Source organism: Bos grunniens, chromosome 3, assembly GCF_055505025.1.
Source record: "Bos grunniens cultivar Pamir isolate PY7600 chromosome 3, Bosgru_T2T1.0, whole genome shotgun sequence".
Taxonomy (NCBI): domain Eukaryota; kingdom Metazoa; phylum Chordata; class Mammalia; order Artiodactyla; family Bovidae; genus Bos; species Bos grunniens.
The window spans coordinates 109,192,513-109,336,691 of record NC_141167.1 but is presented as its reverse complement, the minus strand read 5'-3'; the positions used below and the strand labels follow the sequence as shown (position 1 = coordinate 109,336,691).

At 40.5% G+C, this 144,179-nt stretch overlaps 4 protein-coding genes and 1 pseudogene across 10 annotated transcripts; 4 read left to right on the top strand and 1 right to left on the bottom strand.

The window, feature by feature from the left end:
* The first annotated feature begins 17,070 nt into the window (after window positions 1-17,070).
* Window positions 17,071-17,517, top strand: LOC147376744 (small ribosomal subunit protein uS8 pseudogene; annotated as a pseudogene).
* Window positions 17,518-32,782: 15,265 nt separating this feature from the next.
* LOC147376743 (cytochrome c oxidase subunit 7C, mitochondrial) lies at window positions 32,783-33,192 on the bottom strand. Its single transcript, XM_086393494.1, has one exon. It carries the CDS (start codon window positions 33,100-33,102, stop codon window positions 32,911-32,913), a length of 192 nt encoding a protein of 63 aa, XP_086249620.1. The 5' UTR covers window positions 33,103-33,192; the 3' UTR covers window positions 32,783-32,910.
* Window positions 33,193-34,403: 1,211 nt separating this feature from the next.
* On the top strand, window positions 34,404-52,351 carry LOC147376742 (CD5 antigen-like). Of its 3 annotated transcripts, none has more exons than XM_086393489.1 (7): window positions 34,404-34,549; window positions 38,823-38,849; window positions 40,904-41,227; window positions 46,635-46,958; window positions 48,208-48,519; window positions 49,651-49,971; window positions 51,352-52,351. In XM_086393489.1, exons 1-7 carry the CDS (start codon window positions 34,522-34,524, stop codon window positions 51,369-51,371), a joined length of 1,356 nt encoding a protein of 451 aa, XP_086249615.1. In that variant the 5' UTR covers window positions 34,404-34,521; the 3' UTR covers window positions 51,372-52,351. The 3 variants fall into 3 exon arrangements, with proteins under 3 accessions (XP_086249615.1, XP_086249614.1, XP_086249616.1); XM_086393488.1 differs by having other exon boundaries at window positions 48,202-48,519; XM_086393490.1 differs by lacking the exon at window positions 38,823-38,849 and having other exon boundaries at window positions 48,202-48,519.
* Window positions 52,352-56,845: 4,494 nt separating this feature from the next.
* On the top strand, window positions 56,846-89,983 carry LOC147376741 (CD5 antigen-like). 3 transcript variants are annotated; one of them, XM_086393491.1, is made up of 6 exons: window positions 56,846-56,979; window positions 64,059-64,085; window positions 68,947-69,270; window positions 74,761-75,084; window positions 82,828-83,151; window positions 88,986-89,983. In XM_086393491.1, exons 1-6 carry the CDS (start codon window positions 56,952-56,954, stop codon window positions 89,003-89,005), a joined length of 1,047 nt encoding a protein of 348 aa, XP_086249617.1. In that variant the 5' UTR covers window positions 56,846-56,951; the 3' UTR covers window positions 89,006-89,983. The 3 variants fall into 3 exon arrangements, with proteins under 3 accessions (XP_086249617.1, XP_086249618.1, XP_086249619.1); XM_086393492.1 differs by lacking the exon at window positions 64,059-64,085; XM_086393493.1 differs by lacking the exon at window positions 68,947-69,270.
* An 8,437-nt stretch (window positions 89,984-98,420) lies between these two features.
* On the top strand, window positions 98,421-131,593 carry FCRL1 (Fc receptor like 1). Of its 3 annotated transcripts, none has more exons than XR_015161214.1 (11): window positions 98,421-98,535; window positions 119,239-119,259; window positions 121,905-122,174; window positions 124,327-124,595; window positions 124,756-125,034; window positions 125,374-125,490; window positions 126,984-127,011; window positions 128,283-128,365; window positions 128,573-128,644; window positions 129,403-129,434; window positions 130,390-131,029. XR_015161214.1 is itself a non-coding variant. In XM_086393485.1 (11 exons), the coding sequence occupies exons 1-11, from the start codon at window positions 98,505-98,507 to the stop codon at window positions 130,459-130,461; spliced, it is 1,293 nt and encodes a 430-aa protein (XP_086249611.1). In that variant the 5' UTR covers window positions 98,421-98,504; the 3' UTR covers window positions 130,462-131,593. The 3 variants fall into 3 exon arrangements, 2 of the variants coding, with proteins under 2 accessions (XP_086249611.1, XP_086249613.1); XM_086393485.1 differs by having other exon boundaries at window positions 124,327-124,614; window positions 130,390-131,593; XM_086393487.1 differs by lacking the exon at window positions 119,239-119,259 and having other exon boundaries at window positions 98,427-98,535; window positions 124,327-124,614; window positions 130,390-131,593.
* Window positions 131,594-144,179: the final 12,586 nt, after the last annotated feature.

Sequence of the window (144,179 nt, the reverse complement as noted above, 5' to 3'; positions counted from 1 at the left end):
TAGTAGGTGTAATGGTCATCTGAGTATACAAAAATTTATGACCTTATTCCTATGATGCTTAGAGTGTAAGGCAGGAAGACAGATATTGAAAATTGTGATAAAGTGATTAAAGAAACATTATAGGGTGTTAGGAACAAATCCGATAGTGTAAACATTTGTGCTGGGCTTACAGTTTTCAGGGTTCTTGATTGCAAGTGACAAAAATCCAACTCAAGTTGGCTAAGATAAAAAGAGAGAAAATGTAAGAAAGGGTGTAATGGCTGTTTTAGCTTGAGTTTTCTAGAAAATGGAACTGGAGGAAAGGATTAAATTGTTGACACTATCTGGGCAGTGAGAACCGAAGTGGACAAGGGCTTGGAAGAAGGGCATGAGAGCAGTGGAGATCTGAGACCTGGCAGTGGTCTAGTTCTAGTGAGATTCTGTGTCTGATTGGAGCAAATGATATCCCCTAAATGTATTAAGGAGGTTCATCCATCTCTCTACAACTGACTCAGATTCATTCCTTTTTATGGCTGAGTGGTATTCCATTGTATGTATGTACTACATCTTCTTTATCCATTCATCTGTCAATGGACATTTAGGCTGCTTCCGTGTCTTGGCTATTGTAAATAGTGCTACAGTGAACACTGGGGGTACATGTGTCTTTTTGAATTGTAGTTTTCTCAGGGTATATATACCCAGTAGTGGAATTGCTGGGTCATATGGTAGTTCTGAGGTTTAAGAGAGAGGGGATATATGTATGTAATTATGACTGATTCACATTGTTGTATGGCAGAAACCAACACAACATTGTAAAGCAATTATCCTCAAATTTTAAAAAAATGGTTGAGAAGTATTGCTAGTTGATCCTGATATTTTACTTAATATTCGATATTGTGGTTTCCAATATTATAGCTCACTGACCGCCACCTTGTTATTCTTTAGGCTGCTTTTTGGGAACTGGAAACTGTCAAGTCTTATCAAAACAAACCTATAAATGATTCTTCTGGACTCCTGTTGAGAAGAACAAGGCCATGGCATATTCCTTCTATTATATGTTGAATCTTGTTTGCTTACATCTCACAGCATGGGAGCACTTTATTTTTATTCAAATTCTGGGCCTGGATCCTGTATAGGCAGCTCCTATTATTATTTCGATTGTGAATCAGGTAGAGTGTTTATGACACCCTCTGTTACCTCCCTTCACAGTGCATGGCTTCAAACATCTTTATACATTTTGATGTTTGCTTTCCTCTTGGGGGCATATTTCTGAAATGGAATTACTGAATCAGAAAGAATTTGAATGGATCTTTTCACATATTGTAAAATGACTTTCCTGAAAAACTACAATTTTCCAATGCCACTCATAATATACTCATTTCCAAACAATCTACTATCACTGCAAAGTATCTTTATGTTGATTTCTGTTCATTTAACTGTATTGTGCCTGGAAAGATATTGAAATATAAATATCATGCCTTTCCTCTGGTTCCTATTTCTATGGAGAATTCATTGCTTACTTTGCTCAGTGTCCAGGCCTGATCAAGGTAACAGGAACTGGGAGAAGCTGAGAAGGGAGTGATTGATTTCCAGAGAAAGAAAACAGTAGGAAAAAAAAAAATTCTGAGCAAAAGAGAGCAGAAGGCTAAAGATAGGAGAAGAGGAGATGAAAGAGGAGAGCTAGGGAAAACAGAGTGTTGAAAGAGATTTTTGAAAAGTTTTGGAAGGAATAGCTGTTACGCTGAGTGCAATTTTGAGGAAGAAAGATACAGAAAAAAGATATGGAAGAAAAGTTCGCTTTGTGTTGTGCAGTGAAATTTCTTTTTAAATGCAGTTGGAAAAGAGATAACCTTCACCATGACACCCACACTCTTTGGCTTATGGCACAAATAAGTAGAAATATATCCCTATCAAGTTATAATGGTCTCCAGAATACACCCTCAAATCTAAAAGGATACTGTAGAGAAAATTGTAGTACCTTGATAATACTTATTGAGGAAGTAAAGCAGTCTAGATCTGGGTATATTAGAAGGCTCACCAGAATCTCAGTGTTCAGTGAGTTCTTTCATATGAAGTCTTTATGACCCATGGACTATTGCCTGCTAGGCTCCTTTGTCCATGAAGTTCTCCAGGCAAGAACACTGGAGTGGTAACTATTCCCTTCTCCAGGGGATCTTCCTGACCCAGGGATCAAACTGGGCTCTCCTTCTGTATAGATGGCAGATTCTTTACCATCTGAGCTACCAGGGAAGCCCTCATATGAAGTCTAAGCAACTTACATTACAGGTCAGACTTTTTTTTTAACCCAACTTTCTTCTAAACACAATTTTCTAATAAATTAACGTCTTTCCTAGAAGGAGAAGGGTTTTGGTAGCCCTTTGCCCTTCTCCGCCATGTAAGACAAAGCCTTCTGGGGACTGAATGGCTGTTGTGGGCACCATTAAGCAAATATTCAGTTCAGTTCAGTTGCTCAGTCATGTCCAACTAATTGTGACCCCATGAATCACAGCACGCCAGGCCTCCCTGTCCATCACCAACTCCCAGAGCTTGCTCAGACTCACGTCCATCGAGTCAGTGATGCCATCCAGCCATCTCATCTTCTGTCGTCCCCTTCTCCTCCTGCCCCCAATCCCTCCCAGCATCAGAGTAGAAACACGATTAAAGGATGTGTGCTACCATAAACAAGAGAAACTCATGGTGGAGGAATACATTATGTAGTGGTAAAAGCAAGACCCTGAAGTTTACAGGCTGACCAGTCTGCAATCTGCAATACTGCACACTGAGTGAGATTTCTGCAAGGCCCAATAGATGCTTGCAATGCCTCCCATGAGTGGCACAAACTTGGCAACAAATCCAGGGCGGCCCAGGATTTGGGAAGCTAAAGGTACATTGTTGTTGTTATTTGGTTGCTAAGTTGTGTCCAACTCTTTGCGACCCCATGGACTGAGGCACCAGGCTTCCCTGCCCTTCACTATCTCCTGGAGTTTGCTCAGACTCATGTCTGTTGAGTCAGTGATGCTATCCAAACATCTTATTCTCTGTTACTCCCTTCTCTTGCCCTCAATCTTTCCCAGCATCAGGATCTTTCCAAAAGACACTGATGCTTTTCCATTTCCTACTTACTGTTCGTGGGGTCCTCAAGGCAAGCATACTGGAGCGGTTTGCCATTCCCTCCTCCTGTGGACCACGTTTTGTCAGAACTCTCCACTGTGACCTGTCTGTCTCGGGTGGCCCTGCACTACATGACTTATAGCTTCATCGAGTTACTCTAAGCCCCTTCGCCACTGTAGGCTGTGATCCATGAAGAGGAAAGGTGCTTACCGGAGCACTGATCTAAGTTTTGGAGAACAGTGACACCTGGTGGCACTCATGAAGAAAAACAAGCACAACATTTCCTCACCAAGAGGCACAATGCTGTCGGACATTCCCGGTAACGTATTTTCTTCAAGACTGTTACAAATCTCCAAAATATAAAATTTTCTAAGATGGATTTTGACAGACAAATCTGGGCTGAGCCAGACAGAACCACCCCTAAAGACGGTTAGAGAAGAAGAAGGAGAAGCTATGAGAGCACAGTAAGAGCAGCATAATATTAAAGATGAGGATGAACTGTGAAATTGAAGGGACTGTTAAGAGACTCAGTGAGATTTTTAAAACCTCTTTAAAAAGATCACATTAATTCTCCAGAGTAGAAAATTTGTGGGGGCAAAAACTAAAATGTTGAGTTTTCAGCATTTCCCTCATCCTTGCCTTTTGTGAAAAATTCCTTGTTTGCACTGCTCTGTTGAGCTGGTCAATATAATCCAAGGAGGACTTACCTGCTAGTATAGTGGACAGGAATCTGCCTGCCAATGCAGGGAACATGGGTTCGATTCCTGGTCCAGGAAGATTTCGCATGCCACAGAGCAACTAATCCGTGTGCCACAACTGCTGGGGCCTGAGCGCCGCAACTACGGAGCCCGTGTGCTGCAACCACTGAAGCCCATGTGCCCAGAGCCCTTCTGCAGCAAGAGAAGCTGCCGGCTGAGAAGCCCATGCACCACGATGAAAAGTAGCCCCTGCATAGCAACAAAGACTCAGCGCAGCCAAAAAAATAAATAAATAATTTAAGAGAATAATCCAAGGACAGTGTTAATGTGAATTTTGGAATTTATTGAAAGTGGTTTGAGGACTCATAAAATACTTTGTATATATTTACAATTAGATATTTTTAATGCATTGAGTAACAGCAACAATAAAAGCCCGTACAACAGAAGAAAAATAACAGAAAGAAAAAAGTTACTTTATAATGTAACTTTATATTAATGAAAATTTAGCAAGTATTTTTAAGGGGATTTTTTATAGCTTAGTTAATTAAATTTCCTAGAAATTTTCAACCACATTTATAAATTTAATGTACTATTTTCTATTCTTTCCTAGTAAGTTGTCAGTCTAACAAAGCTTCTCATATAAGTAAGTAATCACAAATCAAATAAATGGCTCTTAAAAGTACAGTGATTATAATGTTCTCCTCAATGATGTTTACAAACAGTAAAATTCTCTTATAACTTTCAACTTAAAGCATCAATTCTATGAGACAAATTTTCCCTTAATCATCTAGTGGCTTGGCTTATTTAATTGGTCTTCCAGAAGGTCTGACCAAGGAATTAGATGGTTGTGCTATGGTTTCTCTTAATCCAGAGCATTATCAAGCTGGGCTGGTCGGATCCCACGCTGCCACTTATCATGCTTGCCCTATGTTTACCCGAAGAAACTTTCTATTAGAGGTTTGGTGCTCTGACACACTTAGTTATGATACTTGTTTCTCTAACAGTTCCCTGGTTCCCCTGCATCGAGTCCATCTGGCAAGTTGGTTGCTGGATGTATTCCACTAGGTATTCTTATAAATTCAGACATAAGGTTTATGCTCTTGCTGAATTTGGCTGTTCTATGGATTCTGTTCTTTATGATATAAAACAGAAAAATGACAGCTTATATAGATTATTAAATGAGAAAAATTAGAACAACAATGAAAAAACACACGAGTCATCACTTTCAGATTATCAGATTAAACCCATAGAATATTAAAAAAAAGGTGCTGTCTTCAAGAAAATATGCCAGTTATTTGTAGTATTTGAAGCTGTTTCCTAAGATTATAATGAAAATATTTTCTTAAGTAGAAAATGTTTAGAGAATTAGGTGCTAAACACATATTAAAACTCAAATAAATACTGATTTTTTTTCTCATTACCCCCAATTCAAAATCATTTACTTATTACACATTAAAAAAATTGAAACCTCATAGCTAAGTTATTAGGCATTCAATATCCATATTATCTTTTCACATATTATAAATATTTAAAACACAAAATATTTAAAGATCATTTTTCAACATAGTAGAGAAATATTAATAATATGTTTTTGAACTTTACCACGTCAATTCTTAGTTCTTTTTTTACTGGAATAAAGCCCTTTAAAGAAACAATTTAACATTTTGATATAATTTACAGTGACTAAATATTAGGGATTTGATTAATTGCCATCACAGAAACCTAAGTGATGATGGTTTAAAAATGTTAGAAATTTGTTTTTCTTTCATCTAAAAGCAAAAATTGAGTCTTTTCAAAGAGGTTCACAAAATTTAATTGAATCATGCAGAGTCCCTACCACTTCGAGTTCTACGCTTCACTCATGATATTATCTTCCTCCTGTTGAATTTGACATTAAATTTTTTCCAGTGTTTTGGGTTCCTTCTGGCTTTCTTTTCTGTTATGCTTAGCACATAGATTCCACCCTAACAGTTGTCTCAAGGTTGTAGCAACAATGTTCCCATTTGAAGTGGGCAGAAAGAAGAACAGAAAGCCTTCCCTGTTGAGTCAGCCTCATCCTCTCTGAGTTTTCCCAGAAGCACCACCCAACAACTTCTGCCTGCATACCATTGCCCAAAATGCAGTCATATGACTACCTTTATCTGCAAAGGGAGTGGATGCAGAATCTGGATGATCGCATGGTCACATTATTGCCTCCTGTTGTTACTCAATAAGGAGAGAGTGACTGGTGAGCATCCTGCAGTCTCTGCCACACCCTGTCAATCACCTTGGCTTTATGGTGCAGGTGAACTGATATTGCATATGGAACAAAGATTTTGTTTGAGGTGTGGGGTCTTGAGCTGCAGACCTCTAGGTTAAGTTTTCTCAAAACCATGAAAAATAAGTCAAACCTTGTTTTGCACATTCCATGCCAATAAATATTTCAAATCTATGCCTATAAATGGGATAGTCTTGTAGTTCACTGTCCTTGAATTTATCCCGACAAAATTTCAAGTCTAATTTGAGCTTATGCTCACCCCTCAGCCTCTGGTTCCCCATCAGATCTCTTTGCCATTAGATTTGATTCAACTAATTTCATTCCAAGTTCTCTTCATAGTTTTAACTGGCAGGAATATAATTTTAATTGATATTTTCATAGCACAAGATTATAATCAGCATATTTTACATGTCAGCTTCTGAACCTAAAGCCATAGTTACTAGGGTCTTTCTAAGGAAAAGAGGAGACTTGAAAACACACAAAGGTAAGATATAGAAAAAAGCTCAAGAAGGTAGGATGAGGGGCAAGAGAAGTAAGGAGACTGGAAAAGGCGGTTGGGAAAGAGATCAGGAAACTGGAGATCTAGGAAAAATAAAAAAATTTTGGGGTAGTCAGATGATGTGATTAATGCACTTGGTGGAGAGACATCTCTAAAGGGGAACTTTGGAAAGTTTTACTGTGTGCTGTTATGTTGCAATATCCATCATGCCTTATCACTCCCCATTCTTGCCACCTCCTTAAGAGACTGTCTATAAAGGTCTGTATTATTGTTAATATTTTGGAGAGTTAAATTTCTGTATTTTTTGAAAGTGCCTAATTGCCAAAATGGATTTTGAGAGATATTAGGGACCCAGTTTATTGGGGTTCACTAGTGTCCTGACTTGTAGTACCCAACATCTGTTCTAGGAGTTTAGTGAGGACACAATTGTGGGGTAGATTCCATAAATCTCCAGATAAGTTGTGGGAAATCTAATACTCATGGCTGATTCATGGCCAGAGATATAGGCATTAGTAATATGATAGAAATTCTCTATTTTACCAAAACATGGAAGTGGGTTAAGGATGACTGGGTGGACATCAAGAAACAAAAAGTCCCTGTCAACAAACATTTATTGAACATGTATTTTATTTGAGATGTTATTCTATACACAGAACAAGAATGAACAAGATAGAGAGAGTTTCTTCTCCTAAAGAGCCTGAGGCAGAACACCAAGTCTCCTGCCAGGGCTGTACTTAAGACAAGGAAGTAAGGACATGGGACGTTTCTCTCAGACTTAGAGAAGTATGGATGCCTTAAGAGATGCCAACAAGGAGAGGGATGATCTTGCCTGTAGGCCAGATGCATGACCAGATGTCTGCTCGGATAGAAAGGAACTTCTGAGGACCAGATATCCAACATACGCCTTTCTGCAGTGTGTCCCCCACACAGCTGATCCTGAAATTACTCTCAGAGATAAGTGGAAAGGGGAAATATTGGATTGAGTGAGAAAATTCTGATACATCTGAAATTAATCTGAGTTGGCAAAATGAAGACTATTTATTTGGCTGGTAATAGGCAGAATGGAGATTAGGGATAGAAATGAAATTATTAAAAAATATGAGAAAACTACCATTGTTGTACATTTTAGTTTGTGGCTTATTCTAATTTTATTCCATACATCCAGTTACAATCTAACTGAACAGATTAGAAATCACTTTGGTGTTAGTATGTTTTAAGGTAATTAAGATTAGCATTTGGATTGTCATCAAAATATATTCTAAAAGATATTAATGACCAGGATCATTAGAAAGTTTTCCACATGATTTTGAATTAAGTAAGTCTAGTATTAAAATAAATTCACTTTTATGTTGCTGACAATTTAAGGATTACTGAAGTAAGAACGGAGTTTCAGTTATTCAGTGAGATTTGCGTAAGCTCTAGTAATACAGTGAGGATTACATTTGGGGGAGTTTTAGAGATAGAGTTATAACCAAGTGTAGTGTGCTGCTGCTAAGTCGCTTCAGTCGTGTCCAGCTCTGTGCGACCCCACAGATGGCAGCCCACCAGGCTTCCCTGTCCCTGGGATTCTTCAGGCAAGAACACTGGAGTGGGTTGCCATTTCCTTCTCCAATGCATGAAAGTGAAAAGTGAAAGTGAAGTCGCTCAGTCATGTCCGACTCTAGCGACCCCATGGTCTGCAGTCTACCAGGCTCCTCCATCCATGGGATTTTCCAGGCAAGAGTACTGGAGTGGGGTGCCATTGCCTTCTCCGAGAGTTATAACCAAGTGTAGTGTAGGAAGTGTCAATTATATCCTTGCTTTAGGACTGATATCTTGAGATTTGAGTATATATGAGATGGTTGGATAGCATCACTGACTCGATGAACGTGAGTTTGAGTAAGCTCCAGGAGTTGGTGATGGACAGGGAAGCCTGGTGTGCTGCAGTCCATGGGGTTGCAAAGAGTCGTACACAACTGAGCGACTGAACTGAACTGAATATATATGAAACACTTGCCTCCAATTTAAGGGTAGGAATGATGAGTGAGTGCCAGGTTTGAGCTCCATCAGGGTTTGAATCAAGAGAAAAAGAGTCTAGGACTTCCCTGGTAGCACAGTGGATAAGAATTCGCCTGCCAATGCAGGTGATAAGAGTTCAGTTCCTGGCCCAGGAAGATTCCACATGCCTTGGAGCAGCTAAATCCATGTGCCAAACTACTCAGGCCTGCACACTCTAGGGCCTGTAAGCCACAACTAATGAGCCGCTATGCCAGAACTACTGAAGTCCACAGACCTAGAGCCTGTGCTCCGCAATAAGAGAAGCCACCACAGTGAGAAGCCCATGCACTGTAACTAGAGAGTAGCCCCTGCTTGCTGCAACTAGAGAAAGACTGCATGCAGCAACAAAGACCCAGCACAGCCAAAAATAAGAAAATAAAATAAATACAAAATAAATATAGCAGTGTGTATATGAAAAAAAGTAAAAAAGTGCAGATGCAGATGTTTACTTTGTTGTCTTCTTGAGGATGTTAAAAGGCAGGATGTCACATAATTAAATACCCAATAAGTTGGAATCAAGTCAAGAGAGCAACTCAAGTTGCCTACTATGGGTTCAGGCTTAGAAGATCAGGAAATGGACTGATAAAAAATGGAAAAAGAAACAAGACATGGGATAAAGGACCTCAATAAGAAAGAGTTGAAGGAGAGGAAAGAGTTTCAGGAACTGGAAACTGTGTCAGAGGTTTGGGTGGTGGCATTTAATATTTTAGAGAAGAAGTAGTTCTGAGGAATGACAAGGTTCAAGGCATAAGACTGGAAGAGAGAAAAGGGGGAATTTCAGAAGATGAGTTTAGGGAACTGAGATGAGGTTATCAGTAAGAGGCTTATCCAGATGGGGAGAGGATGAGATTCAGGGGGTGGGGAAGCCAAAGCTGGGCAGAGATAGACAGTTGTCTGGAGAATATTGATATCTGACACATATCAGAGGCAGTAAGGTACTCTTTGGAGGAACTCCAATGAGGGATGAGCTTCAGTGTTTGTTTGGCATCAAAGTGGAGCTTCCTGCACTTGCCTCAGCCTCTTTGAGTAGATCCCAAAGTTCCAGTCTACAAGGGCTCTCCCTGGCCCACACTTGGGATGAGATGATGTTATTTCCCCCTATTAACTATTTTTACTTACGTTATTTTATTGCTCTTCTGCCAGTAACCTAAAGGGGATGGGAGTCTTACAGTCTCCATAGAACCCTTCCTTTCACCAGAATTTCTATGGACTGTTACTAAGCTGTGGGCTTCATAAAAGTAGAGAACCATCTGGATTGCTCACCATTACATTCTCAGCGTTTGGTGTGCAACTGGTTATTGTATCAGTAGTTAAATGAATATTTAAACATAAAGTATACAAACGATTGTATTGGTTGCCAAAACCCATCACTGAGCCTTTAGACTCAACAAAATTCCATCTTTTGACTCTACTCCTTGTTCACATTGTCTTGTGTGGGCTGAGGGATAGTGGCTGTAGGATTTCCAAGAGGGGTAACTAGCAGGAAATACATGCTCTGTCAATCTGGGCTTTGCATACATAGTCAAAGGGAGATCTAAAGAGCTAATAGGATAGAGTTGGACGCATTCAGATAGACCATTCAGGAGAATCATAGGCATAGTTATGGAATACAGGGATACCTCATTTCATAGTGCTTCCTTTTACTGCACTTTGTAGATACCACACTTATTACAAATTGCAGGTCTGTGGAAACCCTGAGTGGAGCAAGACTATTCATGCCGTTTTTCCAACAGCATTTGCTCACTTCATGTCTCTGTGTCACATTTTGGTAATTCTCATAATATTTCAAGATTTTCAACTGTTAGTATATTTGTTATGATCTGTGATCAGTGATTTTTGATGTTACTGTTAAAGTTGTTTTAGGGTTCCCATATAAGGCTGTGAATATTCAATGAATGTTGTGTGTGTTCTGACTGCTCCATCGAATAATGTTGCCCCCTATCTCTTTTCCTCTTTTGGGGCCTCCTTATTCCTTGAGACGCACAACATTGAAATTAGGTCAATTAATAATCTTACAATGCTGTCAAGTGAAAGGAAGAGTCTTATATCTCTGAGTTTAATCTTAATCTTTAGTCTTATAGCTCTCAGAAATGAGGAAGGTATGTCTAAAGCCAAGGAAAGCATGTCTAAAATGAAGAAAGGCTGAAAACTAGGCCTTTTTGCAGAAGTTAGCAGGGTTGTGAATGCAGAAGAAAGCTTCTTAAGGAAAACAGTGTTACTCCAGTGAATACACAAATGATAAGAAAGTGAAACATATTCTCCACATTACTGCTGATATGGAGAGAGTTTCAGTGGTCTGGCAGAATGTTGAACCAGCTACAATATTCCCTTAAGCCAAAGCCTAACCCAGAGCAAGGCCCTAACTGTATTCAATTCTCTAAGGCTAAGAGAGGTGAGAAAGCTGCAGACACAGTCTGAAAGCTGGCAGAAGTTGGTTCATTAGGTTTAAGGAAAGAAGCCATCTCAATAACATAATGTATAAGGTGAAGTAGCAAATGCTATGATAGCAACTGCAGCAAGTTATCCAGAAGATCTAGCTAAAATAATTAATGACGGTAGCTACATCAAATAACAGATTATTTTTTAATGTTAAAAGAATGACCATATTTTAAAAATTGAAGTTTAATTGATTTACAGTGTTGCAGGGAAAAAAGTTTTTGTTGTTTATCTGTTTCACGTATAGTAGTGTGTATCTGTTAATCCCCAAATCCTAATTTATCCCTTCCCCTGCCCCACTATTCCCTTTGGTAACCATAGTTTGTTTTCTGTGAGCCTATGTCTGTTTTGTAAATAAGTTTATTTGTATCATTTTTTTAGGTTCCAAACATCATAATATATGATATCAATCATATATTTGTCTTTTTCTGTCCAACTTACTTCACTTAGTATGATAATCTCTAGATCCATCCATGTTGCTGCAAATAGCATTATTTCATTCTTTTTTTTGGTTGAGAAATATTCCATTTTATATATATATATATACACATACATATATATATATATACACATATACATACACACACACACAGAGAAAGACAGAGATAGAGAGAGAAAAGACATATATACCATATCTTGTTTATCTTTTCATCTGCTGGTGGACATTTAGGTTGCTTCCATGTTTTAGCCTTTGTAAATAGTGCTGCTATGAACTTTGGGGTGCAGGTTTCTTTTTGAATTAGTTTTATCCAGATACATGCCCAGAGTGGGATTGCTGGATCATATAGTCTTGAGGTTAGTTGCGTCCAACTCTTTGTGACTCCCTGGACTGTTACCCGGTAGGCTTCTCTGTTTATGGGATTTCCCAGGTAAGAATAGTGGGGTGAGTTGCCATTTCCTTCTCCAGGGGATATTCCTGACTCAGGGATCGAACCCAAATCTCCTGCTTGGTAGGCAGAAGATTCTTTACCACTGAGCCACCAGGGAAGCTCCTTCTCCCTCCTTTTTAAGCACAGTTAGTGGATCATATGGTAACTTTATTTTTAGTCAAACAACAGATTTTTGATGTAGATGAAACAGCCTTATATTAAAAGAAGGTGCCATCAAGGAATTTCATAACTAGAGAGGAGAAGTCAGTGCCTGGCTTCAGAACGTCAAAGAACAGGCTGACTCTCTTGTTAGAGGCTAATGTAACAGGAGATTTTAAGTTGAAACCAATGCTCATTTACCATTCCAAAATCCTAGGGCCTTTAAGAGAATTGTGATGAATCTATTCTTCCTATGTTCAGTAAATAAAACAACAAAACCTGAATGACAGCATATCTGTTTACAACATGGTTTACTGACTGTTTTAAGTCCACTGTTGAGACTTATTGTTCAGGAAAAAAAAGAGTTATTTCCAAACATTATTGCATATTGGCAATACACCTGGTCAATCAAGAGCTCTCATGGAAATGTACATTAAGATTAACATTGTTTTCATGCCTGCTAATGCAACATCCATTCTGCATCCCATGGATTTAGGAGTAGTTTTTACTTTCAAGTCTTATTCTTTAAGAAATACATTTTGGAAGGCTATAACTGCCGTAGATAGTTATTTCTGTTATGGGTCTTGGCAAAGTAAATTGAAAACATTCTGGAAAGAATTCATTCTAGATACTATTAAACATTCATGATTCAAAGGAGGAGGTCACAGTATCAACACTAGTAGGAGTCTGGAGGAAGCTGATTCCAACTTTCATGGATGACTTAGAGGAATACAAGACTTCTGCAGAGGAAGTAATGGTAGATATGAAAGAGCAAGGGAACTAGAATTGGAAGTGGAGCCTGAAGATATGACTGAACTGCCATAATGTCATGATAAAAGTTGAGGTGGCTGCTTATTGGTGAACAAAGAAAGTGGTGTCTTCAGATGATATCTACTCCTGATTCTGTGAAGATTATTGGAATGACAACACAGGATTTAGAATATTACACAAACTTAACTGATAAAGCAGTAATAGTATCTCCAATTTTGAAAGAAGTGCTATTGTGAGTAAAATGCTATCGAACAGCATTGTGTGCTACAGAGAAGCCCTTTGTGAAGTCAGTCAATTGGGAGAACTTTACTGTTGTCTTATTTTAAGAAATTTCCACAACCACTGCAACCTTCAGCAATCACCATCCTGATCAGTCGGCACCATCATCGAAGGAAGATCCTCCACCAGCAAAAAGATTATGACTTGCTGAAGTCACAAATTAGGTATTTTAAATTAATGTCTGTACATTTGAAAGACATAATGCTGTTGTGCACTTAATAAAATAAATTGTAGTGTAAATATAACTTATATACACTAGAAAGCTAAAAATTCCTGTGACTTTGCTTTATTGCAATGTCCGTTTATAGCAGTGTCTAGAGCCAAACCAACAGTATCTCCGAGGTATGCCTGTAGATCATTTGGTCAGGAAGACTCCTTCCAGTCACTTTTTGCTGAGACAAGGATTTTCAATGTGCACCTGTGTTATACAGGATTGCCTTTAGAGCTGGGAGGTACTGAAGCCACAAGATAAGTCACTGGGGTGTGCTTCCTGGACGAGAGAAGGTGAAGACTGACATTTTGAGATGATTGTCAGAATGACTGGGGCTCTGTCAGGCTGCCTTTCTATAGTAATTGATCTACAAATTAGGATCCTGGTGGGATTGGCTGTGTACGTCTGTGCTGCTGTGCTATGCTTAGTTGCTCAGTTGTGTCCTATCCTTTGTGACCCCAGGCTCCTCTGTCCATGGGATTCTCCAGGCAAGAATACTGGAGTGGGTTGCCATGCCTTCCTGCAGGGTATCTTCCCAACCTGTAGGGTCGAACCCACGTCTCCTGCATTGCAGGCAGATTCTTTACCATTTGAGCCACCAAGGAAACCCAAGAATACTGGAGTGGGTAGCCTATCCCTTCTCCCTTCTTCCTGATCCAGGAATTGAACTGGAGTCTCCTGCATTGTAGGCAGACTCTTTGCCAGCTGAGCTATCAGGGAAGCCCATGTACATCTGTAAACACCTGTAAATATAATAACATGATTGATTCCTTCTGTTGCTCTCGTTTGTTTACCTGCCTCCCTTCGCCATAGTGACCAGGATGAAGAGGAGCTCAGAATAAGAAATAGATTCAGGACTTGGGGATTCAGGGAACTTTAGCACAGTCTTCAGGTATTTAAAAAACTATTTTGTGGTACTCCTGAGGGGATAACAAGACTTATATATGGACACTTCCTGAAAGCATTTATTTTTAACTCATCATGAGAAAAATCTGAAGACAAAGTAAGTTGTTTCAGAGGACTTATAACTGCAGGTGTTTTTTCATGTGGTATCTTAATCAATTCCATTACTTATGGTTAGATGATTATTATTAATTATTTTCTTGTCACCAAGTCTCAAAATTGCAAAAACATTCTAAAGATGGTCAGGAAAAAGATCCTAAGGCTTTCTTAAAATATCAGCGTTGTCTCTGTCAGGCTGAGAGCCCTTGTGCATGCTAAGGGACAGGCAGGACACCTGGGCTGTGGCCTCCCTCAGGAGTCTTAATGCACAAAGTCTTAATGGCCTCTCACTCCCCAGGTACCTGAAGTGAGAAATCCAAGAGAGAGGAGAATGGGTGATGGCAGCCAAAAGAGTAGAGTGCACAGGGAGGAAACCCAGTAAACTTGACTCTCCTGTGTGCATCCTTCCTGGCTGTCCCTGTCCTGCTGGTAAAGACTGGCCCTGGCTGTCCTTATGGCCTTGGTGTGCTGTCTGCCCAGGGTACTTAAACCTGCTTTTCTGGGCTTTCCTGGAATTGTACTTACAAAAGGGAATCACAGTGCAGAGGCCAAGAAGGTGTGCTCTGGAGGCCAGTGGACTTTGTTACAATTCCAACTCAGTCACTTACTTAAAAGCCATATGACCTTGATTAAGATATTTTTGCCTTTTGGAAATAGTTGTTTTTCCTTCTTTCACTCAAGTATAGTTGCTGTACCATATAAGTTACAGGTGTACAATACAGTGCTTCACAATTTTTAAAGGTTATACTCCATTTATAGTTATTAGACAACATTTACTATATTCCCCATGTTGTACAATATATTCTTGTAGCTTATTTTATACCTAAGGGTTTGTACCTCTTAATCCCCAGCTCCTATATTGTTCCTCTGCCCTCCCCTGTCCCCACTGGTAATCAATAATTTGTTCTATGTAATTGAGTCTGCTTCTTTTTTTGTTATGTTCACTGTCTGACTAGTTTCACTTAGCACAGTGCCCTCCAAATCTATTCATGTTGCTGCAAATGGCCACATGTTGTTCCTTTTCATGACTGAGTGATGTTCCATTGTACAGATATACCACATCTTTTTCAGCCATTCATTTGTTGATTACACAGTTGTTTCCATGTCTTGGTAATTGTAAATAATGCTGCTATGAATATTGGGGTGTGCGTATTTTTTCGAATTAGTGTTTTTGATTTTTTTTGTTTTTGGTATATACCCAGGAGTGGAATTGCTGAATCATATGATAATTCTATTTTTAGTTTTTTGAGGAAACTCCATACTGTTTTCCACCGTGGTTGCACCAGTTTGCATTCTCACCAACAGTGTTTGAGGGTTCTCTTTTCTTCATATCCTTGCTAACATTTGTTATTTGTGTTCTTTTTGATGATAGTCGTTCTGATAGGTGTGAGGTGATATTTCATTGTGTTTTTGATTTATATTTCCCTCATGATTAGTGATATTGATTGTCTTTTAATATACTTGTTGGTTTTTTGCATGTCTTTGAAGAAATGTCTATTCAAGTCTTTAGCCTATATTTTGATTGGGTTATTAGGCTTTGTTTTTTACTACTAAATTGTAGGACATTCTTATATATTTTGGAGATAACCCCTTATCAAATATATGGTTTGCAAATTTTCTCTGTCATTCCAGAGGTTGCTTTTAAATTTGGTTGATTGTTTTCTTTGCTGTACTGAAGTTTTCCAGTTTGAGGTAGTTCCATTTATTTATTTTTTGATTTTGTTGCTTGTGCTTTTGGTGTCATACCATGAAATCATTACCAAGACAAATGTCATGAAGATTTTCCCCTGTGTTTTCCTTTAGGGGTTTTACAGTTTTGGGTGTTTAAATCTTTTAACTCATTTTGAATTTATAAGCATCCAATTCATCTCTCTCTTTTTCTTGCTTTCTTTTTTTTTTTAATGTAGATATTCAATTTTCCCAAAATCATTTATTGAAAGGACTCTCCTTTCCCTATTGTGTATTCTTGGCATCCTCATTGAAATCAGTTGACTGTATATGTGAGAACTTGCTTCTGGACTCTCTATGCTGTTCCATTGATCTACATGTCTGTCTTCATGGAAATACTATGCTGTTATACTTACTATAGCTTTGTAATATATTTTTCAATTAGGATGTGTGATGCCTCCAGTTTTATTCTTCTTTCTCAAAATTGCTTTGGCTATTTGTGTTTTTTTGTGTTCCCACATGAAATTCAGAATTGTTTTTTTCCTAATTCTATTTCTGAAAAATGCCATTGGAATTTTGCTAGTAATTGCATTGAATCTGTAGATCACCTTGAGTAGTAAGGACATTTTAACTCTATCGTCTTTCAGTTCATGAACATGATGAGATATCTTTCCATTTGTTTACGTCTTGTTTCACCAATACTTTTTGGCTTTCTGTAGACAAGTTTTTCATCTTTTAAAAGTTTAATTCCATGTTTTTTATTTCTTTTGTTGCTATTTTAAGTTGGATTGTTTTCCTAATTGCATTTTCAGATAGTTTATTCTTAGAGTACAGAAATGCAACTGATTTTTGTATGTTGACTTTGTATACTACAACCGTGCTGAATTGGTGTATTAGTTTTAACATGCATATTGATCACTGATATATCTTCAGTGTCCACAGCAGTACTTGTGGGCATTTAGTAGATAATAAATAAACATTTGCGGAATTAATTTATTATTTCAGATATAAATTATAAGTCTATCTGTAAAATGAATTTTCCTAAGAGAAATTGTTGGGGTAAATATATATCTTAAAATGAATATTAGCTCTTTCTGCCATCTTTCCATGACACCAGAATGGTGTGCATGAATGTCCTGGCTAATGCTCTCAAGAGTATCAGCAATGCCAAAAAGAGAGGCAAACACCAGGTCCTTTATTAGGTCATGCTCCAAAGTCATCAATCAGCTTTCTAACTGTGATGATGAAGCATGGTTACATTGGCAAATTTGAAATCATTGATGATCACAGGGCTGGGAAAACTGTTGTGAACCTCACAAGCAGGCTAAATAAGTGTGGAGTGATCAGTTCCAGATATGATGTGCAACTCAAAGATCTAGAAAAATGGCAGAATAACCTGCTTGCATCCTGTCAGTTTGGTTTCATTGTACTGACAACCTTAGCTGGCATCATGGACCATGAAGAAGCAAGACAAAAACACACAGGAGGGAAAATCCTTGGATTCTTTTTCTAGGGATGTAATACATGCAAATAAAATGCCTCAGAGGGCAAAATAAAAGGAATACTAGAATATCATCAATGGAGCTGTTACAATGTATGGAAATACGCTTTCCTCCCACAGCCTTAGCAAAAGATTATTATCTTTGCAAATCTGATAGTATTTCAGTGTATTTTAATTCACATTTTCCCTAATATGAGTAAAGCTGAGTGCCATAGATGTTTTTATTTTTTAAATTGTCTCTCAATATTTGTTGCTCCCCCTACCCTGTTTAGACCCGATTTTATTCTTTCCAGGTCTCCACAAAATTTTCCAATCTGATTAATTGAGCAATCCTTCTTTCCCCCATTAATATTACCTTGTTACCATGTACTAAATTCTCATGTATTTGATTATTTATCTTGTAATTAGTGACGTTTATAAATCAACAGAGTTCAGTTTTAGTGATGAGCACCTACAAAAACTTCTTTAGATTGAAGTCTTATTAGAAAAGAATAAGATGAACAGATTTTGAATGTTTAGTTTGATGTATTTTGACAACTGTATTTACTTAATTATTATCTCCCCTCCAACATAGAACATATCCATCACCCCAAGAAGTCCCCATAAATCACTTTCTGATCAGTGTGCAATGCCTACCTTAAACCAATCTCTTTCTGATTTACCACTTCTAATTACTTTTGCCTGATACTGGATATCATACAAACAGAATCATACAATCATACAAAACAGAATCCTCTTTTGTTCTTTTTTTTTTTTTAATTGACACAATATTTTTGAGAATAAATGAATAAATTTTGCCTATATTACTACATTGTGTGTTTTAATTGCTTAGTATTTTACCACTATATGAACATATCATAATTTATTTCTTCATCCTATTGACAAACATTTGGGTTGTTTCTAGTTTTTGGCTATTATGAATAGGTCATTAAAAACATTCTTGTACAAGTCTTTTTGAGGACATATATTTTTATGGAATATAGGAGAAATATCTAGGAATGTAAATTCTGGATCACCAGGTAGATGTGTTTTTAAATTTAGAAACTGCTGAACAGTCCTTTGAAGTAATTACACCAGTTTATACTATCACTAGCAATGTGTGCGAGTCTCAATTGCTTCACATTCTTACCACCATTTAATGTTATCAGTTTTTAAAAACTATGAGCATTCTGATAAGCATTTCATTATGCACTTTACTGTGGTCTGAGTTTACTAGATGATTAACGAATAGTCTTAAGCATATTTCATGTCTATATTGATCATTTGTATATTTTCTTTTGTCAAAGCATGCTTAAAGATTTTGCTCAGTTTTTATTGGATTGCTCATTTTAATTTTTTTGTAAAAATTCTTCATAAGTCTAGGTACATTTTCCCCCTATTCTGCCCTCTCTAGTTTTTCTTAATTGTGTCTTTTTGCAAGCAAAAAATTAACTCTGACAAGGTCTTATTTATAAGATTTTTAAATAAGCAGAGCATTTTGTGTCCTAAGAAGTCTCTTAGCAGATCTTAGATCATGAAGATATTTTCCTGAGTTTTCTTTCAGAAGTTGGACAGACTGTATTTTCTGTTTAGAAGTGTGGCATATCTCATTTTTATTTCTTTATGGAGAATAGACATCTTAACAGTGTTAAGCCTACACTTCTACTTTCTAATTCTATTTCTTAGTCTTCAATTTCTCTTAGCAATACTCTGTAGCTTTCGGTATACAGGTATTGTATGTATGATGTATGTATTTCATTAGATCATTTACTAGGTACTTAATGTATTTTGATGTTATTGTAAACGGTGTTGTTAAAAAATTTTTCTTTTTCCTTTTTGTTGTGCTGAGCCACTTGTGGGATCTTAGTTCCATGACCAGGCATTGAACCTGGACCCACAGTGGTGAAAGTGCTGAGTTCTAACCACTGGACCTAACCACTCTGTGAAATTTTATTTTCTGTTTTTTGGTTCCCAGTATATTGAAGAGCAGCTGACTTTGTATTTTGACCTTGAATCCCCAGTATTGCTAAATTGTTAGTTCTAATAGGTTATATAGGTTTATTATGGACACAATCATATTGTTAAAAAGTAACAAGAGTTTTACTGATTTATTCTTTAAAATGTGCATGCCTTTTATCATTTTTGTCATATTGCACAAAGGCTAGGACAATGGTACAATGTAGAATATAAGTGGTGAGGGTAGACTGTTAGAACAGCCTTCTTTACTTCTTCAAAGTTATTGTTTATTGGCTTAAGGAACTTTTCTTTCATTTCTAGTTTACTGAGATTTTTGTATGATTTGAATCAGATATTCAGATTAAATGGAGCTATTGAGAGGGTTCCACTCTCTTGGTCTTAGTCTTTTAGAATCTGTGGGAATAAAGAGTACTTGAATTATGTTCCCTGAACCCCATATGGGTCATTCATGTGAGAGATTTGACTGGAGGAGAGAAGTGAACAGATCTTGGCAGAGAGAAGTTTCAAAAGCTTTGCTGTTTGTATTAGTTATCTTTTTTTTTTTTTTTTTTAAATGAGAAAACTAAGGTCCAAAGAGATCCTCTAACTTGTTCAAGATCATACATGTTAGCATAATAGCTGTTAATACTTGATATGGCTTTAGAAGAAGCAGTGTAAAGGCAAGATTTTAATGCACAGAGAAAAGTCAAAAGTGGGCATTTGTGGTCGCTACCTGACAAATCTACACAAAAGTGCACCCTGACCCAGAACTTTCCCTCCATGTTAGGATCATTACTTTGGGCCAGTTCCTGCAAATCTGGGGAAGACCCACCTCAGTTATGTGCTGTAACAGGGTGTGTGGAACAGGTACCACAATGTGCTAGAAGAAATCAGGATCCAGTGTTCTACTGGCAGCTCTGCCATTGCTGCACTGTGTGACCCCTGCCACTGGTATTTCACGTCTATGGCTTTCAGTTTCCATTTGAATAGAAGGGGCTTGAATTAAACCAGGAAGGAGACCTTAATGGATGGTTTATTTATAGGCTCAAAGCCACCATATGGCCCCCCTCAAAGAAGTAAAACAATAATGTATAAGCCATGGGAAGAGCTCTCTGACTCAAAAATCTCTTCTATTCTTCCCTTCTTTCTTTGCCTACTTCAAAAATATCAACAGTGCTTTCTTACCTACAAGGCTAAACTTGGTCATTTTTGTACAGAAGGATAAAACCCCCGGACCTCTTGGTTTCTAATATTGGAGCTCTTCTTCCAGCTCCAATATTCAGATGATCTTCTCTTTGGTCCTTAGGTTTGAAATTCTTTCATCTAATTAAGGTCTGTTAGTCACTACACCAAGTTTGCTTATCAATGGGTAATAAAATGACCTATATGAGTTAATTCATATAGAACTCCTAGAAAAGTGTCTGGCATTTGTTAAGGGCTCTGCAACTGTTGCAGGAAGGGGGACCCCTTCCAGGACCCAAGAGTGGGCTCTTGTCTAACACTTGGAAATGAGATGTCCAATGAGACACATGAGCTGACAAAGCAAAAGACTTTGCTGGGAAGGGATGTCCAATGGGATCATATGATTAACTGCATAATAGAGGGTATAAAAAAGCAACTGCTGGGCCTTGAAGTCCAATGAATGATTTGCTCCAATTGGTGTATTTGGTTTTCAATAATAGGGATATGGCCCAAAAGGCTGAATGCAGAGAAATATGCAAAAGACCCAAATGATTGCAATGCCTTTGTCCCTCAAAGACCACCAATTAGGAGGCTGCCCTCTGGTCCTGGCAGACCACAAGGCCCATGGGTACCCGTACAAGGCCAGTGTATCTTGTATGGACAAAAGGGGCACTGGAGGAAGGATTGTGATTGATGTGTCCTTTGCAAACAGCCAGGGCATTGGCAGAGGGAATGCCCCAGATGCCAGGGAGCAATGGGGGCCCCTCAGCCATCTATAGTTTTGCAATCAAAAGAAGACTAATGGTGCCTGAGGCTTAAAGTGGCTCTGCCTAGAAATATTATCTACAAAACTAATGTCTAGCTTCAAGCCATCATTGATGTGGCTGGCCATTTGATAGAATTTCTTATAGACACTGGTGCAGCCTTCTCAGTCTTAACCCAAAGGATTGGAAACCTTAGCAATCATAAGGAATATGTAATAGGGTTGTCAGAAAGAAACGGGCAGTTTTCTGGAGCCCATTTTGTGCAATTCTAATGGTCAGTTTTTACATTTGCTTCTGTTTGTGCCTCATTGTCCCATCCCTTTAATGGGAAGAGATTTATTAACTAAGTTAGAGGCCACTGTTTCTCGAGGGGCAAAGGAACCACCCTCCTTTCCAAATAGTTCTTAAAGAAAGCAGAAAGGGACAGATTGAATTTGAAGTTGAGATATACCTTAGTATACCCTGGAATATGTAATATCAAGGTTCCAGGCCTGGTCAAAGGTATCCAGCCAACGGTTACTAAACAAGATTCTTTAAAAAAAAAAAAAAGCTGTAGTTCACGATGGGGAACATCAGTCTCAGATTCCCAGGTCTAAATTGAAAAAAATTGCTGAGCTGACCAAGAAGCAATGAAAGCAGCTCAAATACCAACAGATAAAATACAGGCAGTTTTAATAGCCCCAGACTTGATAGAGGAAATGCCACAGCCTTGCTATACCAAGGAGATTGGGGTAAAAATAGGAGGTTAATAAGTCAAGAGAGAAGCCATAGGATTATTTGGTATGCTATGTTAAACATAATCATTTGTAATTCTGATTATTGTAACCAATCTTTATTGATTACATTAGCCATGTCTTTTAAGTCTTTTGTCATTTATAGATATTTTTGTACCCTGGTGCTAGTTCAAATAGTGCTTTATCATCAAGAAGATTCATAAGAAGGCTAAGGAAACAGTTACAACAGTTTCACATCAAGATGATGGCTCTGTGGGGATTCCAGCCCATATGGATTAAAACAAGGAACTGCCCTGCCCTTGGGACCCCTGGATCAGGTATTAGAGATTTTTACTCCCTGACAGGCAGGGTTAATGCCCCTACTCAGCCTTGAAGCAATTACAGAAAATGAACCATCCTCCTGCTTCTCATAAGAATGTGGGAGTAAAATCTCTCAGGTGGGGATTGAAACAGGAGGTAAGGGGGCAGGGTACAACTTTTCAAAGAATGACATAGCCCAGGGATACAACATAAATGGATTAGAATCAAATGGGTCCAAGATGGCAGACAAATCAATTTAGACTAGACCTTGATCCTCAATCAGCAAGCTAAATGACACATGCAGAGGTGCCATGACAGTTCCAAGGCACAATCAAAAGACAAAAAGTGGGCAGTGGCCCAACTTCTGGAGATCTCCACCCCTTCCTCAAAATAGTTGGAATAATTCTCCCACTCATTAGCCTATGAAATTACCCAGCCCATAAAAGCTAACCACACCACATTTTGGGGCTGCCAGAGTTGCCTCTGAGATGGCCTAAATTCTGTATTTGGAGTGTGTTTCTCTCTAAAAAATCCACTTAGTAGCTATCACTTTGTCTCTCACTGAATTCTTCCTTCAATGAGACATTAAGAACCTGAACTTCATTAGGTCCTCAAACTGGGTACTGTGGATTTTGGCTGGGTTTGAGTCCCAACCATGCGGATTAGAGTCCCAAGCAGGGTTTTAGCTAGTTTTGAGTCCCAGACACATGGGTTAGAGTCCCAAACTGGGTTTTGGCTGGGTTTGAATTTCAGCCATGTGGGCTCAAGTCCCAGTTGAAGGTAAACAGTTTCACAGCTGTAGGTTATTTCCATTAATGTTTCTTTCACAGTGGCAGAAATTTATGGAGAGTTGTCCAAGTGTTACACAAATTTATAGAATTGCTCAAGTGTTGCACAACATCTGGGGAAAAGATCCAAGGGAAAGAAGTCTTGTGGTGTGGGTGGGGACATGGTCAGTTCTTAGAAACAGTCTTCTCGGGGTTCACAGTTGGATCCTGCCCTGGGTGTGGTTCTTATTAATACATTGATATTTTTCACTTTGAGTGAGACTTGAGCCTTAAATGGACTTTGGTAGTTCCAGTTGTTAATATCAGAGCCTCCAAGATTGGATAAAACTTTTCAGATCTGAACCCCCATTGTTTGCTGAATAACCCGAAGGCAGGCAGCAGGGAGGCTTTGTACAGTTTTCCATACAAATGAGGCAAAAACAACTACCCTTTGTTACCAGCTGCAAGCTGCAACAAAAACATCTCCATTATCTCCCTTGGATCTACAAGTCACATCAGGCCCTAAGGGGGTGAAAATGTATTGAATTTCTTTGGGTAGAAATTTCTCCCAAGATTTCCCTATTAGCCAGTTGCTTTGCTTAATTGCAGAAACATGTAAATCTTGTTGCTAATTTCTGTTATCTAATAGAGAAGACAGTGTTCACTGTAGGCTTATTCTCACCAAACCACATTGACTTTCAGATCAAGAACAATTTTTTTCTTATGAATCAGCAAGGGTCAGAACTCAAAATTAAGATGTGATTGGTTATGAAGATAAAAAAGAAAGTTTAAATTCTTTCACATCTGAGTTGTGGCATGAAAGCTTAATCTATCCTTCACATATGTCTGATATTGAAATGTAAAGTACCCAATATCAGACCATTCGTGTTTTCAAAACAAACATTCATTGGCATAAACCAGAGTTTTCGTTGTGAATGGGAGTCACATTATGACCAGCATGCCCTTTGTACCCTGTCCTTTTCTCCCCTGTGACCCGGATAGTGTTTTGGTCACCAGTATTTTGGTCACCTGATGCAAATAGCCAACTCATTGGAAAAGCCCCCAATGCTGGGTAGGATTGAGGGCAGAAGGAGAAGAGGGCATCAGAGGATGAGATGGCTGGATGGCATCACCAATGCAATGGACATGAACTTGGGCAAGCTCCAGGAGATGGTGAGGGACAGCGAGGCCTGGCATGCTGCAGTCCATGGAGTTGCAAAGAGTTGGACATAACTGAGTGACTGAACAGCAACAACCTGGACAGTAGTCATCTCTGCCACAAACTTTTTTCTCCTAATGCCCAATTTTACAGTACTCATCTCTTCTTATTTCCAAAGTGAACCTCTCTTCACAAAGCATTATTGAGTTGTTAAAGTTCAGTTTATTAGGTTTCTTCTTTTTCAGAAATTAATTTTATTATTTTTAGTAACTTACCCTTTATTGAATCTTTTTGCTTTTCACCATTAAAAGAAATCTGTAGGACGTCGTCTAAAATTTCCAATCATTTTTAGGTATCAATAAGTAGTCATCAACTCAAATAAAGAAAAGAAGAAATGAAAGAAAATGATGGGGAATTCCCTGGAAGTCCAGGGAATACAGAGTCTTAGCCATTGTACCACCAGCGAAGTCCCTGTGTCATTTTGTTTCTGAGTTGTATCACATTTATTGATTTGTGTAATGCTGTGCTATCTTGCACCCCAAGAATAACTTCCACTTGATTGTGGTTTATGATCCTCTAATATGCTGTTGAATTCTGTTTGCTAGTATATATTGTTGAGGATTTTTGCATCTATGTTTTTCTGGGTTAAGTGTGTACTTGTGTACTCAGTCATGTCTGGGATATTGGCTGGTAATTTTCTTTACTTTTAGTTTCCTTATCTGTCTTTAGTCCAAGGGTAAAGTGAAGTCACTCAGTTGTGTCAGACTCTTTGTGACCCCATGGACTGTAGCCTACCCGGCTCCTCTGTCCATGGGATTTTCCAGCAAGAGTACTGGAGTGAGTTACCTTTTCCTTCTCTAGGGGATCTTCCATGCTGATATTATAAAATGAATTTGAAAGGGTTCCTTCCTCTTTGATCTTTTGGAAGAGTTTGGGGAGGATTGGTATTAATTCATCCTTAAATGTTTGGAAGCATTTTCCTATAAATCCATCTGGTCCTCAATTTCTCTACTTGTGGAGTTTTGATTACTGAGTCAATCTTTTCCACTGTTGAATTTTTTAAGTTTTCTGTTTCTTCACGATTCAGTCTTTATACCTTGTGTGTTTCAAGAATTTATCCATTTCTTCTGGGTTTCCTAATCCATGCATGCATACTAAGTCTCTTCAGTCGTGTCCAACTCTGTGCAATCCTATGGACTGCAGCCTGCCAGGCTCCTCTGTCCATGGGATTCGCCAGGCAAGAATCCTGCCGTGGGTTCCCAGGCCTTACTCTGGGGGATCTTCCTAACCCAGGGACCGAACCCACTTCTCTCTCGTCTACCTGCACTGGCCGGCAGGTTCTTTACCACTAGCTCCAATCCATTGTCATGCTATTGTTCATAGTAGTTTCTTATGACCCTTAGTATTTCTGTGATATTAATTGTAATGTCTTCTCTTTCATTTGTGTTTTTATTTATTTGAATCCTCTCTTTTCCTAGTCTAGCTAAAGTTTTGTCAAGTTTTGTTAACCTTTTTATAAAGCTAGCTCTTAGTTTCATTGATCTTTTCTATTACCTCGCTAATCTCTATTTCATTGATTTTTTTTTTTCGTGATCTTTGTTATTCACTTCCTTCTACTAACTTTGGGCTTAATTTGTTCTTTTTCCAGTTTTTTAAGTCCTAATATATGTTCTATCCTGGAGAACAATCTATATGCACTTGAGAAGAAAATATTTTTTTTTTCCTCTTTTAGGTTTGGTTTATTTGGTCTAATGTGTAGCTTCATTCAATATTTCCATATTGTTTTTCTTTATTGATGATTATCTGTGGTTGAAAGTGGGGTATTGAAGTTTATTATTATTATTAATTATCATTGGCTGTGCTGTGCTGCATGGGGGATCTTAGTTCAAACCTGTGCCCCCTGCAGTGGAAGTGCAGAATGCTAACCACTGGACTCCTGGGGAATTCCTATTATTGTTTTGCTGTCTAATCCTCCCTTTGTATCTGTTGATATTTACACTATGTATTTAGGTGCTCTGATGTTGGCTGCATAGATATTTACAATTTCTATATACTTAAAAAATTTATTGTTTTATTGAAGCATCGTAATGAGGCAGCATAGTGCAGTGACATCCAGTAACCCCTGGGAAACTTCCCAATCTGGAGCTGGTTCATCAGACAGCTCCTCTTGCTCTCTTCTCATGGGTCATATCAGTTCAGTTCAGTTCAGTTGCTCAGTCGTGTCCGACTCTTTGCAACCCCATGAATCACAGCACATCAGGCCTCCCTGTCCATCACCAACTCCAGAAGTTCACTCAAACTCACATCCATCGAGTCTGTGATGCCATCCAGCCATCTCATCCTCTGTTGTCCACTTCTCCTCCTGCCCCCAATCCCTCCCAGCATCAGGGTCTTTTCCAATGAGTCACATACTGACCTTTTATTCCTACATTACCAGAATAGGGGCTTTTTAAACATGGGAATATCTTTCAGAAGGACTAGGTTTAGGATCAGGGATGTCCAGCCAACTTTGGAGCACAGAAAAACTAATGAAGGCACTAAGAAATGAGCTGGCTTATCTGAGGAATCACTGTATAAGCTACTTGCTTTGCTGTCATTTTTGATTTCCCATTTTAAAAAGGAACATGAAAGTGGATTAAGCAAGATTAAACTAGTTAAATATTTATTCAATAAAAGGCAGAAATGAAAATTGATCATTCTAGCAAAAACAGTATAAATACTCTTTAACAGAAGTACCCGAAAGGGTCAAAGTAACTTGTTTAAGGTCATATGGCTATTAAGTGACTGAGTTGGAATTGTAACAAGGTTAGCTTCCCTCCAAAGCACAAGCATTTAGCCTTCACAGTGTAATGCCTGTTTGTAAGTAGAGCTGTAGGAAAGTCCAGAAAAGCAGGTTTAGGTACCCTGGGCAGACAGCACACCAAGGCCATAAGGGCAGCCAGGGCCAGTCTTCTACCAGCAGGACATGGACAGCCAGGAATCCTCCTGCACACAGGAGAGTCAAGTTTACTGGGTTTCCTCCCTGTGCACTCTGCTCTTTTGGCTGCCATCACCCATTCTCCTCTCTCTTGGATTTCTCACTTCAGGTACCTGGGGAGTGAGAGGCCATTAAGACTTTGTCATGTCCTGAGGGAGGCCACAGCTCAGGTGCCCTGCCTGTCCCTTAGCATGCACAAGGGCTCTCAGCCTGACAGAGGCAATGCTGATATTTTAAGAAAGCCTTAGGATCTTTTTCCTGACCGTTTTTAGAATGTTTTTGCAATTTTGAGACTTGGTGACAAGAAAATAATAATAATCATCTATGCTATGCTAAGTCACTTCAGTCGTGTCTGACTCTGTGCGACCCCATAGACAGCAGCCTACCAGGCTCCCCCATCCCTGGGATTCTCCAGGCAAGAACACTGGAGTGGGCTGCCATTTCCTTCTCCAATGCATGAAAGTGAAAAATGAAAGTGAAGTCGCTCAGTCATGTCTGACTCTTAGCGACCCCATGGATCGCAGCCTAACAGGCTCCTCCGTCCATGGGATTTTCCAAGCAAGAGTACTGGAGTGGGGTGCCATTGCCTTCTCCGAATAATCATCTAACCATAAGTAATGGAATCTATTAAGATACCACATGAAAAAACACCTGCAATTATAGGTCCTCTGAAACAACTTACTTTGTCTTCAGATTTTTCTCATGATGAGTTGAAAATAAATGCTTTTAGGAAGTATCCATATGTAAGTCTTTTTATCTCTTCAGGATACGTAAAATAATTTTCTTCTAAATACCTGAAGACTGTGCTAAAGTTCCCTGAATCCCAAGTCCTGGATCTTCCTTATTCTGAGCTCCTCTTCATCCTGGTCACTATGGGGAAGGGAGGCAGGTAAACAAATGAGAGCAACAGAAGGAATCAATGGTGTCATTATATTTACAGGTGTTTACAGATGAACACAGAAAAGAGCAGCCAATCCTACCAGGATCCTGTTTTCTAGATCCCCGGCCTCCCCCCCCCCCCCAAAATATATGACCTGCCTTACCATAGAAAGGCAGCTTGAAAGAGCCCCAGTCATTCAGACAACCATCTCAGAAGGTCAGTCTTCACCTTTTCTCACCCAGGAAGCAGACCACAGTGGCTCTCACTTGTGGGTTCAGTCCCACCCAGCTCTAAAGGTAATTCTGTGTAAGATCAGATCAGATCAGATCAGTTGCTCAGTCATGTCCGACTCTTTGAGACGCCATGAATCGCAGCACGCCAGGCCTCCCTGTCCATCACCAACTCCCGGAGTTCACTCAGACTCATGTCCATAGAGTCAGTGATGCCATCCAGCCATCTCATCTTCTGTCGTCCCCTTCTCCTCTTGCCCCCAATCCCTCCCAGCATCAGAGTCTTTTTCAATGAGTCAACTCTTTGCATGAGGTGGCCAAAGTACTGGAGTTTCAGCTTTAGCATCATTCCTTCCAAAGAAATCCCAGGGCTGATCTGATCTCCTTTAGAATGGACTGGTTGGATCTCCTTGCAGTCCAAAGGACTCTCAGGAGTCTTCTCCAACACCACAGTTCAAAAGCATCAGTTCTTTGGCACTCAGCCTTCTTCACAGTCCAACTCTCACATCCATACATGATAGGTGCATGTTAAAAACCTTGTCCCAGCACAAGTGCCAGGACTGAGTCTTTCTGGAAAAATAGCCTATCCCATTATTATGGTTGTGGGTGCCTGGTTGACTTAGTAGCCTATTAGCTGTTCAGATTGTCTTTTCATAATACAAACCCCAGATAGACAGAATACTTATTTCCTGCCAGGCTTTTCTCTTAGAGACCCTAAAGCCCCTGTCTCCCAGCCCATGTAAGACAGCGTGGACATGATGGACAAGAGATGATGTTTCTTATGATTCTAAAGGCTCACTGGTCTTCTTTGGTTGCCACTATAATCATTTATTCATTCAGAGTCAACAAGCATTTATTGCATGTCAAACATTGGGAATTCCTGGGCAACAGCTCAGGTGATTTCCTGTTCTCATAGAGACCACTAATAATTGACAGACTCAGTTATATTTCAGAGGGATTTCACCTTGATGCTGCTGCTGCTAAGTCGCTTCAGTAATGTCCGACTCAGCCCACCAGGCTCCCCCGTCCCTGGGATTCTCCAGGCAAGAACACTGGAGTGGGTTGCCATTTCCTTCTCCAGTGCATAAAAGTGAAAAGTGAAAGTGAAGTCACTCAGTCGTGTCTGACTCTTAGCGACCCCATGGACTGCGGCCCACCAGGGTCCTCGGTCCATGGGATTTTCCAGGCAAGAGTACTGGAGTGGGGTGCCATTGCCTTCTCCACACCTTGATGCTAAACCAGCTGAACTTGGAGCTTATCCTTCACTAGAGTACTCAGAGAGAGTCTTCTGTACTCTTATGTTGTTATATACTGATGTTCTCCAGATAATTATCTACTTCCACATAGGCTTACCACTCCCTGCATCCCACTCCATCTCCCTCACCTGGGTAGACCTCACATTGATAATCCATTCTCAATTCGCTAAACTCCTCAGCTTCTGAAACTTCTACTTTCACTCTCTTTCAGTCTCCTGACTTGAAACTTGTCATTGTCCGGAACTATTTCTCCTCTAAAACCATAAATACCACTCTCCAAATCTCTGAAAACTTTCCATGCCTTGAACTTTCTAACATTTTCCTTTCCCCAGCCCTCCTTAGTGAGATCCTCTCTCCTACCACTTATTTTTGTTTTCACTTTTTATCAGCCCATTTCCTGATATCTAAGTCTTGCGGGCCACTTGAGTTGCTTCCTCATTTCAAACTCCCTGACTGTGTCAGACTCCCAACATACTTTTCTTATACAACTCCAACTCTGAATCAGGCAGGCTGATAATCTCTCACGGACCCTCTGATGGCTGCTTGAAAGGACCTTGCAGCAGGGCATATTGATGCTGCTTAACAAATGCAAGCTTTCAGTCCAATACTTGTCTTTACCAGGGCCCCCTTTCCTCTCAGGTGATTACATTAGACCCTTACCAACTTTCAGAAGCTTCCTGTCCAACCAACCTCTCTGGCTCCTGCTAAGCAACTCATCCTCCATTTCACCCCCAAAACACTAGCAGATGTAGTGTCTAGATTCTACCTACTATTGCTGATATTTATCTTTATTTTCACCTCTGTCACATTTTTTCCTTTCAGAAGTCTGAAAATCATCTTAAATGATCATTTACTCCTCAAAGAGCAAAGTCTTCTTGTAGATTTTATAATTAACTCTCTCTCATATCCATCCCCTCCCCTGGACTCCCCTTACCATCCTGTTGGTTTAGACTCTCTTCTGTACTTTCTGGACTGGTGCAGTGGTTTCTTCATGAATCTTCCTGGCTCCAGACATTCCCCATCCCAATTCCTCCTCCACATTGCAGTCAGAATGAATGTTCCAAAATGCATGCTGCTGTGTTGTGCTAAGTCACTTCAGGAGTGTCCAACTCTTTGGGACTCAATGGACTGTAGCCTGCCAGGTTCCTTTGCCCATGGGGTTTTCCAGGTAAGAGTACTGGAGTGGGTTGCCACTCCCTCCTTCAAGGGATCTTCCTAACCCAGGGACTGAACCTACATCTCTTATGTCTCTTGCATTGGCAGGTGAGTTCTTTACCACTAGCACAACCTGGGAAGCCCTCTAAAATGCATATGGTCCTTCATTTTCTGTGTGTGTGTGTAGCATAGTGCTCTTTCTGGCCAAGGCCAAAAAAGCTTCCTTTTTCTTTCCTCATGTTCTTGACTCTGTTAATAAAATACTATAGTCTGGAAAAAACTTTCATCTTTATTTTTCTCTCCTTTTCTTTCGCTTAATTTTCTGTGTGAGTTGGGGAGAAATATATCTCGGTCTTGAAGCTTGAGCTCTCGGGTGGATTTGTCTGCCCTCAGGATATATGAAGTCTTTTCTCCTTCATGTGTGATCAGTAGGGCAGGTGTGACTCCTGAAGGATAAAGATAAATGCATAGGGTCTTGGATCCCAGTTGCAACCTAATGTAGATTCCTCAACAGTAAAGCTAATATTCTGAGCCTTTTCTGAATTCTATGTCTGTTACTGCATCATTTCAGAATCTGCAGAAGGTAGAATGTAAGTAATAAGCATTTACAAAGCTATTTATAACTTTTCATCATCTGGACCCTACTAATACTTTTATATCATCTAGTGTTTTTAAAATTGAACATCAGTGTCTCCTGACATCTGACCACCACACAGTCTGTGATTCAGTCATTCCATAGTAGTTCTTATTGCTTAAACAGGTAATGCTGTTTCATTTGTACAAAAAAGTCTTTTCTCATTCTGATTCTCCATTCTATTTATTCTTTAATTCCTGTTCAACTGTCATCATTTCTGTGAAGTCTATTATTAGCCCCAAGGAAAGGTGATCATTTCTTTAATTGTGTTCCCAAAGTTTCTTATACTTTCCTTTCTTATAGCTGTGTTTACATGCTATTACAATTAGTTCAGTTCAGTTCAGTTCAGTTGCTCAGTTGTGTCTGACCCTCTGGGCCCCGTGGATTGCAGTGCACCAGGTTTCCCTGTCCAACACCCAGAGCTTGCTCAAACTCATGTCCATCGAGTCAGTGAAGACATCCAACCATCTCATCCTCTGTCATCCTCTTCTCCTGCCTTCAGTCTTTCCCAGCATCAGGGTCTTTCCAATAAGTCAGTTCTTCACATCAGGTGGCCAAAGTATTGGAGTTTCAGCTTCAGCATCAGTCCTTCCAATGAATATTCAGGACTGATTTCCTTTAGGATGCACCGGTTTGATCTTGAAGTCCAAGGACTCTCTAGAGTCTTCTCTAGCACCACAGTTTTAAAGCATGAATTCTTTGGGACTCAGCCTTCTTTATGGTCCAACTCTCACATCTGTACATGTCTACTGGAAAAGCCATAGCTTTGACTATAAGAACCTTTGTTGGCAAAGTGATGTCTCTGTTCTTCAATATGCAGTCTAGGTTTGTCACAGCTTTTCTTCCAAGGAGCAGTTCAGTTCAGTTCACCCGCTAAGTCATGTCTGACTCTTTGCAACCCCATGAGCTGCAGCATACCAGGCCTCCCTGTACATCACCAATTCCCGGAGCCCACCCAAACTCATGTCCATTGAGTCGGTGGTGTCATCCAACCATCTCATCCTGTTCTCCTCCTGCCCTCAATCTTTCCCAGCATCAAGGTCTTTTCAAATGAGCCAGTTCTTCGCATCAGGTGGCCAAAATATTGGAGTTTCAGCTTCAACATCAGACCTTCAAATGAACACCCAGGACTGATCTCCTTTAGGATGGACTGGTTGGATCTCCTAACAGTCCAAGGGACTCTCAAGAGTCTTCTCCAACACCACAGTTCAAAAGCAATAATTCTTCAGTGCTCAGCTTTCTTTATAGTCCAACTCTCACATCCATACATGACTACTGGAAAAACCATAGCCTTGACCAGACAGACCTTTGTCGGCAAAGTAATGTCTCTGCTTTTTTTTTTTTTTTGATTTATGCTGTAAGTTTATTTACAAACATATCTAGGATGCTGAATTCAAGGGATTGATCCTTTTAAGAGACTGCACCTCTTAATATGCTCCTCTTCCTATCTGTCTCATGGATTACTTTTTCAGCAGTTGGTGTCTTACTATAAAGAAAGGTGCAGCAAATCCAGACCCAAAGAACAAAGTCATCATAGCTAGTAATCTCCACTTGTTTTCCACTGAAAATGGTATATTCTTCCCTGGACCCTCCTCATAGTGGCTCCGACGAACCACTGAGGTTGTGAACCTCCGGATGCTCTGTCCCAACATAGCGCTGTTGGACGCTCTACAAAAGATCCAGAGACCGGAGGCGGAAGAAATGGCGGCTGCAAACCTACCGCTCCTTGCCTCACGACCTTGCTGTCTCTGCTTTTAAATATGCTGTCTAGGTTGATCATAACCTTCCTTCCAAGGAGCATGCATCTTAATTTCATGGCTTCAGTTACCACCCACAGTGGGTGCCCAAGAAAATAAAGTCTGTCACTGTTTCCCCATCTATTTCTCATGAAGTGATGGGGCCAGATGCTATGATATTAGTTTTTTTAAAGTTGAATTTCAAGCCAGCTTTTTCACTCTCCTTGTTCACCCTCATCAAGAGGCTGTTTAGTTTTTTCTTTTCACTATTATTATTATTGAAGTGTAGTTGATTTAAAATGTTGTGTTAGTTTCAACTGTATAGCAAAGTGATTCATTTATACACACATATATATTTTCAGATTCTTTTCCCTTATAGATTATTACAAATATTGAATATACCTCCCTGTCCTATACTAACTGTTCCTCCTTGACCTGCATACAAGATTCTCAGGAGACAGGTAAGGTGGTCTGGGTCTCGCACTTCAGAATTTTCCAGTTTGTTGTGATCCACGCAAAGGTTTTAGCGTAGTCAATGAAGCAGAAGTAAATGTTTTTCTGGAACTCCCTGTCCATCATATCTTAGACTTAAGAACAACCTGATTTCGTTATGACAAGAACCTGCTTCCATTCAGTTTCCAAAGATGGGCATAATTCAGGACAAGCACAGAAGAGCAGATCCGTGTACTAGGCCCTCTACTTAGCACTGGAGAAGCTGGTTTGAGAGAAATAAATCAAGCCATATTTGCAAAGATTGGCATCTTGACTCTGGATTGCCATCCTGACTCTGGATTATGGTGGCTTCAAGGGCAACTTTGGAATTGTTCTATGATCTTTGGCCTCTATATTTTCCAGTCACTTCCATCTGGAAGGAAAGAATTGAAATTGGCTTATTAACCCCCACAAACCATACATGAGGATCAAGCATTGCTTGATCTTCTAATGTGAAATGGCCCTTATTCTTGGTACTTGCCTTTCCTTATGGGAGTTGTTTTCCTTGTTTACATAATGAGGGGACTAAAGCAGAGCTCCATGGAGCTGGGATTACAGCAGAACCAAAGCGTAGCAGCTTCGGATTTTTGTTTGTTTTCTTCATCTTTCTGCCAATTCCGGCCACCTCCCTTCCTCTGGGGCATGCTGAATTCAGCAAGTCCAGCTCTATCAGTCCTGACCTCTGAGCCCATTGGTTTCTAGTCATCTGATAAAGCCTCTGCTGCAGACAAGACTTGCCTCCTTCCCTTCTCACAGCACACTTTCAACCAAAGCTGCATATTCCTGTTGTGGGGCCTCCTTCCAGCCTTCTATTTCAGTTCACTATCTTCAGCCATCTGGGACATGGCTCTGTTTTTCTTCTTGATCTTTGGTGAGTATTTCTGCTCCTTTGGGTCCAGGCTTCAGAGTACTATGGAACTGCCCATCTGGTACAGATCTAGGTATCTTTCAGGGAAAGGCTCTTCCCTACACTCCTCCTTTCTCTATATCTGGTAATTATTCTAAATCCCCAAAGCCACTTAATCTATGCTGCTGCTACTGCTAAGTCGCTTCAGTCGTGTCCGACTCTGTGCAACCCCAGAGACGGCAGCCCACCAGGCTCCCCCGTCCCTGGGATTCTCCAGGCAAGAACACTGGAGTGGGTTGCCATTGCCTTCTCCAATGCATGAAAGTGAAAAGTAAAAGTGAAGTCTCTCAGTCGTGTCCGACTCCTAGCGACCCCATGGACTGCAGCCCACCAGGCTCCTCCGTCCATGGGATTTGCCAGGCAAGAGTACTGGAGTGGGTTGCCATTGCCTTCTTGGAATCTATACTCAATTTATAATCCATCTTGATTACTAGAAAACTTTATATTTCCCTATATTCACACTATTTATTCAGTAATAGTTTATACTATTGCTTTTTCACACAAATTTTCCTAAATGCACTATTTATAAAAAGACAAATAAATGGACCATGGGTAATAGCAAGAAAAGGAAGAAGAACTGCAGGACAAACACCTTTCATCGATCATATTGATTCCTCTCAAATGTATTTCATGTGTTTCCCTAGTTTTTCCCAGTTTCTTGTTGCTCAGATTAATTTACAGTATTTTGGGATTTTGGAATCAAAGAGATCTGGATTTCAGTTTTTGCTCTTTGATTTCTTAGCTGTCTGAATTTTAAAGTTATCATAGCCCTCAGAAATCTCATTTTCATCTATGAAGTAATGTTATGTTCCTCAGAGGTTTGTTAGGAGCCTTTCCACAAGATAAAAGAGCCTGCTAGGTCCCTTCCCTAATCAGTTACATCCATTTTAATTTTCCTGATGATCCAGTATACCACTGAAACCTACCGGCCTCTCAGTTGGGCATTTGTGTGTTCTATGCACAGTGCTGGTCACAGTCCTAAATGCCCATACACCCCTTATGTTACCTAGCAGATAGTCCCCCACCTCCTGTTGTGAAGTTACTATTGAATCTCTTAGGCTTATCTTCAGTTGCACCTCCTTCATGAAGTCTTTCTGATCTGTGATACTCATGGTGATCAACCCCACTACAGAGTTCTCAAGTCACCTTTGGGCTCTGTCACTTTCACACCTATCAGGCTCCTCACATTCAGTTTCCTTTGCGTATATACATGCTTTCTGTTCTTTATTAGACTTGTAGAGTGCTATGCATGATATAACCTTGAGTTTTAGGCAATTGCAGACAAAGTCTTTTTGAATCATGTTGTTATCAACCAATTATTTTTTTTTCTTTTTTTTGTTTTAATTTTATTTTATTTTTAAACTTTACAATATTGTATTAGTTTTGCCAAATATCGAAATGAATCTGCCACAGGTATACCCACATTCCCCATCCTGAACCCTCCACCCTCCTCCCTCCCCTCCCCTCCCTCTGGGTCGTCCCAGTGCACCAGCCCCAAGCATCCAGTACCGTGCATCGAACCTGGACTGGCGACTCGTTTCATACATGATATTATACATGTTTCAATGCTATTCTCCCAAATCTCCCCACCCTCTCCCTCTCCTACAGAGTCCATAAGACTGATCTGTACATTGGTGTCTCTTTTGCTGTCTTGTACACAGGGTTATTGTTACCATCTTTCTAAATTCCATATATATGTGTTAGTATACTGTATTGGTGTTTTTCTTTCTGGCTTACTTCACTCTGTATAATAGGTTCCAGTTTCATCCATCTCATTAGAACTGATTCAAATGTATTCTTTTTAATGGCTGAGTAATACTCCATTGTGTATATGTACCACAGCTTTCTTATCCATTCATCTGCTGATGGGCATCTAGGTTGCTTCCATGTCCTGGCTATTATAAACAGTGCTGCGATGAACATTGGGGTACATGTGTCTCTTTCCCTTCTGGTTTCCTCAGTGTGTATGCCCAGCAGTGGATCATAAGGCAAAGCAAATATTTGGAAGAAAATATTCCAGGACAAGTCAATGAAATAGATGGATTTGCCTAAAAAGCTCTAGGCTGGAAGTCCAATGATATAACTTCTTCAGAAAGATTCTATAAGATGGGGTGGTGTTGGGGGATGATGAGTTTTGAAGTTCAAAATACTGGGTTTCAGAGACCACTGATAGTCACAGCACTCTCTGTACAGCATTTGCTATTGTTCAGTAGCTAAGTCGTGTCTGTCTCTTTGCAACCCCCTGGACTGCAGCATGTCAGACTTCCCTGTCCTTCACCATCTCTCAAAGTTTGCATTGGGATGGAGCCTAATGAGTAGATGAGTCTGATTACAAAGAGATCTTGTAGGAAGAAACTCTGGTCATTCAAAGATGTGCTGATACTTAAACCTGGAAGTTTGGGAATTAGCATAGAACTGCTTTCTGCATTCTTAACCAGGTTCAGCAAACTACAGCCTGCAAACTAAGAATGGATATTACATTTTTAAACTGTGGGAAAAGTCAAAAGAATAATATTTTGTGGCACATGAGAATGACACAAAATCTAAATTTAATTGTTCATAAATAAAGGTTTATTGGAACACAGCCAGGCTTATTCATTTACATGTATATGGTTGCATTGACAGAGCTGATTGGTTATAACAGAGACTGTATAGCCCATGAAGCCTAAAATATTTGCTATTTGGCCTTTCACACAAAAGTTTGCTCACCATTGTCTAAATGCAGTGTCAGTGAACACAGAAAAATACTGCCATTTTCCTTTATGTGAAAGGTTGCTGCTATGAACTGTGAATGATGCTGGGATTCTTGGCCTCTGGAGGAGAGGCATTCAACCTGGGGCCAGTGATGAGGCTGGGTTGCCAGAGCTTTTTGTGTAATCAAGTTTTATTAAAGTATAAAAGAGATAGAGAAAGCTTCTGACATAGACATCTGAAGGGGAACACTTCCATGAGTAAAATATACTGATGTTTTGAGCCATTATGGGTTCTGAGTCTTTGGTGAACAGACTTGAAGAAACATAAATAAGGTAAATACATTAACATAGCTTAAGAAAAACATTTCCATAAGAAAAATGCATTGGTTAGCTCAAGGTTTGAGAAAAGTTAAGTTCAGGTGGAACCAGGTGTTGTCATGGCAACACAGAATTTTAAAAGAACCCTCCTTTTAATTTTGTATAGAGAAGGAAAACAAACAAACAAACATTTGACATTTGTAGTTTATTTCTTCCACTTGGGGACCACTAGCCTTCCTGCTTGTTACCCTCTCATATGCCTTTCAAGACATCTTTATCCTCCCCAACCATGCATCTGTTGTGGAATCCGGAGTTGCAAAGCATACCTCAGAGGACACTCAAGAGAGTGGAGTACAGTTTATTATGCCAGCAGGTCCAAGGGGAATAGTTCCCAACAAGGACCCTGATGTTTCTGAGAGGCCCAGTTTTATACACCCCCCCACCTGACCCCTGCCACCGCTATGTGACTGGTTACATGTTAGCAACCTCTTTGTTGTATATGATTGAGTTTTACAACAAATAGGTGCTAGGAGAACAAACAATTAAGGTTAAGGGGGGTGGGGGGGCAATGATTATACATCAAGGTGGATATCTCCATGGTTAATCTAACCGGGGCAGTCTGACCTCAACTACAATCTCCGTTTGTCATCCGTAGGGAAGGAAGTCTCCAGCAGACCTGGTTTTCACTAGCAAAGGTTTTCTCACTCTTGGGCAGGGTTCAGTCCCAGTTCACATCCAGTCTTTAAGATGGATGACAGGCTTCCAGATGGAGTCTCTCTTGCTTCTCTCACACTGGCCCCAACACATTTTCCCAGAAACCTCCAACATGTTTTCCTGTTGGACTCAGATACTACATCACCACACTTCTAGTTTAGGTGGTCATCACTGATCAATCTAATAGATTAAAATCGAAAATCAAATCTATCCATGCCTGGGGTAGAGCCAACATCAGATGGAAAGGGAACATGATAAGTCTAATAAGCCATGGTAGAATGGATCTTTTTGGCTCTTAGTTTCCATGTGTTTTTTTAGCCTGGTCATTCTAGGAGAAGAAGAAGAAGGAGAAGGTCTCAACAAGGTCTAACCTTGGAGGCTGTGTATTTACCTCTGTCTCACAAAGTTCAAGAAAACTTTCTAGAGAGTTGTGTTTTTGAACAAAGCTTTGGCAATTGACTACTTGATCTCATTCACTTCTTTCTCTCTTTCTTTCTTTTTTATTTGCTCAGCCTTTAGCACTGGACCTGGACTTCTAGGTAAGAATTTTGGGGTCCTAAGAGGGTGGACTTTCAGCTCTGGAGAGTGGAAATTTTGATTTCCTGTGGCCAGGGAGAGTGGCTGTGGTTCAAAAGAGCCCCAGTAGATTTTCTTTCTGGTTTCCCAACCCACCAGTCTTATATGGGTAGATTTCCACTTCCAAAACTTAGAGAAAACTTGAATGGTTTATACTGCAAAGGGATTCCTTTCCATTTGGCCTGTGTGACCCAAGATGTTAGCCCAGCTCTAGCTCCATTATGTAACAAAGCAGATGGTTTTCTTTCAGGCTCAGAAGATACCTCACCTCCTGGGAAATAAACTTTCTTCTGCCCTTCTATATTCTACTACTTCCTGGTCTCTCTGCCAACTTTAATGTTATCATTGAACTAGAAATGCACCAGCCTGTGTGCACCTCATGGTTTCATCAGCAGAGTGCAGGCTGGATTTCAGTGGCCACTGCCCACCTTTTCAAGGAGACTTTCAGCAGAGCACAAACAGTTCAACTGAGGAGAGAATGGGGAAGCACAAAGAGAATTAGTCTGTGGAAGAGGAAGCCTCTGGTGGTCCAAAAATCAAGGGGACTGGTTAAGGATTACGAGTTTCTTTGACATTGTCTCTTCAACCTATTCTTTCTCTTGATAGTAGAGGCTTTATGAAAGAGGGGCAGCTGCAACTCTGCTATGAATGTGGAGGATCTTACACCCTGCTTGATCAATTTGCTTCCTTAAAGAAATGCTGCTTCTGGGTCCCAGTCCAATACTCCAGATGACCTGGTTTTTCTTCTCTGGCCTCCAGAGTTATGCCTTGCTGCAAGTGCCAGGAGACAGCTGCTCTCTTTATATCCAGGGAGGGAGGACCCACCCTGGGTCTCTCAAGCCCTCAGCTAATAAAGTAGGCTAAAACACTGTCTAGGACACAACTGCCCTGATGAGCTCCTTTGTTCTTCTCTCTAACTTTTAAATCTTCTCAGCCCTTCTTTTCCCTTTAGCTGCACTTCTTTGATGTATATTCTCTTTCTCTCTCTTAAACACATTTCTTCTCTCCTACAATGTGATCTAGTCCTCTACTCCATGGAAAAGGAAAACTTATTTAAAACCAAAATTTGAGGGCTTCCCTGGTGGTCCAGCAGTTAAGATGCCACGCTTCCAATGCAGGGTGTTGGATTTGATCCCTGGTTGAGGAAGTAAGATCCCACATGCCATGTGGCATGGCCAAATAAAAAATAAGCCCAGAATTTTATAACTCAGAATAAAATAAAATAGCCTGTGCATGATCCTGATATCGAATATTTGCTAGAGCAAACAGTAATGCCTATCCTAACTCTAATCGTACTTACAATGATCCAGAAGTTATTTCTAGATAACTTTTCTTGAATTATATACACATGCCTTAAACTTCAGAGTGCAACAATGGTAACTTTTCTTAGTTTTTTATAGTTCAATTTTAATTTTTGTCTCTAACCTCCATTCCTCATGTAATTTCCCTCAAGAAATTATAGAAAAGAGGAGAGAAACAAGAAAAAATTAATAAATCAAATAGAAATTTCTCAATGCAGCTTAAAATCAACCAGGTCAGATGTCTTTCACCCAACTACTTCTTCTGGGGTTGATGCCATGTTCTAGGGAGTTTGTGCAGAGTTGAGACAAAGTAGTAGAAATTTGGGTCCTAAGAAATTGTATTACATTCACAGAGGTGTCTGAGTTGTTCCACGTAGCCCATGTTGTCATATACTGCTCATAGTCTGAAAGACCACAGGCCACAAATACAGAGTCAAAGGTAGGGATATTAAACCTGTTTTTCCAAGTTTCACCAAGGGCCAAAAAAAAAAAAAAAAGTTTAAATAATAATAATAATAAAAGAGTGTAGTAGAACCAGAACTCAGAGATGGTGTCCTGGAGCTCCTGTTCCTTGTCTTCCCTTTTGACCACTACTTTCTCACCCTTCAATTCTCCACATCCTGAAAATGGTAGTAGAATTCCAAGAAGACTGCATACATACCTGAGTACTCCCTGGGCCACTCCTAATCTCCAGCCAATATCTCATTTCTTTGCAGAGTCTCCTCCCAAAGTGCGACTGGTGAGAGGTCCCCATCGCTGTGAAGGGCGGGTGGAAGTGGAACGGAATGGCGAGTGGGGCACTGTGTGTGATGATGGCTGGAACATGAAAGACGTGGAAGTGGTGTGCCGGGAGCTGGGCTGTGGAGCAGCCAAGGGGACACCAAGTGGTAATTTGTATAAGCCACTGGCAGATGAAAAACAAAAAATCTTCATCCAAGACGTCAACTGCAATGGGACGGAGGATGAATTGATTGAATGTGACCGGGTGGAAGACGTTTTTGATTGCTCCCACAGCGAGGATGCAGGGGCAATATGTGAGAGTGAGTATGGCAGGACTCAAAGACTATATGCCAACTGCCCATACCCCGCATGACCAGTCTTTGTCCTCTTTATCTTTATTCTCCACCATGAACTAATGGTTAACTGATTCCTGTCCTTCACTTCCCACTCTTTCTCAACTGTGGACCCTGGAGACAAACATCCTCATCTAGAACTGTTACTTCTCCTTGGTTGAGCAGTGGCACTAGTGATAAAGAACCCACCTGCCAATGCAGAGACTTAGAGACGTGGGTTCAGTCCCTGGGTGGGGAAGATCCCCTGGAGGAGGGCACAGCAACCCATTCCACTATTCTTGCCTGGAGAATCCAATGGACAGAGGAGTTTGGTGGGCTACAGTCCATAGGGTCACACAGCGTTGGACACGACTGAAGCGACTTAGCATGCACACTTGGTTGACCTAATGATTTTCTCTTAGTTTCAATCTTAGTTTTTCTTTGTTTCAAGAAAACAAAGAACCTGAATCTGATTCCAAGAACCTGATATCCAAGACCTGATTCTCTTTTTCACACACACAAACATGCACAGATCTAATAACCACTAAACATTTGTATCTAAAGCTCAGTTGGAATTATGGGGAAGAAATGAGCTCCCAAAATATAATGTAAGTTTTTCAGTTCTCAAGGAGACTATCATCTAGTTAGGTAGACAGGAGATGCTCATAGGAAACCAACACACAACAACTGTGTATATATATATATGTATGAATGAGTGCATGCTCAGTCGCTTCAGTTGTGTCTGACTCTTTGTGACTCTATGGACTGTAGTCTGCCAGTCTCCTCTGTCCATGGGATGCTCCAGGCAAGAATACTGGAGTGGGTTGCCATGCCCTCCTCCAGGAGATATTTTCCACCCAGGGATTGAACCCAGGTGGATTCTGAACTCACTGAGCCACCTGGGAATCCTATATATATATATATACATGTATTCATATACAACAATTATATATATAGTATATATTATATTAATATATATGTATATAATAGACTAGTCCCTTAGCCAAATCACAGTCTAATTGAAAAGGACATAGACACACAGAAAGTTATTAATGCATAGAAAGCAAATATATGAAAGGAATAAAGGAATACAACAACAATTACATATATATATATATAGGCATTAGAAATTTGGGCCTTGAGCAATTGTAGTTCATTCTTATAGGTATCTGAGTCATTCATTGTAGCCCATATTTTCATATACTGTTCATAGTCTGATAAACCACAAGCCACAAGTCCAAATGTTGTCCCTCCAGGTACAACAGTCCTCTCCCTGAAGGCTTGGCAAACTTAGATCTTCTTTATCACTATATCTCTCTGGGCTGAGAGGACTTGATGGGATTGCTTCAAGCCTATTAAATAGAATCCTCTTGAGGACAGCAATGCTAACTATCTTGATCATCACTGTTCTCTGTGTTCATAAAACAGTACTTGGAATGTAGTATCCAGAAGTTTGTTTCCTGATAGGCTTGTCCCTTGTCTCCCTACACAGTCCTCTGTACTTCATGTCTAAGTTTTGATTTCCTCAGAATTTACCTGGACCTGGAGAAGGAAGTGGCAACCCACTCCAGTATTCTTGCCTGGAGAATCCCATGGACAAGAGGGCCTGGCAGACTACAGTCCACGGGGTTGCAATAGTCAGACACGACTTAACGACTAAACCACCACCACCACCACATGCAGGTGACATCACCCTTATGGCAGAAAGCAAAAAGAAACTGGGGAAACTCTTGATGAAAGTGAAAGAGGAGAGTGAAAAAGCTGGCTTAAAACTCAACATTCAGAAAACTAAGACCATGGCATCCGGTCCTATCACTTTATGGCAAATAGACAGGGAAACAATGGAAAGAGTGACAGACTTTATTTTCTTGGGCTCCAAAATCACTACAAATGGTGACTGCAGCCATGAAATTATAAGACGTTTGCTCCTTGGAAGAAAAGCCATGACCAACCTAAACAACATATTAAAAAGCACAGACATTACTTTGCCAACAAAGGTCCAACTAGTCATAGCTATGGTTTTTCCAGTAGTCATGTATGGATGTGAGGGCTGGACCATAAAGAAGGCTGAGCGCCAAAGAATTGATGCTTTTGAACTGTGGTGTTGGAGAAGACTCTTGAGAGTCCCTTGACTGCAAGGAGATCAAACCAGTCAATCTTATAGGAAATCAGTCCTGAAAATTCATTGGAAGGACTAATGCTGAAGCTGAAGCTCCAATACTTTGGCTATCTGATGCAAAGAACTGACTCCTTGGAAAAGACCCTGATGCTGGGAAAAACTGAAAGCAGGAAGAGAAGGGGATGTCAGAGGATGAGATAATTGGATGGCATCACTGACTCGAAGGACATGAGTTTGAACAAGCTCTGGGAATTGGTGATGGACAGGGAAGCCTGGCGTCCTGCAGTCCATGGGGTCACAAAGAATCAGACATGACTAAGCTACTGAAGTTAACTGAACTGAACTGGGAGGTACTCTGGGTAATATAGAGACTTGAATAATATCTGCTTCTTGACATTCAAAGATTCTTAATTTAGCAGGTAACACACACATATGTAAATGACTTAAATACAGCACAAATTGCTGTTTAAAAAATAAACTAAATGCATAAGGAAGTTTAAAAATAAAAAAAAAGAATTTACCTGGAGACTCTGTGAAGCCCATCTCCCACTCCAAACACGTACAGTCTTCTAGACCCAGTTTTAGGGCTCTGAGACTTTGAGGCTCTGACTCTTCCCTTACTCAGCACTCTCTGTATTTCTTCTGAGCCAGGTTCTTGGACATGGAAAATGTCATGAGAAGTAGCAAGGGTGGTTGGGAGTGGATCACTGATACTGAGAGAGAGAGTCAGGTTGTTTAGCCCAAATTATATCTAGACATCTCCATGCTTTCAGTGCAGGGGAAATAGGTTCAATCTGTAGTCAAAGAACCACAATCCCACAGTGGCTAGAATGAAAAGCACATTACAGAAAGTTAATCAGGATGAAAAATCACAGGGTTATGTCCCAGATTAAGGGACAAGATAAAGCCCCAGAAAAACAACTAAAGGAAGTAGAGATAGGCAACCTTCCAGTAAAAGAATTCAGAATAATCATGGTGAAGATAATGATAGTAAAGATCATAGGATCTCAGAAATAGAATGGAGAAGATGGAAAAAATGTTTGCCAAAGACCTGTAAGAACTAAAAAACCAACAGAGATGAACCATACACTAGAAGGAATCAGTAGCAGAATAACTGAGGCAGAAGAACAGATAAGTGACCTGGAGGACTTCATGGTGAAAATCGCTGCCACAGAACAGAATATAGAAAAAAGAATGAAAACAATGAATACCAGACTGAGAGACCTCTGAGACAACAGTAAACACTCTAGCATTTGCATTATAGGGGTCCCAGAAGGAGAAGAGAGAAAGGACCGAAGAAAATATTTGAAAAGTAGATGAAAATTTCCCTAACGTGGAAAAGAAATAGTTAAAAAAGTCCAGGAAGTGCAGAGTCCCAGGCAGGATAAATTCAAGGAGGAACACACTGAGACACACACATAGTAATCAAACTGACAAACGTTAAAGACAAAGATAAAATATTAAAAGCAACAAGGGAAAAATGACAAATAACATATAAGGGAACTCCCACGAGGTTGTAAGCTGATTTCTCAAGAGAAACTCTACAAGCCAGAAGAGAATGGTATGATATATTTAAAGTGAAGAAAGAAAAACCTGCAACTAAGAATACATTACCCAGCAAGACTCCCAATCAGATTTGATGGAGAAATCAAAAGCTTTCCAAACAAGCAAAAGTTAAGTGAATTCAGCACCACCAAACCAGCTTTACAACAAATGCTAAAGAAACTTCTCTAGGCAGGAAACACAAGAGAAGGAAAAGACATACACAAAATAAACCTAAAACAATTAAGAAAATGGTAACAGGATCATACATATGGAAAATTAACTTAAATGTAAATGAATTAAATACACCAACCACAAGACTTAGACTGACGGGGTGGATGAGAACATGTGCATGTATGCACTTACACTTATCATAGCACTCTACTTAACTCCCCAAATTATATGTAATTTTTTTATATTGCTAGGTTAATCATGTTTCTATAATGCCTTGCAATTGTAGTTATCTTTTATTTTTTGTCTGGCTATTGATTGTGAAACTAAAACATCTTTTGTTATTGTCATTGTGTAATTAGTGGCTTTTTAATACCATTGGCCATTTTTCTGGTCAACAGAAAAATATAAGAATTCCATATCACTAAAACTACCTTTTAATAGAAAAACCTGTAGTCACTTTTCAAAATCCAGATGCATATTAGAATTATCTTGGAAATTTTTGAAAAATGCAAATTCTGAGGGACTGCTTTTTATTTCCAAAGCTCCAGTTGCATTTCTAATGAGCCACCATGTTTAAAAACAACTGGATATATGATGACCTTTTACTTTTATCTGGTCTGTTTCAATTTTTCTATTTCATGTTCAGTGCTTCATGTTTTAGTTTCATTTAGTTTACGTTTTCCAGTTTCTCCATCATTTTTTTTTTTTGATGTTCTCTCTCAAGCCTTTATCAAGCATAGTAGAAAAACCTTGGTATACATATATATATATAGTTTGTATAATATATATATTTTAGAAAATATATAATTTTTTGCTTAGCTAAAACACTTATGACTTTTTGCCTTCACTTGTTTGACCTAGTATGAATAGAATGCTAGATTTCTAATTTATATTCACTCAAAACTTTGATATAGTTCCACATATTTTGGCCTCTAGGATCACTTCTGGTAATCTAGAAAGTTTATTATCTTAGATTTTAAAAAAAACTGAATGAGGCTTGAAAGTTCTAATCCAATTCTGAGAATATAAAGGAATACTATGTTGTTAAAACAAACAAACAGGGAGCTAACTTGTGATACAGTATTATTAGCTGAAATACAGATTTTGTTCAAATTTCACACAAAATGCATATATATATGCTATACTTTATTTGGCAGAAAGGTAATTATAAGACAAACTAAAATTTTATGCAACGTATTTATGATCATTATAGCATGGTGCATCTTAATTCCTGTTAGAAAATATACTTTTGAAATAATCATATGAAGCACTAATTTGTACCAAATCCAAAGGTAGGGATATTAAGCCTGTTTTTCCAAGTTTTGCAAAGGGCCAAATGAAAATACAGTTTAAATAATAATAATAATAATACAAGAGTGTAGCAGAACCAGAACTCAGAGATGGAGTCCTGGAGCTCCTCTTCCTTGTCTTCCCTTTTGACCCCCACTTTCTCACCCTTCAGTTTTCCACATCCTGAAAGTGGTAGAAGAATTCCAAAACACTGCATACATACTCTCTGGGCCACTCCTAATCTCCAACCAATATCTCATTTCTTTGCAGAGTCTCCTCCCAAAGTGCGACTGGTGAGAGGTCCCCATCGCTGTGAAGGGCGGGTGGAAGTGGAACGGAATGGCGAGTGGGGCACTGTGTGTGACAATGGCTGGAACATGAAAGACGTGGAAGTGGTGTGCCGGGAGCTGGGCTGTGGAGCAGCCAAGGGGACACCAAGTGGTAATTTGTATAAGCCACTGGCAGATGAAAAACAAAAAATCTTCATCCAAGACGTCAACTGCAATGGGACGGAGGATGAATTGATTGAATGTGACCGGGTGGAAGACGTTTTTGATTGCTCCCACAGCGAGGATGCAGGGGCAATATGTGAGAGTGAGTATGGCAGGACTCAAAGACTATATGCCAACTGCCCATACCCCGCATGACCAGTCTTTGTCCTCTTTATCTTTATTCTCCACCATGAACTAATGGTTAACTGATTCCTGTCCTTTACTTCCCACTCTTTCTCAACTGTGGACCCTGGAGACAAACATATCCTCATCTAGAACTGTTACTCCTCCTTGGTTGAGCAGTGGCACTAGTGATAAAGAACCCACCTGCCAATGCAGAGACTTAGAGACGTGGGTTCAGTCCCTGGGTGGGGAAGATCCCCTGGAGGAGGGCACAGCAACCCACTCCAGTATTCTTGCCTGGAGCATCCAAGGGACAAAGGAGTTTGGTGGGCTACAGTCCATAGGGTCACACAGCGTTGGACATGACTGAAGCGACTTAGCACGCACTTGATTGACCTAATGATTTTGTCTTAGTTTCAATCTTAGTTTTTCTTAGTTTCAATCTATCCAAGAACCTGATTCTCTTCTTCACACACACAAATATGCACAGATCTAATAACCACTAAACATATGTATCTAAAGCTCAGATGGAGTTATGGGGAAGAAATGAGCTCCCAAAATATAATGTAAGTTTATCAGTTCTCAAGGAGTCTATCATCTAGTTAGGTAGACAGGAGATGCTCATAGGAAACCAACACACAAGAATTGTGTATATATACATATGCATGAGTGCATGCTCAGTCACTTCAGTTGTGTCTGACTCTTTGTGACCCTATGGACTGTAGTCTGCCAGTCTCCTCTGTCCATGGGATGCTCCAGGCAAGAATACTGGAGTGGGGTGCCGTGCCCTCCTCCAGGACATCTTTTCCACTCAGGAATTGAACCCAGACAGGTTTCCTGAGTCTCCTGCATTGCAGGTGGATTCTGTACCCACCGAGCCACCTGGGAAGCCAATACATACACACACACACACACATATACAACAATTGTATACATATAATTGCTATATTTCTTTATTCCATTCATATATTTGCTGTCTATGCATTAATAATTTTCTGCGTGTCTATCTACTTTTCCATTAGACTGTGATTTGCCTAAGGGACTAGTCTATGTTTCTCTTTGTTATCCCACAGTTTGTTATTAGACAAACAGTCACCAAATGTTTGTGCCCAATGCTGACGTCTCATTCTTATTTCTGAGAAAGATTCAGAGTTAGGAGCCCCCTTATGTGGGAAGGCTATGTTCTTGCAGGGAGCAGAAACTTAATCTTTCTTTTCCCACAGTTCCAGAGACTGTGAGGCTGGTTGGTGGCCCTGGGCGCTGCAAGGGGCGCTTGGAGGTGAAGCACCAAAAGCAATGGGGCACCGTGTGCAAAGCAGGCTGGCATCTCTCAGCTGCGAAGGTGGTGTGCCGGCAACTGGGGTGTGGGAAGGCCACACTGATCAAAAGATGTTGTGACAAGGATACCCAGGGCCAAGGACTCATCTGGCTGAGCAATGTATCATGCTCCGGACGGGAAGAAGACCTTCAACACTGCCTTTCTGGGCTTGAGGGGTATAATAACTGCACCCATGATGAGGATACATGGGTCGAATGTGAAGGTAATACCTGTAAGTCCAGTGACTAGGTTTATTCATGAATTTGATTAAATAGAGTTCTATTTAATCAGTGTTTATAAAGAACTACTCTGGTAGCTCAGCTGGTAAAGAATCTGACTACAATACAGGAGACCCTGGTTTGATTCCTGGGTCTGGAAGATCCCCTGGAGATGGATAGGCTACCTACTTTAGAATTCTTGGGCTTCCCTGGTGTGTCAGATGGTAAAGAATCTGCCCACAATGTGGAAGACCTGGGTTCAATCCCTGGGTTGGGAAGATCCCCTGGAGGAGGTCAGGGCAACCCAGTCCATTATTCTTGCCTGGAGAATCCTCATGGACAGAGGAGCAGAGTCAAACAGGACTGAGTGACTAAGCTCAGCACTCATGGAGCAAATAACCATGGCAAAGCTATTTAATTGTGCTGCTCATCAATTCTCTTGTTTTTAAAATGTAGCTAATGATACTTGCCTTTGTACATGAAAATGCTTTAAACAGTATTAAGTGCTGCTCCTGCTGCTGCTGCTGCTGCGTCGCTTCAGTCGTGTCTGACTCTGTGCGACCCCATAGACAGCAGCCAACCAGGCTTCCCCTCTCTGGGATTCTCCAGGCAAGAACACTGGAGTGGGTTGCCATTTCCTTCTCCAATGCATGAAAGTGAAAAGTGAAAGTGAAGTCACTCAGTTGTGTCCAACTCTAGCGACCCCATGAACTGCAGCCCACCAGGCTCCTCTGTCCATGGGATTTTCTAAGCAAAAGTACTGGAGTGGGGTGCCATTGCCTTCTCCAGTATTAAGTGCTAGATTAATATAAAATATAATTATATTGAATTGTATATAATAGGGATAGGACACACAATTCCATGTACTTGTTGAACTCTTCAATTAAAAAAAAACTACTAGAAAGTTATTCATAAGTATTAGATTTTTATAAACTAGATGGGAAAGTAAAAGGTCTTATTTAAGAAACAGACCTGGGGCACATGGATTGGAAACTAGAACAAGGGCTATTATCACAGAAATGCAGGCAGGTAGAGAGCTTCAGAAGTGCTGATGGGATTTGAATGAGGATGTAGATGATGTTTTTTTTTTTTTTTTTCCTTCTTTCCATGCCCCACTCCATCCCCTGACCCTGCAGATCCCTTTAAATTGAGGCTGGTAAATGGAGACACCAGCTGCTCTGGAAGACTGGAGGTGCTGCATAAGGGCATATGGGGCTCTGTCTGTGATGACGGCTGGGCGAAAAAGGAGGAGCAGGTGGTGTGCCAGCAACTGGGCTGTGGAAAGCCAATCTTTGTACCTGCCAAAGCACGGAAGAAGTTTGTCCCTGGAGATGGGCGCATCTGGCTAGATGATGTCCATTGCAAAGGGGAAGAGCAGTCCCTGGAGCAGTGTCAGCATAGGTCCTGGGGGTATCATGACTGCAACCACAAGGAAGATGTGGTTGTATTCTGCTTGGGTAAGCTCCGTAGATTGAACCCTTGGGGACTGGCATGGAGGGAGGTGAAGAAGCGGGTGGTGGGGTGTGAACTCTGAGGGTAAGTGTTATTCTACTACTGCTGCGCAGCTGCCCATAATAGTTAGCTACTTTGTGTTACTTCAAGGGATTACTTGAGACTCCTAGTCATGGATAGAATGATAATAATAGTTTAAAAATCCCATACCATTCAGTTATTGCATGTGAGAACAAAAGAGGTTTTGAAAATTATTGAATTGACACCTTTATATTAAATCTGAAGAGAGTAAGAGTCAGAGAAAAGAAGCAACTTTCCAAAATCATAAAAATTGTTTTCAAATGATGGAGCAGAACTAAAATGACCAGTCTTGGCTCAGCCCAGGATTAGTTGACTTAGAGGACCCCAGGTCTCAAACTGTAAGTTAGAACTGTAGGAGATGGTCCCACTTCCTTCTACCTATTGTCACTACCCAGATTTTAAATTGATCTGTGGGAATGGGGCTGGGGGAGGGGGCTCTTTGTGAATATCCATGAGAGTGTCTTTTCAGAGAAGCCAGGATTCCAGCTGTAAATTGTAGACCTCCCTCTACTGTTGGGCTTCCCTTGTGGCTCAGCTAGTAAAGAATCTGCCTGCAATGTGGGAGACCTGAGTTTGATCCCGGGATGGCAAGATCCCCTGGAGAAGGGAAAGGCTACCCACTCCAGTATTCTGGCCTATGGAATTCCATGGACAGTATAGTCCATGGGGTCTCAAAGAGTTGGACATGACTGAGCAACTTTAACTTTCACTTCACAGGAGAGTAAAGGCAGAAAACTTGTCCCCATATGAGTCAGGAAATGCTAAGCATAGCCCTTGGGTGGCTGACTCAAGAGAGTCACAACTCTGAAGCCCAGCTTTGTAATAGTGTGGGATGTGGCACGCAGGGCTGCCTGGTTACCTACTCAGGGAATTGTGTAAGAGCTGAGAGATGATAAAAAATGTGAAGAGCAGCTACTGCCCAGAAAAGGAGGGCTTTAGTCATGGAAGACTAGTGTTTGAATCTTGAGCCTGCCATTATGAGGCTAGTTAATCTTAGCTAGTAAAAAGGAGATACTTGCTCCATTTCTCTCGAAGAGCTTTGTGATTGTGGAGGGTGAGAAGTGCTAATATAAGTGAATATGGTTTGTGACTCACATGGGAGCTGGTTGAATATGTCTAGGGCACTGAACTAGATTCTGACGTGGTTCACATCAGTGTGAGATAGGTATGTGATTAGGATCTGGGAGGGTCTCCCTTTCCTATTCTGGGAACCAGTCTTCTTTCTTGATCTTTTTGAGCTTGAATGAAATAATCCCTTCTTGACTTGTCCCCATCCTTACTGTACATTCTTCTTCTCTTTACAGAAGGGCAGCCTGACATTTGATGTTTGGCCTGACTCCAGCAGGGCCTGAGTGTCCTTTGCTTTCTCCTGGTCTCAAATGGCTTAGTGCAAGTGCTGGGCCTGCAGGCTCAGCTCCCACTCCCTCAGCCCCTAAGCAAGAATCTGAACACTCTGCTCTCAGAGCCAAGCACCCCCATCACCTCCTGGAGATATGAGTTGTTGAATTCTCTCTTGCCAAGGAAGATGACCTCCCAGTCACCTGCTCTTCACTGCTGACCCTCTGGCATTGATTCTGGCCCCTCCTGCTTCTTTTTAACCAGCCTGGGATCCCCAGGTCTGTTCATTTGACCACTACAGGACATTTCTAAGACCAAACCTACATGTCTGTAAAGAACATGAAAGGAAGGAGACAACAAAAGGAACATTTGAAGGGGAATATGGGTAAATAATGAGATGAAACTTGAGGGAAAGCTCTTTGAATGCTTTTTCTCAAGCCTTCAACACTTTTTCTTAACCTTCAACAATTAACATCTCACTATTCTCCTGTGGTCTGATAGAAACAGACACATTCTTTCAAGAGCAGAGCAGTATCCTGTAATCCTAGACCTTTTCATGACACCTGGAAAAGAAATATCACACCCTCTGAATGCCCATAATAAAATACCTTTGTTGACTATCCATATACAACTTGCCAACATGGTGTGCATTTAACAAGAAGAATCCCACAAATGTATTTTAATTTCCCCAGGAAAAATGTATGGACCTGAGACTAGAAGGGAAAGGAAGAGATGCAGAAAGAATTTGGGGGAATCCATCGTTGTGCCTCATGCCAATTGGATGATATCATTTTAATTTTGTCAACTCAGATTTTAGGGTCTGTAAGTCTGATGCAAGACAGAATGATACTAAGGAGAGAATCATGGCTTGGTTCTACAAACTAAAAACTTCAGGCTCTGAGACTGAGTTGAGTACCTGTTATGTGTCTGCATTTATGCTTGCTAATAAAGTAGATGTTAAACAGGCTCAAGAGTTGCCTCTCTGTGTGGTATGCTCTTTCTACCCAAGGGGAAAGCAGGTGCATCAGTTTACAGGGGTGGCCTTACAGGTAGGATTAGCTAGAAGAGAACCTGCTGGCAGATGCAGTCATGTGTGTAATACAGCTCTCTCCTCTGGATGGAGAACTTTCTATTTCCTATCATGGGAAAAATAGAGAAACTTAGCTTCATGAAAGAGAAGATGACCTAACAGACACTTTGGTATCGATCATGTCTACTCAAAGAGATTTTGCCTCTGTTTGATCAGTTATCTCAGGTCTTCCTGATTTTCCTCACAGATTAGTATCATGTTCCCTAAACCATGTAATATCAATTGGGTTGGCCAAAAGTTCATTTGGGTTTTCCCATAACATCTTATGGACAAATCTGAATGAACTTTTTGACCAACCCAGCAGAATCTAGAGACCTGCTAAACTGCCTTGACTGAGTCATTGAAAAGCTCTTTTATCCTAAGTAGAGTAGAACAAGGTTGGAATTTCACAAAAGAAATTTTGATTTCCTTTTAATTTTACATTAAAAGTTCTTCAGTAAAATTCTAGCCAGTAAGACACCTGAGAACCAGTCAGATAAAAGCAACAGCTGTTGGAGGAGGCCAACTGATCCAAAAAAGCAAGAAGGCAAGACATGACAAGCCTAAAAGGTAGACTTAGAGGTCTAATAAGAATGTGTCATTAAAGAGGAAATTGAGAAGCTGAAGGACAAGGTTGACACTAGCCTGCTAGCACAGTCCAGGAGAAAAGTGTCTCCTGACCCAAGAATATGGCTGTTTATCTTGATTTCCAAAGTGGACATGTGTAAAAATAGTGTATCAGAGCCTGAAGAAATTAGCATAGTGACAACGACTGAGTGCTCATGAACAGTCATGTGTGTTTCTTCTTCCTGGACATGCCGCGAGTCCATCCCAGGTTTGTCTTACTAGAAGGTACCCCAGCCAGATTTCTACCCCTGCCCTGGCAAGGCAATGGAGTAAAGTGGACCTCTGCATTCAATGAAAATGTTACCCCTTGAGTATTTTAGGAGTTGCCAGTTGGCATATGCATTATTCCCGAAGAATCTGTCCTGTAACTGGCATCTCCTGACCCTTGCCCCATTCCAGATTCTAGCAACTCCCAAACTGCTCCGCATGCACATGCTCACTACACATTCCTACAGGAGTCCTGAGCAGCAGTGGGCCTCCAGGCCTGTGGAGCTGGAGCCACACACCAAGATTAAGTAAGCATCTACTTAATCTCCAGTAGGGAGGGAGACACTTTTCTCCTGGACTGGAAATTTACCCTGAGGCTGCAGCTGCAAATTGGCCACACTCAGTCCCCATTTGGACTTGTTTCCTGGTGGTCCCAGGCTCCTTCAGCCACCAGGGCTGCCAGGGGTCCTTTTATCTAGGTGGGACCATTCTCACAGCGGAAATGATGCCACTTCACATCAAGGCAGGTAACAACAGTCTGCCTTCTCCATGCTGTTTCTCTTCCTAACTGACTTGTTAGAGAAGACCCCCAGGTTCTCAGTTCAGTTTAGTGGCTCTCACTTGTGGGTTCAGTCCCACCCAGCTCTAAAGGCAATTCTATATAAGATAGGTGCACATTAAAATCCTTGTCCCAGCACAAGTGCCAGGACTGAGTCTTTCTGGAAAAATAGCCTATCCCATTATTATGGTTGTGGGTGGCTGATTGACTTAGTATCCTATTAGCTGTTCAGATTGTCTTTTCATAATGCAAACCCCAGATAGACAGAATACTTACTTCCTGCCAGGTTTTTCTCTTAGAGACCCTAAAGCCCCACTCTGAGTACTCTAGTGAAGACTCAGAGAGGGTCCCTCCTTCAAGGGATCTTTGCTACCCAGGGATTGAATGTACATCTCTTATGTTTCCGGCATTGACAGGTGAGTTCTTTACCACTAGCACAACCTGGAAAGCCTTCTAAACTGCATATGCTCCTTCATTTTGTGTGTCTGTGTGTGTGTCCTTAGCATAATGCTCTTTCTGGCCAAAACAGCTTCCTTTCTCTTTCTTCATGTTCTTGACTCTGTTAATAAAATACTATAGTCTGGAAAAAACTTTCATCTTTATTTTTCTCTCCTTTTCTTTCACTTAATTTTCCATATGAGTTGGGGAGAAATATATCTCAGTCTTGAAGCTTGAGCTCTCTGGTCGATTTGTCTGCCCACAGGATATATGAAGTCTTTTCTCCTTCATGTGTGATCAGTAGGGCACGTGTGACTCCTGAAGGATAAAGATAAATGCATAGGGTCTTGGATCCCAGTTGCAACCTAATGTAGATTCCAGTAAAGCTAATATTCTGAGCCTTTTCTGAATTCTGTGTCTGTTATTGCATCATTTCAGAATCTGCAGAAGGTAGAATGTGAGTAATAAGCATTTACAAACTATTTATAACTTTTCACCATCCGGATCCTACTAATACTTTTATATCATCTAGTGTTTTTAAAATTCAACATCAGTGTCTCCTGACATCTGACCACCACACAGTCTGTGATTCAGTCATTCCATAGTAGTTCTTATTGCTTAAACAGGTAATGCTGTTTCATTTGTCTACATATGGACAACAAAGTCTTTTCTCATTCTGATTCTCCATTCTATTTATTCTTTAATTCCTGTTCAACTGTCATCATCTCTCTGAAGTCTATTATTAGCCCCAAATAAAGGTGATCATTTCTTCAATTGTGTTCCCAAAGTTTCTTATACTTTCCTTTCTTATAGCTGTGTTTACATGCTATTACAATTAGTTCAGTTCAGTTCAGTCGCTCAGTTGTGTCTGACCCTCTGCAACCCCATGGATTGCAGCACGTCAGTTTTCAGTGTCCATCAACAACTTCCAGAGCTTGCTCAAACTCATGTCCATCGAGTCAGTGATGACATCCAACCATCTCATCCTCTGTCATCCTCTTCTCCTCCTGCCTTCAATCTTTCCCAGCACCAGGGTCTTTTCCAATGAGTCAGCTCTTTGCATCAGGTGGCCAAAGTATTGGAGTTTCAGCTTCAGCATCAGTCCTTCCAATGAATATTCAGGACTGATTTCCTTCAGGATGTACCGGTTTGAACTTCTTGCAGTCCAAGGGACTCTCAAGAGTCTTCTCTAGCACCACAGTTTTAAAGCATGAATTCTTTGGGACTTCTTTATGGTCCAACTCTCACATCTGTACATGACTGTTGGAAAAACCATAGCTTTAACTATAAGAACCTTTGTTGGCAAAGTGATGTCTCTGCTCTTCAATATGTTGTCTAGGTTTGTCACAGTTTTTCTTCCAAGGAGCAAGCGTCTTTTAATTTCATGGCTTCAGTCACCACCCACAGTGGTTTTGGAGCCCAAGAAAATAAAGTCTTTCACTGTTTCCACTGTTTCCCCATCTATTTGTCATGAAGTGATGGGACCAGATGCTATGATATTGGATTTTTTTTAAAGCTGTATTTCAAGCCAGCTTTTTCACTCTCCTTGTTCACCCTCATCAAGAGTCTGTTTAGTTTTTTCTTTCCACCATTATTATTATTGAAGTATAGTTGATTTACAATGTTGTGTTAGTTTCAACTGTATAGCAAAGTGATTCAGTTATAAACACACATATATTTTCAGATTCTTTTCCCTTATAGGGTACTACAAATATTGAATATACCTCCCTGTCCTATACTAACTGTTCCTTCTTGACCTGCATACAAGATTCTCAGGAGACAGGTAAGGTGGTCTGGGTCTCGCACTTCAGAATTTTCCAGTTTGTTGTGATCCACACAAAGGTTTTAGTGTAGTCAGTGAAGCAGAAGTAAATGTTTTTCTGGAACTCCCTGTCCATCATATCTTAGACTTAAGAACAACCTGATTTCATTACGACAAGAACCTGCTTCCATTCAGTTTCCAAAGATGGGCATAATTCAGGACAAGCACAGAAGAGCAGATCCGTGTACTAGGCCCTCTCCTTAGCACTGGAGAAGCTGGTTTGAGAGAAATAAATTAAACCATATTTGCAAAGATTGGCACCTTGACTCTGGATTGCCATCCTGACTCTGAATTATGGTGACTTCAAGGGCAACTTTGGAATTGTTCTATGATCTTTGGCCTCTATATTTTCCAGTCACTTCCATCTGGAAGGAAAGAATTGAAATTGGCTTATTAACCCCCACAAACCATACATGAGGATCAAGCATTGCTTGATCTTCTAATGTGAAATGGCCCTTATTCTTGGTACTTGCCTTTCCTTATGGGAGTTGTTTTCCTTGTTTACATAGTGAAGGGACTAAAGCAGAGCTCCATGGAGCTGGGATTACAGCAGAACCAAAGCGTAGCAGCTTCGGATGTTTTGTTTGTTTGTTTTCTTTTGTTTTCATCACCTTTCTGCCAATTCCAGCCACCTCCCTTCCTTTGGGACATGCTGAATTCAGCAAATCCAGCTCTGTCAGTCCTGACCTTTGAGCCCATTGATTTTTGGTTGACTGATAAAGGCTCTGGTACAGACAGGACCTTTCCCTCCTCACAGCACACTTGCAACCAAAGCTGCATATTCCTGTTGTGGGGCCTCCTTCCAGCCTTACATTTCAGTTCACTATCTTCAGCCATCTGGGACATGGCTCTGTTTTTCTTCTTGATCTTTGGTGAGTATTTCTGCTCCTTAAGGTCCAGGCTTCAGAGTACTCTGGAACTTTGATTGGGGGAAGCCTTTCCTTGCCCATCTGGTACAGATCTAGGTATCTTTCAAGGAAAGTCTCTACTCTCCTTTCTCTATATCTGGTAATTATTCCAAAGCCTTTTGATCTATACTCAATTCATAATCCACCTTGATTACCAGAAAACTTTCTATTTCCCTATATTCACATGATCAATTCAATGATAATTTATACTATAGCTTTTTCACACAAATTTTCCTAAATGCACTATTTATAAAAAAACAAATAAATGGACCATGGGTAATAGCAAGAAAAGGAAGTAGAACTGCAGGACAAACACCTTTCTTTGATCATATTGATTCCTCTCACATCATGTGTTTCCCTAGTTTTTTCCCAGTTTCTTATTGCTCAGATTAATTTAAAGTCAGTTGAGATTTTGGAATCAAAGCGATCTGGATTTCAATCTTTGCTCTTTGATTTCTTAGCTGTCTGAATTTTAAGGTTACCACATCCTTCCAAAATTTCATGCTCATATCTATGAGGTAATGTTATGTTCCTCAGAGGTTTGTTAGGAGCCTTTCCACAAGATAAAAGAGCCTGCTAGGTCCCTTCCCTAATCAGTCACATCCATTTTAATTTTCCTGATGATCCAGTATACCACTGAAACCTACCGGCCTCTCAGTTGGGCATTTGTGTGTTCTATGCACAGTGCTGGTCACAGTCCTAAATGCCCATACACCCCTTATGTTACCTAGCAGATAGTCCCCCACCTCCTGTTGTGAAGTTACTATTGAATCTCTTAGGCTTATCTTCAGTTGCACCTCCTTCATGAAGTCTTTCTGATCTGTGATACTCATGCTGATCAACCCCACTACAGTGTTCTCAAGTCACCTCTGGGCTTGGTCACTTTCACACCTATCAGGCTCCTCACATTCAGTTTCCTTTGCATATATACATGCTTTCTGTTCTTTATTAGACTTGTAGAGTGCTATGCATGATATAACCTTGAGTTTTAGGCAATTGCAGACAAAGTCTTTTTGAATCATGTTGTTATCAACCAATTATTTGCAAAGCAAATATTTGGAAGAAAATATTCCAGGATAAGTAAATGAAATACATGGATTTGCCTAAAAAGCTCTAGGCTGGAAGTCCAATGAAACTAACTCCTTCAGTAAGATCCTATAAGATGGGGTGGTGTTGGGGGATGATGAGTTTTGAAGTTCAAAATACTGGGTTTCAGAGACCACTGACAGTCATAGGACTCTCTCTATAGCATTTGCTGTTGTTCAGTAGCTAAGTTGTGTCTGTTTTTTTGCGACCCCCTGGACTGCAGCATGTCAGACTTCCCTGTCCTTCACCATCTCTCAAAGTTTGCATTGGGATGGAGCCTAATGAGTACATGAGTCTGATTACAAAGAGACCTTGTAAAAAGAAACTCTGATCATTCAAAGATGTGCTGATACTTAAACCTGGAAGTTTGGGAATTAACATAGAACTGCTTTCTGGACTCTTAACCAGGTTCAGCAAACTACAGCCTGCAAACTAAGAATGGATACTACATTTTTAAACTGTGGGAAAAGTCAAAAGAATAATATTTTGTGACACATGAGAATGACATGAAATCTAAATTTAATCATTTATAAATAAAGGTTTATTGGAACACAGCCAGGCTTATTCATTTACATGTATATGGTTGCATTGACAAAGCTGATTGGTTATAACAGAGACTGTGTAGCCCATGAAGCCTAAAATATTTGCTATTTGGCCTTTCACACAAAAGTTTGCTGACCATTGTCTAAATGCAGTGTCAGTGAACACAGAAAAATACTGCCATTTTCCTCTATGTGAAAGGTTGCTGCTATGAACTGTGAATGATGCTGGGATTCTTGGCCTCTGGAGGAGAAGCATTCAACCTGGGGCCAGTGATGAGGCTGGGTTGCCAGAACTTTTTGTGTAATCAAGTTTTATTAAAGTATAAAATAGATAGAGAAAGCTTCTGACATATACATCAGAAGGGGGTGGAAAGAATATCCCCTTGATAGTTTTGAGCAAGGAGTTATATACCTATTATCAAGCTGCTAATTAGAGAGAGAGAGAGAGAGAGAGAGAAAAAAAAAAAAAGCCTCAAAGCTGAGAGTGACACCAGGCCCTTCACCCACAACATGCATTTTGAGATAGCATTGACACAAGGTGAGTCATCCCGGGCCATAGAACAATTGACATTAATCTTGAAGAAAGGCAGATTTCCAAGCAAATACATAGTTTCATTAACATAGCTTAAGAGAACATTTCCATGAGTAAAACACAGATGTGTTGAGCCACTATGTGTTCTGAGGAGAATTGACTTGAAGAAAGGTAAATAAGGTAAATATATTAACATAGCTTAAGAAAAACATTTCCATAAGAAAAATGCACTGGTTAGCTCAAAATTTGAGAAAAGTTAAGTTCAAGTGGAACCAGGTGTTGCCATGGCAACACAGAATTTTTTAAAAAGCCCTCCTTTTAATTTTGTATCAGTTCAGTTCAATTGCTCAGTCGTGTCTGACTCTTTGCCACCCCATGAATCGCAGCACACCTGCGATGACCTGTGGACCTGCCTCCCTGTCCATCACCAACTCCCGGAGTTCACTGAAACTCACGTCCATCGAGTCAGTGAGGCCATCCAGCCATCTCATCCTCTGTCGTCCCCTTTTCCTCCTACCCCCAATTCTCCCAGCATCAGAGTCTTTTCCAGTGAGTCAACTCTTCGCATGAGGTGGCCAAAGTACTGGAGTTTCAGCTTCAGCATCATTCCTTCCAAAGAAATCCCAGGGCTCATCTCCTTCGGAATGGACTGGTTGGATCTCCTTGCAGTCGAAGGGACTCTCAAGAGTCTTCTCCAACACCACAGTTCAAAAGCATCAGTTCTTCAGCTCTCAGCTTTCTCCACAGTTCAGCTCTCACATCCATACATGACCACTGGAAAAAACATAGTCCTGACTAGATGGACCTTTGTTGGCAAATAATGTCTCTGCTTTTGAATATGCTATCTAGGTTGGTAATAACTTCCCTTTCAAGGAGTAAGCGTCATTTAATTTCATGGCTGCAGTCACCATCTGCAATGATTTTGGAGCCCCCCAAAATAAAGTCTGACACTGTTTCCACTGTTTCCCCATCTATTTCCCTAGAAGTGATGGGACCGGATGCCATGATCTTCGTGTTCTGAATGTTGAGCTTTAAGCCAACTTTTTCACTCTCCTGTTTCACTTTCATCAAGAGGCTTTTTAGTTCCTCTTCACTTTCTGCCATAAGGGTGGTGTCATCTGCATATCTGAGGTTATTGATATTTCTCCTGGCCATTTTGATTCCAGCTTGTGCTTTTTCCAGCCCAGCATTTCTCATGATGCTCTGCATAGAAGTTAAATAAGCAGGGTGACAGTATACAGCCTTGATGTACTCCTTTTCCTATTTGGAACCAGTCTGTTGTTCCATGTCCAGTTCTAACTGTTGCTTCCTGACCTACATATAGGTTTCTCAAGAGGCAGGTCAGGTGGTCTGGTATTCCCATCTCTTTCAGAATTTTCCACAGTTTCTTGTGATCCACACAGTCTAATGCTTTGGCATAGACAATAAAGCAGAAATAGATGTTTTTCTGGAACTCTCTTGCTTTTTCCGTGATCCAGCAGATGTTGGCAATTTGATCTCTGGTTCCTCTGCCTTTTCTAAAACCAGATTGAACATCTGGAAGTTCATGGTTCACGTATTGCTGAAGCCTGGCTTGGAGAATTTTGAGCATTACTTTACTAGCGTGTGAGATGAGTGCAATTGTGCGGCAGTTTGAACATTCTTTGGCATTGCCTTTCTTTGGGATTGGAATGAAAACTGACCTTTTCCAGTCCTGTGGCCACTGCTGAGTTTTCCAAATTTGCTGGCATATTGAGTGCAGCACTTTCACAGCATCATCTTTCAGGATTTGAAATAGCTCAACTGAAATTCCATCACCTCCACTAGCTTTGTAGTGATGCTTTCTAAGGCCCTCTTGACTTCACATTCCAGGATGTCTGGCTGTAGGTGAATGATGATACCATCGTGATTATCTTGGTCATGAAGATCTTTTTTGTATAGTTCTTCTGTGTGTTCTTGCCACCTCTTCTTAATATCTTCTACTTCTATTAGGTTCATACTATTTCTGTCCTTTATTGAGCCCATCTTTGCATGAAATGTTTCCTTGGTATCTCTAATTTTCTTGAAGAGATCTCTAGCCTTTCCCATTCTGTTGTTTTCCTCTATTTCCTTGCACTGATCACTGAGGAAGGCTTTCTTATCTCTTTTTGCTATTCTTTGGTACTCTGCATTCAAATGCTTATATCTTTCCTTTTTTCCTTTGCTTTTCACTTCTCTTCTTTTCACAGCTATTTTTAAGGGCTCCTCAGACAGCCATTTGCTTTTTTGCATTTCTTTCCCATGGGGATGGTCTCGATCCCTGTGTCCTGTACAATGTCACAAACTCCGTCTATAGTTCATCAGGCACTCTTTCAGATCTAGTCCCTTAAATCTATTTCTCACTTCCACTGTATAATCATAAGGGATTTGATTTAGGTCATACCTGAATGGTCTAGTGCTTTTCCCTACTTTCTTCAATTTAAGTCTGAATTTGGCAATAAGGAGCTCATGATCTGAGCCACAGTCAGCTTCTGGTCTTATTTTTGCTGACTATATAGAGCTTCTCCATCTTTGGCTGCAAAGAATATAATCAATCTGATTTCGGTGTTGACCATCTGGTGATGTCCATGTGTAGAGTCTTCTCTTGTGTTGTTGGAAGAGTGTGTTTGCTATGACCAGTGCGTTCTCTTGGCAAAACTCTATTACCTTTTGCCCTGCTTCATTCCGTATTCCAAGGCCAAATTTACCTGTTACCCCAGGTGTTTCTTGACTTCCTACTTTTGCATTCCAGTCCTCTATAATGAAAAGGACATTTTTTTTTTTTTTTGGGGTGTTAGTTCTAAAAAGGTCTTGTAGGTCTTCATAGAACCATTCAATTTCAGCTTCTTCAGCATTACTGGTTGGGGCATAGACTTGGATTACTGTGATATTGAATGGTTTGCCTTGGAAACGAACAGAGATCATTCTGTTGTTTTTGAGATTGCATACAAGTATTGCATTTTGGACTCTTTTGTTGACCATGGTGGCTACAAGATTTATTCTAAGTTATTCCTGCCCACAGTGGTAGATATAATGGTCATCTGAGTTAACTTCACCTATTCCAGTCCATTTCAGTTTGCTGATTCCTATAATGTTGACGTTCACTTTTGCCGTCTCCTGTTTGACCACTTCCAATTTGCCTTGATTCATGGACCTACATTCCAGGTTCCTATGCAATATTGCTCTTTACAGCAGTGGACCTTGCTTCTATCACTAGTCACATCCACAACTGGATATTGTTTTTGCTTTGGCTCCATCCCTTCATTCTTTCTGGAGTGATTTCCCCACTGATCTCTTGTAGCATATTGGGCACCTACTGACCTGGGGAGTTCCTCTTTCAGTATCCTATCATTTTGCCTTTTCATACTGTTCATGGGGTTTTCAAGGCAAGAATACTGAAGTGGTTTGCCATTCCCTTCTCCAGTGGACCACATTCTGTCAGACCTCTCCACCATGACCCATCTGTCTTGGGTGGCCTCACTGGGCATGGCTTAGTTTCATTGAGTTAGACAAGGCTGTGGTCCTAGTGTGATTAGATTGACTAGTTTTCTGTGATTATGGTTTCAGTGTGTCTGCTCTCTGATGCCCTCTTGCAACACCTACCATCTTACTTGGGTTTCTCTTACCTTGGACGTGGAGTATCTCTTCACGTTTGCTCCAGCAAAGTGCAGCCTCTGCTCCTTACCTTGGATGAAGGATATCTCCTCACTGCCACCCTTCCTGACCTTGAATGTGGAGTAGCTCCTCTAGGCCCTCCTGCGCCTGCGCAGCCACCGCTCTTTGGAAGTGGGGCTGCTCCTCTCGGCCGCCGCCCCTGACCTTGGGCGTGGAGTAGAGAAGGAAAAAAACAAAAAACAAAAACATTTGACACCTGTAGTTTGTTTCTTCCACTTGGAGACCCCTAGCCTTCCTGTCTGTTACCCTCTCATATGCTTTTTAAGACATCTTTATCCCCCTCAACCGTGCATCTCTTGTGGAATCCGGAGTCCCAAAACATACCTCGGAGGAAACTCAAGACAGTGGAGTACAGTTTATTATGCCAGCGGGTCCAAGGGGAATAGTTCCCAACAAGGACCCTGATGTTTCTGAGAGGCCCAGTTTTATACCCCCGCCCCCACCCTGCTATGTGATTGGTTACATGTTAGCAACCTCTTTGTTGTATATGACTGAGTTTTACAACAAATAGGTCCTAGGAGAACAAACAATTAAGGTTAAGGGGGGGGGGGGCAATGATTATACATCAAGGGGGATATCTCCATGGTTAATCTAACCGGGGCAGTCTGACCTCAACTACAATCTCCACTTGTCATCTGTACGGAGGAAAGTCTCCAGCAGACCTGGTTTGCACTAGCAAAGGTTTTCTCACTCTTGGGCAGGGCTCAGTCCCAGTTCACATCCAGTCTTTAAGATGGATGACAGGCTTCCAGATGGAGTCTCTCTTGCTTCTCTCACACTGGCCCCAACACATCTTCCCAGAAATCTCCAACATGTTTTCCTATTGGACTCAGATACTACATCACCACACTTCTAGTTTAGGTGGTCATCACCGATCAATCTAATAGATTAAAATCGAAAATCAAATCTATCCATGCCTGGGGTAGAGCCAACATCAGATGGAAAGGGAACATGATAGATCTAGTTAGCCATGCAGAGTGGGTCTTTTTGGCTCTTAGTCAGCGTCCTTGTGCTTTTTTAGGCTAGTCATTCTAGGAGGAGAAGGAGGAGGTCTTAACAAGGTCTAACCTTGGAGGCTGTGTAATTACCTCTCTGTCTCACAAAGTTCAACAAAACTTTCCAAAGAGTTGTGTTTTTGAACAAAGCTTTGGCAGTTGACTACTTGATCTCATTCACTTCTCTCTGTCTTTCTCTCTTTTTTATTTTCTCAGGCTTTTGCACTGGACCTGGACTTCTGGGTAAGATTTTTTGGGGTCCTAAGAGGGTGGACTTTCAGCTCCGGAGAGTGGAAATTTTGAATTCCTGGGGCCAGGGAGAGTGGCTGTGGTTCAAAAGAGCACTAGTAGATTTTCTTTCTGGTTTCCCAACCCACCTACTCAGTCTTGTATGGGTAGTTTTGCACTTCCAAAACTTAGAGAAAATTTGAATGTTTTATACTGCAAAGGGATTCCTCTCCATTTGGCCTGTGTGACCCAAGATGCTAGCCCAGCTCTAGCTCCATTATGTAACAAAGCAGATGGTTTTCTTTCAGGCTCAGAAGACACCTCACCTCCTGGGAAATAAACTTTCTTCTGCCCTTCTATATTCTACTACTTCCTGGTCTCTCTGCCAACTTTAATGGTCTCATTGAACTAGAAATGCACCAGCCTCTGTGCACCTCATGGTTTCACCAGCAGAGTGCAGGCTGGATTTCACTGCCCACCTCTTCAAGGGGTCTTTCAGCAGAGCACAAACGGTTCAACTGAGGAGAGAATGGGGAGATACAAAGAGAATTAGTCTGTGGAAGAGGAAGCCTCTGATGGTCCAAAAATCAAGGGGACTGGTTGAGGATTATGAGTTCCTTTGACACTATCTCTTCAGCCTATTCTTTCTCTTGATAGTAGAGGCTTTATGAAAGAGGGGCAGCTGCAAACTCTGCTATGAATGTGGAGGATCTTACACCCTGCTGGATCAGTTTGCTTCCTTAAAGAAATGCTGCTTCTGGGTCCCAGTCCAATACACAGATGATCTGGTTTTTCTTCTCTGGCTTCCAGAGTTATGCCTTGCTGCAAGTGCCAGGAGATGGCTGCTCTCTTTATACCCAGGGAGGGAGGACCCACCCTGGGTCCTTGTCTCTCAAGCCCTCAGCTAATAAAGTAGGCTAAAACACTGTCTAGGACACAACTGCCCTGATGAGCTCCTTTGTTCTTCTCTCTAACTTTTAAATCTTCTCAGCCCTTCTTTTCCCTTTAGCTCATTTCTTTGATACATATTCTCTTTCTCTCTCTTAAACATATTTCTTTTCTCCTACAATGTGATCTAGTCCTCCACCTCATGGAAAAAGAAAATTTATTTAAAACCAGAATTTGAGGGCTTCCCTGGTGGTCCAGCAGTTAAGATGCCACACTTCTAATGCAGGGTGTTGGATTTGATCCCTGGTTGAGGAAGTAAGATCCCACATGCCATGTGGCATGGCCAAATAAAAAGTAAATCCCAAATTTTATAACTCAAAGTAAAATAAAATAGCCTGCATATGATCCTGATATCTAATATTTGCTAGAGCATACAATAATGCCTATCTAAACTCTAATCTTAGTTATAATGATCCATAAATTATTCCAGATGGCTTTTCTTGAATTATATATATATATGCCTTAAACTTCAGAGTGCAACAATAAGAACTTTTCTTAGTTTTTTATATTTCCATTTTAATTTTTGTCTCTCACCTCCAGTCCTCATGTCATTTCCTTCAAGAAAGTATTGACGAAGAGGAGAGAAACAAAACGAAATGAATAAACCAAATATAAACTTCACAATGCAGTTTAAAATCAACCAGATCAGACATCTTTCACCCAACTACATCTGGGGTTGATGCCAAGTTCTAGGGAGTTTGTGCAGAGTTGAGACAAAGTAGGCAGTAGAAATTTGGGTCCTGAGAAATTGTATTTCATTTATACAGGTGTCTGAGTTGTTCCATGTAGCCCATGTTGTCATATACTGTTCATTGTCTGATAGACCACTGACAGGCAACAAATATAGATGTTGTCCCTCCAGGTACAACAGAGCTCTCCCTGGAGACTTGGCAAACTTAGATCTTCTTTATCACTATATCTCTCCGGAGCTGAGAGGACCTGATGGGATTGTTTCAAGCCTATTAAATAGAATTTTCTTGAGGATAGCAGTGCTAGCTATCTTAATCATCACTGTTCTGTGTGTTCATAAAACAGTACTTGGAATGTAGTATCCAGAAATTTGTTTCCTGATAAGCTCTTCCCTTGTCTCCCTACACAGTCCTCTATACTCCATGTCTAAGACTTGGTTTCCTCAGAACTTATCTGGAGACTCTGTGAAGCCCATCTCCCACTCCCAACACATACAGTCTTCTAGACCCAGTTTTAGGGCTCTGAGACTTTGAGGCTCTGACACTTCCCTTACTCAGCACTCTCTGTATGTCTTCTGATCCAGGTTCTTGGACATGGAAAATGTCATGAGAAGGAGCAAGGGTGGTTGGGAATGGATCATTGATACTGAGAGAGAGAGTCAGGTTGTTTAGCCCAAATTATATCTAGACATCTCCATACTTTCAGTGCAGGGGAAATAGGTTCAATCTCTGGTCAAAGAGCCACAATCCCACAGTGGCTAGAATGAAAACCACATTACAGAAAGTTAATCAGGATGAAAAATCACAGGGTTATGTCCCAGATTAAGGGACAAGATAAAGCCCCAGAAAAACAACTAAATGAAGCAGAGATCGGCAACCTTCCAGTAAAAGAATTCAGAATAATGATGGTGAAGATAATGATAGTAAAGATCATAGGATCTCAGAAACAGAATGGAGAAAATGGAGGAGATGTTTACCAAAGACCTGTAAGAACTAAAAAACCAACAGAAATGAACCATACACTAGAAGGAATCAATAGCAGAACAACTGAGGCAGAAGAACAGATAAGTGACCTGGAGGACTGCATGGTGAAAATCGCTGCCACAGAACGAAATATAGAAAAAAGAATGAAAACAATGAAGACCAGACTAAGAGGCCTCTGGGACAACAGTAAACACACCGGCATTTGCATTATAGGGGTCCCAGAAGGAGAAGAGAGAGAGAAAGGACCCAAGAAAATATTCGAATAATAGATGAAAATTTCCCTAACATGGAAAAGAAATAGTTAAACAAGTCCAGGAAGTGCAGAATCCCAGGCAGGATAAATTCAAGGAGGAACACAATGAGACACACACATAGTAATCAAACTGACAAACGTTAAAGACAAAGATAAAATATTAAAAGCAACAAGGGGAAAATGACAAATAACATATAAGGGAACTCCCATGAGGTTGTAAGCTGATTTCTCAAGAGAAACTCTACAAGCCAGAAGAGAATGGTATGATATATTTAAAGTGAAGAAAGAAAAACCTGCAACCAAGAATACATTACCCGGCAAGACTCTCATTCAGATTTGATGGAGAAATCAAAAGCTTTCCAAACAAGTAAAAGTTAAGAGAGCTCAGCACCACCAAACCAGCTTTACATAAATGCTAAGGAAACTTCTCTAGGCAGGAAACACAAGAGAAGGAAAAGACATACACAAAATAAACCTAAAACAATTAAGAAAATGGTAACAGGATCATACATATAGAAAATTAACTTAAATGTAAATGAATTAAATACACCAACCACAGGACTTAGACTGACTGGGTGGATGAGAACATGTGCATGTATGCACTTACACTTAACACAGCACTTTAAGTAACTCCCCAAATTCTATGTAATTATTTTATATTGCTAGGTTAATCATGTTTCTGTAATGTCTTGCAATTGTAGTTATCTTTTATTTTTCTCTGGTTATTGATTGTGAAACTAATAAACATCTTTTACTATTGAGATCATGTAACTAGTAGCCGCTTAATACCATTGGCCATTTTTTCTGGTCAACAGAGAAATAAAAGAATTCCGTATCACTAAATCTACCATTTAATAGAAAAACCTGTAGTCACTTTTCAAAATCCAGATGCTTATTAGAATTATCCTGGAAATTTTTGAAAAATGCAAATGCTGAGGGACTGCTTTTTATCTACAAAGATCCGGATGTATTTCTAATGAGCCACCATGTTTGAAAACAACTGGATATATGATGACCTTTTACTTTTATCTAGTCTGTTTCAATTTTTCTATTTCATGTTCAGTGTTTCATGTTTTAGTTTCATTTTGTTTATGTTTTCCAGTTTCTTAGTCTTTTTTTTTTTTTTTTATGTTCTCTCTCAAGCCTTTATCAAGCATAGTAGAAAACCTTTTGTATACATATAAATATATATATAGTTTGTATAATATATATATTTTATAAAATATATGATATTTTTGCCTAGCTAAAACACTTATAACATTTTGCCTTCACTTGTTTGACCTAGTATGAATAGAATGCTATATTTCTAATTTATATTCATTCAAAACCTTGACTTAGTTCCACATATTTTGGCCTCTAGGATTACTGCTGGTAATCTAGAAAGTTTCTTATCTTAGATTAAAAAAAAAACTGAATATGGCTTGAAAGTTCTAATCCAATTCTGAGAATATAAAGGAATACTATGATGTTCCAAACAAACAGGGAGCTAACTTGTGATACAGTATTATTAACTGAAATACAGAGTTTGTTCAAATTTCAGACATAAATGCATGTATACACATATATATGCTATACTTTGTTTGGCTGGAAGGGAATTACAAGACAAACTAAAATTTTATGCAGCGTATTTATTGATATGATCATTATAGCATGGTGCATCTTAATTCCTGTTAGAAAATATACTTTTGAAATAATCATATGAAGCACTTATTTGTACCAAATCCAAAGGTAGGGATATTAAGCCTGTTTTTCCAAGTTTCACCAAGGGCCAAGTAAAATTACAGTTTAAATTATAATAATAATACAAGAGTGTAGCAGAACCAGAACTCAGAGATGCAGTCCTGGAGCTCCTCTTCCTTGTCTTCCCTTTTGACCCCCACTTTCTCACCCTTGAGTTCTCCACATCCTGACAGTGGTAGAAGAATTCCAAGAAGACTGCATACATGCCTGAGTGCTCTCTGGGTCACTCCTAATCTCCAGCCAATACCTCATTTCTTTACAGAGTCTTCACCTAAAGTGCGACTAGTGAGAGGTCCCCATCGCTGTGAAGGGCGGGTGGAAGTGGAACGGAATGGCGAGTGGGGCACTGTGTGTGACGACGGCTGGAATATGAAAGATGCGGAAGTGGTGTGCCGGGAGCTGGGCTGTGGAGCAGCCAAGGGGACACCAAGTGGTAATTTGTATAAGCCACTGGCAGATGAAAAGCAAAAAATCTTCATCCAAGACGTCAACTGCAATGGGACGGAGGATGAATTGATTGAATGTGACCGGGTGGAAGACGTTTTTGATTGCTCCCACAGCGAGGATGCAGGGGCAATGTGTGAGAGTGAGTATGGCAGGACTCAAAGACTATATGCCAACTGCCCATACCCTACATGACCACTCTTTGTCCTCTTTATCTTTATTCTCCCCCATGAACTAATGATTAACTGATTCCTTTTCCTTCACTTCTCACCGTTTCTCAACTGTGGACCCTGGAGACAAACATATCCTCATCTAGAACTGTTACTCCTCCTTGGTTGAGCAGTGGCACTAGTGATAAAGAACCCACCTGCCAATGCAGAGACTTAAGAGATATGCGTTCAATCCCTGGGTGGGGAAGAAACCTTGGAGGAGGGCACAGCAACCCACTCCAGTATTCTTTCTGGAGAATCCAATGGATAGAGAAGTCTGGTGGGCTACAGTCCATAGGTTCACACAGAGTCGGACATTACTGAAGCAACTTAGCACTCACACTTGGTTGACCTAATGATTTTCTCTTAGTTTCAATCTATCCAAGAACCTGATTCTCTTCTTCACACACACAAATATGCACAGATCTAATAACCACTAAACATTTGTATCTAAAGGTCAGATATAGTTATGGGGAAGAAATGAGCTCCGAAAATGTAATGTAATTTTATCAGTTCTCAAGGAGTCTCTCATCCAGTTAGGTAGACAGGAGATGCTCACAGGAAACCAACACACAACAACTGTGTATATATATGTATGCATGAGTGCATGCTCAGTCGCTTCAGTTGTATCTGACTCTTTGTGACCCTATGGACTGTAGTCTGCCCATCTCCTGTGTCCATGGGATGCTCTGTGAAAGAATATTGGAGTAGGTTGCCGTGCCCTTCTCCAGGGGATCTTTTCCACCCAGGGATTGAACCCAAGTGGATTCTGTACCCACTGCACCACCTGGGAAGCCTATATCTATACACATATTCTTATAAAAATTATATATAGATTATATATATATATATATATACACACACATATGTCCCTTAGCCAAATCACAGTCTAATGAAAAGGAGATAAACACACAGAAAATTATTAATGCATGCAGCTACTACTGCTAAGTCACTTCAGTCATGTCTGACTCTGTGCGACCCCATAGCACAGAGCCCACCAGGCTCCCCCATCCCTGGGATTCTCCAGGCAGGAACACTGGAGTGGGTTGCCATTTCCTTCTCCAATACATGAGAGTGAAAAGTGAAAGGGAAGTCGCTCAGTTGTGTCCGACTCTTAGCAACCCCCTGGACTGCAGCCTACCAGGCTCCTCCATCCATGGGATTTTCCAGGCAAGAGTACCGGAGTGGGGTGCCATTGCCTTCTCCATATTAATGCATAGAAAGCAAATATATGAAAGGAATAAAGGAATACAACAACAATTATATATATATATATATATATATATATATATATATATCTATATCTGTTGCTGCTGCTGCTGCTAAGTCACTTCAGTCGTGTCTGACTCTGTGTGACCCCAGAGATGGCAGCCCACCAGGCTCCCCCATCCCTGGATTCTCTGGGGAAGAATACTGGAGTGGGTTGCCATTTCCTTCTCCAATGCATGAAGGTGAAAAGAGAAAGTGAAGACGTCCAGTCATGTCTGACTTTAGCGACCCCATGGACTGCAGCCTACCAGGCTCCTCTGCCCATGGGATTTTCCAGGCAAGAGTACTGGAGTGGGGTGCCATTCCCTTCTCCGATATATATATATATATAATCTCTAGGCAGTAGAAATTTGGGTCCTCAGAAATTGTATTTCATTCATATAGGTATCTGAGTCATTCCATGTAGCTCTTGTTGTCATATACTGTTCATAGTCTGATAGACCACAAGCCAAGAGTCCAAATGTTGTCCCTCCAGGTACAACAGAGCTCTCCCTGGAGGCTTGGCAAACTTAGATCTTCTTTATCACTATATCTCTCCTGGGTTGAGGGGACTTGATGGGATTTCTTCCAGCCTATTAAATAGAATCTTCTTGAGGACAGCAATGCTAACTATCTTGATCATCACTGTTCTCTGTGTTCATAAAACAGTACTTGGAATGTAGTATCCAGAAGTTTCCTGATAGGTTTGTCCCTTGTCTCCCTACGCAGTCATCTATACTCCATGTCTAGGTCTTGGTTTCCTCAGAATTTACCTGTAGGCTCTGTGAAGCCCATCTCCCACTCTCAACACATAGAATCTTCTAGACCCAGTTTTCGGGCTCTGAGACTTTGAGGCTCTGACTCTTCCCTTACTCAGCACTCTCTGTATTTCTTCTGAGCTAGGTTCTTGGACATGGGAAAATGTCATGAGAAGGAGCAAGGGTGGTTGGGAGTGGATCATTGATACTGATAGAGAGAGTCAGGTTGTTTAGCCCAAATTATATCTAGACATCTCCATACTTTCAGTGCAGGGGAAATAGGTTCAATCTCTGGTCAAAGAGCCACAATCCCACAGTGGCTAGAATGAAAACTGTCACACAAGTGTATGTTCCTCGGTTGTTTGTCTCATCACAACAACGATTTGGAGTGACGGACATTAAAGCTCTCAGGGCGTCACAGCTCTCGGGTCTTGGACAAACCATATTATAGCTCTTAGGCAAATCAGTGTTACAGCTCTATTTTATTTAGAAGATAGCAGGAGAATCCATCCTCGAAGTGTGAGGGCATGCCAACCCAAAGACTCGAAGAAAAGAGAGTGGAGGAGTGGGCGGGGAGGGAGGGAGGGAGGGAGAGAGAGAGAGAGAGACAGAGAGAGAGAGAACACACAAGCGGGAGAGAGAGAGAGAGTTCATGAGAAAGAGCTTTGGCTCCTCCTTTTATGTTTTTTTCCTCCACCTGGGCCTGCCCTGTGCAAATTGGACTTAGCAGGAGTGCTGTTTGTTCTGCCTGAAGTCTTCATTCTGGTCCTCGGACCTTCCTTTGACCTTCCTTGTCTTTTAGCCACCACCATTTTGGACTCCTTTTCCCTGTTTTACCTATGTATAACACAGCTCTCCAAGACCTGAGAGCTGTGACACACTGAGGGCTTTAATGTCTGTCGCTCCAAATCTTTGTTGTGACGAGACAAAGAACCGAGAAACATACACTCGTGTGACAAAAACCACATTACAGAAAGTTAATTGGGATGAAAAATCACAGGGTTATGTCCCAGATTAAGGGACAAGATAAAGCCCCAGAAAAACAACTAAATGAAGCAGAGATCGGCAGCCTTCCAGTAAAAGAATTCAGAATAATGATAGTGAAGATAATGATAGTAAAGATCATAGGATCTCAGAAATAGAATGGAGAAGATGGAAGAGATGTTTACCAAAGACCTGTAAGAACTAGAAAACCAACAGAGATGAACCATACACTAGAAGGAATCAGTAGCAGAATAACTGAGGCAGAAGAACAGATAAGTGACCTGGAGGACTTCATGGTGAAAATCACTGCCACAGAACAGAATATAGAAAAAAGAATGAAAACAATGAAGACCAGACTAAGAGGCCTCTGGGACAACAGTAAACACAACGGCATTTGCATTATAGGGGCCCCAGAAGGAGAAGAGAGAGAGAAAGGACCCAAGAAAATATTTGAATAATAGATGAAAATTTCCCTAACGTGGAAAAGAAATAGTTAAAAAAGTCCAGGAAGTGCAGAATCCCAGGCAGGATAAATTCAAGGAGGAACACAATGAGACACACACATAGTAATCAAACTGACAAACGTTAAAGACAAAGATAAAATATTAAAAGCAACAAGGGGAAAATGACAAATAACATATAAGGGAACTCCCATGAGGTTGTAAGCTGATTTCTCAAGAGAAACTCTACAAGCCAGAAGAGAATGGTATGATATATTTAAAGTGAAGAAAGAAAAACCTGCAACCAAGAAAACATTACCCATCAAGACTCCCATTCAGATTTGATGGAGAAATCAAAAGCTTTCCAAACAAGTAAAAGTTAAGAGAGCTCAGCAACACCAAACCAGCTTTACACAAATGCTAAAAAAACTTCTCTAGGCAGGAAATACAAGAGAAAGAAAAGACACACACAAAATAAACCTAAAACAATTAAGAAAATGGTAACAGGATCATACATATGGAAAATTAACTTAAATGTAAGTGAATTAAATACACCAATCACAGGACTTAGACTGACTGGGTGGATGAGAACATGTGCATGTAGGCACTTACACTTAGCACAGCACTCTATGTAACTCCCCAAATTGTATGTAATTATTTTGTACTGCTAGGTTAATCATGTTTCCATTATGGCTTGTAATTGTAGTTATCTTTTATTTTTTGTCTGGCTATTGATTGTGAAACTAATAAACATCTTTTACTATTGAGATCATGTAACTAGCAGCTGCTTAATACCATTGGCCATTTTTCTGGTCAACAGAGAAATGAAAGAATTCTGTATCACTAAAACTACCATTTAATAGAAAACCTGTAGTCATTTTTCAAAATCCAGATGCATATTAGAATTATCCTGGAAATTTTTGAAAAATGCAAATTCTGAGGGACTGCTTTTAATCTCCAAAACTCCAGATGTATTTCTAATGAGCCACCATGTTTAAAAACAACTGGATATATAATGACCTTTTACTTTTATCTGGTCTGTTTCAATTTTTCTATTTCATGTTCAGTGTTTCATGTTTTAGTTTCATTTAGTTTATGTTTTCCAGTTTCTCAGTCTTTTTTTTTGATGTTCTCTCTCAAGCCATTATCAAGCATAGTAGAAAACCTTTTGTATACATATATATATATATAGTTTGTATAATACATATATTTTAGAAAATTTATGGTTTTTTGCTTAGCTAAAACACTTATGACATTTTGACTTCACTTGTTTGACCTAGTATGAACAGAGCGCTAGATTTCTAATTTATATTCACTCAAAACCTTGACTTAATTCCACATATTTTGGCCTCTAGAATTACTGCTGGTAATCTACTAAGTTTATTATCTTAGATTAAAAAAAAAAAAAACTGAATGAGGCTTGAAAGTTCTAATCCAGTTCTGAGAATATAAAGGAAAAACCTTTATATTAAAAAAAAAAACAAACAAACAGGGAGCTAACTTGTGATACAGTATTATTAACTGAAATACAGGGTTTGTTCAAATTTCAGACAAAATGCATGTATGTACGCTATACTTTGGCTGAAAGGGAATTACAAGACAAACTAAAATTTTATGCAACGTATTTATTGATATGATCATTATAGCATGGTGCATCTTAATTCCTGTTAGAAAATCTACTTTTGAAATAATCATATGAAGCACTTATTTGTACCAAATCCAAAGGTAGGGATACTAAGCCTGTTTTTCCAAGTTTCACCAAGGGCCAAGTAAAATTACAGATTAAATTGTAATAATAATAATACAAGAATGTAGCAGAACCAGAACTCAGAGATGGAGTCCTGGAGCTCCTCTTCCTTGTCTTCCCTTTTGACCCCCACTTTCTCACCCTTCAGTTTTCCACATCCTGAAAGTGGTAGAAGAATTCCAAAACACTGCATACATACTCTCTGGGCCACTCCTAATCTCCAACCAATATCTCATTTCTTTGCAGAGTCTCCTCCCAAAGTGCGACTGGTGAGAGGTCCCCATCGCTGTGAAGGGCGGGTGGAAGTGGAACGGAATGGCGAGTGGGGCACTGTGTGTGACAATGGCTGGAACATGAAAGATGTGGAAGTGGTGTGCCGGGAGCTGGGCTGTGGAGCAGCCAAGGGGACACCAAGTGGTAATTTGTATAAGCCACTGGCAGATGAAAAACAAAAAATCTTCATCCAAGACATCAACTGCAATGGGACAGAAGATAAATTGATTGAATGTGACCAGGTGGAAGATGTTTTTGATTGCTCCCATAGCGAGGATGCAGGGGCAATATGTGAGAGTGAGTATGGCAGGACTCAAGGACTATATGCCAACTGCCATACCCCACATGACCACTCTTTGTCCTCTTTATCTTTATTCTCCCCCATGAACTAATGATTAACTGATTCCTTTTCCTTCACTTCCCACCCTTTCTCAACTGTGGACCCTGGAGACAAACATATCCTCATCTAGAACTGTTACTCCTCCTTGGTTGAGCAGTGGCACTAGTGATAAAGAACCCACCTGCCAATGCAGAGACTTAAGAGATGTGGGTTCAGTCCCTGGGTGGGGAAGATCCCCTGGAGGAGAGCACAGCAACCCATTCCACTATTCTTGCCTGGAGAATCCAATGGACAGAGGAGTCTGGTGAGCTACAGTCCATAGGGTCACACAGCGTTGGACACGACTGAAGCGACTTAGCATGCACACTTGGTTGACCTAATGATTTTCTCTTAGTTTCAATCTTAGTTTTTCTTTGTTTCAATCTATCCAAGAACCGGATTCTCTTCTTCACACACACAAATATGCACAGATCTAATAACCACTAAACATTTGTATCTAAAGCTCAGTTGGAATTATGGGGAAGAAATGAGCTCCCAAAATATAATGTAAGGTTTTCAGTTTCAAGGAGACTATCATCTAGTTAGGTAGACAGGAGATGCTCATAGGAAACCAACACACAACAACTGTGTATAAATATGTATGCATGAGTGCATGCTCAGTTGCTTCAGTTGTGTCTGACTCTTTGTGACTCTATGGACTGTAGTCTGCCAGTCTCCTCTGTCCATGGGATGCTCCAGGCAAGAATACTGAAGTGGGTTGCCATGCCCTCCTCCAGGAGATCTTTTCCACCCAGGGATTGAGCCCAGGTAGATTCTGAACTCACTGAGCCACCTGGGAATCCTATATATATATATATACACATATTCATATACAACAATTATATATATATAGTATATATTATATTAATATATATGTATATAATAGACTAGTCCCTTAGCCAAATCACAGTCTAATTGAAAAGGACATAGACACACAGAAAGTTATTAATGCATAGAAAGCAAATATATGAAAGGAATAAAGGAATACAACAACAATTATATATACATATATATATATATGTATATGTATATGTATATGTATATAGGCATTAGAAATTTGGGTCCTCAGAAATTGTATTTCATTCATATAGGTATCTGAGTCGTCCCATGTAGCCCATGTTGTCATATACTGCTCATAGTCTGATGGACCACAAGTCAAGAGTCCAAATACTGTCCCTCCAAGTACAACAGAGCTGTCCCTGGAGGCTTGGCAAACTTAGATCTTCTTTATCACTATATCTCTCCTGGGCTGAGGGGACTTGATGGGATTGCTTCCAGCCTATTAAATAGAATCTTCTTGAGGACAGCAATGCCAGCTATCTTGATCATCACTGTTCTCTGTGTTCATAACATAGTACTTGGAATGTAGTATCCAGAAGTTTCTGGATAGTCTTGTCCCTTGTCTCCCTATGCAATCGTTACACTCCATGAATAAGTCTTGGTTTCCTCAGAACTTATCTGGAGACTCTGTGAAGCCCATCTCCCACTCCCAACACTTAGAATCTTCTAGACCCAGTTTTAGGGCTCTGAGACTTTGAGGCTCTGACTCTTCCCTTACTCAGCACTCTCTGTATTTCTTCTGAGCTAGGTTCTTGGACATGGGAAAATGTCATGGGAAGTAGCAAGGATGATTGGGAGTGGATCATTGATACTGAGAGAGAGAGTCAGGTTGTTTAGCCCAAATTATATCTAGACATCTCCATGCTTTCAGTGCGGGGGGAACAGGTTCAATCTCTGGTCAAAGAGCCACAATCCCACAGTGGCTAGAATGAAAACCACATTACAGAAAGTTAACCAGGATGAAAAATCACAGGGTTATGTCCCAGATTAAGGGACAAGATAAAGCCCCAGAAAAACAACTAAATGAAGCAGAGATCGGCAGCCTTCCAGTAAAAGAATTCAGAATAATGATAGTAAAGATAATGATAGTAAAGATCATAGGATCTCAGAAATAGAATGGAGAAGATGGAAGAGATGTTTACCAAAGACCTGTAAGAACTAGAAAACCAACAGAGATGAACCATACACTAGAAGGAATCAGTAGCAGAATAACTGAGGCAGAAGAACAGATAAGTGACCTGGAGGACTGCGTGGTGAAAATCACTGCCACAGAACAGAATATAGAAAAAAGAATGAAAACAATGAAGACCAGACTAAGAGGCCTCTGGGACAACAGTAAACACACCGGCATTTGCATTATAGGGGTCCCAGAAGGAGAAGAGAGAGAGAAAGGACCCAAGAAAATATTCGAATAATAGATGAAAATTTCCCTAACGTGGAAAAGAAATAGTTAAAAAAGTCCAGGAAGTGCAGAATCCCAGGCAGGATAAATTCAAGGAGGAACACAATGAGACACACACATAGTAATCAAACTGACAAACGTTAAAGACAAAGATAAAATATTAAAAGCAACAAGGGAAAAATGACAAATAACATATAAGGGAACTCCCATGAGGTTGTAAGCTGATTTCTCAACAGTAACTCTACAAGCCAGAAGAGAATGGTATGATATATTTAAAGTGAAGAAAGAAAAACCTGCAACCAAGAATGCATTACCCATCAAGACTCCCAATCAGATTTGATGGAGAAATCAAAAGCTTTCCAAACAAGTAAAAGTTAAGAGAGCTCAGCACCTCCAAACCAGCTTTACACAAATGCTAAAGAAACTTCTCTAGGCAGGAAACACAAGAGAAGGAAAAGACATACACAAAATAAACCTAAAACAATTAAGAAAATGGTAATAGGATCATACATATGGAAAATTAACTTAAATGTAAATGAATTAATACACCAACCACAAGGCTTAGACTGACTGGGTGAATGAGAACATGTGCATGTATGCACTTACACTTATCACAGTACTCTACTTTAGTCCCCAAATTGTATGTAATTATTTTATATTGCTAGGATAATCATGTTTCCACTATGGCTTGCAATTGTCATTATCTTCTATTTTTTGTCTGGCTATTGATTGTGAAACTAAGAAACATCTTTTACTATTGTGATCATGTAACTAGTAGCCGCTTAATACCATTGGCCATTTTTCTGGTCAATAGAGAAATGAAAGAATTCCATATCACTAAGATCAGATCAGTCGCTCAGTCGTGTCTGACTCTTTGCAACCCCATGAATCACAGCATTCCAGGCCTCCCTGTCCATCACCAATTCCCGGAGTTCACCCAGACTCACGTCCATCGAGTCAGTGATGCCATCGAGCCATCTCATCCTCTGTCGTCCCCATCTCCTCCTGCCCCCAATCCCTCCCAGCATCAGAGTCTTTTCCAATGAGTCAACTCTTCGCACGAGGTGGCCCAAGTACTGGAGTTTCAGTTTTAGCATCATTCCTTCCAAAGAAATCCCAGGGCTGATCTCCTTCAGAATGGACTGGTTGGATCTCCTTGCAGTCCAAGGGACTCTCAAGCATCTTCTCCAACACCACAGTTCAAAAGCATCAATTCTTCGGTGCTCAGCCTTCTTCACAGTCCAACTCTCGCATCCACACATGACCACAGGAGAAACCATAGCCTTGACTAGACGAACCTTTGTTGGCAAAGGAATGTCTCTGCTTTTGAACATGCTATCTAGGTTGGTCATAACTTTCCTTCCAAGGAGTAAGTGTCTTTTAATTTCATGGCTGCAGTCACCATCTGCAGTGATTTTGGAGCCCGGAAAAATAAACTCTGACACTGTTTCCACTGTTTCCCCATCTATTTCCCATGAAGTGATGGGACCGGATGCCATGATCTTCGTTTTTTGAATGTTGAGCTTTAAGCCAACCTTTTCACTTTCCTCTTTCACTTTCATCAAGAGGCTTTTAGTTCCTCTTCACTTTCTGCCATAAGGGTGGTGTCATCTGCATATCTGAGGTTATTGATATTTCTCCCGGCAATCTTGATTCCAGCTTGTGTTTCTTCCAGTCCAGAGTTTCTCATGATGTACTCTGCATATAAGTTAAATAAACAGGGTGACAATATACAGCTTTGACGAACTCCTTTTCCTATTTGGAACCAGTCTGTTGTTCCATGTCCAGTTCTAACTGTTGCTTCCTGATCTGCATATACGGTTCTCAAGAGGCAGATCAGGTGGTCTGGTATTCCCATCTCTTTCAGAATTTTCCACTGTTTATTGTGATCCACACAGTCAAAGGCTTTGGCATAGACAATAAAGCAGAAATAGATGTTTTTCTGGAACTCTTTTGCTTTTTATATGATCCAGAGGATATTGGCAATTTGATCTCTGGTTCCTCTGCCTTTTCTAAAACCAGCTTGAACATCAGGAAGTTCACGGTTCACATATTGCTGAAGCCTGGCTTGGACAATTTTGAGCATTACTTTACTAGCATGTGAGATGAGTGCAATTGTGAGGTAGTTTGAACATTCTTTGGCATTGCCTTTCTTTGGGATTGGAATGAAAACTGACCTTTTCCAGTCCTGTGGCCACTGCTGAGTTTTCCAAATTTGCTGGCATATTCAGTGCAGCACTTTCACAGCATCATCTTTCAGGTTTTGAAATAGCTCGACTGGAATTCCATCCCCTCCACTAGCTTTGTTCATAGTAATGCTTCTAAGGCCCACTTGACTTCATATTCCAGGATGTCTGGCTCTAGGTCAGTGATCACACCATCGTGATTATCTGGGTCATGAAGATCTTTTTTGTACAGTTCTTCTGTGTATTCTTGCCATCTCTTCTTAATATCTTCTGCTTCTGTTAGGTCCATAGCATTTCTGTCCTTTATCGAGCTCATCTTTGCATGAAATGTTCCTTTGGTGTCTCTGATTTTCTTGAAGAGTTCTCTAGTCTTTCCCATTCTGTTGTTTTCCTCTATTTCTTTGCATTGATCGCTGAAGAAGGCTTTCTTTTCTCTTCTTGCTATTCTTTGGAACTCTGCATTCAGATGTTTATATCTTTCCTTTTCTCCTTTGCTTTTCGCTTCTCTTCTTTTCACAGCTATTTGTAAGGCCTCCCCAGACAGCCATTTTGCTTTTTTGCATTTCTTTTCAATGGGAATGGTCTTGATCTCTGTCTCCTGTACAATGTCACGAACCTCATTCCACAGTTCATCAGGCACTCTATCCATCAGATCTAGTCCCTTAAATCTATTTCTCACTTCCACTGTATAATCATAAGGGATTTGATTTAGGTCATACCTGAATGGTCTAGTGCTTTTCCCTACTTTCTTCAATTTGAGTTTGAATTTGGCAATAAGGAGTTCATGGTCTGAGCCACAGTCAGCTCCTGGACTTGTGTTTGCTGACTGTATAGAACTTCTCCATCTTTGGCTGCAAAGAATATAATCAATCTGATTTCGGTGTTGACCATCTGTTGATGTCCATGTGTAGAGTCTTCTCTTGTGTTGTTGGAAGAGGGTGTTTGTTATGACCAGTGCATTTCCTTGACAAAACTCTCTTAGTCTTTGCCCTGCTTCATTCCGTATTGCAAGGCCAAATTTGCCTGTTACTCCAGGTGTTTCTTGACTTCCTACTTTTGCATTCCAGTCCCCTATAATGAAAAGGACATCTTTTTTGGGTGTTAGTTCTAAAAGGTCTTGTAGGTCTTCACAGAATCATTCAACTTCAGCTTCTTTAGCGTTACTGGTTGGGGCATAGACTTGGATTACTGTGATATCGAATGGTTTGCCTTGGAAACGACCAGAGATCATTCTGTCGTTTTTGAGATTGCATCTAAGTACTGCATTTCGGACTCTTTTGTTGACCATAATGGCCACTCCATTTCTTCTGAGGGATTCCTGCCTACAGTAGTAGATATAATGGTCATCTGAATTAAATTAACCCATCCAGTCCATTTCAGTTCGCTGATTCCTAGAATGTCGACATTCACTCTTGCCATCTCTTGTTTGACCACTTCCAATTTGCCTTGATTCATGGACCTGACATTCCAGGTTCCTATGCAATATTGCTTTTTATAGCATCCGACCTTGCTTCTATTACCAGTCACATCCTCAGCTGGGTATTGTTTTTGCTTTGGCTCCATCCCTTCATTCTTTCTGGAGTTATTTCTCCACTGATCTCCAGTAGCATATTGGGCACCTACTGACCTGGGGAGTCCCTCTTTCAGTATCCTATCATTTTGTCTGTTCATACTGTTCATGGGGTTCTCAAGGCAAGAATACTGAAGTGGTTTGCCATTCCCTTCTCCAGTGGACCACATTCTGTCAAATCTCTCCACCATGACCCGCCCCTCTTGGGTTGCCCCACAGGCATGGCTTAGTTTCATTGAGTTAGACAAGGCTGTGGTCCTGGTGTGATTAGATTGACTAGTTTTCTGTGAGTATGGTTTCAGTGTGTTTGCCCTCTGATGCCCTCTTGCAACACCTACTGTCTTACTTGGGTTTTTCTTACCTTGGGCATGGGGTATCTCTTCACGGCTGCCCCAGCAAAGCGCAGCCATTGCTCCTTACCTTGGACGACGGGTATTTCCTCACTGCCGCCCTTCCTGACCTTCAAAGTGGGATAGCTCCCCTAGGCCCACTGCCATTTAATAGAAAAACCTGTAGTCACTTTTCAAAATCCAGATGCATATTAGAATTATCTTGGAAATTTTTGAAAAGTGCAAATGCTGAGGGACTGCTTTTTATTTCCAAAGCCCCGGATGTATTTCTAATGAGCCACCATGTTTAAAAACAACTGGATATATGATGACCTTTTACTTTTATCTGGTCTGTTTCAATTTTTCTATTTCATGTTCAGTGCTTCATGTTTTAGTTTTCATTTAATTTATGTTTTCCAGTTTCTCAGTCTTTTTTTTTTTTTTTTTTTGATGTTCTCTCTCAAGCCTTTATCAAGCATAGTAGAAAACCTTTTGTATACATATATATATATATATATATATATAGGTTGTATAATACATATATTTTAGAAAATTTATGGTTTTTTGCTTAGCTAAAACACTTATGACATTTTGACTTCACTTGTTTGACCTAGTGTGAACAGAATGCTAAATTTCTAATTTATATTCACTCAAAACCTTGATTCAGGTCCACATATTTTGGCATCTAGGATTACTTCTGGTAATCTAGAAAGTTTCTTATCTTAGATTAAAAAAAAAAACTGAATATGGCTTGAAAGTTCTAATCCAGTTCTGAGAATATAAAGGAATACTATGTTGTTAAGAAAAACCAAACAAACAGGGAGCTAACTTGTGATACAGTATTATTAACTGAAATACAGATTTTGTTCAGATTTCAGACAAAATACATGTATGTATGCTATACTTTGTTTGGCTGGAAGGGAATTACAAGACAAACTAAAATTTTATGCAGCGTATTTATTGATATGATCATTATAGCATGGTGCATCTTAATTCCTGTTAGAAAGTATACTTTTGAAATAGTCATATGAAGCACTTGTTTGTACCAAATCCAAAGGTAGGGATATTAAGCCTGTTTTTCCAAGTTTCACCAAGGGCCAAGTAAAATTACAGATTAAATTGTAATAATAATAATACAAGAGTGTAGCAGAACCAGAACTCAGAGATGGAGTCCTGGAGCTCCTCTTCCTTGTCTTCCCTTTTGACTCCCACTTTCTCACCCTTCAGTTTTCCACATCCTGAAAGTGGTAGAAGAATTCCAAGAAGACTGCATACATGCCTGAGTGCTCTCTGGGCCACTCCTAATCTCCAACCAATATCTCATTTCTTTGCAGAGTCTCCTCCCAAAGTGCGACTGGTGAGAGGTCCCCATCGCTGTGAAGGGCGGGTGGAAGTGGAACGGAATGGCGAGTGGGGCACTGTGTGTGATGACAGCTGGAACATGAAAGACGCGGAAGTGGTGTGCCGGGAGCTGGGCTGTGGAGCAGCCAAGGGGACACCAAGTGGTAATTTGTATAAGCCACTGGCAGATGAAAAACAAAAAATCTTCATCCAAGATGTCAACTGCAGTGGGACGGAAGATAAATTGATTGAATGTGACCAGGTGGAAGACGTTTTTGATTGCTCCCACAGTGAGGATGCAGGGGCAATGTGTGAGAGTGAGTATGGCAGGACTCAAAGACTATATGCCAACTGCCCATACCCCGCATGACCAGTCTTTGTCCTCTTTATCTTTATTCTCCACCATGAACTAATGGTTAACTGATTCCTTGTCCTTCAATTCTCACCGTTTCTCAACTGAACCCTGGAGACAAATATATCCTCATCTAGAACTGTTACTCCTCCTTGGTTGAGCAGTGGCACTAGTGATAAAGAACCCACCTGCCAATGCAGAGACTTAGAGACGTGGGTGCAATCCCTGGGTGGGGAAGATCCCCTGGAGGAGGGCACAGCAACCCACTCCAGTATTCTTGCCTGGAGAATCCTCATGGACAGAGGAGCAGAGTCAAACAGGACTGAGTGACTACGCTCAGTGGTCATGGAGCAAATAACCATGGCAAAGCTATTTAATTGTGCTGCTCATCAATTCTCTTGTTTTTAAAATGCAGCTAATGATACTTGCCTTTGTATATGAACATGCTTCAAGCAGTATTAAGTGCTAGATTATTATAAAGTATTATATTGAATTCTATATAATAGGGATAGGACACACAGTTCCATGTACTTGTTGAAGTCTTCAATTAAAAAAAAAAAGCTACTAGAAAGCCATTCATAAGTATTAGACTTTTATAAACTAGATGGGAAAGTAAAAGGTCTTAGTTAAGGGAACAGACCTGGCACATGGATTGGAAACTAGAGGAAGGGCTATGATCACAGAAACACAAGCAGGTAGAGAGCTACAGAAGTGTTGATGGGATTTGAAGGTTCAAAGTCAGGAGGGGCGGCCTTGCCTAAGGTAAGGAGCAGTGGCTGTGCTTTGTTGAAGCAGCTGTGAAGAGATGCCCCACGTCCAAGATAAGAGAAACCCAAGTAGATGGTAGGTGTTGTGAGAGGGCATCAGAGGGCAGACACACTGAAACCATAATCACAGAAAACTAGCCAATCTGATCACATGGACCACAGCCTTGTCTAACTCAATGAAACCAAGCCATGCCGTGTGGGGCCACCCAAGACAGACAGGTCATGGTGGACAGGTCTGACAGAATGTGGTCCACTGGAGAAGGGAATGGCAAACCACTTCAGTATTCTTGCCTTGAGAACCCCATGAACAGTATGAAAAGACAAAATGATAGGATACTGGAAAAGGGACTCCCCAGATCCCAATATGCTACAAGGGATCAGTGGGGATATCACTCCAGAAAGAATGAAGGAATGGAGCCAAAGCAAAAACAATATCCAGTTGTGGATGTGACTGGTGATAGAAGCAAGGTCTGATGCTATAAAGACAATATTGCATAGGAACCTGGAATGTCAGGTCCTTAAATCAAGTCAAATTGGAAGGGGCCAAACAGGAGATAGCAAGAGTGAATGTCAACATTCTAGGAATCATGGAACTAAAGTGGACTGGAATGGGTGAATTTAACTCAGATGACCATTATATCTACTACTATGGGCAGGAATCCCTTAGAAGAAATGGTGTAGCCATCATGGTCAACAAAAGAGTCTGAAATGCAGTACTTGGATGCAATCTCAAAAATGACAGTATGATTGTTTGTTTCCAAGCCAAACCATTCAATATAATGGTGATCCAAGTCTATGCCCCAACCAGTAACGCTTAAGAAGCTGAAGTTGAACAGTTCTATGAAGACCTACAAGACCTTTCAGAACTAACACACAAAAAAGATGTCCTTTTCATTATAGGGGACTGAAATGCAAAAGTAGGAAGTCAAGAAACACCTGGAGTAACAGTCAAATTTGGCCTTGGAGTACAGAATGAAGCAGGGCAAAGGATAATAGAGTTTTGCTAAGAGAACGCACTGATGATAGCAAACACCCTCTTCCAACAACATAAGAGAAGACACCACAAATGGACATCATAGATGTTCAACACTGAAATCAGATTGATTATATTCTCTGCAGTCAAAGTTGGAGAAGCTCTATACAGTCAGCAAACACAAGACCAGGAGCTGACTGTGGCTCAGATCATGAACTCGTTATTGCCAAATTCAGACTTAAATTGAAGAAAGTAGGGAAAACCACTAGACCATTCAGGTATGACCTAAATCAAATCCCTTATGATTATACAGTGGAGGTGAGAAATAGATTTAAGGGACTAGATCTGAAAGAGTGCCTGATGAACTATAGACGGAAGTTTGTGACATTGTACAGGAGACAGGGATCAAGACCATCCCCATGGAAAAGAAATGCAAAAAAGCAGAATGGCTGTCTGAGGGGGCCTTACAAATAGCTGTGAAAAGAAGAGAAGTGAAAAGCAAAGGAGAAAAGGAAAAATATTCCAATTTGAATGCAGAGTTCCAAAGAATAGCAAGGAGAGATAAGAAACCTTCCTCACTGATCAATGCAAGGAAATAGAGGAAAACAACAGAATGGGAAAGGCTAGAGAACTCTTCAAGAGAATTAGAGATACCAAGGAAACATTTCATGCAAAGATGAGCTCAATAAAGGACAGAAATGGTATGGACTTAACAGAAGCCGAAGATATTAAGAAGAGGTGGCAAGAATACACAGAAGAACTGTACAAAAAAGATCTTCATGACCCAGATAATCACGATGGTGTGATCACTCATCTAGAGCCAGACATCCTGGAATGTGAAGTCAAGTGGGCCTTAGAAAGCATTACTATGAACAAAGCTAGTGGAGGGGATGGAATTCCAGTTGAGCTATTTCAAAACCTGAAAGATGATGCTGTGAAAGTGCTGCACTGAATATGCCAGCAAATTTGGAAAACTCAGCAGTGGCCACAGGACTGGAAAAGGTCAGTTTTACTGCCGCACAATTGCACTCATCTCACATGCTAGTAAAGTGATGCTCAAAATTCTCCAAACCAGACTTTGGGAATACATGAATGTGAACTTCCAGATGTTCAATCTGGTTTTAGAAAAGGCAGAGGAACCAGAGATCAAATTGCCAACATCTGCTGGATCATTGAAAAAGCAAGAGAGTTCCAGGAAAACATCTATTTCTGCTTTATTGACTATGCCAAAGCATTAGACTGTGTGGATCACAATAAACTGTGGAAAATTCTGAAAGAGATGGGAATTCCAGACCACCTGACCTGCCTCTTGAGAAACCTATATGCAGGTCAGGAAGCAACAATTAGAACTGGACATGACACAACAGACTGTCTCCCAATAGGAAAAGGAGTATGTCACGGCTGTATGTTGTCACCCTGCTTATTTAACTTCTATGCAGAGTACATCATGAGAAATGCTGGGCTGGAAGAAGCACAAGCTGGAATCAAGATTGCCAGGAGAAATATAAATAACCTCAGATATGCAGATGACACGACCTTTGTAACAGAAAGTGAAGGGGAACTCAAAAGCCTCTTGATGAAAGTGAAAGAGGAGAGTGAAATAGTTGGCTCAAAGCTCAACATTCAGAAAACTAAGATCATGGCATCTGGTCCCATCACTTCATGGGAAATAGATGGGGGAACATTGGAAACAGTGTCAGACTTTATATTTTTGGCTCCAAAATCATTGCAGATGGTGACTGCAGCCATGAAATTAAAAGATGCTTACTCCTTGGAAGGAAAGCAATGACCAACCTAGATAGCATATTAAAAAGCAGAGACATTACTTTGCCAACAAAGGTCCATCTAGTCAAGGCTATGGTTTTTCCAGTGGTCATGTATGCATGTGAGAGTTGAACGGTGAAGAAAGCTGAGCACCGAAGAATTGATGCTTTTTAACTCTGGTTTTGGAGAAGACTCTTGAGAGTCCCTTGGACTGCATGGAGATCTCCATCCTAAAGGAGATCAGTCCTGGGTGTTCATTGGAAGGACTGATGTTGAGGCTGAAACTCCAATATTTTGGCCACCTCATATGAAGAGTTGACTAATTGGAAAAGACCCTAATGCTGAGAGGGATTGGGGGCAGGAGGAGAAGGGGACGGCAGAGGATGAGATGGCTGGATGGCATCACCGATCGATGGACATGAATTTTGGTGAACTCTGGGAGTTGGTGATGGACAGGGAGGCCTGGCATGCTACGATTCATGGGGTCAAAAAGAGTCGGACATGATTGAGCGACTGGATTGAACTGAACTAAACTGTAGACGATTTTTTTTCTTCTTTCCATTCCCCACTCCATGCCCTGCCTCGGCAGATCCCTTAAATAGAGGCCGGTAAACGGAGACACCAGCTGCTCTGGGCGACTGGGGTGCTGCACAGGGGCATATGGGGCTCTGTCTGTGATGATGGCTGGGGGACAAAGGAGGAGCACGTGGTGTGCGGGCAACTGGACTGTGGAAAGCCAATCTTTGTATCTGTCAAAGCACGGAGAAAGTTTGTCCCTGGAGACGGGCATATCCGGCTAGATGATGTCCATTGCAAAGGGCAAGAGCAGTCCCTGGAGCAGTGTCAGCATAGGTTCTGGGGGGTATCATGACTGCAACCACAAGGAAGATATAGTCGTATTCTGCTTGGGTAAGCCTTGTAGATTGGGCAGTCCCCATGGGGACTGGCATGGACGAAGGTGAAGAAGCTGGTGGTGGGGTGTGAACTCTGAGGGTAAGGGTTATTCTACTAGTGCTGCACAGCTGCCCATAATAGTCACCTACTTTATGTTACTTCAAGGAATTATTGAGAATCCTAGTCGTGGATAGAATGATAATAATAGTTTAAAAATCCCATACCATACAGTTATTGCATGTGAGAACAAAAGAGGTTTTGAAAATTATTCAATTGACACCATTTTTAAATCTGAAGAGAGTAAGAGTCAGAGAAAAGAAGCAATTTTCCAAAATCATAAAAATTGTTTTCAAACGATGGAGCAGAACTAAAATGACCAGTCTTGGCTCAGCTCAGGATTAGTTGACTTAGAGGACCCCAGGTCTCAAACTGTAAGTTAAAACTGTAGGAGATGGTCCCACCTCTTTCTACCTATTGTCACTACCCAGATTTTAAATTAATCTGTGGGAATGGGGCTAGGGGAGGGGTCTCTTTGTGAATATCCATGAGAGTGTCTTTTCAGAGAAGCCAGGATTCCAGCTGTAAATTGTAGACCTCCCTCTATTGTTGGGCTTCCCTTGTGGCTCAGCTGGTAAAGAATCTGCCTGCAATGTGGGAGACCTGGGTTTGATCCCGGGATGGGAAGATCCCCTGGAGAAGGGAAAGGCTACCCCACTCTAGTATTCTGGCCTATGGAATTCTATGGACAGTATAGGCCATGGGGTCTCAACGAGTTGGACACGACTGAGCGACTTTAACTTTCACTTCACAGGAGAGTAAAGGCAGAAATCTTGTCCCCATATGAGTCAGGAAATGCTAAGCATAGCCCTTGGGTGGCTGACCCAAGAGAGTCACAACTCTGATGCCCCAAGCTTTGTAATTAGTGTGGGATGTGACGTGCAGGGCTGCCTGGTTACCTACTCAGGGAATTGTGTAAGAGCTGAGAGATGATCAAAAATATGAAGAGCAGCTAGTGCCCAGAAATGGAGGGCTTTAGTCATGGAAGACTAGTGTTTGAATCTTGAGCCTGCCATTATGAGGCTAGTTAATCTTAGCTAGTAAAAAGGAGATACTTGCTCCATTTCTCTCGAAGAGCTTTGTGATTGTGGAGGGTGAGAAGTGCTAATATAAGTGAATATGGTTTGTGACTCACATGGGAGCTGGTTGAATATGTCTAGGGCACTGAACTAGATTCTGACGTGGTTCACATCAGTGTGAGATAGGTATGTGATTAGGATCTGGGAGGGTCTCCCTTTCCTATTCTGGGAACCAGTCTTCTTTCTTGATCTTTTTGAGCTTGAATGAAATAATCCCTTCTTGACTTGTCCCCATCCTTACTGTACATTCTTCTTCTCTTTACAGAAGGGCAGCCTGACATTTGATGTTTGGCCTGACTCCAGCAGGGCCTGAGTGTCCTTTGCTTTCTCCTGGTCTCAAATGGCTTAGTGCAAGTGCTGGGCCTGCAGGCTCAGCTCCCACTCCCTCAGCCCCTAAGCAAGAATCTGAACACTCTGCTCTCAGAGCCAAGCACCCCCATCACCTCCTGGAGATATGAGTTGTTGAATTCTCTCTTGCCAAGGAAGATGACCTCCCAGTCACCTGCTCTTCACTGCTGACCCTCTGGCATTGATTCTGGCCCCTCCTGCTTCTTTTTAACCAGCCTGGGATCCCCAGGTCTGTTCATTTGACCACTACAGGACATTTCTAAGACCAAACCTACATGTCTGTAAAGAACATGAAAGGAAGGAGACAACAAAAGGAACATTTGAAGGGGAATATGGGTAAATAATGAGATGAAACTTGAGGGAAAGCTCTTTGAATGCTTTTTCTCAAGCCTTCAACACTTTTTCTTAACCTTCAACAATTAACATCTCACTATTCTCCTGTGGTCTGATAGAAACAGACACATTCTTTCAAGAGCAGAGCAGTATCCTGTAATCCTAGACCTTTTCATGACACTTGGAAAAGAAGTATCACACCCTCTGAATGCCCATAATAAAATACCTTTGTTGACTATCCATATACAACTTGCCAACATGGTGTGCATTTAACAAGAAGAATCCCACAAATGTATTTTAATTTCCCCAGGAAAAATGTATGGACCTGAGACTAGAAGGAAAAGGAAGAGATGCAGAAAGAATTTGGGGGAATCCATCATTGTGCCTCATGCCAATCGGATGATATCATTTTGTCAACTCAGATTTTAGGGTCTGTAAGTCTGATGCAAGACAGAATGATACTAAGGAGAGAATCATGGCTTGGTTCTACAAACTAAAAACTTCAGGCTCTGAGACTGAGTTGAGTACCTGTTATGTGTCTGCGTTTATGCTTGCTAATAAAGTAATGTTAAACAGTCTCAAGAGTTGCCTCTCTGTGTGGTATGCTCTTTCTACCCAAGGGGAAAGCAGGTGCATCAGTTTACAGGGGTGGCCTTACAGGTAGGATTAGCTAGAAGAGAACCTGCTGGCAGATGCAGTCATGTGTGTAATATAGTTCTCTCCTCTGGATGGAGAACTTTCTCCCTATTTCCTATCATGGGAAAAATAGAGAAACTTAGCTTAACAAAAGAGAAGAAGATGACCTAATAGACACTTTGATATCGATCGTGTCTACTCAAAGAGATTTTGCCTCTGTTTGATCAGTTATCTCAGGTCTTCCTGATTTTCCTCACAGATTAGTATCATGTTCCCTAAACCATGTAATATCAATTGGGTTGGCCAAAAGTTCATTTGGGTTTTCCCATAACATCTTATGGACAAATCTGAATGAACTTTTTGACCAACCCAACAGAATCTAGAGACCTGCTGAACTGCCTTGACTGAGTCATTGAAAAGCTCTTTTATCCTAAGTAGAGTAGAACAAGGTTGGAATTTCACAAAAGAAACTTTGATTTCCTTTTAATTTTACATTAAAAGTTCTTCAGTAAAATTCTAGCCAGTAAGACACCTGAGAACCAATCAGATAAAAGCAACAGCTGTTGGAGGAGGCCAACTGATCCAAAAAAGCAAGAAGGCAAGACATGACAAGCCTAAAAGATAGTCTTAGAGGTCTAATAAGAATGTGTCATTAAAGAGGAAATTGAGAAGCTGAAGGACAAGGTTGACACTAGCCTGCTAGCACAGTCCAGGAGAAAAGTGTCTCCTGACCCGAGAATATGGCTGTTTATCTTGATTTCCAAAGTGGACATGTGTAAAAATAGTGTATCAGAGCCTGAAGAAATTAGCATAGTGACAACGACTGAGTGCTCATGAACAGTCATGTGTGTTTCTTCTTCCTGGACATGCCGCGAGTCTATCCCAGGTTTGTCTTACTAGAAGGTACCCCAGCCAGATTCCTGCCCCTGCCCTGGCAAGGCAATGGAGTAAAGTGGAGCTCTGCATTCAATGAAAATGTTACCCCTTGAGTATTTTAGGAGTTGCCAGTTGGCATATGCATTATTCCCGCAGAACCTGTCCTGTAACTGGCATCTCCTGACCCTTGCTCCATTCCAGATTCTAGCAATGCCCAAACTTCTCAGCTCACACATGCTCACTACATATTCCTACAGGAGTCCTGAGCAGCAGTGGGCCTCCAGGCCCCGTGGAGCTGGAACCAAACACAAGCACCTACATAATCTCCAGTAGGGAGGGAGACACTTTTCTCCTGGACTGGAAATTTACCCTGAGGCTGCAGCTGCAAATTGGCCACACTCAGTCCCCATTTGGACTTGTTTCCTGGTGGTCCCAGGCTCCTTCAGCCACCAGGGCTGCCAGGGGTCCTTTTATCTAGGTGGGGCTATTCTCACAGCGGAAATGATGCCACTTCACATCAAGGCAGGTAACAACAGTCTGCCTTCTCCATGCTGTTTCTGTTCCTAACTGACTTGTTAGAGAAGACCCCAAAGTTCTAGGGGAGGGCTGATTGAGAAGATTAAAAGGAGCCTGGGTCTTTGAATGATTATGTGAATCTCTGAATGACTCATACTCTGCTGACTGTGTTGTGAATAAAAAATAAACTTTATTTGTATTAAGTCAGTGAGATGTTGGGGTGGTTTTTACAACAGTTTAGTCTGATTAACAAAGTGATAAATAGTGTTTAAAAAAATCGGTTGCATTCCTTTAAGGATCGCCAGAAAAAATTTTTTTTCTAAATATCATGCATTTTATTTTTACTTAATTTTTAGTTGAGTATAGTTGCTTTATAATGTTGTTAGTCTCTGCTGTACAGCAAAGTGAATCAGCTATATGTATACATATATCCCATTTTTTGGATTTCCTTCCCATTTGGTTCACCACAGTGCACTGAGTAGAGTTCCCTGTGCGTACAGTAGTATCTTATTAGTTATCTGTTTTATACGTAATACTGTATATACAACAATTCCAATCTCATAATTCATCCCATCCCCTTGTTCTTACCTTGGTGTCTCTATGTTTGTTCTCTACACCTGTGTCTCTATTTCTGCTTTTCAAATAACTTTATCTGTACCATGTTTCTAGATTCCACATGTAAGCAGTATTATATGATATTTGTTTTTCTCTTTCTGACTTGCTTCACTCTGTGTGACAGTCTCTAGGCCCTTCCATGTCTCTGCAAATGGCAAAATTTCATTCTCCCCTACCCCAAATTTCTAATGATCATGGGGTTTCCTCAAAGCCTCTAGATATCTAGTATTCCATGCTAATTATGAAACATGAAATTTGGCCCACTCATTTTATTTTTACTATAAATTAACTATAATTAATTAATGTATTTTTATTTTGGTAGTCTTCTGAGTCCCCCTTTTTTCTAGAAACTATGCAAGGTGCTCATGGAGAATTCTTTGCCAATATTTTAAAGTATATATCTTAAGACTTTATTTTTTTTAAGAACAATTGTAGGATCACAACAAAACAGAATGGAAGGTACAAAGATTTCCCATACACCTTTTGCCCTCACACATGCATAACTTTCCCCATTCTCTGCATTCCCAATAGAGTAGTATATTTGTTAAAAACAGTGAAAATATAGTGAAATATCATTATCACCCAAATCCCATACTTTGCATTAAGACTCTTTTGATGTTGTTCTATGGGTTTGGGTACATTTATAAACATGTATTTCCCACTATAGTATCATACTGAACAGTTTCATTACCTAAAAATCCTCATTTATCCCTCACTTTCTTCCCACCCCTAGCAACTACTGATCCTTTTACTGAAAAGCTTTAACTTTTCAAGAAAGTCATATCATTGGAATTGTACAGTATATATGCTTCTCAGATTGATTTTTCACTTAGTGATACCTATTAATGTTTCTTGATAGCTTATTTCTTTTTAGTACTAATATTCCATTGTCTGCATGTGCCACTTTTTTGTATACATTTATCTACTGAATCCCATGTTGGTGCTTCCAAGTTTTGACAATTCTGAATATAGCTGCTATAAACATCTGTGTGCAGATTTTTGTGTGGCCATAAGTTTTAAACTCTTTCGGGTAAGTACTAAGGAGCATTTTACAACAATATAGGCATGATCTCTTTTTGTTTCCAAGGCAAACCATTCAATGTCACAGTAATCCAAGTCTATGCCCTAGCCAGTAATGGTGAAGAAGCTGAAATTGGATGGTTCTATGAAGACCTACACAAAGCAAGTGGAGGTGATGGAATTCCAGTTGATCTATTTCAAATCCTGAAAGATGATGCTCTGAAAGTGCTGCACTCAATATGCCAGCAAATTTGGAAAACTCAGCAGTGGCCACAGGGAAAAGGTCAGTTTTCATTCTAATCCCAAAGAAAGGCAATGCCAAAGAATGCTCAAACTACTGCACAATTGCACTCATCTCACAGGCTAGTAAAGTAATACTCAAAATTCTACAAGCCAGGCTTCAGCAACACATGAACCGTAAACTTCCAGATGTTCAAGCTGATTTGAGAAAAGGCAGAGGAACCAGAGATCAAATTGCCAACATCTGCTGGATCATCGAAAAAGCAAGAGAGTTCCAGGAAAACATCTATTTCTGCTTTATTGACTATGCCAAAGCCTTTGACTGTATGGATCACACGAAACAGTGGAAAATTCTGAAAGAGATGGGAATACCAGACCACCTGACCTGCCTCTTGAGAAACCTATATGCAGGTCAGGAAGCAACAGTTAGAATTGGACATGGAACAACAGACTGGCTCCCAATAGGAAAAGGAGTATGTCAAGGCTGTATATTGTCACCCTGCTTATTTAACTTATATGCAGAGTACATCATGAGAAATGCTGGGCTGGAAGAATCACAAGCTGGATTCAAGATTGCCAGGAGAAATTTCAATAACCTCAGACATGCAGATGACACGACCTTTATAACAGAAAGTGAAGAGGAACTCAAAAGCCTCTTGATGAAAGTGAAAGAGGAGAGTGAAATAGTTGGCTCAAAGCTCAACATTCAGAAAACTAAGATCATGGCATCTGGTCCCATCACTTCATGGGAAATAGATGGGGAAACAGTGGAAACAGTGTCAGACTTTACTTTTGGGGGCTCCAAAATCACTGCAGATGGAGACTGCAGCCATGAAATCAAGATGCTTACTCCTTGGAAGGAAAGCAATGACCAACCTAGATAGCATATTCAAAAGCAGAGACATTACTTTGCCAACAAAGGTCCGTCTAGTCAAGGCTATGGTTTTTCCTGTGGTCATGTATGGATGTGAGAGTTGGACTGTGAAGAAAGCTGAGCACCGAAGAATTGATGCTTTTGAACTGTGGTGTTGGAGAAGACTCTTGAGAGTCCCTTGGACTGCAAGGAGATCTAACGAGTCCATTCTAAAGGAGATCAGTCCTGGGTGTTCATTGGAAGGACTGATGCTAAAGCTGAAACTCCAATACTTTGGCCACCTCATGCGAAGAGTTGACTCATTGGAAAAGACTCTGATGCTGGGAGGGATTGGGGGCAGGATGAGAAGGGGATGACAGAGGATGAGATGGCTGGAAGGCATCACCGACTCAATGGATATGAGTTTAAGTGAACTCCAGGATTTGGTGATGGACAGGGAGGCTTGGTGTGCTGCAATTCATGGGGTCGCAAAGAGTTGGACACGACTGAGTGACTGAACTAAACTAAACTGAAGCTTTCAAAATCCAAAATGTAATTTATACTCACAGTGGATCTCAGTTTGGAGTATCTATATTTCAAATGCTCTAAAGACATTCGTTGTTAGTTTCTACCCTGTTTGATAGCACGTGTAGACTCTCCGCTGTTTCCTCTATACTTGTGACTATTTCAGTCCGCACTAGTCACACTTCACTGTGTTTTGTTTATATATCTCTCTTCTCTTATTATACTGTGGGTTTCTGACACTTAAGAAACACGCCTTAAAATTTTTTTTCTGTAAATCCAGCTTGCTGTATGGTTCATGGCACATGTTGCCATTTTCAGAGACCAATAAGTAACACCCCTTTCTTACTCACTCCAGTTTGAAACAAACTGAGAGTAGCAGGAGTCATGTAGAGGGGAATGAAACTTCAGCTTTCTAACCAATAAAAATTATCTGGAGGGAGTGGCTTCAGTTATGTGACCTCAGTGGGTTCTCTGTTAACTCACTACTGTACTAAGTAAGTTTACCATCCCAGCCACAAGCAGTCTGGACAGCCATGGGCCTCTGCAACAGGGACAGACGCTTTTGTATGGATGGTGGCAGATTAGAGCATGATGAAGCCTTCTAACTCAAAGAGAAAGCCCAGGTGGCACCAGGGCAGGCATGCTCAATAGTTTCTCCTTTATTTGTCAATCAAATATTAATAAGTCACATCTCCTTGATACTATTCTTCTTGAATTATGAAGAGGAAAATCTCTCCTTTTTATGAAAACTGAGGAATAGAGGAATAACAGTCCAGAGCAGAGATCCAATAAATAAATGAGTAATATTAACTTGAAGACAAAGTCAAAGTGATAATGCATATTTGTAGTACCCGGCCACAAATCTGTTGTGTGACTGTATTAGCTTTCACTGTGCTAATAAACCATATCAGTATCTCACGACTGACAGTGTAAGCTTTTATTTCTTGCCCTGACTGAGGGTTTCCCTGATAGCTCAGTTGGTAAAGAATCTGCCTGCAATGCAGGAGACCCCGGTTTGATTCCTGGGTTGGGAAGATCCCCTGGAGAAGGGAAAGGCTACCCACTCCAGTATTCTGGGCTGGAGAATTCCATGGACTGTCCATGGGGTCACAGAGTTGGACATGACTGAGCAACTTGCACTTTCAGACTAACCAAAGGCTGCAGGTAGTTGGGTTTTCCTGTGTTCCTCTGCCCTCAGCATGGTTTGGCTTTGGTTACGGGCTGGATTCAGGTTTTCTCTGTCATCTCATTCTAGGAAACAGATTGAAGCAGCAGTCAAGCCAAACCATGGAACTGCAATTAAGTATCTGGATGCAGCAAATACCTTGTACATTTAAGTTCCTTTGGCCAATGCGTGCCCCATAGCCAAGCCCAAAGCCAGTGAATTAGGGACATCCACTCCTCCCAAAGGATACTTGAGCAAATCACCTGACAATGAGAAAGCACATACAGTTCTCTTACGGGTAGGGAGCCAAAGGAGGCAGTAATCCAGTCTACTACAATGACTTGTAACAAGTTTCTTCTCCTCTATGGACCACATTTTCTTCATCCATAATATACAGAATGAAATTTCCTTTTTTTTTGCTGCATATCTGGGCCCCATAGCTCAGCCAAGTTGGTTAAAATTAACCAACACAGCTTCCCCTGCAGAAACTGGCATTTGTTAGATATGACTCATCAGAACTGCAGACCTCTACTCTGCATTGTGATGTGGTACTTCACTCTCTAAACTCTTGCATTTGAGTTCAAATCACCTCTGTGCCCTCATTACTGCTCTATGGAGCAAAAGATGCTGATTTTCCAATAGTAGCATCCTTTTGGGTAAATTCTTATTCTGCTGTTGGAGCCCCAGTGACAGCACTCATTTTCATATTCCTCTGCTTTCTTAGCAGTGTGCCCTTTCACCCAGTGCCTCCTTAATCTGCTCATACCCCCACTGACCTCATTAGAATCTTTGTGGGTGGGCTCATGGTTTTTCATTTCATCATAGTATTACATAACTTAAATGTATGTTCCACTTCTCAGTAGATATGTATGGGTTAATGTTATAAAAATAAACATGTTAGAACTTAATAAATAATGCCATTTTTAAACCCATGGAGAAGAAAGGTACAGATATTTTCTTCTGAAGAAAATATGAAGGCACACGTATGAGCTCAGGAAAGAGGTGTGAAACAGCACAGAGTACGCAGAAACATAGCCTTATGCTCTGAGTTCAGAGGGCTCCACATTGCTCATTGAACTTTATGCCTTGTTCTGAAACTTTAAACTAGGTGAATTCATCCCTACACAGGCTTTCCCAAATAAATAAACAAAGCTGTGGCACACCTGTCTTGTTTGTGGCAATTTCCTGGGGGCCTTTAGTCTAGTCCCAACATAGCTCCTCTTGCCTCCAGCTTTGCACATCATTGACCATTTGTTTCTTTCTTTTTCTGTCAGGGTCCTCTGTCCATGGGATTCTCCGGGCAAGAATACTGGAGTGAGTTGCCATGCCCTTCTCCAGGGGATCTTCCCAACCCAGGGATTGAACCTAGTCTCCTGCAATGCAGGCAGATTCTTTACCATCTGAGCCACCAGTGAAGCCCAAATATATGCCTGCTGCTGCTGCTGCTAAGTCACTTCAGTCGTGTCTGACTCTGTGACCCCATAGATGGCAGCCCACCAGGCTCCCCCTTCCCTGGGATTCTCCAGGCAAGAACACTGGAATGGGTTGCCATTTCCTTCTCCAATGCCTACTCTTTTACAAATTCATTTCTATTTAGGTTATTATTTAGGTTATTATTAGACCATTTGTTTCTTTTCTTAATCTTCCTCTTTGCACTCGATACCTGGACTTGGATGTCATTACTGAAAAACATCTTCCCATATCCCCTAATACCTTAGCTTCCACACATTCTTACTTCTACATACTCAAAGACTGAAGAAATGTTGAAAATTAAGATGGCTTATTCCCTTCTAATGCACAGTCTGAGTTACATACAGTCTTCAAGTGTGGAGAACTGGTAGCCCCAAGGTGTTAAGGGAAGAAATGGGAGAGATTACAAATATCCTAATTTTGGGAGAGGGGAGGAACAATATTACAAATGCCAGGGTTAGTGATAATGGTGAACTTACGTCAAATGCCCAGAAGATAATTTGCATATGCATAGTTCCTGAATTTCACTTATAAATGTTTCTTAGTTTGTAATTTCACATGATTTTATTTTTCAGTTGTTTTCATGCCCAGTGGTTGATTTCATGTTTCAATCAACACATGATGATTGTTTCAATCATGTGCAACTACTGTCACACATTACCCACAACCTGGGTGACAGCCTATTCGTCCCTGCCTTAGTGACACTTGTGTGTGTAGGGTGACTACAGTTGAGGCTGCTGCAAGGCAAAAGGATGTGCTGATTAGATATGGTTGAGAAGACACACTTACCAAAGGTGACAAACATGCCATTTGAATTTCAGCAGGACCACTGCCTGATGAGATGCCCATCAGTCAGAATCTGCCTTTGGGAAATTTACTTTAAGCTACCTGAGTTCTTAAAGAAGGTGCTGATGTATTAATATGCACTGTCTTCAAAATTTGGAAATAGAACCAAACTATAAACAGGAGTGTATTTAATCTTCTTGACCTCCAGAGCAGACGAAATAGAGTGGCTCTCAGGAGACTCTTGTTCCTTCTATTTCTGTACATGTGTGCTTCCGATCATGTGACTTCTGATCCTGACTTCCTCAAACTTCTGACAAGCCACATCCTCTTCACTCTAAGATGAATTCTTTTTTGATGAGACAGTACCTTCAGTTCCATGTCCACTCCCCAACCTGGTCCTCATGTTCCTGAGGCTTCTGCTGTTGATCTGTGGTGAGTAGGACAACTCAGAGAAAGGTGTGGGATTCTATCCCCTAGCGCCCTGCCTTCTGAAGATTTGGGGTTTCTCAGGACTGAGTTTCTGCCCAGTGATAGTCAGGTGTGCTCAGAGCTTTACTCCCCACTGAGGGCTCAGAGCTGGGCAGAAAGTTATAGATAATGGAGAGCCAGATTTTGGAAGAAAACTGCCATTTTATTTTTTATCTCATAGCAAGTGTTCACTTTCTGTCTTTCTTTCCTCTATTGATTCTGACTTTGTTCTTGATGGTTTTGATAGCCACAAAGATAATTCATACAACAAATTGGCCTCTTAGTCTCTTTCCCTTCTTATCATTAAAATGATTTCTATATTTTCTTCCTGTGTTGTGTGTTAGTAACTCAGTTGTCTCTGACTCTGCAATCCCATGGACTGTAGCCTGCTAGGCTCCTCTGTCCATGGAATTCTTTCTCTGGGCAAGAATACTGGAGTGGGTAATTATTCCCTTCTCCAGGGAATCTTCCTGATCCAAGAATCACCTGGGTCTCCCACATTGCAGGGAGATTCTTTACTATCTGATCCATCAGGGAAGCCCCCATCCTTCCTTGGCTTCCCCTATTTCTACCATCAAACCCCAAAACTTGTGATTACCAACAACTGTCCCACTTCCAAAGTCTGATTTCAGCATCCACCTTCCCATCCAATTACAGCATATTTCCAGCTCACTTTGTCTAATGCTCCATATTCAACGTGCCTTCCACTCCCCAGTCTTACTTTTCCATTGTAAATTAGTACACTCTGTGTCCTCACTTCACAGATTTCATCACAATACTCTTAAATACATAATCACCTCTTTTACCCATAGTGCTCTTCTGACTAACATTCTTTTCTGCATGCTTTACACCTGTGCCTGAGCAACTGAATGTGACCCGAAACAAAAGGCACAATCTTGCTGCTTTTATTTTTTTCTAAACATAGTACACCAATCTTAGGTGGCTATCAGAGGTGCCACACAATCCTATTCTTTTGGAGTCAAAGCTCTTCCATTCTTGATGACCACTTCCTCATACTCCCTCCTTTCTCCTCAAACTTTTCTCTTGTTGCTCTTAATTTAGAACACTGAGGAAAAGAAAAGCAATCAAAAGGAAATTTCTTCATCTTCCCACTGCAGTATCTATCAACCTGCCCACCTCTGTGTTTACATACTGTGCCTTTTCTCCCCCTATTATGGATATATTTTCCCTCATCCTATTGAAGGCAGGACTCTCCACTTGTGCATTGGGCCCAGACTCCCTGGCTCCATCATCAAAATGTTTCTCCATCCTGGGCTCTTCCTATAAATATACAAATATGTTATAATACCTTCTATTTTAAAATCATAGAAATGTGACCTCCATTTGCTTCACGATTCAATGTATCCCTTTATAGTTTTCAGTGAGTTGCTATCTTTACCTGGCATCCTCCCATACTTTCTTTTTAAAATTCGTTGTTAATTTTCTTTGTAGTAAGATTCAGTTTTTGATGCACTTTGATTTTTTTTATAATCTAAACTTTTTAATTTTTAAAATGAATTAATTTATTTATTTTACTTTATAATATTGTATTGGTTTTGCCATACATTGACTTGAATCTGCCATGAGTGTACATGTGTTCCCCATCCTGAACCCCTCTTCCACTTCCCTCCCAATCCCATCATTCTGGGTCATCCCAGTGCACTAGCCCCAAACACCCTGTATCATGCATCAAACTTGGACTGGCGATTCGTTTCACATATGATATTTTACATGTTTCAATGCCATTCTCCCATATCATCCCGCCCTCGCCCTCTTCCACAGAGTCCAAAAGACTGTTCAAAACATCTGTGTCTCTTTTGCTGTCTCGTATACAGGGTTATCGTTACCTTCTTTCTAAATTCCACATATATGCGTTCCGTTCAGTTCAGTTCAGTCGTTCCGTCGTGTCTGACTCTTTGCGAATCCATGAATTGCAGCACGCCAGGCCTCCCTGTCCATCACCATCTCCCGGAGTTCACTCAAACTAATGTCCATCAAGTCGGTGATGCCATCCAGCCATCTCATCCTCTGTCGTCCCCTTCTCCTCCTGCCCCCAATCCCCCCCAGCATGCGTCTTTTCCAGTGAGTCAACTCTTCACATGAGGTGGCCAAAGTACTGAAGTTTCAGCTTTAGCATCAGTCCTTCCAAAGAACACCCGGGACTGATCTGCTTTAGAATGGACTCGTTAGATCTCCTTGCAGTCCAAGGGACTCTCAAGAGTCTTCTCCAACACCACAGTTCAAAAGCATCAATTCTTCGGCATTCAGCTTTCTTCACAGTCCAACTCTCACATCCATACATGACCACTGGAAAAACCATAGCCTTGACTAGAAGGAACTTTGTTGGCAAAGTAATGTCTCTGCTTTTGAATATACTATCTAGGTTGGTCATAACTTTCCTTCCAAGGAGTAAGCGTCTTTTAATTTCATGGCTGCAGTCACCATCTGGTGATTTTGGAGCCCCAAAAAATGAAGTCTGACACTCTTTCCACTGTTTCCCTATCTATTTGCCATGAAGTGATGGGACCAGACACCATGATCTTCGTTTTCTGAATGTTGAGCTTTAAGCCAGCTTTTTCACTTTCCTCTTTCACTTTCATCAAGAGGCTTTTTAGTTCCTCTTGACTTTCTGCCATAAGGGTGGTGTCATCTGCATATCTTTTAGTATACTGTATTGGTGTTTTTCTTTCTGACTTACTTCAGTCTGTATAATAGGCTCCAGTTTCATCCACCTCATTAGAACTGATTCAAATGTATTCTTTTTAATGGCTGAGTAATATTCCATTGTGTATATGTACCACAGCTTTCTTATTCATTCATCTGCTGATGGACATCTAGGTTGCTTCCATGTCCTGGCTATTATAAACAGTGCTGCAATGAACATTGGAGTACATGTGTCTCTTTCGATTCTGGTTTCCTCAGTGTGTATGCCCAGCAGTGGGATTGCTGGGTCATATGGCAGTTCTATTTCCAGTTTTTTTTTTTTTTTTTTTAAGGAATCTCCACACTGTTCTCCATAGTGGCTGTACTAGTTGGTGCATTCCCACTGTGTAAGAGGGTTACCTTTTCTCCACACCCTCTCCAGCACTTATTGCTTGTAGACTTTTGGATCACAGCCATTCTGACTGGCGTGAAATGGTACCTCATTGTGGTTTTGATCTGCATTTCTCTGATAATGAGTGATGTTGAACATCTTTTCATGTGTTTGTTAGCTATCTGAATTCTTTGGAGAAATGTCTGTTTAGTTCTTTGGTCCATTTTTTGATTGGGTCGTTTATTTTTCTGGAATTGAGCTGTAGGAATTGCTTGTATATTTTTTCAGATTAAGTCCTTGTCCATTGCTTCATTTGCTATTATTTTCTCCCATTCTGAAGGCTTTTGTCTTTTCTCCGTTGTATATTTTTGCCTCCTTTGTCAAAGATAAGGTGTCTACAGGTGTGTGGATTTATCTCTGGGCTTTCTATTTTGTTCCATTGATCTATATTTCTGTCTTTGTGCCAGTACCATACTGTCTTGATGACTATGTCTTTGTAGTAGAGACTGAAGTCAGGCAGGTTGATTCCTCCAGTTCCATTCTTCTTTCTCAAGATAGCTTTGGCCATTCGAGGTTTTTTATATTTCCATACAAATTGTGAAATTATTTGTTCTAGCTCTGTGAAAAATACCGTTGGTAGCTTGATACGGAGTGCATTGAATCTATAGATTGCTTTGGGTAGTATACTCATTTTCACTATATTGATTCTTCTGATCCATGAACATGGTATATTTCTCCATCTATTAGTGTCCTCTTTGATTTCTTTCACCAGTGTTTTATAGTTTTCTATAAATAGGTCTTTTGTTTCTTTAGGTAGATATATTCCTAAGTATTTTATTTTTTCATTGCAATGGTGAATGGAATTGTTTCCTTAGTTTCTCTTTCTGTTTTCTCATTGTTAGTGTATGGGAATTCAAGGGATTTCTGTGTGTTAATTTTATATCCTGCAACTTTACTGTATTCATTGATTAGCTCTAGTAATTTTCTGGTGGAGTCGTTAGGGTTTTCTATGTAGAGGATCATACCATCTGCAAACTGAGAGTTTTATTTCTTTTCCAATAAGGATTTCTTTTATTTCTTTTTCTGCTCTGATTGCTGTGGCCAAAACTTCCAAAACTATGTTAAATAGTCGTGGTGAGAGTGGGCACCCTTGTCTTGTCCTGTCTTTAGGGGAAATGCTTTCAATTTTTCACCATTGAGGATAATGTTTGCTGTGGGTTTGTCATATATAGTTTTTATTATGTTGAGGTATATTCCTTCTATTCCTGCTTTCTGGAGGGTTTTTTTTTTTTTTTTTTTTTGTCATAAATGGATGTTGAATTTTGCCAAAGTATTTCTCTGCATCTATTGAGATAATCATATGGTTTTTATTTTTCAATTAGTTAGTGTGGTGTATTACATTGATTATTTGCAGATATTGAAGAATCCTTGCATCTCTGGGATAAAGCCCACTTGGTCATGATGTATGATCTTCTTAATATGTTGTTGGATTCTGTTTGCTAGAATTTTGTTAAGGATTTTTGCATCTATGTTCATTAGTGATATTGGCCTGTAGTTTTCTTTCTTTTTTTTTTTTGTGGCATCTTGTCAGGTTTTGGTATTAGGGTGATGGTGGCCTTATAGAATGAGTTTGGAAGTTTACCTTCCTCTGCAATTTTCTGGAAGAGTTTGAGCAAGATAGGTGTTAGTTCTTCTCTGAATTTTTGGTAGAATTCAGTTGTGAAGCCGTCTGGTCCTGGGCTTTTGTTTGCTGGAAGATTTCTGATTACAGTTTCAATTTCTGTGCTTGTGATGGATCTGTTAAGATTTTCTATTTCTTCCTGGTTCAGTTTTGGAAAGTTGTACTTTTCTAAGAATTTGTCCATTTCTTCCAAGTTGTCCATTTTACTTGCATATATTGCTGAAAATAGTCTCTTATGATGCTTTGTATTTCTGTGTTGTCTGTTGTGATCTCTCCATTTTCATTTCTAATTTTGTTGATTTAATTTTTCTCCCTTTGTTTCCTGATGAGTCTGGCTAATGGTTTGTCAATTTTATTTATCTTCTCAAAGAACCAGCTTTTGGTTTTGTTGATTTTTGCTATGGTCTCTTTCATTTCTTTTACATTTATTTCTGCCCTAATTTTTAATATTTCTTTCCTTCTACTAACCCTGGGGTTCTTCATTTCTTCCTTTTCTAGTTGCTTTAGGTGTAGAGTTAGGTTATTTATTTGACTTTTTTCTTGTTTCTTGAGGTATACCTGTATTGCTATGAACTTTCCCCTTAGGACTGCTTTTAAAGTGTCCCACAGGTTTTAAGTTGTTGTGTTTTCATTTTCATTAGTTTCTATGCAAATTTTGATTTCTTTTTTGATTTCTTCTGTGATTTGTTGGTTATTCAGCAGCGTGTTGTTCATCCTCCATATGTTGGGATTTTTAATAGTTTTTCTCCTGTAATTGAGATCTAATCTTACTGCATTGTGATCAGAAAAGGTGCTTGGAATGATTTCTATTTTTTTGAATTTACCAAGGCTATATTTACGGCCCAGGATGTGATCTATCCTGGAGAAGGTTCCATGTGCACTTGAGAAAATGGTGAAATTCATTGTTTTGGGATGAAATGTCCTATAGATATCAATTATGTCTAACTGGTCTATTGTATCGTTTAACGTTTGTGTTTCCTTGTTAATTTTCTGTTTAGTTGATCTATCCATAGGTGTGAGTGGGGTATTAAAGTCTCCCACTATTATTGTGTTATTGTTAATTTCTCCTTTCATATTTGTTAGCAGTTGTCTTACATATTGCGGCGCTCCTGTGTTGGGTGCATATATGTTTATAATTGTTATATCTTCTTCTTGGATTGATCCTTTGATCATTATGTAGTGACCATCTTTGTCTCCTTTCACAGCCTTTGTTTTAAAGTCTATTTTATCCGATATAAGTATTGCTACTCCTGCTTTCTTTTGGTCCCTATTTGCATGGAAAATCTTTTTCCAGCCCTTCACTTTCAGTCTGTATGTGTTCCCTGTTTTGAGGTGGGTCTCTTGTAGACAACATATGTAGGGGTCTTGTTTTTGTATCCATTCGGCCAGTCTTTGTCTTTTGGTTGGGGCATTCAACCCATTTACATTTAAGGTAATTACTGATAAGTATGATCCCGTTGCCATTTGCTTTATTGTTTTGGGTTCGAGTTTATACACCGTTTTTGTGTTTCCTGTCTAGAGAATATCCTTTAGCATATGTTGGAGAGCTGATTTGGTGGTGCTGAATTCTCTCAGCTTTTGCTTGTCTGAGAAGCTTCTGATTTCTCCTTCATATTTGAATGAGATCCTTGCTGGGTACAGTAATCTGGGCTGTAGGTTATTTTCTTTCATCACTTTAAGTATGTCTTGCCATTCCCTCCTGGCTTGAAGAGTTTCTATTGAAAGATCAGCTGTTATCCTTATGGGAATTCCCTTGTGTGTTATTTGTTGTTTTTCCCTTGCTGCTTTTAATATTTGTTCTTTGTGTTTGATCTTTGCTAATTTGATTAATATGTGTCTTGGGGTGTTGCGCCTTGGGTTTATCCTGTTTGGGACTCTCTGGGTTTCTTGGACTTGGGTGATTATTTCCTTCCCCATTTTAGGGAAGTTTTCAACTATTATCTCTTCAAGTATTTTCTCATGGTCTTTCTTTTTGTCTTCTTCTTCTGGGACCACTATGATTCGAATGTTGTGGCATTTAATATTGTCCTGGAGGTCTCTGAGATTGTCCTCATTTCTTTTAATTCTTTTTTCTTTTATCCTCTCTGATTCATTTATTTCTACCCTTCTATCTTCTAATTCACTAATTCTATCTTCTGCCTCTGTTATTCTACTATTTGTTGCCTCCAGAGTGTTTTTAATTTCATTTATTGCATTATTCATTTTATATTGACTCTCTTTTATTTCTTCTAGGTCCTTGTTAAACCTTTCTTGCATCTTCTCAATCTTTGTCTCCAAGCTATTTATCTGTGATTCCATTTTGATTTCAAGATTTTGGATCAATTTCACTATCATTATTTGGAATTCTTTATCAGGTAGATTCCCTATCTCTTCCTCTTTTGTTTGGTTTGGTGGGCATTTATCCTGTTCCTTTATCTGCTGGGTATTCCTCTGTCTCTTCATCTTGTTTAAATTGGTGAGTTTGGGGTGTCCTTTCTGTATTCTGGCAGTTTGTGGAGTTCTCTTTATTGTGGCATTTCCTCACTCTGTGTGGGTTTGTACAGGTGGCTTGTCAAGGTTTCTTGGTTAAGGAAGCTTGTGTCGGTGTTCTGGTGGGTGGAGCTGTATTTCTTCTCTATGGAGTGCAATGAAATGTCCAGTAATGAGTTATGGGATGTCTATGGTTTTGGGGTGACTTTGGGAAGCCTGTATCTTGGAGCTCAGGGCTGTGTTCCTTGCTGCTGGAGAATTTGCTTGGTATGTCTTGCCCTGAAACTTGTTTCACCCAGAGAGGTTTACAGCATTATATGGAGAAGAGAAGAGTGAGGAGGGAGTTAGAGGTGACCTGAATGAGATAAGGTGGAATCAATAGAGGAGAGAGTGGGCTATTCAGTAATCTCTTCCTTATGTGGACTCCACAACTGGACCGCTCAGAGTTGTTCACAGAGTTATACAGAGAAGAGAAGGAGGAAGGTGGCAGAGGTGGCCAGGAGGATAAATGGGGGGAATGAAAAGGAGGGAGACAGATCCAGCCAGTAATCAGTTCCCTAAGTGTTCTCCACCATATGGAACACACAGAAATTCACAGAGTTGGGTAGAGTAGAGAGGGGTTAGGGAGGAGACACCAGCGACCTAGTGGAGAAAAAGGAGAGTCCAAAGGGAAAGAGAGCAGTTAAGCCAGTAATCTCGCTCCCTAGTGAAAAATAGGTACTGAAGATTGGGTTCTTAAAGGTACAAAATTGGTAACAAATACATAAAAGCGAAAATTAAAAATCTAGAGTAGAGTTTGGAATTTCAAAAATACGATGTTAAAGAAAAGAAGGAAAAGAAAGAGAGAAAAAAGGAACAAACAAAAACAAACAAGGCCGCAAGAATTATAAAGAAAATATAGGTACAAAATTGATAACTAATACCAAAAAGCAAAAGTTAAAAATCTAGAGTAGAGTTTGGAATTTCAAAAATACAATGTTAAAAAAAGAAGAAGAAAAAGAAAGAGAGAGAGAGAGAGAGAAAAGAACAAAGTCGCATAAATTATAAAAAAAAAAAAATACAGGTACAAAATTGATAACACATACCAAAAAGCATAAATTAAAAATCTAGAGTAGAGTTTGGAATTTCGGATATACAATGTTATTAAAAAGAAGAAGAGAAAGAAACAGAGGAAAAAGAAAAAGAAAAGATAAAAAAGGGTCACAGAAATTATATAAAAACAAAAACAAAAAAAAACTATAGGTACAAAATTGATAACAAATACCAAAAAGCTAAAATTAAAAATCTAGAGTAGACTTTGGAATTTCAAAAATACAATGTTAAAGACAATAAGGGGGAAAAAAGGTCAAAAATTATAAAATATATATATATATATGAAGTTTGCTTTTAAAAAAATAGGGTCTTCTTTTTTTTTTTTTTGCAAAGTAATCAGTTATAAAAGTGGAAATTAAAGGAATAATAGAGGACTTAAAAATTTTTTTTAATTAAAAAAATAATTGAAAAAAAAAAAGAAAGAATGATCGTACAAATAGTAAAAATATATCTAGGACTTTCTCCGGTTTTGTTGTTGAGTATTGTGGGCTCAGTTCATTTTTGGCTAGTTCCTTGGTCTGACTTATATTTCTCAAGATCTATAGGCCCCTTCCTATGTAGATGGTAGTAACCACAGGGTTTTAATCTATTGCCTGTAGCTTCCAAGGCGGTTCCCTCTGTTATAGCTTCTTCTGTTTGCTGGTCTCTTCAGTGTCTGGTTTCCACCCTGACACAAAGGGGACGGTGGAGGACACTTTTTTTTTTTTTTAGGCTCACTTGTTCAGTCGCGCTGAGGGGAGGTAGGGAGGGATGCTGCAAACAAATAACACTGACGTGTGCTTGCAGTGCCTCAGCCACACTGGGTCTGCCCCCCGTTCACGGCGCGTGTAGCCTCTCTGCCCACACTGCTCAGGCTCTAGGTTGCTCCACTGGGAACCATCCGCGGCCGGCCCTGGGCTGCCTGTACTTCCCAGGTCCAAGCCGCTCAGGTTCAGGCACCCGGGTAGTCCTCAGAGGCACAGACTCTCGGTTGGGCCTGCGTTTTGTGCCCTTCCCAGATCCGAGCAGCTCAGGTGATGAGGTGTTTTGCGCGCGCGATTGCTGCGACTTATCGCCTCCCCGCCGCTCGGTTATCTAGTTGTGCACCGGCACACCTTCTCAGGCAGATGTTGACTGTCCAGACCCCCAAGAAGTTTTAGTTAGCAAAGAAGCCTGTTTACAGTTTTATAGATAATGTCTCTCTGGGGCTGCGATTGTCCCCTTCCGGCTCTGGCTGCCTGTCACCGGAGGGGGATGGTCTGCAGCCGGCTCTCTCTGTTCAGTCCTTTGTTCTGTGCGCGGGCCTGGTGGTGTCATAGGTTAGGGCTGGCTTTTCCCGTGGTAGATATCCCACAGTCTGGTTTGCTAGCCCAAATTATTTCGCTCAGATAGCACTCGGGGTATTCAGGCCAGATTCTTGCGATGCAGCCCGCACCGCGCCTCCCTGCCCAGCCCCCGCTTGCTAATGGCGGATGCAGGCGTCTGTGCTGCTTCTCCGCTGGGGGAGTTACCATAGGGCTCGCAATGTGTGGGTTTTAATTATTTATTTTTCTTCCCTGTTATGTTGCCCTCTGTGCGTCCAAGGCTCGGCACAGATTCGGCAGTGAGAAGGTTTCCTGGTATTTGGAAACTTCTCTCTGTTTAAGACTCCCTTCCTGGGACGGAACTCTGTCCCTCCCTCTTTTGTCCCTTTTTTTGTCTTTTATATTTTTTCCTACCTCCTTTTGAAGACTTGGGTTGCTTTTCTGGGTGCCTGATGACCTCTGCCGGCATTCAGAAGTTGTTTTGTGGAATTTACTCGGCGCTTAAATGTTCTTTTGATGAATTTGTGGGGGAGAAAGTGTTCTTCCCGTCCTACTCCTCCGCCATCTTCTTTTCTTGTTTCTTGAGGTAAGCCTGTATTGCTATGAACCTTCCCCTTAGTACTACTTTTACAGTGTCCCATAGGTTTTGGGTTGTTGTGTTTTCATTTTCATTCATTTCTATGCATATTTTGATTTATTTTTTGATTTCCTCTGTGATTTGTTGGTTATTCAGCAGCGTGTTGTTCAGCCTCTATATGTTGGGATTTTTAATAATTTTTCTCTTGTAATGACATCTAATCTTACTGCATTGTGGTCAGAAAAGATGCTTGGAATGATTTCAATTTTTTGAATTTACCAAGGCTAGGTTTATGGCCCAGGGTGTGATCTATCTTGGAGAAGGTTCCATGTGTGCTTGAGAAAAACGTGAAATTCATTGTTTTGGGGTGAAATGTCCTTAGATATCAATTAGGTCTAACTGGTCTATTGTATCATTTAAAGTTTGTGTTTCCTTGTTAATTTTCTGTTTAGTTGATCTATCCATAGGTGTGAGTGGGGTATTAAAATCTCCCACTATTATTGTGTTATTGTTAATTTCCCCTTTCATACTTGTTAGCATTTGTCTTACATATTGTGGTGCTCTTATGTTGGGTGCATATGTATTTATGATTGTTATATCTTCTTCTTGGATTGATCCTTTGATCATTATGTAGTGTCCATCTTTGTTTCTTTTCACAGCCTTTGTTTTAAAGTCTATTTTATCTGATACAAGTATTGCTACTCCTGCTTTCTTTTGGTCTCTATTTGCATGGAATATCTTTTTCCAGCCCTTCGCTTTCAGTCTGTATGTGTCCTTTGTTTCAAGGTGAGTCTCTTGTAGACAACATATATAGGGGTCTTATTTTTGTATCCATTCAGCCAGTCTTTGTCTTTTGGTTGGGGCATTTAACCCATTTACATTTAAGGTAATTATTGATAAATATGATCCCGTTGCCATTTACTTTATTGTTTTGAGTTTGAGTTTATACACCCTTTCTGTGCTTCCTGTCTAAAGAAGATCCTTTAGCATTTGTTGGAGAGCTGGTTTGGTGGTGCCAAATTCTCTCAGCTTTTGCTTGTCTGTAAAGCTTTTGATTTCTCCTTCATATTTGAATGAGATCCTTGCTGGGTACAGTAATCTGGGCTGTAGGTTATTTTCTTTCATCACTTTAAGTATATCCTGCCATTCCCTTCTGGCCTGAGGAGTTTCTATTGAAAGATCAGCTGTTATCCTTATGGGAATCCCCTTGTGTGTTATTTATTGTTTTTCCCTTGCTGCTTTTAATATTTGTTCTTCGTGTTTGATCTTTGTTAGTTTGATTAATATGTGTCTTGTGGTGTTTTGCCTTGGGTTTATCCTGTTTGGGACTCTCTGAGTTTCTTGGACTTGGGTGACTATTTCCTTCCCCATTTTAGGGAAGTTTTCAACTATTATTTCCTCAAGTATCTTCTCATGGTCTTTCTTTTTGTCTTCTTCTTCTGGGACTTCTTTGATTCGAATGTCGGGGTGTTTAACATTGTCCCAGAGGTCTCTGAGGTTGTCCTCATTTCTTTTAATTCTTTTTTATTTTATGCTCTCTGTTTCATTTATTATTCTATCTTCTACCTCACTTATCCTATCTTCTGCCTATGTTGTCCTACTGTTGGTTCCCTCCAGAGTGTTTTTGATCTCAATTATTGCATTATTCATTATATATTGACTCTTTTATATTTCTTCTAGGTCTTTGTTAAACCTTTCTTGAATCTTCTCGATCCTTGTCTCCAGGCTATTTATCTCTAATTCCAATTTGTTTTCAAGATTTTGGATCATTTTCACTATCATTATTTGGAATTGTTTATCAGGTAGATTCCCAATCTCTTCCTCTTTTGTTTGGTTTGGTGGGCATTTATCCTGTTCCTTTACCTGCTGGGTATTTCTCTGCCTTTTCATCTTGTTTATATTGCTGTGTTTGGGGTGGCCTTTCTGTATTCTGGCAGTTGGTGGTTCCTCTTTATTGTGGAGGTTCCTTGCTGTGAGGGGGAGGGGGTTGGACTGGTGGCTTGTCAAGGTTTTCTGGTTAGGGAAGCTAGTGTCAGTGTTCTGGTGGGTGGGGCTGGATTTCTTCTTTCTGGAGTGCAATGAAATGCCCAGTAATAAGTTTTGAGATGTCAATGGGTTTAGTATGACTTTGGTCAGCCTGTATATTGAGGCTCAGGATTATGTTCCTGGAGAATATGCGTGGTATGTCTTGCTCTGGAGCTTGGGTAGTGCTTGGTTTCAGTGTAGTTATGGAGGCGTTTGATGAGCTCCTATTGATTAATGTTCCCTGGAGTCAGGAGTTCTCTGGTGTTCTCAGGATTTGGACTTAAGCCTCCTGCCTCTGGTTTTCAGTCTTATTCTTACAGTAGCCTCAAGACTTCTCCATCTATACAGCACTGATGATAAAACATCTAGGTTAATGATGTATAAAGTTTCGCCACAGTGAGGGACACACGGAGAGGTACACAGAGTTACATGGAGAAGAGAAAAGGGAGGAGGGAGATAGAGGTGACCAGGAGGAGAAGAGGGGGAATCAAGGGGGAGAGAGCAAGCTAGCCAGTAATCACTTCCCTATGTGCTCTCCACAGTCTGGATCCCTCAGAGATGTTCACGGAGTTACAGAGAAGAGAAGAGGGAGGAAGGAGACAGAGGTGGCCAGGAGGATAAAGGGGGGAATCAGAAGGAGACAGATCCAGCCAGTAATCAGTTCCCTAAGTGTTCTCCACAGCCTGGAACACACAAAGAGATTCACCCCATTGGACAGAGAAGAAAAGGTGGAGGAGGGAGATAGAGGTGACCTGGTAGAGAAAAAGGAGAGTCAAAAGGGGGACAGAGCAATCAGGCCAGTGATCTCATTCCCAAGTAAAACTGGGTCCTAAAGATTGGGTTTTTAAAGGTACAAAGTTGATAACAAATACCAAAAAGCAAAGATTAAAAATCTTGAGTAGAGGTTAGATTCTCAAAAATACAATATTAAAAAATACAAAAACAAAAACCAAACAAACAAAGAAAACACAAAGTCACAGAATATATATATATATATATATATATATATATATATATATATATATATGAAGTTTGCTTTAAAAATAGGGTCTTTCTCTTTTTTTTTTTTTTGCAGGGTAATAGTAGGTTATAAAAATGAAAATTAAAGGAGTAATGGGGACTTAAAAATAACAAAAAAAATAAAATAAAAAATTTTTAATTTAAAAAATGATTATAGTTAAAATATATCTAAGAGTTTCTCTGGAGCTGTTGCGGACAGTGTGGGGTCAGTTAATTTTCAGATAGTTCCTTGGTTCGGCTTGTACTTCTCATGGTCTATAGGCCCCTTCCTATGTAGTCGGTGCTAACTACAGGACTTCCACCTGTCACTTCCAAAGCGGTTCCCTCTGTTTATGTTAGCTTCTTCTGTTTGCTGGTCTCTTCAGTGTCTAATTTCAGCCCTGACACAAGCGGAACGGTGGTAGTCACTTTTTTTTAGGCTTGCTTGTTCAGTCGTGTTTTGGGGAGGGAGGAACACTGCAAACAAATATCACTGGCGTGTGTTCACAGTGATTCTGCCACACTGGGTTTGCCCCCATTCACAGCGTGTGTGCTTTCCCAGTCTACACTGCTCAGACTCTAGGTTGCTCTGCTGGGAACTGTCTGATGTGGGCCCTGGTTTGCATGCACTTCCCAGGTCGAAGCCACTCAGGTTCAGGCTCTAGGGTACTCTACAATGGTGCAGACTTGGTTGGGCCTGCGTTTTGCGCCCGTCCCAGGTCCAAGCAGCTCATGTTGCCAGGTCCTTGGCGCGAGTAGTCGCCCCCAGTTGAAGGCTGAGACTTATCCCCTTCCCCGTCCCAGCTGCTCGGTTTTTTCGAGTGTACAACGGGCATGCCTTCTCTCTTCTGGTAAGCTGATTCTGGCTGTGACCCTCCCGGCGGATGTCGACAGTCCAGAATCCCAAGAAGTCTTGGTTAGCAATGAAGTCTGCCTGCAGTTTGGTATAGGATGCTTCTTTGGGACCGCAATTGCCCACTTCCGGCTCTGGCTACCCTTGCCTGCCTGTCTCTGGTGGGGGATGGGCCGGTCTGCAGCCGGATAGCTCTGCTCAGTCCTTTGTTTTGTGAGCGTGCCTGGCGGTGGTTAGGGCTTTTCGTGGGATTGTGGGATAGCAACCACAGTCTGGGTTGCTATCTCAAGCTAGTTCCCTCAGATTGCCCTCAGGGCATTCAGGCCTGGTCCCTATCCTAAGCAATGCCCCCTGGTCCTCCCTGTCTCTCCCTCGCTTGCTAGTGGGGGATTCGAGCGTCTGGGCTGTTGCACTGCTGGGAGTGGCTGTTGGGCACATAATCTATGGGTTTTAATTATTTATTTATTTTTCCTCCCTGTTATTTTGCCCTCTGAGATTCCAAAGCTCACCACAGACCCACAGGAGAGAGTGTTTCCTGGTGTTTGGAAACTTCTCTCTTTTTTAAGACTCCCTTCCCAGGGTGGATCTCTGTCCCTACCTCTTTTGTCTCTCTTTTTAACTTTTATATTTTGTCCTGCCTCCTTTTGAAGACAACGGGCTGCTTTTCTGGGCACCAGATGTCCTCTGCCAGCATTCAGAACTTGTTCTGTAGAATTTGCTTGGCACTCAAATGTTCTTTTGATGAATTTGTGGAGGAGAAAGCGGTCTCCCTATCTATTCGTCTGCCATCTTAGGACCGCCTCTCTGGACTTTGATTTTTGACAAAGGTTTGGAGTCATGTAACTATCACCACAATCAATGTACAGAATATTTCTATCATGTAAAAAATTCCCTCAAGTCCTCAATCCTTTTAGAGTGAACTCTTCCTAACCCTTGGATATTGTTAAACAGTTTTAGGTCCTTATAGTTCTTCCTTATCCTTTCTTGATTCCACTTGAATCAATCTTTGCCTCTACCACTCCACTAAAACTGCTCTGATTAATATCATCAACCACCTCTATGTTGCTTCACCCAGTATTCAATTTTTATTTCTCATTTTATTCAACATCTCAGACCATAGTTGACCATTCCAACTTCTGGAAATATTTTCCCACTTGGCTTCTTAATATTATATTCTGTTTGTTTTCTTTCTAACCTAATACCGGATGCTTTACTGATCTCAAAATGTTTGACTTTCCTAAGATTGGCATATAGACTTTTATCCATCCATACTCATTTCCCCAAGTTATATACTTTAGTCATTTTATGCACCATTTTAAACATCTTTAAATTGTTACTTATCCAACATTGATCTCACTTTTGAACACCTTGCATATATTCAACTGCTATCCAACTGTCTAATATGTATTTTAATCTCAACATGTCCAAATAGATCCTTTGATTTACATGAACCACCACTACCACCATGGAACTTAACCTATTTCTCTCTACCATTCTTCCATTTTTGTAAACATCACCACCGTTCTTCCTAGTAATCTCCTCAGTTCAGTTCATTTCAGTCGCTCAGTCGTGTCCAACTCTTTGCAACCCCATGAATTGCAGCACGCCAGGCCTCCCTGTCCATCACCAACTCCTGGAGTTCACTTAAACTTATGTCCATTGAGTCGGTGATGCCTTCCAACCATCTCATCCTCTGTCGTCCCCTTCTTCTCCTGCCCCCAATCCCTCCCAGCATCAGAGTCTTTTCCAATGAGTCAACTCTTCGCATGAGCTGGCCAAAGTACTGGAGTTTCAGCTTGAGCATCAGTCCTTCCACTGAACATCCAAGACTGATCTCCTTTAGAATGGACTGGTTGGATCTCCTGGCAGTCCAAGGGACTCTCAAGAGTCTTCTCCAACACCACAGTTCAAAAGCATCAATTCTTTGGTGCTCAGCTTTCTTCACAGTCCAACTCTCACAGCCATACGTGACCACTGGAAAAACCATAGCTTTGACTAGATGGACCTTTGTTGGCAAAGTAATGTCTCTGCTTCTAAATATGCTATCTAGGTTGGTCATAACTTTCCTTCCAAGGAGTAAGCGTCTTTTAATTTCATGGCTGCAGTCTCCATCTGCAGTGATTTTGGAGCCCCCCAAAATAAAGTCTGACACTGTTTCCACTGTTTCCCTATTTCCCATGAAGTGATGGGACCAGATGCCATGATCTTAGTTTTCTGAATGTTGAGCTTTGAGCCAACTTTTTCACTCTCCTCTTTCACTTTCATCAAGAGGCTTTTTAGTTCCTCTTCACTTTCTGCCATAAAGGTGGTGTCGTGTGCATATCTGAGGTTTTGATATTTCTCCTGGCAATCTTGAATCCAGCTTGTGCTTCTTCCAGCCCAGCATTTCTCATGATGTACTCTGCATAGAATTTAAATAAGCAGGGTGACAATATACAGACTTGACGTACTCCTTTTCCTATTGGGAGCCAGTCTGTTGTTCCATGTCCAGTTCTAACTGTTGCTTCCTGATCTGCATATAGGTTTCTCAAGAGGCAGGTCAGGTGGTCTGGTATTCTCGTCTCTTTCAGAATTTTCCACAGTTTATTGTGATTCAAACAGTCAAAGGCTTTGGCATAGTCAATAAAACAGAAATAGATGTTTTTCTGGAACTCTCTTGCTTTTTAATGAGCCAGTGGATGCTGGCAATTTGATCTCTGGTTCCTCTGCCTTTTCTAAAACCAGCTTGAACATCTGGAAGTTCATGGTTCATGTATTGCTGAAGCCTGGCTTGGAGAATTTTGAGCATTACTTTACTAGCATGTGAGATGAGTGCAATTGTGCAGTAGTTTGAGCATTCTTTGGCCTTGCCTTTCTTTGGGATTGGAATGAAAACTGACCTTTTCCAGTCCTGTGGCCACTGCTGAGTTTTCCAAATTTGCTGGCATATTGAGTGCAGCACTTTCACAGCATCATCTTTCAGGATTTGAAATAGTTCAATTGGAAATTCCATCACCTCCACTAGCTTTGTTCGTAGTGATGCTTTCTAAGGCCCACTTGACTTCACATTCCAGGATGTCTGGCTCTAGGTCAGTGATCACACCATCGTGATTATCTGGGTCATGAAGATCTTTTTTGTACAGTTCTTCTGTGTATTCTTGCCACCTCTTCTTAATATCTTCTGTTTCTGTTAGGTCCATACCATTTCTGTCCTTTATCGAGCCCATCTTTGCATGAAATATTCCCTTGGTATCTCTAATTTTCTTGAAGAGATCTCTTGTCTTTCCCATTCTGTTGTTTTCCTCTATTTCTTTGCACTGTTCGCTGAGGAAGGCTTTGTTATCTGTCCTTGCTATTCTTTGGTACTCTTCATTCAGATGCTTATATCTTTCCTTTTTTCATTTGCTTTTTGCTTCTCTTCTTTTCACAGCTATTTGTAAGCACCACCCCCCCCCCAGACAGCCATTTTTCTTTTTTTGCATTTTCCATGGGGATGGTCTTGATCCCTGTCTCCTGTACAATGTCATGAACCTCCTTCCATAGTTCATCAGGCACTCTATCTATCAGATCTAGTCCCTTAAATCTATTTCTCACTTCCACTGTATAATCATAAGGGATTTGATTTAGGTCATACCTGAATGGTCTAGTGGTTTCCCCTACTTTCTTCAATTTAAGTCTGAATTTGGCAATAAGGAGTTCATGATCTGAGCCACAGTCAGCTTCCGGTCTTGTTTTGGCTGACTGTATAGAGCTTCTCTATCTTTGGCTGCAAAGAATATAATCAATCTGATTTCAGTGTTGATCATCTGGTGATGTCCATGTGTAGATTCTTCTCTTATGTTGTTGGAAGAGGGTGTTTGTTATGACCAGTGCATTTTCTTGGCAAAACTCTATTAATCTTTGCCCTGCTTCATTCCGTATTGCAAGGCCAAATTTGCCTGTTATTCCAGTTGTTTCTTGACTTCCTACTTTTGCATTCCAGTCCCCTATAATGAAAAGGACATCTTTTTTGTGTGTTAGTTCTAAAAGGTCTTGTAGGTCTTCATATAACCATTCAACTTCAGCTTCTTCAGCATTACTGGTTGGGGCATAGGCTTGGATTACTCTGATATTGAATCACCCAGATACACTTAATTCCTCTTTCTTCTATACTTTGTATTCAATCCACAAGTAATTCCTATTGATTCTACCTCCAGACTTATACTGAAATTTGTCCCCTTCACAGCCCAACCAGTACTGCCTAACCCAAGCCACCATCCTCATTCTTCCAGACTAAATTCCCACTGATTTTCATCCTGTTTTTCTTGCAAGTCTGTAGTTTTGCTACAGTGGAAGAGTGATTTTACAAATGGATATCAAGTCAGAACTGTTCACGGTCCCGAATTACATCATGAACAAAATCGAAAGCTATGACCAAGTCCACCAAGCCTTCTGTGACTGGCCCTGGCTTACTTCTCACACAAAAATATCAACCACTCTCTCCCTCAACTAGACAGTTCCAGGTGCACCTGCCTTCTCATTCTGCCTTGAACAAGCTCATTTCCTCTTGAGGTCTTTTTGTTTACTGTTTCTCTGCCAGGAATGTTTTTTCCCCCAATATTCAGAAGGTCTGCTCTCTAATTTCACTCATGTTTCTACTCAATTGACATCTATATAAATAGTCAAGACCATCCCAAGATACTCTGAAACTCATTTTTGTGTTTTATTTTTCATATAACACTGACCATTCTCTGAGATCATGTGGCATATTTATTTTTTTTTATTGAAGGATAATTGCTTTATAGAATTTTGTTGTTTCTGTCAAACTTCAACATTAATCAGCCCATATTTATTTTATAATTGAATCTCATCCACTATAATATAAATTTCTTAATGGAAAAGATTGTCATTCAAGGTCACTCCTGCAACCTAAGTGCAATGTACAAGGCCTGACATACAGTAAGCACTCAAAATTATTTGTTGTATTGACGAGTAAATAAAATGTAATTTTTATGCTCAGTTCAGTTCAGTTCAGTCGCTCAGTCATGTCCGACTCTTTGTGACCCCATGAATCGCAGCATGCCAGGCCTCCCTGTCCATCACCAACTCCTGGAGTTCACTCAGACTCACATCCATCTAGTCGGTGATGCCATCCAGCCATTTCATCCTCTGTCATCCCCTTCTCCTCTTGCCCCCAATCCCTCCCAGCATCAGAGTCTTTTCCAATGAGTCAACTCTTCACATGAGGTGGCCAAAGTACTGGAGTTTCAGCTTGAGCATCATTCCTTCCAAAGAAATCCCAGGGCTGATCTCCTTCAGAATGGACTGGTTGGATCTCCTTGAAGTCCAAGGGACTCTCAAGAGTCTTCTCCAACACCACAGTTCAAAAGCACCAATTCTTCGGCGTTCAGCTTTCTTCACAGTCCAACTCTCACATGCATACATGACCACTGCAAAAACCAAAGCCTTGACTAGACGGACATTTGTTGGCAAAGTAATGTCTCTGCTTTTCAGTATGCTATCTAGGTTGGTCATAACTTTTCTTCCAAGGAGTAAGCATCTTTTAATTTCATGGCTGCAGTCACCATCTGCAATGATCAGACCGGATGCCATGCTCTTCATTTTCTGAATGTTGAGCTTTAGCCAACTTTTTTACTGTCCACTTTTACTTTCATCAAGAGGCTTTGGAGTTCCTCTTGACTTTCTGCCATAAGGGTGGTGTCATCTGCATATCTGAGGTTATTGATATTTCTATGCTAGCCCTCATTGATTACCTTCTTGTACCTGAGGAACTAATTTTTCAAATAAACATTTAATCTAAAACTGTAGGCATCTCAGAGTAAACTGGGCCAAAATAGATAGTAATAGTGAGATAAAATTTACTGAATGCTAGATGAATTCCAGACATTCTTTTAAGCATTTTGTGGATATCAACTCATTTAACCTTCACATAACTCTGTGAGGTAGGTTTATTATTATCTCTATTTTACAGGAAACTAAAGCACAGAGAGGTAAAATGTTTTTCCCAGAGTCACACAGCTCATAGGAGGAAGAGCCAGGATTCAAATCAACATCACCTAACTACAAAGCCTACATTTACCCCAGAATTTTCCATTTTTAACCATATGCTATATATGGTAAATTCTTGAGAGATAAGAGAATCTTTGGAGAAATCTGAATTCTTTCTCTGGGCTTAACCCTCCTCTGCTCTGAAGTTGTCAAATAAAAGGGCATTATGTCTTACGTATGACCCCATCCATTCTCCTTGCTGATGAGTCAGCAAGTCTTTAGAGCTGGATCATCAGACTTTTGAGAGACAAGGTGAGGATGATGCACTTGAGGATGGAAGTCACTAAGTAGTTACAGAACAAAAACACCATCTCATAATCACAGATGAGAGAAACTATTGGAAATTTTGATAACAAAACAGAACTGTGTGTCATTTTGTAGGCAGGTGATTGAAGTGGAATAGGGGAAAAGGAATAGAGAGAAAGGAGGAAGGAAGCAGGGCAGGGAAGGGATAGAAAAATAAAGTGATAAGGAGAGAAAAAGAGAAGGACAGAGAGAAAAAGGAGAGAGGAAGGGCACAAGGAAAGGAAGGTGAGCTGTTGGGCAAATCCTCGGGGGAGTTAAACTTTAGGTATGTTTGGGATTTGCCACCCCGTACTGACGGATCTCTGCTGAATTCTCTCCCAGCTCCACTCTGCGAATCAACCGGTGAGTCTCACTTCCTTTTCTTCTTCATGATCTGTGGGTATCTTGCTACTTGAGCTAGTGCAAGAGGTCTGTGGATGGTTGTCTGGTATCTGGTATACAGACGACAGTAGCTCCCTTGGGCCCAGATTGCTTTTGTTTGCACCAGTCTCTGCATGTGTCATGTATGTACTCAGCTGATAGAGCAGGTCTTGCTCTGATCTTCTTTAGACAGTCTTTTTTACGGGGACATCTCAGTTTAGGGAGGGTGATGCTGTTTGCACAAGGAAGTCAGGGAGTGCTGAAGACTGATATCGCAAGAATCTCTGCTTTCTGCTGAAAGAGCTCCAAAGCCCCTGTGTATTCCCTAGCTGGGTTCACCACTAGAGGACTGAAGAAAATGCCAAAATCATACCTCCACAGAGAACAACATTATAGCCAATGCTCGAGGCACATACAAATTGTAGACTACTGCCTTCTTCTTATTTCCAGCCCTCCTCTGCAGCCATAATTATTATCTCAGTGCGATTTCTCTCTCAGACTCTGGTTGATGCAAGCTTATTTCATTACTTTGCTCCCAATTCAGTCTTACTTTTACCAGGCAAGGAGGGAAAGAAATTTCCCCGCAGAAGAAATCTTCCACTAAAGTATGAAGCTGAAGTCCCAATACTTTGACCACTTGATGTGAACAGCTGACTCATTGGAAAAGACCCTGATGCTGGGAAAGACTGAAGGCATAAGGAGTAGAGGGTGACAGAGGATGAGATGGTTGGATGGCATCACCGATTCAATGGACATGAACTTGGGCAAACTCTAGAAGATGGTGAGGGACAGGGAAGCCTGGCATACTGCAGTCCATGGGATTCAAAGAGTTGGACTTGAGTTGGTGACTGAACACCAACAACAACAACATATTGAAGACTGCTCTCTTGTGCAGGTTTAAAAGGGGTTATCCTGCTACTCCAACACAGGCTTAATGTGCAACTAGGAAACACAGGAATTCCATGACCAGAAATACTCAGTTACTCACCTGATGTTTGTCCAAGACTAATTCACACCTTGTATTGATGCCATGATGCCTTGCGCCTGGCTCTACTTTTACTCCACAAGTGTGTGTGACTCATTTTAGCCTCAGTAGAAATTTTAAGTCACATCCAGGATAAAGAATCAAAGCTTTGGCCACCAGGAATTTGCCAGGTAGTCTTTGTAAATGAGAATTTTCTGAAACAAACTGAACTGCAAGACTGACCTTTGGACCTGTGCAAACTGCCCTGTCCAGTGTCCTACCCCATCTTTATCCCAGACCCATTCAAAAGAGTGGGTTACAGTTGCCTTTTTAAAATTCCCTTTCCTGCCCTGCTCCCGAGACTGTTGCTCCTCAGTCCTCTGGGGACTACAATTTTCCAAGGAGAGAAAATGACTAAATGCACAGGGTATTCCATGCCTCAGCACAGGCAAACATTTTGGTACCATGAAACTGAAAGTTGCTCAGTCGTGACTGTTTGTGACCCCATGGACTAGATAGTCCATGGAATTCTCCAGGCCAGAATACTGGAGAGAGTGGCCTATCCCTTCTCCAGCAGATCTTCCCAACCCAGGAATTGAACTGGGGTCTCCTGCATTGCAGGCGAATTCTTTACCAACAGAGCTATCATGGTACCACGGTTGAATTGAATTGTTAAAAGTCCAAGGGTAAAGCATTCCGATAGGAAGGCTTGGAGATTATAGACACTGGACCAGGAATCACCCCTCAGTGATCTAGAACACCTAGCATTTTTACCTGATAAGGAGACAAAGATGCTTTTCTTAAGGATATTCTTAAAACTTCTCAAAGAACAGAGTCTCTGAAGGTTGGATAAACAAATGCTATGAGCAAATGCTATCAGGGCTTTTGATATTTCATGAACTGCTGCAACTGGGATAGAGAAGGACGTAAGATGAAAGCAGAATACAACTTTACTCATCTTTAATTCATCCAGAAAAGAGCCCCTATGGCCAAAAAAGGATACATGGCTTCTGTAGGGGTTTGTATAGAGGTCCCAGAGCAAGGGATCTGGGCCACATGGGTGTGTGGGTGCAGACTATTTCTTGGCAAGTGCATGCTTGTTCCTTCCATTAGGAATAGCAATAAAAGGGGCAGGAAAAAATAGTTAAAAAATCAAGTTCATCTGAGTATTTCCCAAACTGACTGATCTTCCATGTGTCATATTCTACCTCTGAAAGAGATAATGTGGGTCTGAGACATCAGGGAAAGAGGAACAGAAGAAAATGACAAGTACAGCTTATCACAAGGATAAATGAAGTATATTTCCCTAAAACGTCAAGCTTCGCCTTCTCCAGTGCCAACTCTAGTGTCAGTCATCGGTATCCCTGCGTTGTCTCCAAGAGTAATTTCAGTTCATGGATAGAAACTTCAAAAAGTAAGAGCCAGGTCAAAGGGAAGGGTTTGCCTTGTGGAAGGAAGTGGCACTGTGTAGGGGCAGGATGTGAACAGTTGTGTGTGAGCAGTTGGAAGCCCATGGGCCATGTCCAGGCGGGGTGGTAATGTGAGAAGTGATCTGTGTGTCCAATGAGCTGGTTCTTTAAGTCTTGCTGAGAACACAAAGTGCCTCTGATCAGGATCTCTGAGCTCCATTGCCCTAGAATATGTGTTTATTTCTTCCCTCTAGAACTGTTTCTGATAGTCAGCCCCTCTCGGCCCATAGAGGGGAACACAATGACCCTGACTTGTAAGACCCAGCCCCCTCCACAGAAGTTGGATGCCAAGCTCCAGTTCCTCTTCTACAAAGATGGTCGAGCCCTAGGGCCGGCCTTGGATAGCCTCCCAGAATTCCGGATTCCTGTCGTGCGGAAGGAAGACTCAGGGTCCTACTGGTGTCAAGCAAAGATAACATCTATCAAAGCCAAATTGAGCCGAAGAGTCCAGATAGAAGTTCACAGTGAGTGCCAGTGGGGACCACTGCTGGGGTGGGCCAAGACGGGCAGAGACATTAGTCTGGTCTTCCCTGACTATTGTGTTCTGCTCCTGCATGCATGGATGCTGTTTGAGGCATGCACCTAAACTTCTCTTCATCAGAGTCATTAAAAAAAATTTTTTTTTAGTTGATAATTTCTTAAACTTTTGGCTACATCTCACAGCATGTGGTGCCTTAGCTCCCCAACAAAGGATTGAACTCATCCCCTCTGCACTGAAAGTCAGAGTCTTAACCACTGGACTCCCAGGGACATCTCTTTAACTTTTTAAAATAACAGTTTTATTGAGATATAAGTCGCATAGTGCAAAATCCACCCATTTGAAGTGCACGATTAATTTTTAGGACATTCACAGTTAGGCAGCCTTCACCATGATCAACTTTAGACCATTTCCATCATCCCCAAAACAAATCCCTTATTCATTATCAGTCAGTCCCCATTTCCCCCTCCTCTTTCCCTAGCTCTATGCAGCCACCCATGTATTTTCTATCTCCATGGATTTTCCTATTCTGAACATGTCATATAAATGGAATCATATAACATGTTGTCCTTTGGCTACTTTCACTTAGGCAATATTTTCAAGATTCCTTGATGTTTAGATGTATCAATATTTCATTCCCTTTTATAGCTGAATAACATTTCATCGTATGAATATACTGCATTTTATTTATCAATTTATTAGTTGATGGACATTTGGGTTATTTCCACTTTTGACTATTATGGATAATCTGCACAAATTTTTGTATAGGTATATGCTTTCAGTTCTCTTATATTAGAACTAGGAGTTGAAGTGCTGGGTTACATAGTAACCAAACTGCCAGACTGACTTCCAAAGTGGCTGAATCATTCACTCCACCAGAACTATATGAGAATCTTAATTTTTCCACATCATAAGGGATATTTTAATAGATGACACCATAAATGTCAAAGTGAGGCATGTGAAGTTACGGTATCTCTTAATTTACTGGCAATAAACTCAAATAACTTTCAACTTTTAAGACTTGATTGATTCAACCTAAAAAAATAGTATTTAAAATAGATGTTTAGAAAACATCTTAATATTTATTTTATCAGAGTTCTTAAGCAGTCTTCCCTTATTCCTGCTATTCCTGTTTAAGCAAACAAAAGAATGTTTAGAAAGACCTTACTGTATTTCATCATTGTGCTGGAGGGTGTGGAGGAGAAAGCTGCATAATACATAGTTCCTGACTGTGAGAAGCTGACACTCGGCTGGCATCCAAAACAATGAGGGTGGTCATGTTGTACAGGTTGACTATTGATAGAAACTGTAGAGAAGGGATAAGTCTGACTGAGGTGGTAAGAGCAAGCTTTGAAGAAAAGGCCAAGGGGTAAAGGCTTATGGAAGAAAAATTGAGGTCTGATTTTGAAAGATAAAAGGGAATTGAAGGTGTTTTGTGATTCTGAACCATATTTATCCCATATCAGGGTTGACATTTCTGACATCCTCTCCCACTCTCAAACAAAGAGGTATCCATGTTACCATAAACACATGTTAATACCTCCCAAAAGCTGAGCTTTCCCAAACTTGCTCAAAACTCAACACTGTGGACCTGGATCTCTACAAAAGCCACTGGATAGTTCATATGCCACAGGCCCTGTTCTAGTGCTTCCCACATGTTGTTTAATTAAAGCCTGCAACTGTAGGAGGTAGCTACCATTATCATCTCCATTTTACAGGTGGAAAATTGAGTCTCAGAGAACTTAAGTAATTCAAACAAGCAAGCACACACAAGAAGAGTTGGAACCAACATTCCAACCCAGGCAGTTTGCTTTGTAACATAGACTTTTAACCACTATACTACTGTGCCTTTAAAAATGGGAGTTTGAGAGATCACGGTTCTGGTAATTACACCATTCTAGGCAGGGAGAAGACACTGCATCCTCCATAGGAATATTATGGTGTCTTTCTTACCCTGCCATCTTCAACCCAACCAGTGCCAATTCCAAATCAGCAGGACTCCTTACCTGTCCCTCATCCCACCTTTACATAAATTTTTGACTTGACCAGAAGCCTTTGCTTCCAGGACTGTCACAAGTACCCTGTCCCTGAAACCTTTCCTACTCAGGGCCTTCCTGTGTCATCTTGTATTCATGTAGGAGTCCCCATCGGTAATGTGAGCTTGGAGATACAACCTCCAGGTGGACACCTGATAGAGGGAGAGAAGCTGGTTCTTGTGTGTTTGGTCACTGAGGGCACAGGAGATATCACCTTCTTCTGGTTCAGAGGAGCCCGGGGTTTAAGTCTGAAAATGAAGACCCAGCATTCACTGATGGCAACGTTTGAGATCCCTGCAGTGAGAGAGAGTGACTCTGACCAGTATTACTGTGCAGCTGACAATGGCTATGGGCCCAGCTTCAGTGAGCTGGTGAGCATCACTGTCAGAAGTAAGTTCCACTGCCCTTCAGCTCAGCCAGTGTGTTCCTCTGGGGCACCCTGAGAAAGTTCACTGGGGTTGAGCCTCTGTGGGCAGGGCTTGGGAGTGTGGCATCATCAGAGACCTCCTGTGACAGTCTACTATCTCTCAGTTCCAGTGTCTCGCCCTGTCCTCACCCTCAGGGCTCCTGCAGCCCAGCTGGTGGTGGGGCACATAGTGGAACTTCACTGTGAAGCCCAGAAAGGCTCTCCCCCGATCCTGTACCAGTTTTATCATGAAGATGGTGCCCTGGGGAACAGCTCAGCTCCCTTTGGAGGAGGAGTGTCCTTCAACCTCTCTCTGACTGCAGAAGATTCTGGAAACTACTACTGCGAGGCCAACAATGGCCAGGTGGCCCAGCGCAGTGAGGTGGTACCACTCAACATCACAGGTATAGCTTGAGCTGTGGAGCTGTCTTGGTCAGTGTTTCTTCTCAGCATCCTGGGAGAGTTTTGCTGACCCCACAATGTCTCCGGTGGGTATGCTACCAAAGATGAGGCTTTGCAGGTAGTCCTGTCCTGGGAGATATATGCAAGGGACCATGAGGACATCAAGGCTGGTTCCTCTCTTCTCCTCTCATCAGTGTGACAAGTTGCATGTCCCTGGGTGTATAAATAAATCCCACCTGCCCCAGGAAGAGCAGGAATGGCCTCAATCCATGCTCAAAATATCTTCACCCCAAACCCAAGCCCTTCTCCTTGGCAGCTCATGTACAGGTCTCTTCCTTCAGTGCCTATGGAAGACAGAAATGAAGTTCTTACTTCAGGAGTCATTGAGTTGGTGCTTGGCATCCTTGCTCCCATCACTTTGGCCCTATTATTTTGCTGCTGGCTCAAGAGAAAAATAGGTTAGTATTTATAGAGATTGGTATTTTGTTACTGTGATCTTTGTTTTCACTGAAGTAAGGCTAGATTTGTGACATCTATACTATTAAGGATGAATATATTCCATTAGCTACCTTGCCTACTTATCTGCTCACAGGCTCTCCCCTCAACTTTCCAGCACATGGGTCAGTATCTATTAAAGTAGTGAAAGTTTTTAGTAAAACCCTTCAACCCCACATGTTATCAGTTGAGGTTAAGCTGATACCTTGAACTTCAGTGGTTTAATGTTTATACACAAATGTAACTATTTAAAATAACTAATCAGCCACTGGAAGAGAAATACAATGAACAGTTCCAGTTACACTGACTATCTCCCAGTTAAAGTCAATGCACTAATTCTTATTTGCCTTAGAATACTGTCACACATGTTTTTTTCTCCCTGACATGCTCAACCACGCATTCACACAGTCTGTTCATTGCTGTCTTTGTCACTTTTCAGTTTAAATGTCATTTTCTCCAAGAGGCTTCACCTGGCCACACAGCCTACAATTCTCTTCTAGGTGGCTCAGTCAGTAAAGAATCTGCCTGCAATGCAGGAGACCTGGATTCGATCTCTGGGTTGGGAAGATCCTCTGGAGGAGGGCATGGCAACCCACTCTGATATTCTAGCCTGGCGAATCCCCATGGACAGAAGAGCCTGAAAGGCTGCAGTCCATGAGGTCATGGTTGTACACAATTGAGTTACTAAGCAAATCATAGCACACGTTCTTGATCAGAGTACCAATAGCTTCACACTTCATTTCAACTGATAATTACATATTTATTTGCATGTTTAATCTCAGGTTTCATGTTCTTCATAGAGCAAGTTGGAGATGGGGCAAGAGAAGATGTGAGATTCTCACTTAAATTCCAAGATTTTCAGGCATATTTGGAGACCTCACCCCAACTATAATGTGTCTATGGTAGTGCAGTTTGTTATGATAGGATTAGGTTGAAGAGTGAGTGTTAGTTGCTCAGTTGTACCCAACTCTTTGCAACCTCATGGACTGTAGCCCACCAGACTCCTCTGTTCATGGAATTCTCCAGGCAAGAATACTGGAGTGGGTAGTCATTCCCTTCTTCAGGAGATCTTCCCAACACAGGGATTGAACTTGGGTCTCTTGCATTGCAGGCAGATTCTTTACTGTCTGAGCCACCAGGGGAGCACTTTCAGGATTAGATTGTATGGTTGTAAAGCCAAAACCAAAAAATGTTATAGGTGTGGTACAGAGGCTTAGACTCAAGTCCAAAGTTGATATTAACTGCCTTTGGGCAACTCATTTGCCTATTCTGGACCTAAAGCGCTTCAACTGCAGTATGAAGGATCTGCCCAAATAATTGCCAGGATGTACTCTGGGCACAAAAGAGCACCTTGCAATGGGCATGCTAGAATAAGACAAGTCCTTGCACAAGGACTGTATGAAAACACTGAGAGAGTTCCTCCACTGACATGTATGTTCATTTGTTTGACTTGTAGGAAGACGTACAGCCAAGGATGCAGTCAGGTGAGACCTCTGTTTGCTCTGTGTGCACTGATTATATATAGATAAAGCTATTAAAGATTTTTTGGAATTGTTCTCTCTTGTGAGCTTTTCTCCATGTTTTATCATACCTAAAACTGCTACTCCAGAGTTCTTCCACTGGTAATTTCATTTGCTATTCCTCTTCTTTTATATATTAGCTAATTAATGTAAATCCTGTCATCATTTGTCCTAACTTATCTCTTTCACTAAATCTGCAGAATAAGAAAGCTCTACTATATTGACCAGTTTCATACATTTATTCGATCAATTAACCAAAATCTGAGAGTATGTAAATCATTTTGTTGAGTTCTAGAAATCATGAACGCATGTAAAGATTTTGAGAGCTTTGAAATATCTCAGAGTAGTTTAGATATACACACATTTCCAGAATACAGGCCAGAGAACAATCAACATACTGAAAAACTTTTGATGGTGTTTCTTAGAAGATTAAAGGAGGAAGATATTTTTAAAAATTTATTTTTGATTTTATTTTATTGAAGTATAGTTGATTTGTGTTACTTTCAGGTGTATAACACAATTATTCAGCTATTTTAATATATTCTTTTTCAGATTCTTTCCCCTTATACGCTATTACAAAACACTGAGTATATTTCCCTGTGCTATACAGTAGGCCCTTGTTGATTTAGAGGGGGAAAAGATTTTTAAAATACTTTCATTGGGAAATATCAGTATTTATTTGATACATTTTTATAGCATGTTATTATTTCTGCCAGTAAAAGCCAGATTTTTTTCCACAACAAAATAGCTGAAATTACTAATTTCATCTATTTGTAATTCTAATTACAAGTCAGATTTACTGAAAATTTTCAGTTATACATGCATATGCAAGACCATTATCTTTTCCTTCCTCAAGCTGCTTGTTCTATGTAGCAACTGGTTCCATCTGGAGTAAATAACTATTCTTTCATTCAATATTTACTGAGAACCTATTATGCAAATAACACTATCCTGGGTGTGGGCGATACCACAGAGAGCTGTCAGATAAGAACCTTACACTCCTGGAATATGTACTCTAGGGATGCTCTGCAATGCCCTGCTCACTGCAAGCATAGAGCTGTTGCTTGTACCAGACAGCTGTGCTGATTGCTGATTTCCACATAAATTAGCATTCTCTCAGGACATTTCCTCCTTCAGGCTTCTCTCCTACACTGTTTTACTCATGGTCCCAGATAGTTATGTCTGGAACATCTGGGATTCTATCCAATAGATAACGTATGTTTCTGTGTTTGCAGGAGCATTCCCAGCCCTGTACCCCAAGAATCCACCTACTTCAACTCACAAGCCCCAGAGCAACTACACTTTGACTATGAAAATGGTGAGGCTTCCCAAATGACCTGGGCCAAAGTAGGCAGAGGGGGCTGGTGATGTCTCTGAACCGAACCTGACTCTGCTGTGTCCCTGCCACCTCTACAAATCAGTGACTCCTCTGTCCTCATGGCTGTGATAGGTGGTAGGTACAGAGTGAATTAAATGTCAAGAAGGGACTGTGTCATATAATGAGGCTTCCTTCTTTCTCTTTCAGTGAATATTGTAAGTGGGGATGAGGTTTATTCTTTGGTGTACCGTGTGCAACAGGAACAGCCATCAGCAGCAGGTGAGACATGAGAGAGTGAATTTGTCTCTGATTTTGCCTTTCCTGGAGCCAGGAGGATAATCAGTGACTGTGTATGGCAACATAGCAGCTGGCACTGCTGCTTCTATCCTTGGAGTTGAATATGAGTATTGCTATGCCTATTTGAAGATTGGCCTGTGGACTGGAAGCTGCCTTGAGTAGGTCCTAGTAATGATGCTAACTTGTGTATCTCACCCCCTGTCTGTTGGCAGCATTGGAAATGGTACCAACTCTGTATTCTCTATAGCACCCCAAAGTGGTTGCCTAGTTGTGGCTGTAGTCCCACCCTGTGCTTGATGCACACAGAAATACTGAGAGGTATTGATGCCAGGGGAGCTTCCCTGGTGCTCAGTGGTAAAGAATCCACCTGCCAATGCAGGAGCTGCAGGTTCAATACCTGGGTCAGGAAGATCCCCTGGAACAGAAAATGACAATCCACTCCAGTGTTCTTGCCTGGGAAATCCCACGCACAGAGGAGGCTGGTGGGCTACAGTCCATGGGGTTGCAAAAGAATCAGACACAACTTAGCAATTAAACAGCAACAGCAAATGCTAGGAGGGACCATCTGGCCCTCACACTCGCATGTGCCAATTTTCCTAGCCATGTTTGTGATGGCAGAAAAGTAAGACAGAAAATATTAATGGATGCAAGTTACAGGAAATAGGAGAGGAAGAAGTCTTCATTAACATTAATTTAAGGAAGGACTCTAAAGGGAATCTCACATATATTTGTCTTCACAGAAGAACCCCTGGGGACACATCCTGGGGATAAGGTGAGTTAGAATCCTTGTTCTTTCTTCCTTGCTCTTTCACTCCTTCTTCTGGGGACTGGGTCTCAAACTTCTAAAACTATGGCCACTTGGAAAAAACAAAAGATCTCATCATCTATCTCCTATTTTATCTCCCCACATAATGGGGATTAAAACATCCAATTATAACAGTAAAGCATCTTTTTACAAGATAATTCTAGAGGCTCTTATATGCATATTTTTTAGCAATGGATGTATGAAGGTTTGTAGCTAAACTGTAGTGCATGCTTAGTCTAAAAGTTCTATTGGTTTGAAAATCTTTATTCTGAAATACTGTTTTACCATGCATACATCACTTTGTGCTGTAAGGCTAGCTAAACATCATGTCAAAAACTAAATTGATATTGAATAAAATGAAACTAAAAGTGATTTTTGTCATTGAAAAATTGGTAATTTCTAAACCTTGATCAATTCAAGACTTCACTAATAATACACAATTGCTTTCAGAAAATTGTAGAAACTCCAACTTTGCATGTATGCAAATAGAGGAGGTGCTTTGTAATTTTGTCTTGTGTGGTGTGGCAGCCAATCGTCTCTGAACAGAATTCAAGTCCTTGATAAACTCTAGCGACAGGCTAAGTTTAGTTTATGGATACATAATTCTGATGCACTTAAACAATTATAGCCTATGGAATGGCCTAATACAAACCCATAAAAATGAAAGAAGGTTTTGCATATGTAGTTCAGTTTACAGCTCATCAGGACCATGTCTGTAGCCTAACAATGTGACGCAAGCCCTTTGAAAATGCCTAGGGCCACAGTCTTCCAGAAAGGTCTGTGTTCTGTCTTGAGTGGTGCACCATGGTAGGGTGTGTCCAGGCAGATCAGAAAGAGAACCTGCAAAAATATGTTCTATTTGTTTTCCCTGCTCAAGTTCTACCCATGTTCTATCCTGCTCAAGTTCTACTTTTGCTTCTAGGACTCCTCAGCCATATATTCCAGGCTGAAGAAGGCAGATCTTACAGATATGGACTATGATGATGTTATGTAGAGTTACAGAAGATTCTGCTCTTGGAAAACCATCCATGACTCCAAACCTCAAAACTATTATGTCCTTCAGAGATCCTGGGAGAATTAGCATTCCAGTACACCTCATCCAGGTGCTTTCCTCCATAAAACTATTTCTGCATCTACTGTGAAGGGTAGTTTGCTCAAGCTTTGAAGAGATCATCTGGAAGAACCCAACTGAACTCAGGAGTGGGAAAAACTTTGTTATTAGAGCTTGATTCCTATTAGTTCTTTCAGGTACAGGTCAAACTCTGCTCTAAATTCTTTTTATAAGTGGAAACAGGATGGGAATAAAAGAACTTGAGATCTTGGAGATAGTGAGACAGTGAAGCCTAGAGTGCATGAACCCAAGGTTAGTGATTTTGTGGGACTGCTCCATACAGAGAGCTGCATCCATATTCTTTTTTGGCAAGTGCTTTCTCTGAGCAGACAGTACAGAGCTCTAAGCCATGTTTCTTACAGTGATCATCCTGTTCCTCCATAAAATATGTGACTCAATGAATTTTTGAGTCACTATTACCAAACTAGAATTAAATCAAAGTTACATAAAATTCTGTTGTGGTTGCATTCAATTTTAATGACATATTTTATATGCACAAGCTAATCTAGATGCTGCCATATTTATAATGAGATATAATCTTTGTAAGTTTCACTACATCCACGGTTCTATATTTGTTGCAGCTTCTAGAAGTTTTAGGAATATATTTTCTTCCTTAATTCACACATTTTTTGAAAACGTGATAATATGGTTTGAAGTCCATATTTTAATTTTAAAACAATCATAAGCTAACACATAAACTAAAACATTTAAAAACTATATAATGTAAAAGTTAAAGTCTTCCCTATAAGTTAACACCACAAGTGGTACCCATTGTTAAAAGCTTAGCACTGTTAAAATCTTAACTCTGCAGATATTTTTCTTTTTTTTTGTAGAAACACTTCTACATACATGTGAATATATTTAGAAGTACGTATATTTAATAAAATATCATGAAATTTTAAAGTCTGTACTATTTTAAAAGGCTGTGTAGTATCCTATGATATGATAAATCATAACACATTTTTCTTTTTCATTTTAGTAAAATATAAATAACATAAAATTTATCATTTTAATCATTTTTGAGCTACCAGTCTTTATTTTCTACTTGTCAAATTCTTTATTTTTTTCCTCATTTGTGTTTCTTCTATTTTTCTTTTTTTATTGAGATAACATTGGTTTATAATATTGTATACATTTTATATGTATATTTATCAGAGAAGGCAATGGCACTCCACTCCAGTACTCTTGCCTGGAAAATCCCATGGATGGAGGAGCCTGGTAGGCTGTAGTCCATGGGGTCGCTAAGAGTCGGACACAACTGAGTGACTGCACTTTCACTTTTCACTTTCATGCATTGGAGAAGGAAATGGCAACCCACTCCAGTGTTCTTGCCTGGAGAATCCCAGGGATGGGGGAGCCTGGTGGGCTGCCATCTATGGGGTCACACAGAGTCGGACACGACTGAAGTGACTTAGCAGCAGTAGCAGCAGCATGTATATTTATAATTTGACTTACATTTACACTACAGTGTGCTGACCATCAAGAGTTTACTTTAAATCTATTACCATATAATTAGTTCCCTTACCCACTTTGCTATCTTCACCCCCCTTCACCTTTGGTAACTGCTAATTTGTTCTTTGTATCTATGTGATTGTTTTTGTCTTGTTTTGTGAATAGTGTAAGATAGGAATCCAGTTTCATTATTTTGAATATGAATATCCAGCTTTCCCAACATCATTTATTGAAGAAACTGTCCCTTCTTCACTGAGTATTCTTCATTCTGCTGTAAACTATTAGTCGACCATACATGCATGAGTTTATTTATGGGCTCTCAATTCTGTTTCCTTTGTCTATGTGTCTGTTTTTATGTCAATACCATACTGTTTTTATTACAATAGCTTTGAAATATAGTTTAAAATCTGGATATGTAATGTCTTCAGCTTTGTTCTTCTTTCTCAATATTGCTTTGGTTATTTGATGACTCTTGTAGCACCATATAAATTTTAGAATTCTTTGTTATATTTCTGTGAAATGAGTGTCATTAGGATATTGATAGGAATTACATTAAATTTAGAGATGGCTTTGGATAGTTAACAATATTAATTATTTCAGTCTATGAACAAAGGAAATATTCACATTTATTTGTGTCTTCTATGTCTTACATCAAGGTTGTATAGTTTTAAATACATAGATCTTTCACCCCTTTGGTTAAATTTATTCTTAAATATTTCACTGCTTTTAATGCTATTCTTTTCAGATAATGTGTAGTTAATGCATAGAAATGCAACTGATTTTTGTCTTTATTTTTTATTTTGAAATTTAACTGTATTTTATTATTTCTAGCAATTTTTTTTGGTGGAGTTTCAGGGTTTTCTATATATAAATCATGTCATCTGCAAACACAAATTTCCTTCTTTTCTGATTTGGATGCCTTTTATTTATTTTTTGTTTTCCAGTTGCTTTGGCTAGGACTTTTAGTATTAAGCAGAATAGGAGTGGTAGGAGTGGGCACTCTTGCTTGTTCCTGGTGTTAGAGGAAAAGTTTCAACCTTCCACATTTAAGTATGACATTAGCTGTGGATTTGTCATTTATGGCCTTTATTATATGGAGGTACATTCCTTCTGTATACAATTTTGAAAGTTGTTATCATTTTGGCATTTTGTCAAAGCCTTTTCTGTGTCTACTGAGATAATTTTATAACTTTAATTTTTCATCTATTGTTGAGGTCCTTTAATGGGCCGGAACCTGGTGGTCCAGAGTCGACGATAAGAAAGTAAAAGAGAGAAATAAAGAGGCTGATATTCCTTGGTTTATGCAGAAAGCCAATAAAGCCTTTGACACAAGGCTTGCACTGCTACACATAGGCACCAAGCGCCCTCTCAAGGGGGTGAAGGCACAGTGCACCTTCACCAGAGGGTCTTAGAAGCCCGGGTAAGAAAATGAGCTCAGTGAGCCTCTGTGCTCCAGAGAATTAGCCTGAGAGAGAGAGAAAAAAAGAGGGAGAAAGAAAGACACGGGGACCCAAGATCTGATGGAGCAAAGGTGTTTTATTCAACATTGTGTGGGTATTTATACTGTCTTACAAGGTAACTATTTTCAGCAGAGATAAAAATCAAAATTCCACACTTACAAAACATTATAAGACAATCCATATCAAAGACAGAGGGTTGTAAATAATCACTTTTATCATATGTTTCATAAAAAGGAAGAGAGTCATAAATAGTTACTTATCACCATATGGAAAAACTAATGAAGGAAATGCATGCATTCCTAAGCCCCCAGGAGTAGTTTGCTGCTGCTGCTCCTGCTACTGCTGCTGCCAAGTCGCCTCAGTCGTGTCTGACTCTGTGAGACCCCAGAGATGGCAGCCCACCAGGCTCCCCCATCCCTGGGATTCTCCAGGCAAGAACACTGGAGTGGGTTGCCATTTCCTTCTCCAACGCATGAAAGTGGAAAATGAAAGTGAAGTCACTCAGTAATGTCCGACTAATAGTGGCCCCATCGACTGTAGCCCACCAGGCTCCTCCATCCATGGGATTTTTCCAGGCAAGAGTACTGGAGTGGGGTGCCATTGGAGCCACTTAATTTCTGAATATTCAGGAATTAATAAGGGACAGAGGATTCATGACAGATCCCAAACAGAACACAGGAAGCCTCCTGTTAAATGCTTCCTTGCTGCTGCTATGGCTGGTAAGTCACTTCAGTCATGTCCAACTCTGTGCAATCCCATAGATGGAAGCCAACCAGGCTCCCCCATCCCTGGGATTCTCCAGGCAAGAGTACTGGAGTGGGTTGCCATTTCCTTCTCGAATGCATGAAAGTGAAAAGTGAAAGTGAAGTCATTCAGCCATGTCTGACTCTTAGCAACCCCATGGATTGCAGCCTACCAGGCTCTGCCGCCCATGGGGTTTTGTTGCTGCACCACACCAGGCTTCCCTGTCCTCCACTATCTAGTGGAGTTTGCTCAAGTTCATGTCCATTGAGTCAGAAATGCTATCTAACCATCTCATCCTCTGCCACCCTCTTCTCCTTCTGCCTTCAATCTTTCCCAGCATCAGAGTCTTTTCCAATGAATCTGCTCTTCACATCAGGTGGCCAAAATATTGGAGCTTCAGCTTCAGTATCAGTCCTTCCAATGAATATCCAGGGTTGATTTCCTTTAAGATTGATTGGTTTGATCTCCTTGCAGTCCAAGGAGCTCTCAAGAGTCTTCTCTAGCACCACGATTTGAAAGCATTTATTCAAATGCATGTTTCTAGGAATCTATCAATTATTTTTCTATGTTGTCCAATTTGTTGTAATATAATTGTTTATAGTAGTTTCCTATGGTCCCTTGTATTTCTGTGTTATTAGTTGTAATGTCTCTTTTTCACTTACAATTTTATTTACTTGAATCCTCTTTTTCTTGTTTCATAGATTTATCAATTTTGTTTACCTATTCAAATAACCAGGTTTCTTATTGTCTTCTACTGTTTTCCTATTCTCTATTTTATTTATTTTTGCATGATCTTTATTATTTCCTTACTTCTGCTAACTTTGAACTTAATTTGTTCTTGTTTTTCTAGTTCTTTGAGGTATAATGCTAGGATGTTCAATGAGGTCTTTCTTTCTTTTTTTTTTTTTTTAATTTAGGCCTTTATAGGCATAACTTTTCCTCAAACTGTTTTTGCTACATTCCCAAGTAATGGTGTGTTATGTTTTTATTTTATTTTTCCTAAAGATATTTTGTTGACTTCCCTTTTGTTTTCTTCTTTGCTCCATTGGTTGTTCATAAGCATGTTGTTTAATTTCCATGTATTTGTAAAATTTCAGCTTTCCTCCTGTGATTGATGTCTAGTTTCTTATCATTACAGTAGGAAAAAAAAAACTTGATATAATTTATTTCTCCTAAAATTTGTTGAGAACTTGTATTGTGGCCTAACATATTATCTAGCTTAGAAAATGTTCCATGTGTGCTTGAAAATGGTGTATATTCTTTTGCTCTTGGATGGAGTGTTCTATATATGTCTGTCAGGTCTATTAAGTCTATAATGTTGTTCCAGTTTGCTCTTTCCTTATTGATTCTCTGGATGATCTGTTCATTGTAGACCCTGGGTAGTTAAGTCCCCAGTTATTGCATTGGTGCTTATTTCTCCTTTAGTTCTGTTTGTATTTGCTTTATGTATTTATTTGGGTACATAAATACAATTGTTATATCTTCTTGGTAAATTGACCCAGAAGGCAATGGCACCCCACTGCAGCACTCTTGCCTAGAAAATCCCATGGATGGAGGAGCTTGGTAGGCTGCAGTCCAAGGGATCGCTAAGAGTCGGACACGACTGAGCGACTTCCCTTTCACTTTTCACTTTCATGCATTGGAGAAGGAAATGGCAACCCACTCCAGTGTTCTTGCCTGGAGAATCCCAGGGATGGGGGAGCCTGGTGGGCTGCTGTCTATGGGGTCGCACAGAGTTGGACACTACTGAAGCGACTTAGCAGCAGCAGCTGCAGACTATAAAATGACCTTCTTTGTCTTTCAGTTCATCCCACCCTTTCCGTCCCCCACTATGTCCAAAAGTTATAGCTTTTGACTTACAGTCTATTTTGTCTGCTATAAATATAGCTTCTTTATTTTGGTTTCATTTACTCAGAATTTGTTTTTTCATTCTTTTATTTTGTTCTGTGTGTATCTTTATAATTGATGTGTCTCTCTTCTGAGCAGCATAGAGTTAAGCCTTGTTTTATTATCCATTCAGCCACTTGATTGAAGAATTGAATTTAAATTTAAATAATTACAGATGTGTAAGAACTTACAAATGCCATCCCTTGTGGCTCATGGACAGACATCTTGATGGATTCTGTGATGCAGTTAGTAACATTTATGTCCCTCTGGTCCCCTCTGAGAGTCCTTTCTGATACTTTCTGAGTTGCTCCCCACCACTGTCACACAGCACACCTAAATATTACCCTTCAGTCTATCCAACATCTGAGTTTTTGCTTCAATAGTGTGTTGAAAATTCTCTGCTGCACTCCTGGATGTCCACAAGGCTCTCTTGTTCTTTGGTGATTGTCTAAGTTGGTGGTCTTAAAGGAAAGACAGAAGAAAATTCTTATTCTGCTATGATGATAGTATCACTCTGGTCCAGTTTCTTTCTTCATGAATTTTTACTTTCTAGTTCTTTTTGCTACAGACTGTGAGTTCATTTTCCCAAAAGGTACAAATGCAGAACTGTGAGGTGAATGAACTGAGAGCCTGTGATAGATAGTGAAGTAAGTCAGAAAGAGAAAAACAAATATCTTATATTAACACATATATATAATCTAGAAAAATGGTATTGATGAACTTATTTGCAGGGTAGGAATGGAGACACAGATGTAAAGAACAAGGTTTGTCTCCTGATTCAATATGGACTTTAAGTGTGAAGCCCATAAAAATTATTCAGTGTAATATTTTCTCCCCCACTCCTCCCCAGGGGAACAGTAATGTAATTTACATGTTTAGCACTCTGTTTTCACTTCCTTTTTAAAATCTATAATATGGGAATTTCCCTTCTTACCTGTTTGGCTATGCATTTTAAAAATTAGGTAAAATTTATCCATCCCTGAATGAATGTATGAATGCTTTTTCTGACTGGGGATTATACCTATGTGCACTGGGAAACAGTTGCTAGGAGAGCATGTTAGAAGAGTGAGCAAAAACCTCTAAAGGGAAATCGAGATTGAAAGCCAGGATATAATTTGGATCTTAGTGCTTATTTATTTTTCTGTCACAAACTGATATTTAGCTACCAGGAAGACATCCATAGAAAGCTGCTGTAGGTGATGCTATTAAGGGATGGGATAGTCAATGACCCATGGTCCACAGTTCTCGGTAATTGTCCTTCCCACATGGAAAGTCATAACCCATTCATCTTCTGGGAAATCCACAAACATACAATTAAAATAGAAAGTAGAAAGCTTCAAAATGAATTGTCTGATTCTTGGGGGCCCCTCTGCACCTGCCATCCCCAGGAAGTCTAGGCCACTAACTAGGTGGTATTTTTACACATAGAGGAAGGGCAGCTCTCTGTTGCAGATGCTACTCAGATATCTGTCAAGAGCCTCAGTAAGTCATCCTGTGCCTCTGTCTCCCCTCAGACTCCAAGTCTAGGCTTACCTCTGCTCCCCACCACAAGAATGGCAATGCCTTCTGTAGAAGGGGTTTGTAGCAACTTTTATTAATATTGAGGAAACTGGTACTCTTTGTAAAGAGGAAAAATTTGAGCTCTGTAAAACTTCAGTCTCTTAAAAAATCATTATCTGAAGCCAAAACTTACTTCTGCCCTTCTCTAATTGAGCAAATATGGGGATAACTCTTTTAGGAGCTGGATCTCTGGAGCATTCTTTCTTTCTTTTTCTTTCTTTCTATTTCTTTTTTTAAAGTATTTGGTTGTGCTAAGTCTTAGTTGTGGTACACAGGATCTTTAGTTGCAGCATGTGGGGTCTAGTTCCCTGACCAAGGATTTGAACCCAGGCCCTCTACATTGGGAGTGCTGAGTCTTACCCACTGGACCATCAGTGGGAAAATCCCTAGAGTATCTCCATCTTTACATCTGCCAAGGAGGTAACAGAGAACAACTTCCAGGCATTCTTAGTCTGAATTCTGTGTCATGCTATTTGGCCTGTATAGGGCCCCAGTAGATTTATAGAAATTAGTTAATTGAATTATAGAGAATCTGCTGGGCAGGGGGGCCTGTTTCTGCCTAAATAATAGCTACCAATTCTTCTCCAGGAAGTCTTCAACAAACATTACTTTCTGTGCATGCATGAGAAGTAACTTCAGTCGTGTCTGACTCTATGCGATCTTATGGACTATAGCCTGCCAGGTTCCTCTGTCCATGGGATTCTCCAGACAAGAATACTGGAGTGGGTTGTCATTTCCTTACCATTTCCATATCTCCAAAAGTATGTATTTATTAGCGTGGACATAAAATTCCTAAGTCAAGACCTATCAAGAGACACATATCATGTTGTTCAAAATAATTATAGTAACTATTAAAATTACTACCACAACTACTACCACACAATGACGATGACCTTGCCAATGACTACTTCTATAGCCAAGTGTACTTCACATATATATATATATATATATATATATATATTTTTTTTTTTTTTTTTTTTTTTTTTCCCTGTGATCAAGTATGGATGTGAGAGTTGGACTGTGAAGAAGGCTGAGTGCCGAACAATTGATGCTTTTGAACTGTGGTGTTGGAGAAGACTCTTGAGAGTCTCTTGGACTTCAAGGAGATCCAACCAGTCCATTCTGAAGGAGATCAGCCCTGGGATTTCTTTGGAAGGAATGATGCTCAAGCTGAAACTCCAGTACTTTGGCCACCTCATGCGAAGAGTTGACTCATTGGAAAAGACTCTGATGCTGGGAGGGATTGGGGGCAAGAGGAGAAGGGGATGACAGAGGATGAGATGGCTGGATGGCATCACTGACTCGATGGACGTGAGTCTGAGTGAACTCCGAGAGTTGGTGATGGACAGGGAGGCCTGGCGTGGTGCGATTCATGGGGTCGCTAGGAGTCGGACACGACTGAGAGACCTCAATTTCATTTTCCACTTTCATGCATTGGAGATGGAAATGGCAACCCACTCCAGTGTTCTTGCCTGGAGAATCCCAGGGACGGGAGAGCCTGGTGGGCTGCCGTCTATGGGGGTCTCACAGGGTCGGACACGACTGAAGCGACTTAGCAGCAGCAGCAGCAGCAGCAGCAGCAGCTCACTTTGGTTAACCTCCCCCCTCCCACCACACACAATTTCACTTTCGCTGTTACAGTCTTAAGCATTAAGTTACCCTTTCTCCCACTGTACTACTTAGCTTCCTAATCTGGCTGCAGTTTCCAAGTTTAAGTGTGCTTTCAGTCTGTGTCTTTCCACATGCAAATGTCTGCCATCTGTCAGATACAAAACAGCATCCAGGAACTTCCTTGATGGTCCAGTGACTAAGCCTCCACACTCCCTATGCAGGGGGCCTAGGTTTGGTCCTTAGTTGGGGAACTAAATCCCACATGCTGCAACTAAGAGTTCACAAGCCATAACTAAAAGATTCTGCATGCTGCAACTAAGATCTGATGCAGCCAAATAAGTAAATACATGTTTAAAAAAATCAGCACCCAGATGGAGCATGTCAATCATCTCAGAGGACTTGTTGCCACCATTGTGGTCCATCCACCTCACTATGACAATGACCATCTCTAACAACTCATTATTTCTCCTTTCCACCTACAGCACTCACCTTCACACAAACCGTGAATTTTATCCCACACCATTTGTGGTAGCACCTTAGGAAATATTAATTTCCAAATAAATAGGCTACATTTTTGTATAGGACATATTGGAATTAATGAAAGGTTGTGAATATTTTTACACATGGACATCACCAAATGGTCAACACCAAAATCAGATTGATTATATTCTTTGCAGCCAAGTTAAAAAAAAAAAAAAATTGAACACTGATTATATTCTTTGCAGCCAAAGATGGAGAAGCTCTATACAGTCAACAAAAACAAGACCAGGAGCTGACTGTGGCTCAGATTATGAACTCCTTATTACCAAACTCAGGCTTAAATTGAAGAAAGTAGGGAAAACCACTAGATCATTCAGGTATGATCTAAATCAAATCGCTTATGATTATACAGTAGAAGTGAGACATAGATTTAAGGGCCTAGATCTGATAGATAGAGTGTCTGAGGAACTATGGAATGAGGTTCGTGACATTGTACAGGAGACAGGGATCAAGACCATCTCCCTGGAAAACAAATGCAAAAAAGCAAAATGGCTGTCTGGGGAGGCCTTACAAATAGCTGTGAAAAGAAGAGAAGGGAAAAGCAAAGGAGAAAAGGAAAGATATAAGCATCTGAATGCAGAGTTCCAAAGAATAGCAAGGAGAGATTAGAAAGCCTTCCTCAGTGATCAACGCAAAGAAATAGAGGAAAACAACAGAATGGGAAAGACTAGAGATCTCTTCAAGAAAATTAGAGATACCAAGGAAATCTTTCATGCAAAGATGGGCTCGATAAAGGACAGAAATGGTATGGACCTAACAGAAGCAGAAGATATTAAGAAGAGGTGGCAAGAATACACAGAAGAACTGTACAAAAAAGGTCTTCACGACCCAGATAATGACGATGGTGTGATCACTCATCTAGAGCCAGACATCCTGGAATGTGAAGTCAAGTGGGCCTTAGAAAGCATCACTATGAACAAAGCTAGTGGAGGTGATGGAATTCCAGTTGAGCTATTTCAAACCCTGAAAGATGATGCTGTGAAAGTGCTGCACTCAACATGCCAGCAAATTTGGAAAACTCAGCAGTGGCCACAGGACTGGAAAAGGTCAGTTTTCATTCCAATCCCAAAGAAAGGCAATGCCAAAGAATGCTCAAACTACTGCACAATTGCACTCATCTCACATGCTAGTAAAGTAATGCTTAAAATTCTCCAAGCCAGGCTTCAGCAATACGTGAACCATGAACTTCCAGATGTTCAAGCTGGTTTTAGAAAAGGCAGAGGAACCAGAGATCAAATTGCCAACATCTGCTGGATCATCGAAAAAGCAAGAGAGTTCCAGAAAAACATCTATTTCTGCTTTATTGACTATTCCAAAGTCTTTGACTGTGTGGATCACAATAAACTGTGGAAAATTCTGAAAGAGATGGGAATACCAGACCACCTGACCTGCCTCTTGAGAAACCTATATGCAGGTCAGGAAGCAACAGTTAGAACTGGACATGGGACAACAGACTGGTTCCAAATAGGAAAAGGAGTACGTCAAGGCTGTATATAGCCACCCTGCTTATTTAACTTCTATGCAGAGTACATCATGAGAAATGCTGGACTGGAAGAAACACAAGCTGGAATCAAGATTGCCGGGAGAAATATCAATAACCTCAGATATGCAGATGACACCGCCCTTATGGCAGAAAGTGAAGAGGAATTCAAAAGCCTCTTGATGAAAGTGAAAGTGGAGAGTGAAAAATTTGGCTTAAAGCTCAACATTCAGAAAACTAAGATCATGGCATCTGGTCCCATCACTAATGGGAAATAGATGGGGAAACAGTGGAAACAGTGTCAGACTTTAATTTTTTGGGCTCCAAAATCACTGTAGATGGTGACTGCAGCCATGAAATTAAAAGACGCTGACTCCTTGGAAGGAAAGTTATGACCATCCTAGATAGCATATTCCAAAGCAGAGATATTATTTTGCCAACAAAGGTTCATCTAGTCAAGGCTATGGTTTTTCCTGTGGTCATGTATGGATGTGAGAGTTGGACTGTGAAGAAGGCTGAGCACTGAAGAATTGATGCTTTTGAACTGTGGTGTTGGAGAAGACTCTTGAGAGTCCCTTGGACTGCCAGGAGATCCAACCAGTCCATTCTGAAGGAGATCAGCCCTGGGATTTCTTTGGAAGGAATGATGCTCAAGCTGAAACTCCAGTACTTTGGCCACCTCATGAGAAGAGTTGACTCATTGGAAAAGACTCTGATGCTGGGAGGGATTGGGGGCAAGAGGAGAAGGGGATGACAGAGGATGAGATGGCTGGATGGCATCACCGACTCGATGGATGTGAGTCTGAGTGAACTCCAGGAGTTGGTGATGGACAGGAAGGCCTGGTATGCTGCGATTCATGGGTTTGCAAAGAGTCGGACATGACTGAGTGACTGAACTGAACTGTGAATATTTTGAAAAACTTCCTCAAATGTTGATGAAAACTTATACCTACCACTAACTCCTCCACCATCTTTTACTTTCTTCTCTCTCTACTCTGTTCCCTAATTTGCTTCCACCCATCAAAATGGTCAAGAAGAGGAGGAATTATAGGCCAAGTAGGAATACTTCTAGCAGGTAAGGACTTGATGATCGGTTCTGGTCTCAGGGAAAGAAAACTTATCCTATTTGAAACACAAAGAAACCATTTACACAGATAGTTAAAGTAGCATTGGATGGCTTCCCTGATAGCTCACTTGGTAAAGAATCCGCCTGCAATGCAGATTCGATTCCTGGGTTAGGAAGATCTGCTGGAGAAGGGATAGGCTTCCCACTCCAGAATTCTTGGGCTTCCCTTGTGGCTCAGCTGGTAAAGAATCTGCCTGCAATGTGGGAGATCTGTGTTCGATCCCTGGGTTGGGAAGATCCCTTGGAGAAGGGAAAGGTTACCCACTCCAGTATTCTGGCCTAGAGAATTCCATGGACTCTGTGGTCCATGGGGTCACAAAGAGTCGGACACTACTGAACAACTTTCACTTTCTTTTCACTTTCCCCTTAGCAATATATCACAAACATCTTTTATTCCTATAAAATATTCTTCAGAAGAATAATTTTAATGGCAGCTTGGTAGTCTAATTTATTTTCAAACTGCCTTTGTTGGGTGTTTTTAGCATTTTCTTTTTACATGATTATAATGGTTCATAACATCACATATATACATCAGCATTTTCCAAAATAAAACTACATTTACAGTGAATGATATTAAATCTCACTATCAGTCAGTCTCCAGGTTACAAACATCTATGATTTTGTGATTTAAAGTTTCATGTTGCATAAGGTCCAAAAACACGACTTGCATCTGCCTGGACACCCTAGCAGACTGTTCTATATAACATTTATGAGGACTACATATTATCAGGATGAGAATGACAGTAGGCTTTAACATGATACATGCTTTGTAGGGTATAGCCATATTAAGACCAGTCTGTGGTACAAAAAGTAGTATGATTTAGAAATAGGGAAGGGGACAATGTTCACAATGATATAGAGAAAGTGCTTTGAATCTTAGTGAAAATCTCATTCTACAAACTTAGAAAAATCTCACCTAGGACTTAGGAAAATCTCATCTAAGAAACCTGAGCCATTTTAACAATGGCCCTTCTATCTTAAGGGAAGATTGAGAGACAATACTTCATAGTAAGACATCAAAGTGTTTAAAAGGCAGGCTATGGAACTGAACTGCCTGGGTTTGACTCCCAGTTGTTACTACTAGAAATTGACCATGTTGATCTTGATGGCTCTTTTTCTGGTGCCTCAGTTGCCTCTATTGCATGAAGGGTAGAGCTCGATTTTACAAGTTTGCTGCTACTGCTGCTAAGTCGTTTCAATCGTGTCCGACTCTGCAACCCCATAGACGGCAGACCACCAGGCTCCCCAGTCCCTGGGATTCGCCAGGCAAGAACACTGGAGTGGGTTGCCATTTCCTTCTCCAATGCATGAAAGGGAAAAGTGAAAGTGAAGTCGCTCAGTTGAGTATTAAAAATAACTTGGTGAACATAAAGCTCTTTGAATGTATTCAGCTTATTAATAACCATATATAAGTGTTAGCTATCATCAGCGTTGAGGTGTGGAATTTCTCTGCCATTGAGAGGATCATCTTTAATTCTCTTGGCATCTACAGAAAAGAAGATAGTGGTGAGACATTGAAGAGCTCTTCTACTTCCTTTTTTTGCTAATTGTGAAAAACTTACTTTGAAAAGTAGTTTTCATTTCCTGACCGTGGAATTCAGCAGGTGGTTATGGGGACATCTCAAATAGCTGAACCAGGCCTTCACACTGTTATGATCATTGCTGATAATCTTTTGTGCGTTAACATGAATTTAGAACTGAAGTGGAAGCAGGATGAGATCTCCAGCTCCTGAAAGATCTA

Bases quoted from the DNA above. Each gene is read 5' to 3' on its own strand.
- LOC147376743 (XM_086393494.1), bottom strand. From the start codon at position 33,102: ATGTTGGGACAGAGCATCCGGAGGTTCACAACCTCAGTGGTTCGTCGG.
- LOC147376742 (XM_086393488.1), top strand. From the start codon at position 34,522: ATGGCTCTGTTTTTCTTCTTGATCTTTG. The intron at 46,959-48,201 runs GTGAGTATGGCA...CTTTTCCCACAG, and splicing joins TGCAGGGGCAATATGTGAGA to TTCCAGAGACTGTGAGGCTG. The intron at 49,972-51,351 runs GTAAGCTCCGTA...TTCTCTTTACAG, and splicing joins TGTGGTTGTATTCTGCTTGG to AAGGGCAGCCTGACATTTGA.
- LOC147376741 (XM_086393491.1), top strand. From the start codon at position 56,952: ATGGCTCTGTTTTTCTTCTTGATCTTTG. The intron at 56,980-64,058 runs GTGAGTATTTCT...TTATTTTCTCAG, and splicing joins GTTTTTCTTCTTGATCTTTG to GCTTTTGCACTGGACCTGGA. The intron at 75,085-82,827 runs GTGAGTATGGCA...ATTTCTTTGCAG, and splicing joins TGCAGGGGCAATATGTGAGA to AGTCTCCTCCCAAAGTGCGA.
- FCRL1 (XM_086393485.1), top strand. From the start codon at position 98,505: ATGTTCCTGAGGCTTCTGCTGTTGATCTGTG. The intron at 122,175-124,326 runs GTGAGTGCCAGT...GTATTCATGTAG, and splicing joins AGTCCAGATAGAAGTTCACA to GAGTCCCCATCGGTAATGTG. The intron at 128,366-128,572 runs GTGAGGCTTCCC...TTTCTCTTTCAG, and splicing joins ACACTTTGACTATGAAAATG to TGAATATTGTAAGTGGGGAT.